Here is a 144,179-nt window from a genome sequence, read left to right on the forward strand (position 1 = left end):
TAGTACTGGTAGTTTTTAACCTTCATAGGAGGTTGTCTTCCTGAGTTGAATCCTCTCATGATTCTAGAACTCTGGTCAACTTTTTCCTTAGGTTAACATAACCCAGACCATAATGCATTCTTCTGTTCATCTGATTTACATTCCTTTCTACTGAAACAGTAGGTACTTCTGGTTTCTGTACCACACTGGATTTCACAAAGTGAATATACTTCCCTTTGCACATATCCAGTTTTGGCTTAGTATTGTTTCAGAAGTGCCTTCATTATTACAAAAACCGAGACCACTCCTGTCTCCAGATTGTTTTTGTAACTCTTGCATCTTTTCCAGTGAAATAGAAGACTTGTTCCAAGCATTTACCAGTAGTGATAACTTCTGGTTTTCAGAAAGCATCTTCTGGTAATCTGCTTTTGCTCTTTCATTCTCCGTTTTTAATTTACTCATCTCAACTTGTAAATCATTACAGCTGTCTACTTGCAAGCAAGTTAACTTACTGTTCTGATCCTTTAAGTTCTGATTTTCGATCTTAACTTCTTCGAATGATTGAGAAAGTCTAGAATACTCTTCTACCATGTCATGTAATGCATTAATCAGATCAGTTCGTGTGAATTCGTTAGAATCAAAATCAAATACCTCTCCAGATTGAGGTTGAATCAGTGTCTGCCATGAGACATTTAACTTCTTCTGCATCACTGTCACTGGAATGACTTTCTGAATCAGATGACTCAGAACTGGAGTCTGCCCATTTGGATTTGCTTTCTTCAGCAATCATTGCTTTTCGATCTCTTCTGGACTTTTTGTCATTCCTCTTGTGATCCTTTCTCTTCTGGTCATCCTTCTTTGGTTTAGGACAATCAGCAATGAAGTGACCTATTTTTCCACAGTTAAAGCATCCCATATCACCAGATGGTGAATCTTTCTTGAAGTTGCGATTGGGACCCTGATAAGTTCGATGGTTCTTCTTCATGAACCTGGAGAATTTCTTTACAAATAAGGACATAGCATCACTACTGATTTGTTCAGCAGTCTTCTCCAATGTACTGTCAATGATCACAGTAGGTAATGCTTGAGGTACAACTGTAGCAGCAGTAGAGGAGGTGGTGGCAGTAGCAGTAATAGCAGTAGCAGTAGCAGCAAGAGCCTTGGTAGGTAGACTTGAAGGCTCTTCTCCACTTCTTACTTCTAATTCGAACTCGTAAGCTTTCAGATCTGCAAACAGTCGTGCAGTTCCAACTTGTTTATCTTTGGACACTCTCATAGCCATTGTTTTAACATCCCATTCTCTGGGTAAGGCTCTCATCACCTTGAGAGCTATTTCTCTGTTGCTATGCTCTTTCCCAGAGCTGTTAGCTCATTTACCAAGCTACTGAATCTTTCATCGAACTCATTTAGAGTTTCACCAGCTCTCATTTTTAGATTTTCGAACTTTTGCATTGCTACAGACAGTTTGTTTTCTTTCGTCTGCTCATTTCCCTCACATATCTGGATGAGCTTTTCCCAAATATCTTTTGCAGTAGAACACATTTTGATCTTGCTAAAAGTGTTCTTGTCGAGAGTTTTATATAATATATCCTTTGCAACATTATCAAGGTTGGCCTTCTTCTTATCTTCGCTGGTCCATTCACTTCTTGATTTTTCAACCATCTGTGGTGCGCCTCCAGTAACAGCAACAGCTGTGTTAGGCTTTAATATTTTTAATGGACCATCTGTGATGACATACCACATGTCATCATCTTGTGCTGCAAGATGAGCTTGCATTCTAATCTTCCAATCATCAAAATCTTCCTTAGAGAACATAGGGATCTTGCTAAAGTGTGCCATCTGTTGTAGATTTTCACGAACAAGAATAACCTGCTCTGATACCAATTGTTGAGGATCGAAGTTGAGTTTAGGGGGGTGAATAAACTCTACTCGTTTTTTTCCTTTCTTTGTATGAGGTACTAAAATCCTGTTAGAGATAGTAGTATATCTTGTTGCGTATACCTTCACCTAGATTACAATAATACGTGCGGAAACAATCTGATGAAGTAAGTGAAAGACAATAATGACAGTAGGCAGTAGTTGTTTATGGAAGTTCGAAGATGAAATCTTCTACGTCTCCCCTTCTTCTGTTTCCAGAAGGTATAACTAAAAGACTTTGGATATTACAGTACAACTCTTGTACACACCCACTTCAGAAGGACTTACACCTCAGCCTACTGAAACTCTTAGTTACTCAACTCAAAAAGAATGTGATACACAAGGTTCTGAAAAGACTCTTTTCAGATTACAATCTCTTCCTGATAAAGTATAAGTGTTGTAAAAGATTGTGAAGAGAGTAAGAATCAGTAGCACATGATGATCTTCAAAAGATCAGATATTTGCTATGAAGCGTGTGCTACTTTTCTTTGTGTTGAACTCTAAGTAATCAAGGAATTTCGAGGTTGTCTCGTTGAGTGAAAATAGCTTTGATCCTTGAAAAGATATTATGCGTAGCGTCGTGTTGTGTAAGGGTTTGTTCCATGTATATATACGACTGAGTTCAACGATCATAAACAGAAGATGTCTTCAGATCTCTGATAGAGTCAGCTTTATTACCAAAAGTGGTTCTATAAAACAATCAGTTTGTTTTATACTAAACTGGTAAAGTGCATTAAATGACTCCGTATAGTATTTAATGCTGCAATTAATACTGTACTTGGTAACCTTAACGGTAACATTTAAAGTAGTCACGTTAGGCAACATCTTCTACTGATTCTGTTTTTCTATCCTTTCTACTGCTTTTGTTTTACTAGACCAGTAGCTTCTGATTTCTTGTTGTCTACTGTTTTCTTAAGGAGTGCTACTGGTCTGCTGGTTTTTATTTACATCGCCACAATTAAATTCATGTCTATCAATTTCCCCTTTGTGGTGATGCCAAAACCTAAACAGTAAGAAAGCGTTAAATAACAGATAATCAGTTGGCAAAAGGATAATGTCAATAAAGTAACAAAGTAAATTATCAATCAGTTCCAATGTCCCTGTAAATGACTTCTTCATCTTGAGGATCCTGAAATCTTCTATCTGAAGGTTCAGCTTCAGCTTCTGATTGCCTTAGTTCTGCTTCAGATGGTCTCTTCGTTTTTTCCCCCTTTTTGGCATCAGCGGCAATCACATGGGCCATAAGATCATTCATTCTTCCAGACAAGTTTTGAATGCCATTAGTTAACATCTCCAGATACGGAGCTTGAGTAGAGATACGATCATTGAGAGTAGTGAGAGATTGAGTTTGAGAATCAATCTTGGCATCCATTACTTCCAAGGAGGTGGAAAATGATCGAATGATCATCATGCTCGGTGAGTCGATTGAGTATATCAGTTTGAGCAAGCACGATGTGACTATGATTTCTCGTTACAGCTTGTCTGAAAACAATGGTTTCAGCATACATTTTCTCCATGGTTTCCGCCGTGTTATATATGTGTTTGCTCATTCGTTCTCTGAAGGACTGAGCACCACTAAATTCTGATATGCTCTCACAGGACATCCGCTTGACTAAATATGACAGGTTATTGAGTTCCCTTTGAATAACATCAATCTGAAACTCCAAATTGAATATTTCTGATTGAGGTGAGGGGGTTCGTGCAAGCATGTGTTGCCTCATTTCAGCAGCACGAGTGTTCGTGAGAGTTTGAACAGGATCAGGTGACAATCAGTGCAGTAGAGACTTGATTGGTGGTGAGGGAAGTGGTGTCCATCACAGCAGTAGAAGGACCAGGGTCAGCAAAGGTTTCATCTGGAATAGCAGAGACATTTGGTTCGGCAGCAATTATGGTAGGAACAATCTCTTCATCAGGAGCAACCAAGTTGGAGACCAAGTTCTCTTCTGTTGGAGCAATGGCAGTAGGTGAAGCTGATTGTCTGCAGTTATGGGTTCAGATTGCTGGTTCAGAAGAACTTTCATTCAGCTTGATGAGCATCAGAAAAGTTCTCTAGATTTGGCAAAAGAGATACATCATCTGATTCTGCCATATGTTGTTCTGTGGATGGAGAGGATGATGGTGGCAATGAAGTAGCTGGTACTGCTTCCTGAGTAGTAGGGAACGTGGGAACAATCGACTCAATGACTTCTTCAACAAAAGCCAGTTCAGGCACAGACAAAAGAGATGATGACGGAATAGGCCTTGTTGGAGATGCAGGAGTACTGAGAACAGAAGCCTTTGGTGAGGCTATAGTCCGTTCCTCAACTGTCTGGATCTGTTGAAATTCTGGAACAAGGCCGACTTGATATATAATTGGCTCGCCAAAGCCCTTTTCTTGATCACGAATTTGCTCATTCATCTGTTTCAATTGTCAGAGAGAATCAAATGACGTTTTGATCCTAAACGGCAGTAGGAATAGCATGATCAAAATTTGATTCAAGAACTTTCAGAACCGATTCCAACTTCTGACATTTCAGCTGTTCGAGGATGTAACTTCTTCTGCGCAAGGCCTCGATTACATTTTCTGTTTTGGCTAGCTGAAAGACCCTCTTCTCAGCATTCATTATTTTCCCATAGGCTCCTTTCGTCTTGAAGTAAGCAAAAGAATGAAAAATTCTGACCTTGTGCCATTCGTCAAAGAAATTCATGTCATCATTGGCAGAGCTTTCTATTTCTGCCAGATGAAGATCAACACATGTGGTCACAGTTGTTTTGAGTCCAAAAACTTGTGGTTCTTCAATCATCTTTCCTTTGCCTTTGTCGGTTGATGAGATAGGCAAAATGGGTCGAAATGCAGAAGACCCACTTGTTGGTTCTCGAATCACTATTCCAGACGTCGGTATGAAAGTAGAAGCAGTAGATGTTGCTGGAACAGATGCAACATCTAGCTCTAAAGTAGGAGCAGTGGATCGTGCAGATGGAACCACTTCTGGAAACACCAGTCTGAGTGGCACTTTCTCAATTTCAGAAATTGCTGCTGTCTTCTTGATTTTGAGAACAGTATGTGCTTTCTTTTTTATTGGAGTTGGTAAGGATGGTTGAACATCAGCAGCAGACTCTTCTGATACTGTTTTATCAGAATCAGTAGAGACTATCACTCTTTTCCTTTTAATCTTTCGTTGAGGTTTCTGAGCCTCAGAAAGAGTCTCTCCAATCTCCTTTTTCAAAGCAACAAATTCAGCCACGGTTGGCTTGGGCCTTGAAGCGAGTACATTCTCAGCATCAATCATTGTTACGGAAACATCATCATGTTCACTTGTAGAAGCGAAACCAGCATCCTTTAGCATTGTGCTGATCTGAATAGCAAATCTAGAACTTTTCTTGATGAGCATGTCTTTCATGATTCTGAATATGAAATGACTCCAATCCACTTTAGTTCCCTTAGTGATGGCAGCCATCACTTGAACTCTCTCCTTTGTTAAATTGTCGAACGTGCCAGCTTTGACTAATATAGATTTTGCCACAATATCAGCCAGAATTTGATATTCCATTCAGGGACGGATCCAGGAATAAAAGTTGGGGGGGGGGGGGGCTTGAACTCAATATGATAGATTATATATTATTTAAAAAAAATTACATTATATCGTTCAACGAAGTTGTGCCCTACGAGATTTTAAAACATAAAATTCATCAATAATAGAATTTACATCAATATGTTTAGCTAAATCTCGTTCAATATAGAGTGTCAAACAATCGGCAAGAAAGTCATCCTCCATTTTATAGCAAAGTCCCGTCTTCACATGCTTCATTGCTGAAAAAGCCCGCTCAGTAGACACAGGTATTGTCAAAACAAGATGAATCAATCTAGCCAACATAACATAAACACTTGATCGTCCACTCTCGGTCAATTGCTGACACAACTCAACAAGTGTAGAAACCTTTAAATTCTGCATCACATCAAGTTTATAATGTATCAATTCATACTACAAAGAAACAATTTCTTGATCTGTGAAATCTCCAGGATAAAACTTCTTCGCAAGCTTGCAAATATCATCACTGTTAAATGAGTCAAATGAATTTTTAGGATCTAAAACTGTACTAAGAGAAAGAAGTTTCACCGATGACTCATTGAACCGAGTATTTAACTCCATCAAATTAAATCTATTGCTGCATTAAAAACATCAAAGTGGTAATGATAGCGACTGTTATTAGCTGTACTAATAGCGACTGTTATTAGCGACTGTTTGAATAAACCGTCGCTAGTAGCGACGGTGTAATTAAAACTGTCGCCGATGTTTATTTGCGACTGTTTGAATAAACCGTCACTAGTAGCGACGGTGTAATTAAAACCGTCGTCGATCTACATCGGCGACGGTTTTACTAAAACTTTCTCCCATATTAGCGACGGTTGTTGAAAAACCGTCGCTAAATTATTAAAAAAAAAAAGTGGGCTCGGCTACAGCCCAGTACAGCCCTAGAATACATCCGTCTCTGATTCCATTTTAAGTAACTTTTTGTGGTAAGAAGGAGACAATTCTTCTCCAGTGGCTGAGAAGGTGCTGAGAGCAATAGACATTTCAAGCTTGGAAATATTAGATAGTTCAGAAATACCTGAAAGTGGGAGGAGGAAATTTGCTCCCAATAGTGCGGCATCAATGGATATGGATGCATCTCCTTGAGAGTGAACGATATTTCCTTCATGCACAGTTGCCTTAGCGTAGAAATCCAGAAGAGCATTTTTGTATATCATAGCTGGTGCTTCCAAGAATTTTCGAAGTCCAGATTTCTCAAGGGCTTGAAACATTTTAACAAGGTTCTCATATTTGACATTGAGAACTGAAGCAAAGTTGACATGATATGCATTAAGAGTGTATGCTCCGGCCATTTCTGTACGAAGAAAAGATCAGATAAAATTTTCAGTAGATAGAGATGATGAAGAGAAAGCAGTAGCTGAATAACAACAGTTATGAAACAGTAAAGGTGAAAAGGTTATATTTAAAATAAATGTACAGCCGTCAAGTAAACATAAAGACACGTGTCAGTATGTTTATGGTTGAGTGTTTGAAAAGACTTGCAGAAATTGTTAGAGACGCGAATGATTTTAAAATTTTGAAATAGGCGGGCTGTCCAGACGGTTACTAAGAATAATCAGAATAGGATTTGTCGTTTTATGATAACGTCTGCTAAAAGTTTCAGAGTGCTGAAATATTTGAGCACTTTGACAAAACCAGCAGACTCGTTGTTTTATCGAAAAGACAAATATTTTATCTGTAGTCTGAAAAAAGTGTAAAAATCTTAGTCTGACTAAGATACTGTTCCCCCTCGGTAAATGCAACTAATAAGTGGTTATTAAAACGACAAGTGACTCTTGGCAATCTCTCAATCTAAAGCGTCGAAAATGAACAGTCGCAAAAGTCTTTGTTTCTTCTATAAATACCTGCATAACTTAAACGAAGTTAGACATTCATAATCTAAAATGAAAGCTCAAGTTAAAGAAGAGTTAGAGTCTGATCCAGGAGCCGAAGAAATGTTCAGAAGGAAGTTTGGGGATATCATTCTTTACGTAATGATCCTTAAAACAAACTCCTGGAGTGTAATATCAACAATCAAAAAGATTTGTTGCTTCCATTGATATTGATATGTAGCATTGATTCCTTCTAGAAGCATGCTAATGAAATAAGAGAGTGATGGTGGATCGATATCATCTATGATGCCCTGTAAGGTAGCTGATTATACATTAGTACTAACAAGACCCAAGCTTGCTAGATTCTTACTAGACTCAAGCTTGCTGGAATTTCTTCGAAGAAAACCATCCTTCTCCTGCTGAAGATACTACAATCTGCTGATATTACTGAATGCAAAAGATTAATGTAAAGCTTCTGGTTAAAGAGCATTTGTAGATCTACTGCTTTTACTTCTGCATTGTTTAATGTACTGGAATGGTTTCTAATAAAGTTTCAGTTTAAGTACTTGATATTCCCTTCTGCTTTTCTGCAAATAACTCACTGTTAGCTAAATACGATAAATAACTGAATAAACACAGAGGAAAAGTTAAGCCAAAATAACAGATGAAGATAAATAATCAAGTTAAATCTATCAATCCAAGTGAGTTTCGAAAATAAGAAAATTTTTTTTTGACAAAGGCTTAGTGAAGATATCTGCTGTTTGTTGATCAGTAGAAATATATTCCAGACGAATGTTCTTCTTCTGCACAAGATCTCTGATGAAATGATGTCTGATGTCTATGTGCTTCATTCTGGAATGAAGTACTGGATTTCGTGTGATTGCAATGGCACTGGTATTGTCACAGAAAATAGGTGATTTAGAGGCTTGAATTCCATAGTCTTTTAACTGTTGCTGAATCCATAATATTTGAGAACAGCAGCTTCCAGCAGCCAGATATTCTGCTTCTGCAGTAGATGTGGCTATGGAGGTCTGCTTCTTACTAAACCAGGATATCAGCCTATCACCAAGAAATTGACAAAAACCACTTGTGCTTTTTCTGTCTAGTTTGCAACCTGCGTAATCAGCATCTGAATATCCAATAAGATTTAACGATGAATCATTGGGATACCATAAACCGACATTTTGAGTTCCTTTCAAGTACTTCAAAATACGTTTAGCAGCCATATAATGAGATTGTTTGGGGTTAGATTGAAATCTAGCACAAATACAAACAGCAAACATGATATCTGGTCTACTGGAAGTCAGATATAATAATGAACAAATAAGACCGCGATACTGAGTTACCTCTACTGGAATTCCACTTTCATCTTTATCAAGTTTAATAGATGAGCTCATTGGAGTAGAAACAGCAGAGCATGCTTCCATTCCGAACTTTTTCAGAAGCTCCTTGGTGTACTTGGCTTGATTTATAAAAATTCCAGTATCCAGTTGTTTAATCTGTAATCCTAAGAAGAATGTTAATTCTCTCATCATGCTCATTTCGAATTTATCCTGCATCAATTTTCCAAACTTTGCACACAATTTGGGGTTAGTTTATCCAAAAATAATATCATCAACATAGATCTGTACTAAAAGTATATGCTTATTCTTGACTAAAGTAAACAGAGTTTTGTCTACTGCTCCAATTGTGTGGGGCCCTTAGCTCCTAATCGTTATTACAATGCAATCTGATTAGGGTTAATTAATCACAGCGGAAAACGAGTTTAAATTTTCTTTACAATGAGCCCAAGTCATTTTATTTTAATACTAAAAATAGTATCTCATCTCACGTCATAATCATGCCCACACGTAATCACAACCAATCACATACAAACATCTCATATCATCGGGACATGCCCCGGTATATAGATACATATACATATATACTGGGAACAAGACATAAACATAAACCTCAGCCCAAGCTGTGGCTCCCACCAGAAGTACCCTCTCCGGTCTCCTGATATCCTGGAGTACCTGCCATTGTCCACACACAAAGACAGCAACAGCCCCCCTTGGGGGTGAGCAAAGCTCCGTATGGAACAACCAATCATATATACCACAGATATCTAAACAATGATATATGGTATGCAATGCATGTAAGTCGTGGAGGTATCAGGTCAAATGCCCATCCACTGAGCACATGTCAGAATCAATCGAATCGCTATCAAATCAAATCATTGCTCGAGCTGGCACACTGGCCGATATGGGAATACACATATGATAGCGTCGACGAAGCGCCATCAATCCCACATCTCATATCCAATCATATGGGGCCACAATTTTCTATGCTTTACGGGTCATATAATACCGGCATAGCGATTGTGTTCACAAACCCCGGAATCCAATCCAATCATATCAGGGTATCCAAGGATCATAGGTCAACGTGCATGTCATGTATCGATGTATGCATAAAATGATGTGTGTTAACAAAACATTTATTTTGTACATCGATACTCAAATCTCAATGTCATGTATGCCACATCAAATCATCAAATAGGCACATAGACACGTATTCCAATCCAATCAATCCAATCAAACCGACATATATCATATAATACAGAAACCTGTCGTATGTTATCCGGTCGCAACATACCTCAATTCTTCATTCCAGTTGATGTAGCTTGAAGATACCAATATAATAATCTATCTACATCAATAACATATCCATTTCAATCAATAACATAATTCAATATCAACAATATAAGTTTCAAATATCTTTTGAAACTTTGAAATTTCATATCAAATCGAAATCATAATATAATTCAATTTCGACTTTGAATACAAGTTTCTTGCCGATTATTCTACCGCATATATAACCGACAAATAATTCTTCAATCTCAATCAAATGATTAAAATTCTCTAATTATAATAAATTGAGAATAATTTAAAATAACATCAATGTAATCATTTCTTCTTCGTTAAAATCATACACTATTCAACAATCTTCAATTCCAGTATGATTTAATAATTTATCGGATTTATTCCAAAAATCGATGAATTTCAAACATCACCAAAACTATGAAATTTATACCTCAAATCGAAGACTTTGTGTCAACGATCCCAGATCTGAAGTCGGTTGTCGATTGGATAAACCGATAAGTCGCACAATCGAAAAGAAAAAAAATCCAAAACTCTCGTCTCACTCTCGATCACCTCTCTGTCAAATTTGTGAATGAATTTCAATTCATTCACGTAAAGTTAAGTTGAGTTTATCTCTTTTTTTATATTTTTATTTTTTATAATATTTAATAATAATATAATATAATATAATATATACTATTTAACATTTTAACTTCGTTACGTCCCTTTGGACCAGTCAAACGATCAAATTTTCCAAAACTCAAAACGTGAAACTTCTATATCTTTGAGTTTTCTACGTCATATCCAAATCTCAAATCATTTGGGCTTCATATGAAAAAGATATGTCACTATTTACCATTTTGCCCTTAAAATTAATTCATTATTTTTCAACTTATCTACGAAAATGCCATCAAAATAAATTGAATATTTTTCAACTTATTTACCAAAATGCCATCAAAGCTATTTTAGTCTCGGGGTCTCACAAATTGTAAAGTCACGTTCGATAAGAAATTGCGATAAGGTGTCATACCACGCTCTAGGTGCCTGTTTTAGACCATATAAAGCTTTGTGTAATTTAAATACATGGTGAGGTGAGAAATGATCGATAAAACCTAGAGGTTGTTCGACGTAGACTTCTTCTTGTAAAAGACCATTCAGAAAAGCACTTTTCACATCCATTTGATATACTTTGAAATTTTTGAAAGCAGCAAAGGCCAAAAATATTCTGATTGCTTCGAGCCTTGCTACTGGTGCGTAGGTCTCATCAAAGTCTATTCCTTCTTCTTGTCTGAAACCTTGAGCTACCAATCTTGTTTTATTTCTGATCACTGTGCCTTCTTCATTGAGTTTGTTTTTGAATACCCACCGAGTTCCAATGACAGCTTGGTGAGATGGTCTAGGTACTAGAAACCAAACTTCGTTTTGTTTGAATTGATTCAGCTCTTCTTGCATAACTTCAATCCAACTAGGATCCAGAAGAGCTTCTTCAATTTTCTTTGGTTCGTCCTGAGAGATAAAAGCAGCATGCATATATTCATTAATCATTTGCCTTCTGGTTCTCAAAGCCGCTGCTGGATTACCAATAACCAATGATGGAAGATGAGATTTTCTCCAAATAAAAGGATTTAAAAGGGTATCTTCCTGATTTGATATGTTGAGATTGTTCTCGACGGAACCAGTAGTAGGTTCTTGAGTGTCTTCTGCTGGTATTAGGAGATCTAATTTCTGTACTTCTGGTTCCACTATCGTAAAGTCTGGTTCTGGATTTTGAAGATACTTGATGTTTGCTTCTACAGCATCTTCACTATCCAGTTCCAAGTGGATCATGTCTAACATGTTACTTAAATCAGACGTGTTAGATATTTCAGGAGCACTGTTGTCTTCATCAAAGACAACATGAATCGACTCTTCAACATTAAGAGTTCTATTGTTGAAAATTATAAAGGCTTTGCTTAGAGTAGAGTAACCAAAAAATAGTCCAGCATCTGATTTTGAGTCAAATGCAGTTAAATGATTTTTGCCATTATTTAGTACAAAACATTTGCAACCAAATACATGAAAATAAGATATGTTGGGCTTTTTCCCTTTCCATATTTCATAAGGAGTCTGATTGTGCCTTTTGTTGACCATAGATCTGTTTTGCGTGTAACAAGCAGTGTTAATTGCTTCAGCCTAGAAGCGCTGTGAGATGTCTGCATCTGCTAGCATTGTTCTAGTTGCTTCTTTTATAGTTCTATTTCTCCTCTCAGCTACTCCGTTTTGTTGAGGAGTTCTGGCAGCTGAATATTCATGATGAATCTCATGTTCATCCAAAAATAACTCAAGATATTTGTTAGTGAACTCAGTACCCCGATCACTTCTGATTTTAATGATGGAAGTAGATTTTTCATTTTGAATCATTTTCAGAAGCTTGATCAGGAGGCTACTGGTTTGATCTTTTCCTGCGAGAAATATTACCTAAGTGAATCTAGAAAAATCATCAATAACAACAAGAGTATATTTCATTCCCCCTAAGCTCATGATAGGGATTGGACCAAATAGATCCATATTCAATAATTCCAGATATCTTGAAGTTGATTTGCTATCTTTGTTCTTGAAACTAGATCTTATCTGTTTCCCAAGCTGACAAGCAGAACAAACATGATTTTTAACAAAATTAATATCAGGTAGGCCATCAACTATATTCTGCTTTTTGAGATGATTGATTGACTTGAAATTCAGATGATTCAATTTCTTGTGCCATAGCCAGTGTTTATTACTAAGAGAGGCAACCAAGCATGTAGGAGTGTTGACATGATTTGAGTTCCAAGAGACTCTGTAGGTGTTGCCTTCTCTCTTTCTAGTTAATACAGTAGTTTCAGCAGAATATCTAACTACACATGAGTGCTTCTGAAAAGCTACGTAATAACCATTATCACATAGTTGACTAATGCTAATTAGATTGCAACAAAGATTGTCAACTAATAACACATCATTAATAGTTATGTTACCATGGATAATCTTACTTTTACCCACGGTTTTACCTTTTGAGTTGTCTCAAAAAGTTATCTTTGGTCCAGTGCAACTAGGGGTGGGCATAAAACCCGAAAAACCGAAAAAACCGACCGAACCGAATAATTCGGTTTAAATGGTTCGGTTTTATCGGGTTTTCGGTCGGTTATGGTTTTAAAAATTACGAAATTCGGTTTTTCGGTTCGGTTTTCGGTTTTAATCCCCGAAAAAACCGAAAAACCGAACCGGCCATATTATTGTTAATTATAAGGTTTTTATATATAATGGGTCATATTATTGTTTAGTATAAGGCTTTTTATGTATAATAGACCTATTAAGATTTAAGAACCTAATATCATTAACTCTCAATGATGTGAATCTAGCCAACCACTATGCGTTCCAAGAACCAATCCCGAGAGGACGCTTGAAGATGTTGAATGTTGGCCTTCATCCAACCAATGAAAGCTTGGAAACAAGACTCGAAGGGTTCGGGTTGCATCACAATCAAGTAGATGCTGACCGAGTCTACACGGACGTGTACACGGACCTGTACACGGGGTCCGTGTCTCATACATTCGAGATTGAGATTTACAGAGCCTACACGGACCCGAGCACGGAGGCATACACGGGGTCCGTGCCCTTTACGTTTGGACGAGAATATTTTCTTAGTTTAGTGTTTTAATTATTTTGGCAAGTAGATTTGATATCTTTAAATATGCAATTTCTAGGTTTAGATTTTTCTTATCTATATATATGCTAGAAGACTATGTAAACTTTTAACTTTTGTTCATTATTGATTTGATATCAAATTGTGATATTTTTCTCTCAACCAAAAAGCGAAAGCTTTTATACACTTCGGTGTTTTCAAAATCAAACTTATCAAAAGATTTATCTTTTGTGGCGTTTGTCGATCGTTGTTTGTGCGGATTGTCGTAGGCAAAGTTCTTCGAAGGTTCGTATAGTTTTCGATTGTTTATCCTCGTGTTTATTTGTTGCTAAACTCTTGCTAGTTTAGAGGTGAATATCACACAATACTTGAATCAAAAGATCGGGAAAACACACGGATCTTAATATCGTAATTGAATAGAGGGTGCGATTTATTTTTAATCGTGTTTGCTATTTATTCGTGTCAAGATTCACGTCACTCAATTTTCAATCCGATCGTTTTTTCTTCTTTCTCATCATTCACCAGTCGATGTTTTCTTTTCTTTTCTGTATATATATTTCTTTATTTTTTATATAAAAAATTAAGTCTCACAAATTAAATGTTTGAAAAATACTATGATTTAGATTTTAAAGGCATAAAGTGACGTATAATTTTATTTTGTAACAAATTTTAGCTAACCGTATATAACCGGCCGTATAAACCGAACCGTACTACAAAAAACCCGAACCGAACCGTAATAAAATGGTTCGGTTTTGGACTAGAGATATTCAAAACCGAAAATCGAAAAACCGAACCACTGTAGAGTAAAACCGGACCGAACCGACCGTTGCCCACCCCTAAGTGCAACTCATTATCTCGGAAAGTAGGTTTTTCTGTCCAGTCATATGTCTAAAACATCCACTGTCCAGATACCATGTAGAGTTACTGATTTCTGTTTTCTTCTGTTGTTCCTGCAAACACAAATTTTAGTATCTGGTACCCAAATCTATTTGGGTCCAAGCCTTATCAGTCCTTTGGGGACCCACATTTGCACAATTTTTGGTGACATTGTACTTCGGGTACCCAAAGATGTGTGTGCAACAGAAGGTCTGTTACTTCTAACAGTATGCATGTTAAAATGTTGTTCCTCCTTTTTGTTTCTGTTGTCCAGCCTGTATCTCTTCTGAACAGGTTTAGAGTTGTAGTACTGGTAGTTTTTAACCTTCATAGGAGGTTGTCTTCCTGAATTGAATCCTCTCATGATTCTAGAACTCCGGTCAACTTTTTCCTTAGGTTCAACATAACCCAGACCATAATGCATTCTTCTGTTCATCTGATTTACATTCCTTTCTACTGAAACAGTAGGTACTTCTGGTTTCTGTACCACACTAGATTTCACAAAGTGAATATAATTCCCTTTGCACATATCCAGTTTTGGCTTAGTAATTGTTTCAGAAATTCCTTCATATTACAAAAATCGAGACCACTCCTGTCTCCAGATTGTTTTTGTAACTCTTGCATCTTTTCCAGTGAAATAAAAGACTTGTTCCAAGCATTTACCAGTAGTGATAACTTTTGGTTTTCAGAAAGCATCTTTTGGTAATCTGCTTTTGCTCTTTCATTCTCTGTTTTTAATTTACTCATCTCAACTTGTAAATCATTACAGCTGTCTACTTGCAAGCAAGTTAACTTACTGTTCTGATCCTTTAAGTTCTGATTTTCGATCTTAACTTCTTCGAATGATTGAGAAAGTCTAGAATACTCTTTTACCATGTCATGTAATGCATTAACCAGACCAGTTCGTGTGAATTCGTTAGAATCAAAATCAAATACCTCTCCAGATGTTGAGGTTGAATCAGTGTCTGCCATGAAACATTTGACTTCTTATGCATCAATGTCACTGGAATGACTTTCTGAATCAGATGACTCAGAACTGGAGTCTGCCCATTTGGATTTGCTTTCTTCAACAATCATTGTTTTTCGATCTCTTCTGGACTTTTTGTCATTCCTCTTGTGATCCTTTCTCTTCTGGTCATCCTTCTTTGGTTTAGGACAATCAGCAATGAAGTGATCTATTTTTCCACAGTTAAAGCATCCCATATCACCAGATGGTGAATCTTTCTTGAAGTTGCGATTGGGACCCTGATAAGTTCGATGGTTCTTCTTCATGAACCTGGAGAATTTCTTTACAAATAAGGACATAGCATCACTACTGATTTGTTCAGCAGTCTTCTCCAATATACTGTCAATGATCACAGTAGGTAATGCTTGAGATACAACTGTAGCAGCAGTAAAGGAGGTGGTGGCAGTAGCAGTAATAGCAGTAGCAGTAGCAGCAAGAGCCTTAGTAGGTAGACTTGAAGGCTCTTCTCCACTTCTTACTTCTAATTCGAACTCGTAAGCTTTCAGATCTGCAAACAGGTCGTGCAGTTCCAACTTGCTTAGGTCTTTGGACACTCTCATAGCCATTGTTTTTACATCTCATTCTCTGGGTAATGCTCTCATCACCTTGAGAGCTATTTCTCTGTTGCTATGCTCTTTTCCCAGAGCTGTTAGCTCATTTACCAAGCTACTAAATCTTTCATCGAACTCATTTAGTTTTACTAGCTCTCATTTTTAGATTTTCGAACTTTTGCATTGCTACAGACAGTTTGTTTTCTTTCGTCTGCTCATTTCCCTCACATATCTGGATGAGCTTTTCCCAAATATCTTTTGCAGTAGAACACATTTTGATCTTGCTAAAAGTGTTCTTGTCGAGAGTTTTATATAATATATCATTTGCAACATTATCAAGGTTGGCCTTCTTCTTATCTTCGTTGGTCCATTCACTTCTTGATTTTTCAAGCATCTGTGGTGCGCTTCCAGTAACAGCAACAGCTGTGTTAGGCTTTAATATTTTTAATGGACCATCTGTGATGACATACCACATGTCATCATCTTGTGCTGCAAGATGAGCTTGCATTCTAATCTTCCAATCATCAAAATCTTCCTTAGAGAACATAGGGATCTTGCTAAAGTGTGCCATCTGTTGTAGATTTTCACGAACAAGAATAACCTGCTCTGATACCAATTGTTTAGGATCGAAGTTGAGTTTAGAGGGGGTGAATAAACTCTACTCGTTTTTCCTTATCTTTGTATGAGGTACTAAAATCCTGTTAGAGATAGTAGTATATCTTGTTGCGTATACCTTCACCTAGATTACAATAATACGTGCGGAAACAATCTGATGAAGTAAGTGAAAGACAATAGTGACAGTAGGCAGTAGTTGTTTATGGAAGTTCGAAGATGAAATCTTCTACGTCTCCCCTTCTTCTGTTTCCAGAAGGTATAACTAAAAGACTTTGGATATTACAGTACAACTCTTGTACACACCCACTTCAGAAGGACTTACACCTCAGCCTACTGAAACTCTTAGTTACTCAACTCAAAAAGAATGTGATACACAAGGTTCTGAAAAGACTCTTTTCAGATTACAATATCTTCCTGATAAAGTATAAGTGTTGTAAAAGATTGTGAAGAGAGTAAGAATCAGTAGCACATGATGATCTTCAAAAGATCAGATATTTGCTATGAAGCGTGTGCTACTTTTCTTTGTATTGAACTCTAAGTAATCAAGGAATTTCGAGGTTGTCTCGTTGAGTGAAAATAGCTTTGATCCTTGAAAAGATATTATGCGTAGCGTCGGTGTTGTGTAAGGGTTTGTTCCATGTATAGATACGACTGAGTTCAACGATCATAAACAGAAGATGTTTTCAGATCTCTGATAGAGTCAGCTTTATTACCAAAAGTGGTTCTATAAAACAATCAGTTTTGTTTTATACTAAACCTGGTAAAGTGCATTAAATGACTCCGTATAGTATTTAATGCTGCAACTAATACTGATACTTGGTAACCTTAACGGTAATATTTAAAGTAGTCACGTTAGGCAACATCTTCTACTGATTCTGTTTTTCTATCCTTTCTACTGCTTTTGTTTTACTAGACCAGTAGCTTCTGATTTCTTGTTGTCTACTGTTTTCTTAAGGAGTGCTACTGGTCTGATGGTTTTTATTTACATCGCCACAATTAAATTCATGTCTATCAATTTTCCCCTTTGTGATGATGTCAAAACCTAAACAGTAAGAAAGCGTTAAATAACAGATAATCAGTTGGCAAAAGGATAATGCCAATAAAGTAACAAAGTAAATTATCAATCAGTTCCAATGTCCCTGTAAATGACTTCTTCATCTTGAGGATCCTGAAATCTTCTATCTGAAGGTTCAGCTTCAGCTTCTGATTGCCTTAGTTCTGCTTCAGATGGATCTCTTCGTTTTTCTTCCCTCTTTTTGGCATCAGCGGCAATCACATGGGCTATAAGATCATTCATTCTTCCAGACAAGTTTTGAATGCCATTAGTTAACATCTCCAGATACGGAGCTTGAGTAGAGATACGATCATTGAGAGTAGTGAGAGATTGAGTTTGAGAATCAATCTTGGCATCCATTACTTCCAAGGAGGTGGAAAATGATCGAATGAGGTCATCATGCTCGGTGAGTCGATTGAGTATATCAGTTTGAGCAAGCACGATGTGACTATGATTTCTCGTTACAGCTTGTCTGAAAACAATGGTTTCAGCATACATTTTCTCCATGGTTTCCGCCGTGTTATATATGTGTTTGCTCATTCGTTCTCTGAAGGACTGAGCACCACTAAATTCTGATATGCTCTCACAGGACATCCGCTTGACTAAATCTGACAGGTTATTGAGTTCCCTTTGAATAACATCAATCTGAAACTCCAAATTGAATATTTCTGATTGAGGTGAGGGGGTTCGTACAAGCATGTGTTGCCTCATTTCAGCAGCACGAGTGTTCGTGAGAGTTTGAACAGGATCAGTGACAATCAGTGCAGTAGAGACTTGATTGGTGGTGAGGGAAGTGGTGTCCATCACAGCAGTAGAAGGACCAGGGTCAGCAAAGGTTTCATCTGGAATAGCAGAGACATTTGGTTCGGCAGCAATTATGGTAGGAACAATCTCTTCATCAGGAGCAACCAAGTTGGAGACCAAGTTCTCTTCTGTTGGAGCAATGGCAGTAGGTGAAGCTGATTGTTCTGCAGTTATGGGTTCAGATTGCTGGTTCAGAAGAACTTTCATTTCAGCTTGATGAGCATCAGAAAAGTTCTCTAGATTTGGCAAAAGAGATACAGCATCTGATTCTGCCATATGTTGTTCTGTGCATGGAGAGGATGATGGTGGCAATGAAGTAGCTGGTACTGCTTCCTGAGTAGTAGGGAACGTGGGAACAATCGACTCAATGACTTCTTCAACTGAAGCCAGTTCAGGCACAGACAAAAGAGATGATGACGGAATAGGCCTTGTTGGAGATGCAGGAGTACTAAGAACAGAAGCCTTTGGTGAGGCTATAGTCCGTTCCTCAACTGTCTGGATCTGTTGAAAGTCTGGAACAAGGCCGACTTGATATATAATTGGCTCTCCAAAGCCCTTTTCTTGATCACGAATTTGCTCATTCATCTGTTTCAATTTGTCAGAGAGAATCAAAATGACGTTTGGTTCCTAAACGGCAGTAGGAATAGCATGATCAAAATTTGATTCAAGAACTTTCAGAACCGATTCCAACTTCTGACATTTCAGCTGTTCGAGGATGTAACTTCTTCTGCGCAAGGCATCGATTACATTTTCTGTTTTGGCTAGCTGAAAGACCCTCTTCTCAGCATTCATTATTTTCCCATAGGCTCCTTTCGTCTTGAAGTAAGCAAAAGAATGAAAAATTCTGACCTTGTGCCATTCGTCAAAGAAATTCATGTCATCATTGGCAGAGCTTTCTATTTCTGCCAGATGAAGATCAACACATGTGGTCACAGTTGTTTTGAGTCCAAAAACTTGTGGTTCTTCAATCATCTTTCCTTTGCCTTTGTCGGTTGATGAGATAGGCAAAATGGTCGAAATGCAGAAGACCCACTTGTTGGTTCTCGAATCACTATTCCAGACGTCGGTATGAAAGTAGAAGCAGTAGATGTTGCTGGAGCAGATGCAACATCTAGCTCTAAAGTAGGACTAGTGGATCGTGCAGATGGAACCACTTCTGGAAACACCAGTCTGAGTGGCACTTTCTCAATTTCAGAAATTGCTGCTGTCTTCTTGATTTTGAGAACAGTATGTGCTTTCTTTTTATTGGAGTTGGTAAGGATGGTTGAACATCAGCAGCAGACTCTTCTGATACTGTTTTATCAGAATCAGTAGAGACTATCACTCTTTTCCTTTTAATCTTTCGTTGAGGTTTCTGAGCCTCAGAAAGAGTCTCTCCAATCTCCTTTTTCAAAGCAACAAATTCAGCCACGGTTGGCTTGGGCCTTGAAGCGAGTACATTCTCAGCATCAATCATTGTTACGGAAACAGCATCATGTTCACTTGTAGAAGCGAAACCAGCATCCTTTAGCATTGTGCTGATCTGAATAGCAAATCTAGAACTTTTCTTGATGAGCATGTCTTTCATGATTCTGAATATGAAATGACTCCAATCCACTTTAGTTCCCTTAGTGATGGTAGCCATCACTTGAACTCTCTCCTTTGTTAAATTGTCGAACGTGCCAGCTTTGACTAATATAGATTTTGCCACAATATCAGCCAGAATTTGATATTCCATTCAGGGACGGATCCAGGAATAAAAGTTGGGGGGGGGGGGCTTGAACTCAATATGATAGATTATATATTATTTAAAAAAAATTTACATTATATCGTTCAACGAAGTTGTGTCCTACGAGATTTTAAAACATAAAATTCATCAATAATAGAATTTACATCAATATGTTTAGCTAAATCTCGTTCAATATAGAGTGTCAAACAATCGGCAAGAAAGTCATCCTCCATTTTATAGCAAAGTCCCGTCTTCACATGCTTCATTGCTGAAAAAGCCCGCTCAGTAGACACAGGTATTGTCAAAACAAGATGAATCAATCTAGTCAACATAACATAAACACTTGATCGTCCACTCTCGGTCAATTGCTGACACAACTCAACAAGTGTAGAAACCTTTAAATTCTGCATCACATCAAGTTTATAATGTATCAATTCATACTACAAAGAAACAATTTCTTGATCTGTAAAATCTCCAGGATAAAACTTCTTCGCAAGCTTGCAAATATCATCACTGTTAAATGAGTCAAATGAATTTTTAGGATCTAAAGCTGTACTAAGAGAAAGAAGTTTCACCGATAACTCATTGAACCGAGTATTTAACTCCATCAAAATTAAATCTATTGCTGCATTAAAAACATCAAAGTGGTAATGATAGCGACTGTTATTAGCTGTACTAATAGCGACTGTTATTAGCGACTGTTTGAATAAACCGTCGCTAGTAGCGACGGTGTAATTAAAACTGTTGCCGATGTTTATTTGCGACTGTTTGAATAAACCGTCGCTAGTAGCGACGGTGTAATTAAAACCGTCGTCGATCTACATCGGCGACGGTTTTACTAAAACTTTCGCCCATATTAGCGACGGTTGTTGAAAAACCGTCGCTAAATTATTAAAAAAAAAAGTGGGCTCGGCTACAGCCCAGTACAGCCCTAGAATACATCCGTCTCTGATTCCATTTTAAGTAACTTTTTGTGGTAAGAAGGAGACAATTCTTCTCCAGTGGCTGAGAAGGTGCTGAGAGCAATAGACATTTCAAGCTTGGAAATATTAGATAGTTCAGAAATACCTGAAAGTGGGAGGAGGAAATTTGCTCCCAATAGTGCGGCATCAATGGATATGGATGCATCTCCTTGAGAGTGAACGATATTTCCTTCATGCACAGTTGCCTTAGCGTAGAAATCCAGAAGAGCATTTTTGTATATCATAGCTGGTGCTTCCAAGAATTTTCGAAGTCCAGATTTCTCAAGGGCTTGAAACATTTTAACAAGGTTATCATATTTGACATTGAGAACTGAAGCAAAGTTGACATGATATGCATTAAGAGTGTATGCTCCGGCCATTTCTGTACGAAGAAAGGATCAGATAAAATTTTCAGTAGATAGAGATGATGAAGAGAAAGTAGTAGCTGAATAACAACAGTTATGAAACAGTAAAGGTGAAAAGGTTATATTTAAAATAAATGTACAGCCGTCAAGTAAACATAAAGACACGTGTCAGTATGTTTATGGTTGAGTGTTTGAAAAGACTTGCAGAAATTGTTAGAGACGCGAATGATTTTAAAATTTTGAAATAGGCGGGTTGTCCAGACGGTTACTAAGAATAATCAGAATAGGATTTGTCGTTTTATGATAACGTCTGCTGGAAGTTTCAGAGTGCTGAAATATTTGAGCACTTTGACAAAACCAGCAGACTCGTTGTTTTATCGAAAAGACAAGTATTTTATCTGTAGTCTGAAAAAAGTGTAAAAATCTTAGTCTGACTAAGATACTGTTCCCCCTCGGTAAATGCAACTAATAAGTGGTCATTAAAACGACAAGTGACTCTTGGCAATCTCTCAATCTAAAGCGTCGAAAATGAACAGTCGCAAAAGTCTTTGTTTCTTCTATAAATACCTGCATAACTTAAACGAAGTTAGACATTCGGAAGTTGATCTTGTGCGAATAATTTCACCTGATTACAGTAATACGTGCGGAAACAATCTGATGAAATAAGTGAAAGACAATAATGACAGTAGGCAGCAGTTGTTTATGGAAGTTCGAAGATGAAATCTTCTACGTCTCCCCTTCTTCTGTTTCCAGAAGGTATAACTAAAAGACTTTGGATATTACAGTACAACTCTTGTACACACCCACTTCAGAAGGACTTACACCTCAGCCTACTGAAACTCTTAGTTACTCAACTCAAAAAGAATGTGATACACAAGGTTCTGAAAAGACTCTTTTCAGATTACAATCTCTTCCTAATAAAGTATAAGTATTGTAAAAGATTGTGAAGAGAGTAAGAATCAGTAGCACATGATGATCTTCAAAAGATCAGATATTTGCTATGAAGCGTGTGCTAATTTTCTTTGTGTTGAACTCTAAGTAATCAAGGAATTTCGAGGTTGTCTCATTGAGTGAAAATAGCATTGATCCTTGAAAAGATATTATGCGTAGCGTCGGTGTTGTGTAAGGGTTTGTTCCATGTATATATACGACTGAGTTCAACGATCATAAACAGAAGATGTCTTCAGATCTCTGATAGAGTCAGCTTTATTACCAAAAGTGGTTCCTGCAGAAAAGCTATAAAACAATCAGTTCTGTTTTATACTAAACTTGGTAAAGTGTATTAAATGACTCTGTATAGTATTTAATGCTGCAATTAATACTGGTACTTGGTACCCTGAACAGTAATATTTAAAGTAGTCACGTTAGGCAACATCTTCTATTGATTCTGTTTTTCTATCCTTTCTACTGCTTTTGTTTTACTAGACAGTAGCTTCTGATTTCTTGTTGTCTACTGTTTTCTTAAGGAGTGCTACTGGTCTGCTGGTTTTTATTTATATCGCCACAATTAAATTCATGTCTATCAATATATATTTTTAAAAAACATACGACAAACATAGCACGATCATCAAATTCCTAAAATATATTTTTTAAAAACACAGAGGCCAATCAAATAAACTTAATCAAGCCAAAAAAATTGAGAATTCAGATAACAAACCTTCACTAATCCTTCTGAAAACATAGCCATAAACAGAAACCGAAGAAATAATAAGAATAAAAAGAATATTTAAGGAAGAGAGGACGGGGAAAAAGGAGGGAGATGAGAGAGACTTTGCGTGATTGTGTGGTTGTTGTGTGGAACGGTTTGTTGGAGATAGGAATTGATTTTGAGAGAGAGATTTTTGAGATGAATGAAAAGGGAAAAATGGTCAATACAAAAGTTAGTGTCAGCAGGGTAGTTTTTACGTGCATCTCATTCTTAATAAAATAGTAGAGATTATTAGCATATCATATCATCCCACTACAAAAATAATAAAATAATATTTTTTAATAAATATAACAATCATTTTACAGGACGTTGCACTTATTTCGAGGTTAAATATTGATGGCATGCCCATCACTGGTGTAGGCGTACGACAAACATACTTTACAACAGCGCTACGCAACTTTGTTGGGTTTTACGCCTACATCTTATCAGATTAAAAGTGCACATCTTTATCTGACCGCTTTACGAGACCATTGTCTAAATAATATGATTATTGATCACTGCACTAAAGATGATGTGACACAATATTTCTGTTGTATGACATTAATGGTCATTGGTAGTTGTATATTTTCGTTTATTCTTAATTTTGATTGACAAATAAAGTAAAAGTCATTTAAAAAAAAAAAGATTATTATACTATATATAAATATGCTATTTTAAAATTAGTACTTTTTACTAAACAAAATAATGATTCATAATTTTAATTATTTCTCAAAAAATACTAATTTATCTTGTACAACTAACAACCGTCTAAATAAATTTTTTTATTGTTCTAATAATAATAACACTAAATACAAAAATAATTTCAATATGATCAACAAAAATAATAACGCTATCTTTTAAGAGTCGCTCATATGAAATGACAAAATCAACGAACAATATTATCACCTAACAATTTTAAACATTCTTATCAAAAAATAATATTATAAAACCAAATTATTTCAATAATAACAAAAATAAAATTGATATATGTAAAATACTCCAAAATTAATGATGTTCGATAAACCAACGTAACTTAGTCGAAAAACATAACCATAACAAGAATCCGTGAAAACCTTAAGCATGTTGGGCAAATGAATCGAAGAAAATGCGCGCAATTTATATAGGAAATAGACACGGATTCATTTTGAATCCGTGACACTATTCTATATTTTCTTATTTAAAAAGTTAGAATCCGGAACCGTTTTTAACCGGATTGCCTTATTTTTATAAATCTTTCAGTTTACTGAATATTTTTTAAATTTATATTATTTTTTAAAATAAGCTCTGTATAGAGGTGGACTAGCCAAACAGTGTTTTTATAACCGGACCGTTAATCGAACCAGTCAAGCCTTAAAAAATGGTTCAACCTGTTCCACCGAACGGTCGAAACGGATCAATAAAATTAATAGTTTATTTATTTTATATAATAAATAAAATAGTAAAATATTGATTATTTATGTTTTTATAGTTTTACTTAATTTTTAAGATGAAAATTACAACAAATATCCAAATAAACACAACTTTTTCGGTTTTTCCGGGTTTTAACCGGTTTCTGGTTTTTTCGATTTTTTCCGGTTTAACCGGGTTTTAACCGGTTTTTTTCCGTTAAACCGGGTTTCCGTTTTTTCCTTATCTCCGGAACGGTCTAGAGGCCGGTTCACGGTTGAACCGGTCCGACCGGCCGGTCCGGTCCGATTTTGAAAACACTGTAGCCAAACATGTCCGTGCAAATTAATCTATTTGTAAATTAAATTTTCAAATTTTTTGTTTGAAATGTTCTAATATATCCAATCCACGGGTCCAAATGACAGTACCCAAATTAATATCATTTCGAGTTTCGAAACTACTTTATAGATGTCAGAATTTGATTTGAATTAATATATATAGTGGATCTCATGTGGAACCTCTCACGGATCTTAATTTGTGAGACGGGTCAACTTATCCATATTCACAATAAAAATTAATACTCTTAGGCTATGTTTAATAATCATTCCCTTATCTCGCGTTTGGTTCGTTTTTTTATTAATTTACAGGTCCTTGATTATGATTGAAAGTCCACAATATTCATGTTATTTGTGTGATTAAATATCACTCCTCAAAAAGTGTGATAATTAATATTTTTTGAATAGTAATCATGATAAAATTATACATTGACTATAATATCCTTGAATTTTTTTTCGATATACTATAAAAATTAAAACTAGTGAAATTTTAATAATTAATATAATATTTACATTTTTATTATATTTTTTATAAATTAATTCCATATATTTTTATTATTTTCAATCATTTTAAAGAAAATGAATTGTAATGCACATATATCTTAAATTAAATTTTATAAATTTGTAATCTTGTTAATTAATTTTTTTATGAAAATAAATAGTTTTTCAATTTTAATTTATTTTTTAATGATTTAAATTAATTTAAATAAATATAAATTATAATTATAAAAATTTAATTATTTATCAAATTATTTTACAAATATTTATATTTTTTTAAGAAAAAACATAATATTTTAATTATTACTAAAATTTTATTAATATTAACATTTAAAATATTATTGTATTTTAATTATTAAAGTAAATGCATATTTATCAATTTATTTCTAATAAATATATTTAAAATAATTTAATAAATATAAATTATAATTATAAATATTTAATTATCTATATAATTATTTTAATAATATATCTTTAATTAGCATTTGGGGTATTTTGATCATTAAAATAAAATTACAAAATTAATCCATCATTTTAAAATCATACCAAACACCATGTTATTTATCCCACCATACTATTAATTCATATATCTCATTTTTTAATCACTCTAATTATTAATTATTTACTTATCCTATCACACGTGTATATATATATATATATATATATATATATATATATATATATATATATATATATATATAAAAGCACCATCCAATATAAAAGAATAAAAATTTGTAATTGCTCCCAAGATTTTTTCCTTTTGTTTTATAAACGAAAAGCACGTCACAAAAACTAATACTTGCTAGAATTACACACTAAATAGAATTTGTTCCACATCGCACTAAAATCAACTAACATCGAAGAACTCTAATCTACGTTGCGCCAAACGAGTCCCCCGACATTTGCTTGTGAATCATAGCAAAGCAATGCAACATCCCTTTCGGCCTAAAGGGGAGGAAGATGGGTGATGTTGGCTGGCGGAGGTGGATGAGGAGCGGTGGCGTTGGCCGGGTGCGGCGGCAACTGATGAGGTTGGCATTGGTAGCACTTCGTGAAGAGCCCAAAGGTGTCGATTTGATGAATAAAATTTGTCATGCTAGCCCATCCTCCGAACCCAAAACCAACTATTAAAACCCATATGACCACAAATATATTGATGATATATGTCCCAACCCATCTTCCAAAGTACTTTGGAGGCTGCTCCACTGCATTCTGCACCAAATTAAAGATTAATTATATTTTCAATTCTTTTTAAGTATTTAATTCTGATTTTTTTTAATCTGATATAAATTGAGGAAAATGGTATTTTGGACTACCAAAACTATGGGTGTGTGGGGTGTGACTGAATAATTTCAAGATTTTGAGTTTCCCCACACCTGTCACTTTCTATTTTCAGTAACCCTTCAGTATTTCTTTGGAAATGATCCCCAACTGAATATGTAAAGAATTTGTGATACAAAACCATTTTTTAAAAAAAAAAATGACTTCACATATGTTAAGAATTAGGGAAACAAAAACCATATTTTTTCAATAAATATATGACTACTACTATACAGATTATGCTGCTTACCTCTCGGGCAGCAGATGATCTGAAGGTGAAAATGTGAGCCAAAGCCGGGATGACATAGACGGTGAAGCTGACAAGAAGCGACCCGACGGTGGAGTTGATGGGCCCGAAAAACGGGAAGATGATGGCCAAGAACCATATCGGCACCACCACGGGCAATCTCGAGGCATTCATGCATGCCGATCGCCTTCTCCCACACGAAATACAATGGCGTACATGCGAACCCGAACGTTATAAACTGCATTCATCGACATTGATACAACCATAGCAAAACAATACTATTTAGTTTACCATAAAAAGTTGTCAATTTATATGTTAAAAATATTAAAAATAAATAACCTGATGGATGAGCATCAAAATGACGGCCATGTCCCTGAAAGGAGACTTTGGGAGAAGGGCGAATGCATTGGAGTGACTGAGAAGCAAATCTCCGAAAGCCCAGTACACTGCCGAGGCCGAGGGGAGAGTCAGGGTCAGCGCATATACGGTGGCTATCAAGTATATGGCCTTGAATTTTTGTGGCTTCCACATTGCATGCATTATCTCTCTGCAACATCAAATACGTACCCCCACAATGTTGAAACTACTAATTCACCAGCAAGATTCATAAACATGTCGTTTAATTTATGGGTGTTCGACTTAACGTTCGAGCTCGAATCGCATTATTAACGGTTTGATGGTTGATTTCGGACTAATTTTTTTATATATATATAAAAAAAAAAGTAAGCTTATTTATATTTTTATTATAATTGAGAATTGAAAGGTCAGACAGGAGCCCCCGGTAGTTAAGTTTCATCTCAGCATGAAACGAAAGCTGCATAAAGTGAATGGAGAAAGAGGTCTGACTTTTTTTACTACAGATGGCAAAAAAAAAGCGTAGTCCGAGAAAGAGCGACTTTTTAGTTTTTACCCCCCTAGGCACGCCTAACATTTACACAACTGGAAAAATTATTGAATTCTCAGAGTAAAAGTAAAAGGACGATGGACTACTCAATCTGTTCGAGGAAATAAAAAGGATCGGTCAGATTCTCTTCATTTTTCCTGAGGTTAAATTGCATTCACGATAACGTTGGAGGGTAAAGCCCGTTTTATCTTTCTCTATTGCAAAAATAATAATAATAACAATAACAAATAAATAAATAAACCTTCCTGTTATTCACAAATATTAATAATATCTTCATATATTTAATTAACCTAGGCCAAAAACGTGAGAAAAATAAATATATAAATGAAAATAAAATAATAGTCATATGAGGATGTCTTACACAGTTACGGCATGCATGTCCCCCAAATGTGTAGAGAATGTTGATGGCCCCCGTGAAAGATAGCACCAACTTGTTTGGACCCGAATGCTTCACACCCTCTACCTGTTCATCATTATATTATTATTATACTAAATAAATCCCTTCTATATATTAATATGTGCATTAATTTGGCTAGGAATCTTGGACAACTTTGGACATAATAGTTATTCGAATAATTAGTATATATAGTTCGAATGGCATGCATGTGAACATGATTTGATTCGTGATAAACATAAAAATTGTACATTAATTAAATGTTTTATAATATAAATATATAGTTTTTGTTTTATTAAATGTTTAAATATTATATGTTTTATAATAAATTGTATAAAATATAAGTTGTTGTGTAATTATAAGTTTTTACTATTTTTTACAGGTTCGATAAAACAAGAATAACCTTGGCGTTGCAAATGAGATTAAGATGATTCTTGGGCCTGTAGAAAGTTGATTATAAGATCTACAATATTGTTGCCAAGCATGAGATAAAAATCCTCTCACAAGTGGGATCAAATTAAGCAACAATTAAAGTTACCAAAGGAGTGGCAGTTTTACCATGCTCTAGTATTTTGACCATATCTCTCAAATTACTTGGTCAAATATTCTGAAAAAAATACCACAACTAGACAACTCAATTATCCACATGTTTCATTTTATGTGAAGAAGCAAATTCGGAGAAGAAGATTTTCAAAAGTGATGTGTAATATAATATTAATTTCTTGGAACACCAATGAAGACTTATGTGTAAAAAATAATATTTTATTTGTGGTTGTCTCCCCAAATTTGGCTATAAATAGGGGTGCATTGTAATGTATTGAGATATCCCTCATTCTATGAACAAACCTGTAGTGACCCGTTCCAGAATCACCTACTAATCAAGAACTAAGCATGCGATTAACTTAATTAAAAACAATCAGAAATAAAGGCGGAAAACTGTCACCAAAAGATAGTTATACAACCCAATCGAAAATCCAGGACAACTAAACTAAAAGGAAATATACGGTACAACCATATCGAATCAAAAAGATACCGAAGAACTAAACCAACCAGCTACTCAACGTCCTCCTCCTCCTCCTCCTGAGCTGTCCAACCTGAGGCCTGCCCCGTGGGAATGGGGTGTCCAAGATAGACAAAACCGAGGACGTGAGCGATAAGAACGCCCAGTACAAAAGCATGAGTATACAAGCCTATATGAAATGCACATGCTATGATATGATACCAGGGTAGTCAAGAAACAGGAGTAACAAAGGATCTCAAAATGCTCAGTCTAGAGGCGCCAAGTGGATAGTGCCGCGCGGTACTCCTCTGGGTCACTGCATCCACTACAAGATCAGACGTGGACCTAAAATGTCCCGGATCACCGAAGCCCTCCGGACCCGTCGGCCACTGTGTACTCTCGGTGTCCATGCGTCCACAAGACAAAACAGGGCTGAGCGGCCCCACAAGATATAGCTTATCTCGAAAGAGATACAGCTCAACAGTAAAGGCTATCTCGAAGGAGATACGGCTCAACATGAAATGCGACATGCATCATAAAACGTGACATAATAACATGCATCATATGACATATATCAATGCATCACATAATCATGCAACACATATAAGGATGTATACTCGACTAGGATATCTCGGATAGTACTTTCGTACCTCAAACCAGCAGATCCTAACAATCAGTCCTAGACTCACGCCTTCGTCCGCAGTCAGCCCACTGGTGCCGCTAGCTCCAAACTAGAGCACAGCTCCGCTACAACACTAGTAGCTCCCCGCTAGTGCCCGAACCTCGGAAAAAGACTAGAAACCTGTCAGAAACGACTGAAATGCTCTGGAACACTCTGAAATGGCGAGTCACAAATGAAGCCTCGCGCCTCTATTTATAGCCAATGTTCGGACGCTCCGATCCACTTCGGAAGCTCCGATCTGGTACACTTCGGACGATCCGAACCCACTTCGGACGATCCGAACCCTGCATGTCTTCCACGAGTACAGCCACCTGTCCCGGACGATCCGAGTCTTGATCGGACGATCCGAACCCTTCCACGTGTCCAGACACCTGGCTCGGACGATCCGAACCCTGATCGGACGATCCGAACCCTTCCACGTGTCCAGAACCCTTCCACGTGTCCAGCCACCTGTCTCGGACGGTCCGAACCCACTTCGGATCGTCCGAACTCTTCGGTGCTATCGAACCATCTTCGGTCCGTCCGATCATGACCACGGTCAAAATTACACATTAAACCTTCTTAATCACCATTAATCCGTTAATTACCCAATTTGGAATTCGGGCTACTACATTCTCCCCCCCTTAAAAGATTTCGTCCTCGAAATCAGGCTTAGAGGATGAACAAAACGAAATAACAACCTCGTTATTACATCTCAATGGTTGTTGAATACAACTGATATTTCGATTACAACTGAAAACACAAACATATACAAAGCATAACTCAAAAGAGCTCTGGATGCTCCGAACGCATACGACTCTCTAGCTCCCAAGTGGCTTCTTCAGTGCCTCTGCGCTGCCACTGAACTAAGACAAGAGGAATGATCTTATTCCGCAACACCTTGTCTTTGCGATCGAGGATCCGCACTGGTCGTTCTACGTAAGACAAATCCGAATCAAGTTGAACTTCTGAGGGATGCAAGATGTGAGACTCATCTGCTACATATCGTCTCAACAAAGATACGTGGAACACATCATGAATACTTGATAGGTACGGCTGGCAAAGCAAGTCTGTAAGCCAAATCTCCCACGCTTTCCAATATTTCAAATGGACCAATAAATCTCGGAGACAGCTTACCCTTGAGACCAAATCTCAAAATCCTGCGAAAAGGCGAAACTCGTAGAAATACTTTCTCACCTGGCTGAAATTGAAGAGGTCGACGCTTGGTGTTCGCATAACTAGCCTGTCGATCCTGAGCAATCTTAATTCGCTTCTTGATTACTGCAACTTTATCAGTAGCCTGCTGGACTAACTCCGGTCCTTCAACCTGTCGTTCCCCAACTTCGTCCCAGAATAATGGAGTACGACAACGTCGCCCATACAACGCCTCAAATGGTGCCATACCAATACTACGATGATAGCTGTTGTTGTATGCGAACTCAATCAAAGGCAAATGATCATGCCAAGCGATTCCGAAATCCATAACACAGGCTCGCAACATATCCTCAAGTGTACGGATAGTCCTCTCTGTCTGACCGTCGGTCTCTGGATGATAAGCCGTACTTAAACTTAATGAAGTACCCAATGCCGACTGGAAACTACCCCAAAATCGTGAGGTAAAACGAGGATCTCTATCACTAACAATACTGACAGGCACTCCATGCAAACGTAAAATCTCTTGAATGTACAATCGAGCCATACGATCGAAAGTGAAATCACGGTTATATGGCAGAAAATGAGCAGACTTGGTGAGTCGATCCACCACTACCCAAATAGCATCACTATTCCTCGAAGACAATGGTAAGTGAGTAATGAAATCCATCGCGATATGCTCCCACTTCCATTCGGGAATAGGTAAGTTCAACAATAATCCTCCCGGTCGACGGTGCTCTGCCTTAACCTGCTGACAAACAAGACACTTGGAAACAAACTGATAAACGCTGCGCTTCATCCCTTTCCACCAAAATCGTGTCCTCAAATCTTTATACATCTTATTGCTTCCCGGATGAACACTCAACTTGCTTCGATGGGCCTGAGATAAGATCTCTTCCCTCAAAGTATCATCCTCTGGTACTACAACCCGATTAGACAAACACAGAAGACCATTAGACTGATAATGGAAATTACTATCTCCACCAGCCAACCGAGCTAATCTCTGAGTCTTGAGATCAGACATCTGAGCATCTCGAATCCGAGCGAACAAAGCTGGCTCAGATAAAATGGTAGCAACACGAATGCTCTCCATACCTTTCCGATGTTTGAAATTAAATCCCAATGAACAACAATCCTGGATAGTACTAATCATAGCACTGGTCTGAAGTGCAGAGACTCTCACCTTGCGACTAAGAGCATCGGCTGTGAGATTCGCAGAACCTGGATGATATTTGATCTCGCAGTCATAATCTTTAAGTAGATCCATCCAACGACGTTGTCTCATGTTCAACTCAGCCTGAGTGAACAGATACTTCAGACTCTTATGATCAGTAAAAATTTCAAACTTAACTCCGTACAAGTAATGACGCCAGATTTTCAGCGCGAACACAATAGCAGCTAATTCTAGATCATGAATAGGGTACTTCTCCTCGTGAGGTTTTAACTGCCTGGATGCGTAAGCGATCACATGATCATTCTGCGTCAACACACACCCTAAGCCTTGAAAAGAGGCATCGGTGTAAACACTGAAACCATCAGATCCTGACGGTAACGCCAAAACAGGTGCAGAAGTCAGAAGTCGACGAAGCTCTCTGAAACTATCTTCGCACTCAGATGACCACTCAAATGGAACATCCTTCCGAGTAAGTTGCGTCAATGGTCTAGCTACCTGAGAGAAATTCACGATGAAGCGACGATAATACCCTGCCAGACCTAGAAAACTACGGATCTCAGCCACCGTCGTCGGACGTGACCAATTCAGCACTGCCTCAATCTTACTAGGATCCACAGAAATTCCTTCCTTGGAAATCACATGACCAAGAAATACTACACGATCAATCCAGAACTCGCACTTACTCAGCTTAGCATACAATTGCTTCTCGCGAAGAATCTGCAACACAATCCTCAAGTGCTGGATATACTCTTCCACACTGCTGAGAATAAATCAAGATATCGTCGATGAAAACCACAACAAACTGATCTAGAAAATCCCGAAAGACTCGATTCATCAGATCCATGAACACTGCTGGCGCATTCGTCAATCCAAATGGCATAACTAGAAACTCGTAATGCCCATATCGAGTACGAAATGCAGTCTTGGAAATATCATCATCTCTAACTCTCATCTGATGATAACCCGATCGCAAGTCAATCTTGGAGTAAACAGAGGTACCCTGAAGCTGATCGAACAAATCATCGATACGAGGTAATGGATACTTGTTTTTGATCGTCACACGATTCAGCTGGCGATAATCAATGCACAATCGCATAGATCCATCTTTCTTCTTGACAAACAAGACTGGAGCTCCCCAGGGTGAAACACTCGGGCGAATATAACCTTTATCAAGAAGATCCTGCAATTGCTGCTTCAATTCTCTCATCTCTGACGGAGCAAGACGATAGGGGGCACGAGAAATCGGTGCAGTCCCTGGCATTAACTCAATGCCAAATTCCACCTCTCTAACCGGAGGAAAACCAGGAATCTCATCTGGAAAAACATCAGGAAATTCACAAACCACTGGAATATCATCTATACCAACACTACCTGTGGAGGAATCAATCGCATAGATGAGGTAGCCTTCCCCGCCCGCCTCTAAAGCACGACAGGCTTTCAGAGCAGATACCACTGGCATCGGAGGTCGCGCTCCCTCACCATAGAAAAACCAACTAGAGCTCTCAGTCGTACGAAACTGAACAAGCTTCTGGTAACAATCCACGGTAGCTCGGTAGGTAGTCAATAGGTCTATACCTAGAATACAATCAAAATCTTCCATCTCTAGGATCATAAGATTCGCAATCAATTCGTTACCCTCAAAATCTAAGGACAACCCATCACTAGACGCTTCGCTAACACCGAATGACCCATCGGAGTAGAAACAGAAAGAATGACGTCTAGAGAAACATACGGTAACTTATGACGCTTAACAAATCGTGCAGAAATGAATGAATGTGATGCTCCGGTATCAATAAGAACAAAAGCAGGAATACCGCATAAACGAAAAGTACCTGCTATGACTCTCTCCGTTTCATCTGCAGCCTGATCCTGGTTCAGCGCAAAAACCTGACCTTGGGCACGAGGTCGAAGATTTGAACTACCCACTGCCTGACCCTGCCTCCTCTGCTGAACAGTCGTCTGAGATCCGGAACCAGATCCTGCTCCACCTCGCAACTGAGGACAATTTTTCTTGAGATGACCCATCTCTCCGCACTGAAAACAAGCTCCCGCGGCTGATCGGCATTGCTCCGATGGATGGTTCTTCCCACAATGCACACAAGAAACCTTCTTCTTACCAAAGCGGAAAACACCGCTAGACCGTGATCCAGATCCATAAGAAGAAGAACCAGATTTCTTGAAAGACTGAGATCGAGGGCTCAAAGTACTCGGAGGTCTAGAAGAAAGAATAGCCCTACCACGCTGGAGACTGATCTCTGCCTGGCGACACCGGTTCACTAACCCATCATAAGAAGTAGGATTATCACAGACAGTGACTCGATCAAAAATCTCCTGGTTAAGACCCTGAAGGAAATGGTCATACTTGGCCTCAGAACTGCCACTGATATGAGGGGCAAAGGGTAACAACTCGAAGAACTTCTGCTGATATTCATCAACAGACATACTCCCCTGCTTAAGATTCAGGAGCTCAATCGTCTTTGCCTGGCGAAGGGCTGGAGGAAAATACAGCTGCATGAAAGCTGCACGGAAATCGGCCCAAGTCACCCTACCCTGAGACTGGACTATCGGCGCAGAAGTCGATCGCCACCACTTGCGCGCACGGCCTTCGAGAAGAAAACCAAGGGTCTCCATCTGCTGCTTTTCGGTGCACTGGAATGCACGGAAACAACTCTCCATGCGCTCTAACCAATCCTCAGCATCATCGGGAGTCTCACCGCCGACTAAAGGCTTAGGCCCCATCTGAATGAAACGGTGCAAATCAAAACGCCTAGGACCATCCCGACGATGACGATGTTCACTATGACGCCTACGATCGTCCTGGCTCACCCCAACGACCTACACTTCCCTGACTACTCTCATCACCAAAGTGGTCAGCCATCGCTACAAGATAGAATGGGGAAAATGGTAAAATAGTCAACGAAAATCCCAAAACAGAATCTATATCCCAAAATCGTAAGCATGCTCTGATACCATAAATGTAGTGACCCGTTCCAGAATCACCTACTAATCAAGAACTAAGCATGCGATTAACTTAATTAAAAACAATCAGAAATAAAGGCGGAAAACTGTCACCAAAAGATAGTTATACAACCCAATCGAAAATCCAGGACAACTAAACTAAAAGGAAATATACGGTACAACCATATCGAATCAAAAAGATACCGAAGAACTAAACCAACCAGCTACTCAACGTCCTCCTCCTCCTCCTCCTGAGCTGTCCAACCTGAGGCCTGCCCCGTGGGAATGGGGTGTCCAAGATAAACAAAACCGAGGACGTGAGCGATAAGAACGCCCAGTACAAAAGCATGAGTATACAAGCCTATATGAAATGCACATGCTATGATATGATACCAGGGTAGTCAAGAAACAGGAGTAACAAAGGATCTCAAAATGCTCAGTCTAGAGGCGCCAAGTGGATAGTGCCGTGCGGTACTCCTCTGGGTCACTGCATCCACTACAAGATCAGACGTGGACCTAAAATGTCCCGGATCACCGAAGCCCTCCGGACCCGTCGGCCACTGTGTACTCTCGGTGTCCATGCGTCCACAAGACAAAACAGGGCTGAGCGGCCCCACAAGATATAGCTTATCTCGAAAGAGATACAGCTCAACAGTAAAGGCTATCTCGAAGGAGATACGGCTCAACATGAAATGCGACATGCATCATAAAACGTGACATAATAACATGCATCATATGACATATATCAATGCATCACATAATCATGCAACACATATAAGGATGTATACTCGACCAGGATATCTCGGATAGTACTTTCGTACCTCAAACCAGCAGATCCTAACAATCAGTCCTAGACTCACGCCTGCGTCCGCAGTCAGCCCACTGGTGCCGCTAGCTCCAAACTAGAGCACAGCTCCGCTACAACACTAGTAGCTCCCCGCTAGTGCCCGAACCTCGGAAAAAGACTAGAAACCTGTCAGAAACGACTGAAATGCTCTGGAACACTCTGAAATGGCGAGTCACAAATGAAGCCTCGCGCCTCTATTTATAGCCAATGTTCGGACGCTCCGATCCACTTCGGAAGCTCCGATCTGGTACACTTCGGACGATCCGAACCCACTTCGGACGATCCGAACCCTGCATGTCTTCCACGAGTACAGCCACCTGTCCCGGACGATCCGAGTCTTGATCGGACGATCCGAACCCTTCCACGTGTCCAGACACCTGGCTCGGACGATCCGAACCCTGATCGGACGATCCGAACCCTTCCACGTGTCCAGAACCCTTCCACGTGTCCAGCCACCTGTCTCGGACGGTCCGAACCCACTTCGGATCGTCCGAACTCTTCGGTGCTACCGAACCATCTTCGGTCCGTCCGATCATGACCACGGTCAAAATTACACATTAAACCCTCTTAATCACCATTAATCCGTTAATTACCCAATTTGGAATTCGGGCTACTACAAAATCTTTGAGTTCATAATATTTCTCTCTATATTTTTCTTTTATTTCTTCATTTATATATAATTAGCATGTTAATTTCATATTCAAAGTTTTACACTTTGAATAATGAATAGCTAACTTCCTAAAGTTGAGATGATAAGGTGAAGCTCTTGGCATGATAATAAGGTTATTATAAGGTAAGAATCTATGTTTTATATTATTTAATCATTATTTATTATTTATGTTTATTTATTTCTTTAAGTATTTTTATACCCTACTTATAAGTGGGAGTTTTGATTTATTGTTGTTATATGTTACACTAAATTCTTAGAGCCATTTAAATGTTAGTTTGGTATTACCAACCATTTAAAGTGGATGCCTTGATTTATTATATATAAATATATTATAATATTAAATTCTTGGAACCATTTAAATGTTAGTTTGGTTTTACCAACCATTTAACTTGGATTCCTTGATTTACTATATATAAATATATCATAATAATATTTTCTTGGTACCATTTAAATGTTAGTTTGGTTTTACCAACCATTTAAAGTGGGAACCTTGATTTAGTGTTTACAAATATATATATAGCACAATAAATACTTGACCACATTTATAAGTTTTGGTATATATTATATATTTATGAGATAATAATTTATAACATAATATAAATATGATTATTTAATATATTGGAACCATTTTATTAAGTGGATTTCAATATTGTTCGTTAATGTTAACTTTATTAAAATACCAAGAGTGGATCCTTTAATATCAACTACTTAAATTTAAATTTGAACAATAAAAAAAATACCAATTAAAGATTCGAACAACTAAAAGAAAAAATAAATAAAAAGACATTGTAGTGGACTTGTAATTACCTTAGCTTCCTCGTGGATACGATATTCGGACTCATCGAATTATATTACTTGTGCACAACCTGCTCTTGGGAGTGCAACAATCAAAGTCGCAACAATTCGCAATGTAAAGTGACATGTAAACAACTAAGATCTTGAATTTGGGCAATGGAGGTCCACACAAAGATAAACACAATAAAAAAATTGATTAGTTCTACGGAACACGTACAAACAATGCCACAAACCACCGGTGGTAGGTGTGTGTATATGTTGTATGTATATACCTGTCCATGGAGTAAGGCCATCTCCAACCCATAAATCTATTTTGGTGCAGTTTCTGCACCAAAATAGTGCAGTTTCTGCACCAAATATAACATTCATCTCCAACCCATTTACTTCAAATCTTACACTAAAAAGTATATTCCTAGAATATTCTTTTCTTTACTATTTATTTATAAATTTAACAATGTAATTATAATTAAAATTAATATTAGTATTATAATTATAATTTTATTTTTATTACTCGTTAAATTTATTTATTTGATTCTTATATATATTAACTTTAATATTTATAATACGAATTAATACAAATGCTTCATTATCGAAATTGACATAATTTTAATACAGATAATTTATTTTTAGAACTTAATATAAATTCAAATTCAAACATCTGAACACCTATATTCCTCCCACAAATGATCAATTAAAGCATTTCGTAGTGCATAGTGAGCATCTTTGTCTTTTATCCTTTTATATCGAGCGAGAAATTCTTGAAATCTGATATTCTCATCGACAATCATTTCTACATCCGGAGTTGGTGCTTCTCTCATATCTTCAATGGGGGCGCTAAGGTCACGTTCATCTTCGATAATCATATTGTGCATTATAATACATGCTGTCATTATATCATGTAAATGATGTTTCTTCCAAGCACGTGCTGGAGATGCCACAATCGCAAATCGAGATTGGAGAACACTAAATGCACGCTCCACGTCTTTTCTACAGGACTCTTGTTTCATTGCAAAATATTTCTTTTTTGGACCGTGTGGATCGTGGATAGATTGTACAATAGTTGACCATTTAGGATAAATAACATCAGCCAAGTAATATCCTGTATCATATTCTTTTCCTCCAATTGTATAATGAGCTGAGGGGCAATACCTTGTGCGATGTTGGAAAATAGATTGGACGATCCCAAAACATTTATGTCATTATTGGATCCGGGTATACCAAAATATGCATGTCATATCCAAAGGTCGTAGTCAGCTACTGCTTCTAAAATTATTGTTGGAGAACCACTACGACCTGCATATTGACCCGCCCAAGCCGTTGGACAATTTTTCCACATCCAATGCATGCAATCAAGACTTCCCAACATTCCAGGAAATCCGCGTTGTTTACCAATATAAAGTAGGCAAAAACTTGTGTGAGACGGTCTCACGGGTCATATTTGTGAGACGGATCTATTATTTGGATTATCCATGAAAAAGTATTACTTTTTATGCTAAGAGTATTACTTTTTATTGTGAATATGGGTAGGGTTGACCCGTCTCACAAATTAAGATCCGTGAGACGGTCTCACATGAGACTCACTCTATAAAGTAACCTGGCAACATCATTGGCAGTAGGAGATCTCAAGTATCGGTCAGCAAAAACTTCCACCACGGCTCGACAAAAGCGTTGCATGCATTGAATTGCAGTGGACTCTCCAATTTTGATATATTCATCCGTAGCATCCGCGGGTAATGCATAAGCTAAAATTCGCAAAGCAGCAGTTGTTTTTTGAATAGTCGATAGCCCGAGACGCCCCACACTATCATTAATTTTTTAATGATAGCCCGAGATAGCCCGAGACGCCCCCACGCAAAGCTAAAATTCGCAATGCATATTTTTTAATGATAGCCCGAGACGCCCCACGCAAGGTCTCTCCTTTTGCCAAATTTGGCGCAGGGAGAGAGGGGCTGCGCTATTTTGGTGAAATAGCGCAGCCCCGTTGGAGCTCCAAAAGCTGCGCCAAAATGGTGTTTTACACCATTTTGGCGCAGCGTTGGAGTTGCCCTAAGGATGCAATAGTGAGATACCACGCTGTATAAGTGGTCATCAGCAAGCCGAGAAAAGACCATATTCTATAATTGTGGAACGAAGGAATGAACACTGTGGTAGCACAACATGCCCCAAATATATACGTCCATGTTCTCTTGTCCAGATTGTCATTTATGTAATATATATTGCTGCATCAAATCAAATATATATTATGACATATAATATCGATATTATTTCTCTTTTTATATGATATATTATTGTCAGCTTTGATACCTTGCGCAGGCTATAAGCTGAATCACGGATCCAAACAAAAGAAAAGTGCAGTTAAACGCCAAGCCCACGTTCCTCCAGTGTTTTCCGAGGAGCCCGTCAAGAACTTCAAACCACTGCACATTATTTTTATAATGGATTTGTTAGATTGATTTGCACGGAAAAACATAGAACCCCATGTGAGATTGGGAGAGGTGGATGTGGAATTTTTGTCTTTGCTGGTGTTCTGATTCTGTGCTTTGGAGAAATTAATTAATAGGAAATGGACAGGATTTGATTCATTAATTTAACCTGAATAACATGATTCCTGAAATCAACTTTCTCTCTTTCTTTCCTGGTTCTGTATTCCAGGTAGAGGATGCAGATCAAATAAGCCGTCCAGCTTCCCATCAGGCCGTAGAAAAGCTGAAACAGAATCCCTGAAAGCATTCCCAATTGCGAGAATGAATATGGCAATGTAAGCAACACTTGAGCCACCTGGATCAAAATCATGAAACTGAGCTGAACGGTGATTGATTACAAGAACTAAAAAAAATGAATTGAAGTGGAAAAAACCTGGTTGGAAGCACAGCTGAACCAGGCATCGTAAGCGGAGCCGCCATGCCAGAAGAGCTTGGAAACTTGAGACTTGAAATCTCTTGGTTTCCTTTCGGTCTCCATTTCTACATAGTTACCCACCATGACAGTCTCCACCACCTTATCGGAGGACGCCATTTTCACGCTTCAGCGTGTGAATCTGTGTGTTTCTTGATTTCTCTGCAGCTGGAGACGAAGCTAAAAACACATACAACTCTTTTATATAGAATGTCGGGATGGTAGAAAGGACTTTTCGCAAAAGGTGACGTTGAAAAGAGCGACTAGGGAAGAGCATAAATCCGCTTTTGGAGGGTTCCAATGCGTTTTTGTTGCGATTAAGGTTGGATTATCTAAAATGAATTCTCAAACATATAAATTTGATCCTCCAATTTTCTATTTATAATATATTTCATATGTTTTTGGAATCAACAAAACCCACCATTGGTGTGATATTAATAAGATATCCAAACATGGAATTAAGTGCATAGGATTTGAAGCCAAGAAATGTTTTGGAAGAAGAAATTTTTTGGAGGGGACAACGGGAATTAAATAAAGAAGAGTGTTAATGTGTGAAATTATGAAAAAGGAGACCGAATGATCACAGCCAAACGGGGCGTGGTTTCTTTACTATTACAAACAATGTTCGCTTTTATCACATGGGGCAATTTTTGGAACCCTCAAACTATACATACATTTAGGCTAAAAATTCTATCAATTTAGATAATATGATTAAAAAAAAGCACGAAAACTTCTTTCGATTTTTCGATTGTAAGTAAAAATTCGTACACACACATATAATACAAATGACATGCTTAAAAAGGATCGAAATGATCAAATCGTACATCAATCTTTCGTAGAACAAAATAATCATCAAGATGTAGATAATATTGTTTTATCAACGTTTTCAAAAAACTAAATAAACAAATTAGCAAGTCCATTTTAATGAAAAACCATTCTTCTATAAATCTATATTGATTGTATTATGCTCCATTTTTCAAGAAGTTTGTCCATCGTCTTGTCATATTTTTTTGATTAAAAAAAGTTAGATATCTTTGCAGTAAAAGTAAAATTAAATTTCCCTTTTCCTGTAATGTAGCATACTTCCGGACAATCATCTAGATTCCTATATTTTATCTTTCGTTTTTACCTTTCAAGTACGACCCAAACGCAGCCTTATGGTCATATTTGTTTCTTTTTGTCATCATGTTTTGTACCACTTTTTTCTCTATGAGGTTATATATTATTAAAAACAAAATTATTTACATGGGAAGCTATAAATGACAACACATTACTTCATTTTGAGATTTTGGTTGTATAAATATATAAAATATACATTTTTTTAAATCCAAAGTTTGAAAGTTCTAGATTATAAGCATGGAGAGATTTTCTTACAATTATCTTGTACTAGTTTTTTTTTTTTTAATCAAAGTGTGTATGCTTATTGTGTTCCTATCTCAAATATTCCAAGAATTTGAACTTATCATAATTATATTGACTACGTTGTACGTAAATGTCCTACACAAACATAGATAATGTCATTAAACTATAGATAAAAATTATTGTACGACAATCAAACACGTTAATTTTTTAAGATGGATATCAGATCTGATCAGACTCATAAAAAAATATTATTTTCATATCAAAATTATTACTTTTAACTAACTATCTCACAAAAGAAATGACTTAAATCATAAAAGGTAATATATGATGTAAATCAAGATAAAATGTTGCAAATTAATTTGAGTACTTGGTTAATGTTTCACTTGATTTCACAATAAAATATTAATAAATTTATGAGGTGTAAATTACTTATAGAATATTGCAATTCCAGTGGTATTTAATTATGTGTTAATTATAAAAAGTACATCATTATTCTCGATTCAAAGTCTAAAATATGTATGATCTTATAATTGTTTTATAACATTAATATATATTTTATAAATATATATTTTATAATAAAGTGTGCGGCAAGTATTTTCACTTTTACTTAATTCTTCTGGAAAGACTGTGGTTTCGAAAGTGCAAACTAATAATAATTGCCTCGGAGATCATATTTCTAGGCGAAAATTGCTTAATGTCAAAGTGATACAGTAACAATTAAATTAAATTTAAATTAAATAAAAAGGGAACACCAAAGTGTATAGTGTTTTCGTGATTCATAAAAGCCACGCTAAATTAAAGCGAGGGAACAGCAAGCCGGCTGCCGGAATCGATATACATGCCAAATCAAGGGACGTGGAGTCGATGATTTGAGTTGCATCGTGAACACTAGTTATAATTTTGGTAAAACAGTAAGTGTTCAGTTCTACAATTGGCGTTAGAGTCAAGGTCACCAATTTGATTCTCATTTATTATAAGAAGTGTAATTATTGTGAGAAATATTTGTGAAGTATAATAATTGTCTTTGTTCCGAGAGCGATCAAACTATAATGTTTTTGCTATTTTATATTAAAATATTTGAGTTTAGCCATTATCGCTTGCTATATCTTTTGATAAAACTGCAAGTGGTCGATCCTACGATATCTTCAAGCAATTAAAAAAAATAAGATTTGAAAATTCATCAAAAAATTTAATAAACTTCCGTGAGTTGTGATATGAATAGAAGTAGTAAAAGTACGGAAGATTATGAAAAAAAATGAAAATAAAACTAATGGAGGTTATGGTGATGCATGAGTATATGTTATATTGTTATGAGAGGTTAGAATTTAAAATTAAAAATTCTAAAATAATCTATTATTTTATTTGTGTTGAAAGTTAATTTCGGACCATAATATATTTTGGTAAATAAATAAAAACAAATGATGAACACTCCCACCCATAATATTTTAGTCCATTAAATGATATATTTTTATCAAACTTTATATTTTGCAATTACTTTAATAAGGTTATTTTACTATTATAATATTTCTTTACCAAATATTCTACTTTAATTTTTTTCTTCATCCATAAAATTATTAATCAGTTCTCTAAAAATATAATCTTTTGCAAAATACTCTCTAATAGTAATGGTCGTGCCTACTATAGAAGAATTAGAAGTTAGTATTCTAGAATGTGAGATTGTACTATTATCATATTGGAATAGAATAGGAAAATAAAAAAATAAAAAAAAAAGGGGTCAAATATTGGTTTCGATAATCTAAATAATGCTCAATATTGTCAATTTAATTATTAAGATTACAATTATGTATAATGTTATATAATAATCAAATAAAATAGTAAAACGTTTCGAATCTGAAATTTATTATTCGAAAAGGAAGATTGGCCACAAGTAGACCCCATGAAAATTGATGGTTACAAGTCCAAAATCTATAAATAGAGGAACTTTTACATAATTCAAGGGAGACTATCAATTTTATAAAAGTTCTCTAATTCCCTGAGTTTTCTTTAGAGCGTCGGAGTACTGTCTACGTCGACAACACTCTCGACGCCCACTTAACGAGTGTTTATGATGTAATTAACGGACATTAATTAATTGTATATTACTTATGTGGATCTCGTGTTTTCAGTCTACACGACTCGTTAATTTTAGATACATCAACAATGATATTGCCTCCAATGACACATAACGAAGGAGGTCGTTAGAATAATAAATAAAGAGAATGAAGAATTTAATGGAATGGAATGGAATAGAGAGGATGCATGTCAGAAATCATGTGCCACATTTGTATGTATGGGTCCTATTTATAATATATCCTTTGTGCTTTTCGATCCGATAATTGAGAGCAGGGGCGGATCTAGGATTTTGGCATTGGGGGGGCCACTTTTGCGACGGTTTTCTCTAAAACCGTCGCCATATATAAACCGTCGCGGAATTTGCGACAGTTTTTGTAAAACCGTCGCTAAACCGCGACAGTTTCTATATAACCGTCGCTAAAAAAAAAATTTTAAATATTTGGGAGGGCCGTGGCCGCCATATAGCGACGGTTGTTGATAAAACCGTCGCGCATTTTGCGACGGTTTCCGTCACAACCGTCGCTAAAAAATTTTTTTAAATTTTTTTGGGGGGGCCGTGGCCCCCGTTCGCCCTACACTAAATCCGCCCCTGATTGAGAGTCATCGATTATACAACGACTTATAGATTATCTCAATATTGTCAAGGTTAAGAGATGATTAGTCGGATTGGAGTTTCGTCTCATCACATATCATGTTCATGTACGCTGAGTAAATCAAGATCCAATGATAAGAAAGTAAATGAAGAAGCAAGAACTCAAAAGAAATCTTAACAAGCTAGAACTTTGTTTTATATTTTGAACAGTTCATGCTATAAAATATCTTTAACTTTTAAGACAACTTTTACGAATTTAAACCGTTCTTGTATATGTTTTTTTTTTTTTTTATCATGTGTATAAAACGAAATCTTGGTATTTTTTTTGATATTATTCATTTCGAGTTTTTAAATGATTATTATTCAAGAATTTAACTTGTATACTTTTGATATTTATCAAATATATTTACTATAATAACTCAAATAATTTTCTTTGTCGTTTTAAAACCATTTTTTTTTTATCATGCATTCTAGTGCTTATATATATTTGCTTCTGAATTTGATCAACTAGAGAATAGCGCACTCCAATAAATCTACTCATTCCCATCTCCATTATTGTTACATGATCAAGCATCGGATATTTTATGCAAAATATTGGACCTTAAATAATTATGTGATTATGCTGCTAATATTGGCCAATATTTTTATGCTTAAAGGTAAATTTTTTTAAAAAAAATAGTGCAATATGTAGTAACTTTTTAGACAAAAGGGAATATGGCATGGGTTTTTTTATACAAAATTTATCCCATGGTTGACACAAAGTTCACGACTTTTCCAATCGTAAAGTTGAACGGTCTATTCTCGAACATTGCAAAACCCAATATCTTTAGATGACTCAATTTCATCAGAATGGTTGGACTAAAATTGAAACAAATCCTCAAAATTATCGTTGTATTCGAGCATTAATATACAAATTCTTCGATTTAGTAAGAATCGGAGGTGAAATCAAAATGGTGTGAAATGATATTAGCTTTGGTAAATATATTTTGGTCTTAAGTTTCTTACAAAACATTGACAGCCAAAATTTGTGTGAGACGGTCTCACGAGTCGTATTTTGTGAAATGGATCTCTTATTTGGGTTATCCATGAAAAAATATTATTTTTTATGCAAAGATTATTACTTTTATTGTGAATATCAATATGGTTGATCCGTCTCACAGATAAAGATTCGTGGAACCGTCTAACAAGAAAACCTAGTCAACATTGACAAGTCAACCTAAAAAATATTATATTAAAAACAATGAAAAATTAATTATACTTGCAAAAATAAATTTTTTCCTAAAATGTATGAAACCATGGTTTATATGTTTACAAAATTTATTGGCCTTTTAGATTTTCATTATAAGTTTTATATGCCTTTAACAACTACATACTATCAAATGTATTTTTCTTAAAATATGTTTACTTTTTTGGTTTTATAAAAATCAAATTGTTTTATTTCTATATATAAAAAAACAATATGAAAAGTTAAATCTTGCAATATATAAAATATCGCATCCAAATTTTCAAAGTTTTTTTTTTTTGAAGTTCGAACTTCAAAGTACTCTATTCAAGAAATTATTTATCTATTTTTTTAAACTTTTAAATTACATAATTTTTACAAATTACTTACACAAATTTAAATACACATTGAACTTATACAAAATATAACTATCAAGTATCAACCCAGGAAAAATAGATTTTTAGTTTTAAAATAATAAACATGTATGTACTACGCGTGACACCAAAGGATTAAAGAAAAAATAAAAAAACACAACGGATCGAAAGATTCTTTAGTGTGAAATTTGGACAGTGTGTGTGGTCACAGCTGCTTACCATAGTACAGTTCCGCCACCAGCTTGGCTGACCACAATCACCACCTCCTCTCTCTAGGGTTCTTCCCATTTCCCCAGAAAAAGCAAATTTTGACGTTAAATTTGTCAGTTGTAATGGAGTTTCTTAATTGGACCCAAAAACAAAAATAATAACATCAATAATCACATCTGTTGGTGTAATTCTCCATTTTTTGGCTCTTGGAGCTGATACGATTACAGAAACAGGCACCAGGCAAAACAAAATAACATTGTTTTCTTCAGTTTTTTATTATTGCTTTTGGATAAAAACAAACACATTGCCCCAAATAATTCCTTTCCCTCTCCTCCATCCTCAGCACACCTCCATCACTCGGGGGAGTAAAAACAAAGGGAAGAAAACATCAAGAAATGGAAAGCAACGACAGTCCTATGGATCTTTCCTTGTTCAAGTTGTATTTGACTTTCATCCTCAGCATCTTTCTTCTTTTTTCCTCAGGTTGTCATTTTTTTTCCACTTTATTGTGGTTTAACTAGAACTTTTTTACGAGGTTTTTGTGTCAAATGTGTGATCTTTAAGCTAGTTGTTGCCTGTTTGGTGGCATTTTTGAGTAAAAGTCTGATCTTGATTCTGGGTTTTTGGATGATTTTCGTTTCTTGAACGGCGTTGTGAGATTTTTGTTGTTTTTCTTTTTTTAACAGGAGTACGTGGAACTACATTCACGTTTGTGAACAAATGCGAGATTACAGTGTGGCCTGGTATACTAGCAAACGCCGGCGGTCCTAAACTTGATAGCACTGGGTTTCAGCTCCCCCCAGACTCCTCCCGCACATTGATATCCCCCGCGGGCTGGTCTGGCCGGTTCTGGGGACGAACAGAGTGCGAATTCTCCGATTCCGGAACAGGATCTTGCAAGACCGGCGACTGCGGGTCCGGTCAGCCAGAATGCCGCGGGTCCGGGGCTGCACCGCCCGTCACATTGGCAGAGTTCACCCTCGGAACTGGCGGTCTAGACTTCTACGACGTAAGCCTAGTCGACGGCTACAATTTGCCTATGATAGTTGAAGCCACCGGCGGTTCGGGCATGTGCGCTTCCACCGGCTGCGTGACGGATCTTAACCGAGTCTGCCCGTCGGAGCTACGAGTTGGAAATGGGGCAGCTTGTAGGAGCGCGTGTGAGGCTTTCGGGAGCCCTAAGTACTGTTGCAGCGGCGAGTTTAACTCGCCCTCGTCGTGCAAGCCGACGGTTTACTCGCAGATGTTTAAGTCTGCTTGTCCCAGATCCTATAGCTATGCTTATGATGATCCCACGAGCACTTTCACTTGCTCTGGTGCTGATTATACCGTGACATTTTGCCCCTCCACGTCAAGGTATAAGAAGATGCTTATTATTTAATAATTATTACACGATTTTCTCTTTGATGGGTTTTATGCTTGCTTTTTTTTGTTTTTCCTTTCCTTGAACTCCCAACTTTTGTTGCATTATTAGTGTAAGATTCTGTTAATAATCATCCATTCATCTTTTTGATTTGGGGGCACACTGTAGATTAAGTTAATCAATTTATTACAATTCCTTTTGAACCCGACTAACTTTTCTTTCATTAAAAGTCCTTGTTGTATTTATGAAATGCCCTTTTGTTATCTTTTACAGTCAGAAATCTTCCAAAGATCCAACTCCAACAACGTCAACCACTACACCAGCAACTGAGAATGGCGATGGATCTCTACAGGGTTCGGATAAAGGGTACGGAATCAGTGTGACCGGAATGGATCCAGGCTCTGATCCGATATCCGCATCCGAGTCTACTCCGGACGAGGGGTCATGGATGGCTGGTTTAGCCATGGGGGTTTCATCTGGGGTCGTCCATTCTCCATCAACTTTGCATTCTGGTGCTATCTTTATTTTCTTTTCATTGGTTTCCTTTTTTTGTTTGTAGTGCCCCCTTTTATTTTTCTAGGCTTGGCTCCTCCCAATGCAGATTACATTGAGCACAAGGCTGTCTTGGAAAGATCGAGGGTTTGACTTGTTAGTGGAAAAGAACTGATCGATCCATATTTTAATTCCTTTCATTCTTGGGGAAGTGTTCTAGCTAGAATTTCATTTTTTTGGCCTTGATTTATGTAAATTAATGCTGTACTATAGTTTTTCGTCATAGTTTATTTTGTCCGAAGTTCTTTTGTCATTTGTCCAATTAGTTTGCGCAGAGCAAGAAAGAAAACATGAAGGGTATGTGTCTTCATAATTTAAAATGTAACTTTCTGAAACTGTAAAATGTGAATTTACATTAGCCCTTTACCCAATTTAAGTCACAATTGAATGTTAAAATGCTTGGTCTCTTTCCCTTGTGAGAGTGAAAAAGTTGAATTCACTGTTGCATTTCCTAACTTAGCTGTGACTTTGTATTCACCTAAGAATCCAAAGAAACTGTAGGAGCCGTACTCAGCTGTTTCTCCGTCCGCTGCCCCTGTTTGCCACTCTCTCAAAAGCCTATCTACGGTGTCACCTGCCGGAAGATTGTTAAATTCATCGTCTGTTAGGCACATTTGGTAGCAACCATTCTTGCGCAGAGCTGTCCATAAAATGATCCCATCTACAGCAAGATGGGAAAAACCTTCTCTCAGGACTTCTTCTAGATGCATAGCCTTGCAAGATAAGTGATGAACTGATTATAAAATGAAAGAGTGATTCAGACATTATTTTGCGTGCACGTAGGATGGCAAAATATTCAGATGCGCAACACAAATATGGTCTAGGTACCTGTGTTTCTTTACTGAATTGTTTGCTGATATCTACTTCTGTCAACCATATAGGAAGCCCAAGAGTGGCCAATTTATCGATTATGCCCCTCATGAGCGGTGTGTTAGGCACATCAAAATGACCCTGGAGTCCTATGCCATCCATCGACACACCCCCTCGTTGCAGCTCTCTCATTCTTGATATGTATGTGTCGACAGTTGAGTTAATGCCGCTACAATTTTCTGTTAGAGTAGATGCCCTGCAAGCCAACGGTTGGCTAGGGAATTTGTTGACTCAAGTGTAATAAACAATCTTTATTTTAATATAATTTAACTTTTAATGGTTTCGTGATACTTTATCTGTATACCCATGCAAGCAGCATAGATAAAGTCCTTGATTATGCTTTAATACAAATGAATCGTAATTCGATGTTGAAACTCATTTGTAAACACTGCATATTCTAAATTCGTTCCTAGTCGATTCAGCCGCCTAAAACATGGATAAAGGTCGCTTGAGCTCGAGACTAGCATCTGTGATGTTGTGTACTGCGTTTCTTGGTAAGGGCATAGAGATGTCCAAACATACAGATGGGTAGTCATATGATGATTATACCGAACAACCCTCCCTCGGACTTTCCAAGTGGTTATCACTCATCGAGAGGATAAGTCCGTGGTTATGATTGTACACCATTAGTCCTTACGACCCGGGACAACACTGAGGCTCTATATGCTAGGGTTGTGCTTTGACTCGTTTACCGGCTCCAGGAGAGTCATCAGGTGGCGAGGTTGGGTACAGTTGCGACACATATAGGAGCCAGTGCATTGTAGTCGGGGATTCACCGCTCACCTACGGGTGTGGATATCCTATGTGATCTAATGAAATAATAGTGCATGGAATCTCTGGCCAGAGTATGAGATGTACATTGGAGAAGGAGTTCTCCAAATAGTACACGCGATGCCACTATTATAGTTATCACATAGTTATCGAATTAATATGCAACCCTCGATGAACCAATGGTTGCAGATTCGATCGGGATATATGAGATGAAGGGACCGTACTGTACGTTAATCATAATCGACTGGTTCTTGCAGGCACTATCAGTGATACCTAGGGGATCATGGGGCGATGCTACTAGACGCTCCTACCATGATCCGATGGGTGCAATCAGAAATGAGTTCTGACATTCTTGATCAAGGTGTTGATGAATAGAATGGGGCTAACTAGGGTAAGCCCGAATAAGAATAAATGTTATTCTGAATCACAAGGAGTTGTGAACCCACGGCTAGCTGTATCCCTGAACCATTGAGGGTCACACAAGTACTGGATTGTTTGTTCCCGTTGAGAGAATAAATTCAAGAAGTTGAATTTATATTATATAGTAAATTCAAGGAGTTGAATTTATGATAAATAAATTTTGAGAGAATAAATTCAAGAAGTTGAATTTATATTATATAGTAAATTCAAGGAGTTGAATTTATGATAAATAAATTTTGAGAGAATAAATTCAAGAAGTTGAATTTATATTATATAGTAAATTCAAGGAGTTGAATTTATGATAAATAAATTTTGAGAGAATAAATTCAAGTAGTTGAATTTATAAAATTTGAGAATTTAATTTATTAAACTCAAATGTTGGGTTTATTAAATATTAAATTTTGGAGGTGATAAAATTCAAGGAGTTGAATTTATAATTTAAATAATAAATTCAAATGTTGAATTTATAATGTATTTAATTTATTAAGCTCAAAAAGTTGAGTTGATTAATTAATAAATTAAATATGGTGGATAATATGTTTAATGGGCTTGTAGGGGTACAAGTCCAACATATTAAATAATTAAAGTTTTAATGGACTTTGATTAAATTAATTAAACTAGTTAGACTAGCCCAATTAATTAAATCAAGCCCATTAATGTTAATTATGTAATTAGGGTTTAATTTAATCATAAATAATACATGTTGAGCACTAAACCCTAGCCACCACAACATCCATTCACGTGAGACCCATCTCCAATTGAAATAAAATTCGGCCACCAACTTTTGAAAAAAAAATTATTGTGCCGTCTCTCAATTATTTTCTATCCTACGCAAAATATCTTCCATATTTTCTAGTGCAAATTGGAAGAGGAACACACTATCTAGTCGTGGACTTGATAGGAGCAATTTTGAAGAAAGTTCGTAGGGATTCATCAAGAGCCAGATCTGTTATACTGGATCGGTTGGTGTCCAGTGATTAATTCACCAAAGGTATAATTCTTTACACCCTATGGATGTTTAATTTATGAAAACCATACGAGCGTCCAAACAATTATTTTGTTTTTCAAAATAAAATAAAAATTTTAAACTTCCGCTGCGTTTTGGGCGCTTAGAAAACCGAGATCCAACAGTGGTATCAGAGCCAGGTTTTCTAAATCGTATGATTTAAATTATATTGAATAATTTGTTTCTAACCACACAAGAAAATTTTCAGAAATATTGATGCACCATAAAAATTAAATTTTTCGGAAAAAAAAAAAAAAAAAAAAAAAAATTTCCGCGATCTGCCCGGAACTGTTCCGGGCAGACCCCGCGCAGGGCTGCGCGCGCAGCGCCCTGCGCGCAGGAACGCGCAGCGCGCGCGGGCAGCGTGCGCGCGCAGAGCGGCGCAGCGTGCGGAACGTCCGCACGCTGTGCGCCGCTCCGCGCGGCGCACACCGCGGCGCAGCGTGCGGAGCGTCCGCACGCTGCGCGCGGCGTTGCGCGCACCTGTGCGCGCCTGCGCGCACAGGTTGCTGCCACTGCCCGAAACGTTCGGGCAGCGGGGGCGACGACCCGGGATCGTTTCGGGAAGCGTGCAAAATTGATGGGCTTGAATTGTTTGGGCCCAGGGTGCAATTTTCTGATTTTTCAAAATTATGGGGAAAATTGATATTTTTGAAATTGATTCAATTTTTATTTTGGAAAATTAATTTTTGAAAAATTAATAATTTTCTTGTAAAATAAATAATTAGAATATGATTTTAATTATTTATGGTAAAAATAAGTTTTATAAGAAATCAATTATTATTGATTTAATTAGAAATTAAATAAAAGAGTTTATTTAATTTATTAAATTCTTTAATAATTGTGGTGGTTAGTGATAAAATTATTAGATATATGATTTATCAATTAATTAAATTGTTTAATTAAATTGATGTTAATATTTGATATTAAATGCATGAAGGATGATCGAGAGCCTTGACCAATGTGTTAGGTGTATGTTAGGATATTTTACTGTTTTTATTCAATTTTATAATATTTGATATTATTAAAGTGGGTCCTGGTTTATGGCCCGTTCCCACCCCCATGAGATGTATCCCTTATGTGCCATGGCTATTCAAATGTAATAATTAGAAATAGTGGGAGATCAAGACTGGAAGATGGTGGGTCCGATGATCAAGATGAAGACATGTAAAATATTGGAAGCTTTTGTAATAAGTTGCATTTGCATCCCTGCATTCACCTAGGTTGGACCTGGATCCATGTATGGCTCACATGGATCTAATAGTGTTGGCGATCGATCATCCTTATTTATTGTTGAATGTCATATTATGATATATGTGATATATAGTAGTATGCATGTATGTATATTATTATATAATATAATTGCATGAATCCGGCAAACATACAAACTCGTGGCACGCGATTTTAAATTTAAACGATGAGACAATTTTTGAAAATAAAATCCCTCATTTTGAATAAGATTCAAAATTTATATCAAACCGATAAAGTAAAAATTAAAAGAGTTTAATTTTTCCTTGCCTTCCATCAACCGTGGTTGCATGTTGATCGCTACCCGCGGACAGTGTCTGGCTCATATTATTGGGGAGGCCTGTACGCCGGAAAGCTGTGACTTCCACCGGACATATGATGTGAATTGAGTGGAACTCCCATGACTTCGGCTCATATTATTGGGGGAACTCATGGCGACCGTCCACTACAATTCAATATTGATGGGTTGGTTTGACACGTGAAAATAAACGGCGTCATATTATTGGGTCCTTATTAAACGTGAGGCAAAACACGCGGAGGTTGCATAGGGATGCAATTGGATTCTACCTTTTAGAAATTATAATTGACTGATATTATTCGGGATTATAATTGGCTAATTGGACTCTACGTGCCCACTAAGGAAATTCGATTTCTCTTTTTCATCAGAGGGTGGTGGAAATGTCAAAATAGTGGGAGTGAGATTTATAAAATAAAATCCATTTTTTTATATCTTAAAATTATTTTAAAATAATCAGCAACCATTATTCTGTTTCCGTATCAGTATATTTTCGATTTCGTCACATTATCCAATTTTGTTATTAACAAGCTAACCAAATCTAATTTTCATGACTGGTTGGGAAAATTGTTCTGAATTCAGAGAAAATAGCATACACACTAATGTCAGTCTTGTTGAACTGACAAAGCATGCAAGATGGTAGGACCATAGTATGCAAGCTAAAGTGTAACATGCTCGCTTTTTGTCAAATGAACTGTAGAGACAGTTTGAGGAAATGTTAAATGCTGCTGACATTCGAATGCATGTGCAAGAGTTGCATGGTGCATAAAACTCGTACAATGATGCACACCACTTTCAAAGAACTCATGACTACACGTGTGCAAGATAGGGCTTTGGTCCATGAGCGTGGTGTACGTATGATTGAGCTTATTAAGAATGTGATGGGCCTAGAATATGTGATTCAAACGAGTTACTAGATAACATCAATTTGTTGTCTTTCTCTTCCTCATTTGACGGGGTTATGGTGAACTTCAATTTGAATAAGATAGATGATAGCTTTGAAGAGCTAGTCAATACGCTTATAACTTATGGGATCACCATAAAACAAGCAATTACTGTTTTTCTAATGGGCCTCTCGTCAGACGAAAAATGGCCCACAAGGTAAGGGAAAGAAATGTTCCGCCCCTCACAAGAAAAACATACTCAATAAGAGGCAAACTCTGAAGGACACTTAAAGGGCCTACAAAGTCCGATAAGTCAGAACATATTTATTTCACTGCAAGAAGTCCGGACATAAGAAATTATATGCGCCAGAAATGTTCTGAAAATAATAAGTGAATGTCCAAGTACACATGATTTCAACAACAAAAGAAAGTTAGATGATCCAAATATCTCACAGATATGGCACGCTAGACTATCTCACATTTCTCAAAGAAGGATGCACAAACTAGTGGGAGAATAAATGTTTGACTTGTCAGACAAAAGTTCTCCACATACTTGTAAATCCTATCTAAAAAGGAAAAGTGACAAAGACTCCATTCGATGGAAACGTGGAACGTGCGCATGGTCTACTGGATTTGATCCACACAGACGTTTGTGGCCGCTAAGTGTTAGCACAAAATATGGGGGCGATCCTGCTTCGTTATCCTTACCGATGACCCTTCGAGGTATGGATATGTTTATGTTTATGAAACACAAATCTGAAGCATTTGAAATGTTCAAAGAATTTAGATCTGAAGTAGAAAATCAGCTAGAAAGAAGTATTAAGGCATTTCGATATGATCGAAATCGAGAATACTTAAGTGCTGAATTTTTGGGTTATCTAAAAGAGAATGTGATTCTCTTACAGTGGACTCCACCAGCAACACCACAATTGAATGGTGTTTCTGAACATTGTAAGCGAACCTTGTTGGACATGGTTCGATCAATGATGAGATTCACTGAATTGCCTACATCGTTTTGGGGCTTTGCGCTTGAAACTACGGCAATGTTGTTGAATAATGGCTGTACTAAAGCAGTGGATAAAACACCATATTAGATATAGATGGGTAAAACTCTCAAATATTCTTACATGAGAATATGGGGATGTCCTGCTTATGTGAAGCAGACAGTGGGAGACAAATTGGATAGTAGATCCACTTTGTGCTACTTTGTAGGATATCCAAAGAATTCTGTTGGATATTAATTCTATCATCCCAATGAAGCAAAATATTTGTTTCAAGATATGTCATCTTTTTCGAAAAGGAGTTTCTATTAGATAGAAAAGGCAAGATGATAGAACTTGAAGAAATTCAAGATACTCCCTAAACTATAGTAGTTGAACCTAATCCCCAATAACCAGTAGTTGAAGTACAAGCTCCTAGAAGGTCTGATAGGGTTATTAGACCACCTGATAGATATATGCTTCTTCATGAACAAGACCATGATGAGTCTTGTGTTGGATGTGATCCAATGAATTTCAAAGAAGCAATATCTGATACTGATTCAACCAAATGGCTTGAAGCCATGCAGTTAGAAATGGACTCTATGTATTCAAACCAAGTCTGGACATTGATGGATCAACCTGAGGGAATCGTTCCTATGGGGTGCAAATGGATCTACAAAAGAAAGCTTGGGGCGAATGGGAAGGTAGTGACCTTCAAAGCAAGACTGGTTGCAAAAGGATATACTCAAAGACAAGGAGTTGACTATGAGGAAACTTTTTCACCAGTTACTATGATTAAGTCCATTAGAATACTACTAGCCATAGCATCATGGTATGACTATGAGATTTGGCAAATGGATGTAAAGACTGCATTCCTCAATGGAGACATCAAAAAGGAAATTTATATGTCTCAACCTGAGGGATACACATCAGTATGAAGTGAGCATAAGGTATGCAAACTTCAGAGATCAATACATTGTCTCAAGCAGGAGTCAAGGAGTTGGAACCTCAGATTTGATAGCACTATCAAAGAGTTTGGTTTTGCTAAGAATCCTGAGGAACCATGCATGTACAAGAAAGTTAGTGGGAGTGCAGTGACATTCCTAGTACTTTATGTTGATGATATCCTGCTCATTGGGAATGATGTAGGATTATTGCAATCGACTAAAGTATGGTTAGCCAGTAAATTCTCCATGAAAGACATGGGTGAAGCATCCTATGTATTAGGAATACAAATCTATAGAGATAGATCAAAAGGATGTTGGGACTCACCCAAGTCACTTATATCGATACCATTTTGAAGCGATTCTCTATGGAAGAGTCCAAGAGAGGATACTTACCAATGTGTCATGGTGTTACTCTATCTAAAGCTGTGTGTCCCAAAACTGATGCAGAGATAGAGATGATGACACGTATTTCATATGCGTCAGCCATTGGTAGTATCATGTATGGTATGATATTGACACATCCTGATGTTGCTTACGCTCTGAGTGTTGCAAGCAGATATCAGGCGAACCCTGGTCCAATGCATTGGAAGGCCGTGAAAGATATTCTTAAGTACTTGAGAAGGACTAAGAATTTGTTCATGGTCTATGGGGGTGGAGAATTGAAATTGGAAGGCTACTTGGATTCTAGCTTCCAATGTGACGTAGATGATTCGAAATCGACCTCTGGTTTTGTATTCATGCTATATGGTGCGGCTGTCTCTTGGAAATGTTCCAAGCAAGACACCGTTGCGGATTCCACCACTGAAGCTGAATACATTGTTGCATCTGATGCAGCCAAAGTGGCAGTTTGGATGAGGAATTTTGTCCAAGTGTTGGGCGTTTTTCCTAAAGAAGTTGATCCAGTCCCGTCGTACTGCGACAACACTGGTGCCATTGCGCAAGCAAAGGAACCAAGGTCTCATCAGAGATCCAAACATGTACTGAGGAAGTTCCATATCATACGGGAGATTGTGGGAAGAGGAGACATCAGTCGAAAGAGTCCCCTCTGCAGATAATGTTGCTGATCCACTTACATAGCCCTTGCCAGGACCTTTGTTTCAGAAGCATCGCGAAACAATGGGATTAAAGTTAAGGGTAGTTGGCTCTAGGGCAAGTGGGAGATTGTTAGAGTAGATGCCCTGCAAGCCAACGGTTGGCTAGGGAATTTGTTGACTCAAGTGTAATAAACAATCTTTATTTTAATATAATTTAACTTTTAATGGTTTCGTGATACTTTATCTGTATACCCATGCAAGCAGCATAGATAAAGTCCTTGATTATGCTTTAATACAAATGAATCGTAATTCGATGTTGAAACTCATTTGTAAACACTGCATATTCTAAATTCGTTCCTAGTCGATTCAGCCGCCTAAAACATGGATAAAGGTCGCTTGAGCTCGAGACTAGCATCTGTGATGTTGTGTACTGCGTTTCTTGGTAAGGGCATAGAGATGTCCAAACATACAGATGGGTAGTCATATGATGATTATACCGAACAACCCTCCCTCGGACTTTCCAAGTGGTTATCACTCATCGAGAGGATAAGTCCGTGGTTATGATTGTACACCATTAGTCCTTACGACCCGGGACAACACTGAGGCTCTATATGCTAGGGCTGTGCTTTGACTCGTTTACCGGCTCCAGGAGAGTCATCAGGTGGCGAGGTTGGGTACAGTTGCGACACATATAGGAGCCAGTGCATTGTAGTCGGGGATTCACCGCTCACCTACGGGTGTGGATATCCTATGTGATCTAATGAAATAATAGTGCATGGAATCTCTGGCCAGAGTATGAGATGTACATTGGAGAAGGAGTTCTCCAAATAGTACACGCGATGCCACTATTATAGTTATCACATAGTTATCGAATTAATATGCAACCCTCGATGAACCAATGGTTGCAGATTCGATCGGGATATATGAGATGAAGGGACCGTACTGTACGTTAATCATAATCGACTGGTTCTTGCAGGCACTATCAGTGATACCTAGGGGATCATGGGGCGATGCTACTAGACGCTCCTACCATGATCCGATGGGTGCAATCAGAAATGAGTTCTGACATTCTTGATCAAGGTGTTGATGAATAGAATGGGGCTAACTAGGGTAAGCCCGAATAAGAATAAATGTTATTCTGAATCACAAGGAGTTGTGAACCCACGGCTAGCTGTATCCCTGAACCATTGAGGGTCACACAAGTACTGGATTGTTTGTTCCCGTTGAGAGAATAAATTCAAGAAGTTGAATTTATATTATATAGTAAATTCAAGGAGTTGAATTTATGATAAATAAATTTTGAGAGAATAAATTCAAGAAGTTGAATTTATATTATATAGTAAATTCAAGGAGTTGAATTTATGATAAATAAATTTTGAGAGAATAAATTCAAGAAGTTGAATTTATATTATATAGTAAATTCAAGGAGTTGAATTTATGATAAATAAATTTTGAGAGAATAAATTCAAGTAGTTGAATTTATAAAATTTGAGAATTTAATTTATTAAACTCAAATGTTGGGTTTATTAAATATTAAATTTTGGAGGTGATAAAATTCAAGGAGTTGAATTTATAATTTAAATAATAAATTCAAATGTTGAATTTATAATGTATTTAATTTATTAAGCTCAAAAAGTTGAGTTGATTAATTAATAAATTAAATATGGTGGATAATATGTTTAATGGGCTTGTAGGGGTACAAGTCCAACATATTAAATAATTAAAGTTTTAATGGACTTTGATTAAATTAATTAAACTAGTTAGACTAGCCCAATTAATTAAATCAAGCCCATTAATGTTAATTATGTAATTAGGGTTTAATTTAATCATAAATAATACATGTTGAGCACTAAACCCTAGCCACCACAACATCCATTCACGTGAGACCCATCTCCAATTGAAATAGAATTCGGCCACCAACTTTTGAAAAAAAAATTATTGTGCCGTCTCTCAATTATTTTCTATCCTACGCAAAATATCTTCCATATTTTCTAGTGCAAATTGGAAGAGGAACACACTATCTAGTCGTGGACTTGATAGGAGCAATTTTGAAGAAAGTTCGTAGGGATTCATCAATAGCCAGATCTGTTATACTGGATCGGTTGGTGTCCAGTGATTAATTCACCAAAGGTATAATTCTTTACACCCTATGGATGTTTAATTTATGAAAACCATACGAGCGTCCAAACAATTATTTTGTTTTTCAAAATAAAATAAAAATTTTAAACTTCCGCTGCGTTTTGGGCGCTTAGAAAACCGAGATCCAACATTTTCAACAACGTTAAACTCATTCATAAACAGGGTTGCTAAAGGATCTGCCTGATGGGCTGTGTCAAAAAATTGCAGTGTGGCATTTGGACCCAGCCTGTCCTCGTAGAAATCGAAATGTAGCATCTCATTGTTGACATCCCAGTGGATGAATTCCTCTTTGTATTTCTTCATCAGGCTTTGGATTCTTGATTGGACAGCTGATTCCAGGTTGTGGTCCGTCAGGTTTCGAACCCATCCAGGAATAAACTTTGGGTCCTCCCAGAAAATGTTGTGGCCTCTGACACGATTATCTGGTTCGATCTGATGAATTCTAGCATCTGGTCTGGGATGGTGTAATTCTCCTGCCCTGGATTGGGTTCAGTAGCATTCCATTTCAGCTCGTTTTCGAATACTGCTGCATTGAATCTCTCTACGAACCATTTCTAAAACCGTAAAATTCAGAAGCACATAACCAGAAGGATAGCATCACATTTGTTTTTGGCAGATAATTAAACCTGATATTGCGAATTTCGATGATGGTGTTTGCTATGGCAGATCCAAATGGGAAATCATTTGAGATTTGTTCGATTCTTACTGCTGCGCTTTGCAATTTTTTCCCATGTTTATCTGATACATGGATTGTTACGGCACGTTTCCTTGCCTGGACCGGATCACAACAGTTTTTTAGAAGCCTGGACTTTAACATTTTTAACTGGTGAAATCTATCTACCTTGTTTACCTTGTTGATCTTTGTTTCTTGATTTAATCTCCATTCCTCGTCAGTGAAAGGCTGCAAAGAAGCACTCGCAGTTTCTATTCTGACATGTTTGCCATCTGAATTCTGGTGTATTGAGATGAAAAACGGAAATCACTCAACATCAAAAATTCAATCACGCTCTATATAGACACCATATTTACCTGGAGATACAGCTTAGGCATTTTTAACGGAGATGTCGTTACAAAGCCACCTTTCAAAAAAGACCAACAACCCGCCTTTGCAGTCACGGTGCCTATGCAGTTCAGCGTCCTTCCGTCACAAGGATGGCCTTTATCATGGATGAGTCGGCATATAGTATCCTGATCCAAACTGTTGTGCATGAAACATTTCAAAATGACGAGGATTCGTTCTACTTTATTGCTTGAATTAGCATCTCAAAGAGTAAAAAGGAGCAGGAATTTAACTGGAAAAACAATATTTGGTGCCTTGAGTGAGGTTCTGCAGCAAAAATACCAGTGCATTAACCCGATCGCTATCGCCCAGAATTGCCTTTTCTATAGCCGGTTCTTGATCCTTGAGCATCCCTCCGTTGTAAAGTGGCTCTTCAACTTCGAATTTACACTGCATATAAACACACAGTTGTAATCTTTTTCACTTCAAATTTTCTCCATATTCCAATCTTGATACTAAATAAAAGCAAACAAACATGTAGAATGAAAAGTTCCAAGATTGGATCTTTCGAATGTTGTCGTTCCACACACTTGGAAATTATTCTGCCACAATCCAGCTCTTACCTCAGTGTAAGCAGAAGAATCATACAGTGGCCCATCTGCAATAAAAGCAAAAATTCTTTATTAACATAAAGGAGAACAGAAGGTGAGAGAGAGAGAGAGAGAGAACCGTAAGCTGAAGCTGGGGCTGAGTTCATGCAGAGGAGCAAAAACAGAGGAATGAAGCGCAGGAATTCTTTCATTTTCTTTGATATATCTTCAAATTAGAGTAAGGGTTGGGAAAAATGTAATTTTTTTTAGTTTTTCAGACAATATGAAGAGGAAGAACTGAAGAAGTAAGTATTCAGAAAGGGGTGGTGGCATCACAGGCTAAACAGTGTGGTTTTGAGGTGAACCGTGTATGAGAATATTCACATGCAACAAAAGAACAGCTCCCCCATCCCTTGTTTGTACACAACTTGTAGAAATAGAAAGGACCTGTCAGTATACACATATTCACTAATTATTGTGTTAATAACATAACATTTATATATAGCATGAACTTAAAATTAATTTGTTGATTCAGGTATAATAGCTAGGAAAATCTAGAAAAGGAAAACACTCAGGGGAAATTTTTTTATTTGAATTCAACTGTCTTTATCAATCGAAACCACGTCCATATTCGATGAAATACGCAAAATATTACTCAAAACACAAGTAGAATTTTCATCATCTGGAACGAGCAAGGCAAAAGATTATTGATTTATTATATTTTGAAGAGTGAAAAAATTAGGTGTAATTTAATTTTTTTGGTCTCCCACTCCTACCAGGTCTCTCCTTTTGTTATCCAAGGAGGCTAAGTGATGTGATTGAACTAAATGTCCAACACGCAAAAAGAGTGAAATGTGACTCCTACAACTTCAAGTAAATGGTGTATTTCCCCTGACAAATCAAGGAAAGGGAAGAAACATCAATGACAAAGCACAAGACATTATATTCCACATTAATAATGGTTGGATCTCGGTTTTCTCGTGCCCAAGACGCAGCGGAAGTTTTAAATTTTTTATTTTATTTTGACAATCAAAATATATTTGTTTGAACACTCGTATGATTTTATAATCAAACATACATAGGATTTTTAAAACTTTTACCTTTGGTAATAATTTTCACTTGGCTCCAACTACGCCGGTATAAGCGAACGTAACTCTTGTTGTAAATCCCACGTACGTTCTTCAAATCTTTTTCTTCAATCTCCTAATTCGGTCCACGGTTGGATTACTTGTTCCTCTTCTAACTTGCACTAGAAAGTGTAGAAGGATTTATCATTGGAGATTAAAATTGAGAGGCGGCTCATGACCTTGAATCTCATTCAAGGTGGCCAAAATTTCTTTTGAGAGGAAAGGGAGAGATTTTCGAAAATTTGGACTCTTGGAGGCTGGGGTTTTCCAAAATTATGAGTGTTAATTTATTAACTCCAAACCTAAAACACATATATATATATAAGCTTATGGCTCATTAGTTAAATTAAATACTTAATGGGCTTAATCAATTAATTATTCTAGTCCAACTAGTCTAATTAATTAATTAATCTTTAAAAGCCCAATTAAAAACCTTAATAATATGTATGTTGGTCTTGTACTCCTACAAGCCCATTATACATATACTCATTACATTTAATTTAGATCTCTTATAAACTCAACACTAGAATTTAATATTTAAATTACCTTCAAAATTTAATATTTAATAAACCCAACTTTTGAGTTTAATAAATTAAATTATCAAATTTTATAAATTCAACTCCTTGAATTTATTTTCTCCAAATTTCATAAATTTAACTTCTTGAATTTACTATCGCATAAATTCAACTCCTTGAATTTATTTTCTCAAAATTTAATTATCATAAATTCAACTCCTTGAATTTACTATATCATAATATAAATTCAACTCATTGAATTTATTCTCTCAAAGGGTACAAAATAATTCAGTACTTGTGTGACCCTCAATGGTTATGGGATACAGCTAGCCGTGGGTTCACATCTCCATGTGATTCAGAATAACATTATTCTTATTCGGGTTTACCCTAGTTAACCTCATTCTTTTCATCAACTCTTTGAACAAGAATGTCAGAACTCATTTCTGATTGTACCCATCGGATCATGATAAGAGCGTCTAGTAGCATCACCCCATGATCCCCTAGGTATCACTGATAGTGCCTGCAAGAACCAATCGATTATGATTAACGTATAGTACGGTCCCTTCATTTCATATATCTCAATCGAATCTGCAACCATTGGTTCATCGAGGGTTGCATATTAATTCGATAACTATGTGATAACTATAAATAGTGGCATCGCATGTACCATTGGAGAACTCCTTCTCTAATGTACATCTCATACTCTGGCCAGAGACTCCACACACTATTATTTCATCAGATCACATAGGATATCCATACCTGTAGGTGAGCGGTGAATCCCCGACTACAATGCACTGGCTCCTATATGTATCGCAACTATACCCAACGTCTCCACCTGATGACTCTCCTGGAGCCGGTAAACGAGTCAAAGCACAGCCCTAGCATATAGAGCCTCAGTATTGTCCCGGGTCGTAAGGACTAATGGTGTACAATCATAACCACGGACTTATTCTCTTGGTGAATGACAACCACTTGGAAAGTCCGATGGAGGGTTGTTCGGCTATAATCATCAAATGACTACCCGTCAGCATGTTTGGATATCTCTATACCCTTACCAAGAAATACGGTACACAACATCACAGATGCAAGTCTCGAGCTCAAGCGATCTTTATTCATGTTTTAGGCGGCTGAATCGACTAGGAACAGATTTATATAATATAGTGTTTACAAACGAGTTTCAACATCGAATTACGATTCATTTGTATTAAAGTATAATCAAGGTCTTTATCTATTTTGTTCACATGGATATAAGATAAAGAAATAATAAACCATGAAAGGTTCAATTATATTAAAATAAAGATTGTTTATTTCACTTGAGTCAATAAATTCTCTAGCCAACCGTTGGCTTGCAGGACATCTACTCTAACATTAACAAATGAGGAAATTATTAAAAAAAATGCATACTGTAAAACTTTCCTATATTCAGCATCTTTGAATCCAAAAAATTTCATTCTCAAAGGGCACGGTTAATAACTGTCAATTTCATAGTATAATACGAAATTCATAAAGAACCATTTTGTTTTCCTCCGTTCGCTGTATTAATCGTAGCAGTGAGGACTGAGGAGAGTGGACTATAAATAACATGGAACACGGAAGTGGTGGAGCTATCAATGTCTTCGGTTTTAAGCATATAGATATGAAGTACATTTCAATAATTCAAAGACTGAATTTTAGAGCAACCTCGTTCTAAATTCTGTCTGAATTGGCCGGCCACTTCGCTTCTCTATTCCGGGTTTGTTAGTTGGATAGTGGTATCATTCGATTACGCATTTGATTAACCTGAGTTAATTTATATTTAATTGTTACTAGTTTGAATTTTGTATCTTGGTAGACATAGATTAGCAAAACACCCATATGAGAGGATAAATTAGTTTTAAAGAAATATATCCCAAGAAAATGTTAGGCCAAAGGGACCAATTAAAAGATTTACATCAGTGTCACACTCTACAGGCTGTCCAAAAGTTGATGCCTTTTAGTCACTGAGTACCTGAACTATTCTTCTAATTGGCGTCAATCTTGGCACCGATGATGCTTGGTGAAATACAAAAAAAAACACCAACAGAAAAAGGGCAAGGGCCAATAATGAATGGATTTTGTTGTAAAACATGTGGAATGCAGAAACTGGAGGCCCTGTTCATCCAACTTGTGAAGGGTAAAGTGAGTTCTTTTTACAGAAAATCTTTAGTGTTTTCATGAAATAATATATCATGGCAATGTTTTGTTTTTCAAATTAGTTTGATTTCCATATGCTAGGTAAAATATTGATTAAAGATTTGAAGTACAAGAAAGACCCAAGAAATATCTATCCATTAGAGGGTATTTCTTCTGCATTCTGTACATTTCTCTCGTTGATGGATTGTAATTTAACAACGCTAAAGACTGAAATTTTTTGCTAGAAGTTGTGCTGCAAGTACAAATGTTCTTGAGGAGAAGCTGGCCCGATCTCTTCCACAAGACTTCTCAATCCATCCGCAGCACCGGTGCTATTGCACGCGTTTCTTGCTTCCTGCAGGTTCTTTCCATCAAGATCTGAGTCAGAAACAGAAGATTTCCTCCTTTGAGAAGAAGCAACGCTAGGAAAAGTGATCCATGACGGGGCTCGAAACTCGATTCTTTGATCCTCTGTGTCGGCTCCATCTGTTTCCGAGGTTGACCGGTTCCCGGATCTTTGAGAAGACTTATTATGCAATCTGCTGCTTCCTAAAACCACCTCGGTTGGCAAGATAGGCTGCTCATTACACGGGCTGCCCATTAGCAGAGCCAGGGCACGCTCCAAAGCAGTCGTCACTTTATCCATTGATGGCCTCTCTTTTCCTCTCATTCGCACACATTTGCTAGCGACAATCGCTATACGTTTCAGAGCTTCAAGTTCCACTGGAGGTTTCAAAACTGGATCCAAAACGCTTTCTATTTCACCTGCTTTGATCAGAGGTACGGCCCATTCGACTATGTTTCCTTCTTCATACTGCAAGTCGATGGCTTTTCGACCACTGAGGATTTCCAACAGTAAAACACCGAAGCTATAAACATCAGACTTGGTCGTGAGGTAGTGAAGTCTATAGTACTCAGGATCTAGATAACCGAGCGTTCCTGCTGGCAATTCGGCCAAAGGGGAGCTACTATTGGTAGGCCCTAATAGTGAGAGACCAAAGTCTGAGACACGGGCATTGTGCTCTTCATCAATGAGGATATTTGATGATTTTATGTCCCGGTGGATTACCGGGGGACAAGCATAACCATGTAGATATTCAATCCCACGAGCCGCTTGGACAGCAATAGTCACTCTTCTCACCCAATCTAGTTGCTCTTTTAACTCCTGATTTTTACCATGGAGATGTTGATGCAAGGAACCATTCGCCATAAACTCGTAAACCAAAAGCCTCTCTCCTCCATCTTCACAATAGCCGAGCAAATTCAGTAAATGGGCATGATTTAGCCTTGAAAGCAAGTCAAGTTCTGTATGGAACTCTTTCGAGTTCTTCATATCAGCAGATACAATAGCCCTTTTGACTGCAACAACTGTACCATCCTTCAAAACCCCTTTGAACACGCACGAAAAACTACCCTTACCGACCAAAGCTTCTTCCTTAAAACTATCCGCAGCTTTCTCAAGTTCTTCGTAAGTAAACTTCTGAGCCCTCCTAATTTTTAGCTCATCTAATTCAGGCCTAATTTTCCCATTATCCTTGTGAAAAGAACCTTTCCCACTAGTTTTCTTCGACTTAACAGAGCACCTACAGTTTCTTAACTTGTATCTAATATAAAGAACTGAAGTCAGAGATACAGCACATACCAAGAACACAGCAAACGATATCTCAGCAAAAATTATGGGCAACTGCATCGACCACAACTTTTCATTCCTTCCTCCAGACCTAGCAGCAGTGGAGCAGCTGGAATGGCACTCATATGAGCCGCAACTTGAACAATTATAACCACATTGCCTATCTGATGTCAAACTGCACTCAGAAATCTGATACATTTCATTGGGACAGCCACTGCTACAAGGCAAACAAATGTGGGATCCGGAAGACTTGCAAGGGGAACTCGCATTGTTGAACTCGTAAAAACCCTTCGAACAAGGCGCAGGCTTGCAGACACCGGGCGAAACAGCCAATGGCAGGGCTGAAGGAAAACCTTCACCCCAACAAACAGGCGAGAGAGAAGACTCAGCCAGAACTCCACAAGTGAAGTAATCCCCAGCTGCAATCTCATAAAGTTTAACACCATTAGGCGGCGGCGTGCTTCTTTCGACGCTATAACCCCAACAAACCACTCCTCTATCATTACTTCTGATCCCACAAGCATGAAACCTTCCCCCAACTACAGAAAGCATAGACTCCTCAGGAGACAAATCCACATTCAGCTGCCCAGAATTTATCACAGAACCAACAGAAATTTCTTCTTCAAGATCCAAGCTCCTACCCCAACAAATCACTCTCGAATTCACCCCTTCCAAAATTCCACAAACGTGAAACCCCCCAGCTGCAATCTTCCAGAACCTCAACTCCCTGGGAATCAACGAAATCACTTTACTTCCAGTCTCATCACCCCAGCAAAAGACGCTCCTATTCTGAGCAAACAAACCACAATTAAACTCCGAGCCTGCAGAAATAGACTGGATCTGCCCATCAATGTCGTAACTTTTGGTCATATTGTAACCCCAACAATCAATTAACGAAGAGTTTCTCAACTTTCCCACCAAGGGTTTTCTCAAACCGCACAAGTGATGATCCCCAGCACTAATTTCCAAGTACTCTGAATTCTGGACCATTGGTTGAGGGACCCCCATTGGAATAAAAGGCGTACTCCCCCAGCAAAAGGGTTGATTCGAATCCATCTCAAGACCGCAAACAAATCCATTTCCAGCTGTCAAACCAAGAAAAGCCGAATGATTCGGAGTAGCACGAACTATAGCCGAGTTGGAGCCATAGCAACTAGCTGAATGGGAACCATCATACTTTATCCCACAGAAAACAGGTCCATTTTCGCCATAAGAAATGGCGATGGACGACATTGATCCCAAGCTCGAAACTTTGCCACATAAAAAGGAAAAAAACATCAGGAAAACCAAGTTCTGATCACGAAAAAGCACGGATTTTCCACCCCACCGGAACTTCATTTGTACTCACGTGGAGAATCTGAACCCAGTTGGAAAATTCAAAAGGAAAGCTGGATAAAGGGGTTAACCGATAGCGTGCGTGGCGGAGGTGGTGGCTGTGGAAGTTAGCTGAAGCGTTCCAGGAGAGGAGAGAAAGAGAGGGAACGCGAGCAGGTGAAGCATTTAATATTGATCTGACGGTATATATTTGTCGAGCGTTGAATCGCACGGTCTTCATTTGCTTTAAAATAATAAAGTTATGTCCAGATACCGCTGGACGTCACGCTCACATTAAATGTTTCGTTTTTATGATTTTATACTTTTGAACTTACTAAATAAATGGTTTAATTAATTAACTCTTAATCATTGATAATGATACTTTATTTAGTAGATTAGTAAATTTTAAAAATACTTAATTTTTTTTATTAAATATTTTTAAAATTAAATACTAATTTTTTTAAAAAATATATATATAGTTAAGTGGACTTAGTTAAATGTTGATAAGTTGGATAAAATATTTATTTATATACAATAATAAAATACCATATGATACATGAAATAAAATTTACTCGGGTATAATTAAATCAAGAAATAATATACTCTATTTTGCACTATATTTCATATTATATAGAAATATATATTAAGTAATTTCAATTATGTAAAGCCTTATTCGACGATAAAAACTAAGAATCATTTTTCTTAAAATATATATATATATATATATATATATATATATATATATATATTTAAATCCTTTATTAAACACTACATTGTATTACCAAAAGTGTGGAAATAGTCATGGTCATGGATAATAACTATTTCTTTGTCTTAAAAGGAAATTACCACGATTAGTTATTTTAAAATTTTAAAAAAAAAAGTTGGAATACGACACTGTTTTATGACTATTTGTCCTAAATAGAGCAAAATTATTACCTGCGAATCCAATTCAACTGTTTCTCCAAAAATGCTTACATTGTAACCCTTTTCACGTCATGTCATTTTCTTTGAAACATTTTCTTGTCTTTTTCGGTAATAAATAAATAAATTAAAATATATATTCGCATTTAAGAGTGATTCTTCTTTCTAAAAAAAGGAAGGCTATTTCGCTCTGCTGGTTATAGATGCGTCGGATCTCGTACATCAGTTCAGTGGAACTCATCTATTTCTATTGACAATTAGACCCGATTTTCTCTTTCAAAGAACTTCGGAGCTTGTTAGGCCATCGGTAGAGGACTATACCCTCGTGTTTTTTGTTTTCGTTTTTGTTTCGGGACGAATGTAGGGTAGGGCGGCTTTCTAATCTAATGGAGACAATCACAAAGTAGGATTTGGGTCAATCATATATTAACTTCTTTTTTCTACAGTGATTCAATTTTTTTGTTTGCATCGAATAAAATTAGATATCTATTTGTTGAGTTAAACGTATATGAGTGAGAGTAATATTGACATGAGTGATCATCTGATAAGTTCTCGTATGTCAAACTGTTGACATTGTTTTACTTGATATGGTTGGATATGTGGGTCGTGAAAGAATGACGTCAAATCTTAATAGATAATATTGTCTCTGATAAGAAGACAAGACTGAATTTTTCTACGAGAGAAAGTTGTCTGGGTAGTAGGAACTCAACCAAGATTTGCCCAGAAGTTCAAATCAATAGTTGATCTAATAATGTAAGCTAAATCTTACGAAATTCAAGTGACAGAACAGACTCTTTGCTTTTTTTCAGTCATGAACTAAAACTAGATTGATCAAAATTATTTTTCACTTCATGAACTTTAAATCTGAACCAATATATTTTTAAATCAGCAGGTACATTTATTAAACAGAACTGAATTTATATAAACTAATTTATTTGATTTACACAAATAAATGAAACCATTATTTTTTATTTAAATAAAAAATGCAGTGATTATTTATTTATTTTAAAATTATAAGGCACGTTACTTTTTATAGATTGTTGTGAGGGCTCGGTTTCACATGGATTTTAGGACGACTTAGGCTGTTAATTTGTGATTAAATTAAAGGCCAAGTACACAAAAATGTTTGCTATTTCCAAGATTAACTCAATCTCACACATGGCCACAATATAAATTAATGACTGAGTATATTTTTAAAATAAAAATAAAAAAAAATGTTTGTCGATTCGAAGACACAAGATTTTCACTTATCCTAAGTTGTCTGGAATTGAATAATGAGTTCATGGAAGAGCAAACTTCCATTTCACTGTTAAGAAATTAGTTGTAGTTTGACTAAAATATCACCAAATCTCCACATTATAACACCACAATCTATGACAAAATTAATGAATTCACATGGGAATATATATACTTTATTTAATGTGATGAGTTGTGTTATAAGCTCAAATTATTTATTTAAATTCCTTGTTTGTCACATTCTATGTTAATTTATGAATTATAACGATAACTCGCTTTACCATAAAAAAAAATGAATGATAACGATAACTCGGGATAAAATATAGTAAGTACAAATTCAAAATAGATTGAAATCTCTAGTACAAAATGAGATGACATGCAATATAATGGGTAGGAATTGTAGGAATTGCGTCGAGATCCGATACGTTAATATTTTGAAAAATCTATTGATACTCAGTGCTTGAATTCAGATTTCGGACCTACTCTGGACCTAAAATCACTAAGAAAACCGTTAGAAGGAGGTCGAGAGGGTGTTTCGGCGTAGCCCCTCCTACACTCAAGTTCAGATACTGAGGACGAATATGAGGGAGCAACTAAAGATGCTGCTGAAAGTCAATATAGTGAATGAATAATTAGAATCTCAAACATGATATTTATAGAAGAATACATGTCTACCTTGGTTAGAAATGGGGTGGGATCCATAGTTCAATTTGGGCTTAATTTCAAGCCTGATTTCGATGAACCCATTCATGAGATATCAAAGCTAAAGTAGAAAATAAGCAGATATTTTGCATGGTGATGAACCAAAATAAGAATATAAATATATGTTTCATTCCATTAGGTTAAACCAATAAATAATTAATCCAAAAAATATTATTATTGGAGAAGGGACATTTTATTATTATTATTATTATTATTATTATTATTATTATTATTATTATTATTAATATTATTATTAAAAGAAGAGATGCGTAGTTTGTTTTACTAATGGGCTGAGATTATGGAGGAGAATCCTTTTTATTTTCCCACATCCAAATTCAATGTAGCATGAATGTGGGCTCAACAAAATAGCCCATTCCCCTTTCCTCTTTATTAATTATAATTTTAATTAACCTGAAAATTAAAAATCTCCTCCACTTCGAATTTAAATTGAAATTTATAAAAAGCACAAATTTGAATACTACTTGATACAATTAACTCTCGTATTTTTTCTAAATCACTTTATGTCATTGAAAGGAAAGAAAATGCGATTTAATTCAAGCTAAATTTCTGGAATAAAATGTTCTGCTCCATTTTATGTTATATATGTGTATAAAATTTAGTTACTCGTAATTAAAATGTGAATTTTAGTTGATGAATATGCAATAAAGGAGGAATAATAGATTAAATTATTGTAATCCAAATTTTTTTTGGTTGATTAAATTCTTGTAATCCATTTTTTTAAAAATTTTTGAGAATCAAAACTAATTATTTCAATCAATTTTATTTGCAAAACTTTGTAAACAAATCTCCAACTTGTGCCACAGATTCTCTTAAACCGACCAAAGCAATCAGTCAAAACTCCCATCACCTTCTCCAGCGAACACACCACTTCCACCGCCACTACGCCGCACAATGGACGGCGGAGATGACCCGAGCAAGCTGGCTTCCAACCCCCACGAACCCACCACCACCACCACCCAGCCCCTCCTTTCCCACCAATTTCCTTCACCCTCCGCCGCTTCCATTTCTGAAACTGAAGAAGACCAAGCTCAGTACCTTCAGATCTCTTACAATTATGGGCCTCGCCCTTTTAAAGATTTGCCCTTCCTTATTATCTTTTGTGTTCTTGTACTCTTCACTTTTGGCTTCGGGATTTTCGCAACTGTTAACAGAAACCCCCACCGCTATCAAGTTTCCTCGTTTGTCTACAACACCACCTTATCTTCTTGCACCATTCAGTATTTTGGCTCTCCCTTTTCTTTGGATTCTTCGGAGTGGAATCTTTTCAGTTCAGCTTTTGGTGACAACACCACTTCTTTGAATGCCTCAAAATCGAATCTTTCTGAGAGTGTGCCTGGAAATTCCCCTGCTTTTCACAACTCCGCCTCTTCAATTCCCCAAGAATCGAGTCTACTTTTTAGTTTGATGGATTATTTATCTCTTTGTAGCAATCTCACATCTTTGAACTCCTTAGGATCGAGCGTTTTGAATAGCTTGATATGGACTCTTGTAATCACCCTAATTTTGAGCTTGCCCTTTGTGTTGTTAGTGCTTTTGTTGCTTAAACGCTACACAAAACAGATAGTGTATGCTTCGCTTCCATTTTTTGTGATAGTCCCAATTTTCATCAATGTTTCTTGGTTTGTTGCTTGCACTGTGAGCTCCAGATGTAGTGATGCTTTTCCATTGTCTTATCGAATTTTAGTCCTCATTTTTGTGTTCTTGATAATTGGGGTAATCGTGTGGATATTCATAGTAAACTGGCATAGAGTGGAGTTAACCGTGAGTATCATCGGCGTGGCTGCTAATGCATTGTCAAGTAACTTGGGGTTGTTTGGAGTTCTTCCATCTCTTACTTTGGGTTTATTTGTGTACTATGTGCCCATAGTTTTTTTCTTGATATACTCGAGCAGTAATGGAAAAATTGTGCCTCAAAAAGAGAACGGGGAATACGATTGTGTTTGGAAACAGGATAGATGGGTGCCCGCCTATTATACGTTGGCGATCTTTACTATGCTCTGGTCTGCCACAGCAATGGTGGAAGCTCAGGTATATGTGATAAGTGGAACTATAGCTCAATGGTACTTCTCAAAGGATGAGTTGCGGCCAAAGCGTGCAATAAGAAGTTCGTTGAGGTGTTTTCTTTTGCTACTTCTCTCAATTCAGTGAAATGTGCTCTACAAATTTATGCATTATGGTGTGCTATGCTTGGTTGATTGTCCTGCCTTTTTTTTGCTATGAACTAAAAGCAACGGCCAACAATCATGCTGCCTATTGGTTATTTTCCTTTATTCTTTCAAGTTACTGTTTTTTGGGAGGGGTATAAATACATAGTTAATGTGACTGCATATAAGATCTGATTTAGTGGTCTTGGTGATGGTTTATAGAGCAGAAACTTGGGAGGCTGGTTTAACTTGTTGCCTCAAGCTTATTCTTGATGAACTTATAGAAAAGAGATTAGCATTCAAGGCAGTATGATAGACATCGTTGCTACTTGTGCAAATAAGGCTGTGTTAAACATGACAAGCGGCTAGTACCTTATTTATATCTCTTAGTTGTAGTAAGCACGATACTGTTAAACAAGCTCCACTGATGAACTAAACAGAAGAGTAAGTTTGAGGATGTTACTATCGTCCTCATACTTAAAAATCAAGGCTTTGCTAGGATTTGATGCATAGACATACCTGGATTCAAAACCTCTCGATAAATTGAAGCCAAATATCCCGAATGTTGTGCACTGAAATAAACTCGTTTCTTTTTTGTAAACACAATTGCAGCGCTTGTTGTCTTTGTGTCGTGACTCTTCTTTATAACATTGCAGAAATGCATTTGGCCACTCCTCTGGCACAGTATGTTTCTCAGGATTAATTTTCGGCGCAGTTCGTGTTGTGCGCTCTATGGTTGATAATGCTAGGCAAGAGGAGACATCAGGAATTGTAAATGTCATTCTACGGTGCTGTGTCAGTGCCCTAATGTCAGCAATTGATTTTCTGAACAAATTCACAATAAACTTTGCAGCCATAACTGGCGAATCATATTGCAAAGCCGCAAGAATGACTTACGAACTTCTCAAACGCAACCTTCTTTCTGCAGTATTTGTTGAGACCGTTTCTACTCGAATACTGGCTGGCATTATCCTAGTGCTATCTGCAATCTACACAGTAGTGGTTAGTGTAAACTATTGCCATCTACCTTCATTGAGTTGAGCACATTTGGACGAGAAGAAAAATGCCCTGTTTCATTTGTTTTTAATGTTTTTTTGTGAGGTTTTTTGTTGTTTTTTTTTTTTTTTGTAGAAAGCAGTTTTAAAAAACCAAAATCAAGAAATCTGGTCGGGCAGCACTTCTTTTTTCCATTTCAAATTTGTTAAAAAACTGTTCTTATCATCACAGCCAAATACGAAAATGTTTTTACTTTTCAGAGAAACTCAAAATAGCACGGTTCAATAAAATAACTTTTCAAGCTAAATGTTTTTGTATCAAACTCGCCCTTGCTCAATATGGACAGGTGCCTTTAGTTGGCTACGACTTGCGAGCTCTGTTCATGGATGGAGAAGAGAAATATATATTCTCTGATTCGAAATTTTTTACCCTCCATATTTTGCACTATCTATGTCTCCAGGTTGATCCTAATCAATTGGTGTCTGAATTTTCAGGTTTGTGTGATATTGAAAGCTGGAATCCATCTTGGGGACGATGCCTACTTTGTTGCTGTTATGGCCTGGATACTGTTGATCGTGATTCTTGGCTACTTCGTGCACGTTCTGGACAATGTTATCGATACGGTGTATGTTTGCTATGCTATTGACCGGGACCGAGGGGAGGTCTCGAAACAGGACGTCCACGATGTTTATGTTCATCTACCCATCAGTAGAAGTCATAGACCAGCAGGTTTTCCTGCAAGAGCTCCTCTTGGAGTTTAAAATTTTCCTCATGAATTAGTTTGTCGTGTTGTATTGTCTGTAATTGTTTTTTGGAGGTGCGGTTTCCTTGCTGCAAATTGTTGATGATCTGAGGTTTTATCTTGTACCCGGATTTGTTCAATAAAAAGTCATTTTGCAGATTTTGCAATAGTTGGTTGTCATTAATTTATCATATATAGATATGGATACTTATTATGACACTGTAATGATATATTTGAGGTTTTTACCCAACCATCCAGACGAATTGTTTCTTGAGTTTTTAAATAAAACTAGAGTTGCATCATTGTGATTATTTACAGCTTTTGCAAGAAACATGAGTTTTCTTGGTACCCATATTTGGATTGCTATATAATGTGAGAAGAAAGAGTAGATAATAAGCAAGATATGCTTGCATTTGGATGTTAGATAATAAACATGAATCCAATAATTATTAATTTTTAGAACGTGAAATTAAATGGTTTACAACAAGAAATGATTAAAGAAAAGATTTTTAAAATATAAATTAAAAAAATATATATATTTTATATTTTGATATTTATTTATTTCAAAAAAAATTATACGTGTATGGAATCAAATGATTCGGTTCCACGTGTCATTAGGCGCAGCTAGCTTTTAGCTGGCGAAACACCAACCTTTTCTCTACTTGCTATTTCTTTCTCACTCGCTCCCTCCGATATCAATGAAGAATATCTCCCTCTTTTCTGAATTTCAACGATTCTCTCTCTTCTCTACCAGGTGGGTGTTTCTTCTTGGGGTGTGAATTTGACTGTATATTTATCGAAGCTTATTATGCATTTTATATTCTTTCTTTTTTTGGATTTAAACTTTGAAATCACGGTTACTTCTGCTTAATTTTGAAGATTTGCTGTTTTTCCCGCAGTTAATCGTGGAAGTTGAAGTGGGTGTGTCGGTGGGAACTACTTAAAGTTGCGGGGGATCGCGGGTTTGATCTGTGTGTAGTGGAGAATTCGGAGAGATATAGGCTGAGTTGGATAGTTTGCGGGCGGGAGAGGAGCCGCCGGCTTGGAGATGAGTGCGTCGAGGTTTATAAAGTGTGTAACTGTCGGAGATGGTGCCGTGGGTAAAACTTGCCTGCTCATTTCTTACACCAGCAACACCTTTCCCACTGTAAGTTACTGTCTATTGAAGTTATTTCTTTCTTTTTCCTCTGTCATCATTTTTTTTTTTTTTTGGTTCATAGTAGGAATGGAGTGGAAATTTGGGAATTTTTGGGTGTTTTATGGAGTTCTTGGATATTGTTGGGTTTGTTTGTCTAATTGACTAAATATTGAAATTCTTGAATTTTCCTGTTTCTTATTTCAAGATATCGCTATGTGGGATGGGTGGAGGCGTTTGCGAATATCATGGAACTAGTAAATTACCTAATTTTTCTGATTTGATGAGATTCTTGGTTATGCCTGTGGAGAGGACGTCTTTTTCTGGATTTTTTTTAACTTTCTTGTGGAATAAAGTGTTTCCATTGTAACCTTTTCTTTGTTTTGATCTCTTTTATTGTTAAACAAACAGGATTACGTCCCAACTGTGTTTGACAATTTTAGTGCCAATGTTGTGGTGGATGGAAACACTGTTAATTTAGGATTGTGGGATACTGCAGGTGCACTAGTTCTTCATTTTTTTTTGTTTATTTATGAATCAAAAGAGAACAGTGAGTCATTTTAAATTTGTTGTGCAGGCCAGGAGGATTACAATAGATTAAGACCATTGAGTTACCGTGGAGCTGATGTCTTTATTCTTTCATTTTCCCTTATTAGCAAGGCCAGCTTCGAGAATATCTCCAAGAAGGCGAGGCTTCATTTTCTGTACTGGATTAGATATGGCCCTTTCTATTTTTTTCTTTGACACAAGAGGGTGGGGGTTTTCCTATCTAAACTTCATAGCTACCCACACAGCTACCCACACAAATGGGATTTGAACCAAAGCCTGTTGGCTCGTGGGCCTCACCGTTGCCACCAGGCCAAGGGATACTTGGCGGCCCTTTCTATTTCTCATTCTCCCCTTTCCTTTCTTTTAGTTGCTTCGACAATCCATTCAAAGAAAAATGGAAGATGAGAATTTGAGAATGTTTTCGTTGAATTTAACTTTAACTAACACAGTTGTGCAATACACTTTCACGCTTGCCCCCGACCTGGATATCCCACTTAAATGGGCCTTCCCTTCAATCAAATAGAGCCCGGGATTTTTAGAATTTTAGTTCTTATGAAAATGCTTCCCGTGAAATATTAAGGCTGATGAGGTTTAGAACTATCCAATTGCCGATTGTTCTGAACTTCTGATGTGTTTTAATTTCTGTACAGTGGGTACCTGAATTGAGGCATTATGCACCTGGAGTTCCAATAATTCTTGTTGGAACAAAGCTTGGTCAGGATTCCCTTCGCTCTCTCTTTTGATGCATTAAATTATTTGACTCAATTTGTTGGATAATGTTCCTCATAATTCATAAATTTCTCCATGAAAACATTTGAGAGATCACATTGATGTTATTATCTGAAAATGGGACATTCTCATGCCGCATTTTATGTGATTGTGAACTTACCTCACTATCATGCTTGTGTCCTGTTGTTTTGGGTATCAGATTTGTGCTATTGTACTACATGCTCCTGGTTTTAAAACAATAATCTCATATTGGTAAAAAGTGATATTGAAAGCTTATGCATACTCTCTCATCCTTGGAATTTGGAGAACAAATTGCATTAATAGCTAAACGTAGAAGAAGCTTTTGTCTGTTTAATATCCTAAATGGATGTTTCTACTGCTAATACCCAACTTAACTCCAGCAACGTATATGTTAATGAGAAATATCAACAGCAAAAGTGACTGTCTGATGTGAAATAAATTTTTGAACAACAAAAATTACAGAAAACGAGTAATCAAGAACAGATGAAACCCAATATATTCACCTTAACTCTTTCTGGTAATCATTTGGCTACATTTATGTATTTACTAAGATCTAGATTCTGTGCTCGTGGATGTATTTGCTTCATAACATAAAATCGTGTAATGTATATAGGCTTTGTTGCCACATGGAATTCGTGGAAGTGCTTCTTCCATAATTGGGTGCATTATAAATCTTTTCAATATTCCCTTAATCCTCTTTGTTTACATCATCCTTTTTCTTCCCATAACTTTGTTAATCTGATTCCTAGGTAAACTATCGGTGTCACAATTTTATTAGTTTTGTAAGTTATCTGGAGTAAGGTGCCGTTTATACATTTCCCATGGATATTGCACCTAATCATGTCAATTTAATATTTCTTTTATCCTCTTGTTAATGATGTATAATTTTGGTCCCTTGGTGCAAATTACTATTTTCATTTCCTTCCAGATCTTCGTGAGGACAAGCAATTCTTCCTAGACCACCCAGGAGCAGTTCCCATCATGAATGCACAGGTAAATTAGTACCACGATAAACATGACCTCTTTTCCATTGTTTAAATATGGTCTGCCAAACTCAAATCAAGACCATCTTTGGCTCTTGATCATCTATTTTTGAGGATGAGTTGTTTACCTTCCTAGAGAAACTTATTTTCTGTTCTTCTGAAGGGAGAGGAGCTGAGGAAGTTGATTGGAGCAACTGCTTATATAGAATGTAGTGCTAAAACACAACAGGTGATTACATTTTGCTTCGAAAAAATCCCTTGGTACACACCGTTGGAATTTTTTTATCTCCTATCTCTGCATGTATTTTTCCATAATCTCCAACCAACTTTTGCAGAATGTGAAGGCAGTGTTTGATGCAGCAATAAAAGTTGTCCTGCAGCCACCAAAGCAAAAGAAGAAAAAGAAGAAGGGGGGTCATAAAGCTTGCAATATATTGTGATTACTTGAAACAAATGACAAAGCGGGAAGAGACAATTTGTAAGTTACAGTGGGTTCGTACTTTCCTCAAGGAAGCAATAGCCTTTGTGTTGTAATCTCCACTTACTGTACCAGATAACTTCGTCGAAGCGTTGATCAAAGAGGCTGTTACTCGTGTATATGTTATGGATTTTAAGCCTAGGCTATATGATTTGTGTTTGTATAGTCTAAAAGAGCTTGTGTATTTCTAATGTCATCTCTTTCTCAACATGGATGGTGGTATTCTATGAAACCTAGTTTGGTGTTGAAAGAGGGGGGGGGGGGGCATGTTTAATTGGTTCTTTTATTGTTTCAGCTGTCATCATTCTGATATTTTGCTCAGTATGTTGTGCACATTCTATTTTATTCTCCCGTATCGATTTATCCTTTTAATCACATCACAATTAATCGACTCATTCTCTAATCATGACTGTCTTTTTGGAGTATGACGACGGTCCCTTGAAGTTATATCAAAATGCTACATGAGGTGAGGTACACCGTACACCCTAACGAAAAAACGACATCATTTGATCCCAAAATGCATGGGGGTGGAACTCGATAAAATATGAGGGTAACGACATGATCTTATAGGTTAAGGAGATGAGGCGCTTCTCGAATGAGAGAGCCTGCACTAATGCCCGTTTTTCTTACCATCCGGCTTTGATAACTATCGAACAATATCATATATCCACGAGCTAATTTTATTCCACACAGAATTTTACTCACAAATTCTTACATTAACCATATTGGACCTTTGATGTTAGAAAATGAAACGACTTAGAATGATTCCCAAAACTGCTCCAAATCCATACCCCTTGAGAACAATTTGCCACTTAAATCCATCCAAAATGCTACCACCTTCAGCACCTTGTTGTGGCAACATTGAAACTGCTGGTGGTCTTTCTTCATCATCTCTGCATTTCTTAGTCATTGGAAATCTGCATAAACCCAAGTTTCCTATGTATGAGCTGTTGTCAAATGTAAAAAATCTGCCACCAGATTGGGGTTATCGGCTCAACAATGATGATTGTGTGACATATTCAACCACTCCAGAAATCTTAACCTCGTCAACTGCTAGAGAATTTCCCTTGCCAATTGGTTTGAAGACCAATCCAAGGATTCTAGTACAGTTATTGTTAGGACCAATGGAATCCGGATATCTCCACACTGGTATGATATTGTCCACTTTGGGTATTAACCCTCATGGTTTTGCTTTTGGAACCACCCAAAATGCCTCATACCAATGGAGATATTATTCCATCTTTATTAACCCATGATCTTTCTCTAGATCTTCTAATGTGGGACTTTGGTTGCATCCCAACATTTATGTATGCTATGCAATCAGGGATATGACCTGTGAGGCTGTTACGGGACAAACTCAAATACCTCAATGAGTTGAGTATTCCTACTGCATGTGAAATATTTCCATGAAACATGTTGTTTGACAAATCAATGGTCGTAAGTGTTTCCAAAATTATCTGATACTGAAGCTCCAAACCCTTCACATTTAACGTTATTGACTCCATGTAAGGGTAACGTAACCTTGAGTTCCTTGTTTCAGTTCCATTTTTCTTGACATCAATCATGGATTTGAAATTCTTGAAATATCGATTTGGCAAAGCTCCAATGAATTGGTTGTCAGAGATGTCAAAGATTTGCAACATAGAATGCTTAAAGCAGGCATGTTACCATTGAACCTATTAGATCCCAACACCAGAACCTGAAGCTGTCGGCACTTGGCCAAGGATTGAGTCAACGTTCCTTCCAATTCGTTGCAATTCAAGTGGAGATATTAGAGCACTTCCATTTCCTATGCACTGTGGAACTTTTGCTTCCAATCTGTTATTTGATTGATGGAGAATCCAAAGGGCACATATATCGCAAATGGATGATGGAATCTCTCCTGAAAAATTACTAGTTAAAAAAAATCTTAAAACTAAATGAAAGACGACCTTTGAATGCAATGCAACATTTTTTGATAAAAAGAATTAAACCACTAATCTCTAAAGTAAACCAGATGTTTAATGACACGATTTCTAGTGTAAAAGGAACTTCACCTGTCCAAGAATATAGATAAGTCAACGGAGGACGTCGACTTGAACAATTTTTGAAACACTCCAACAATAGCCCGTGAAAACTGTTTCCTAAAAGAGAGTTTATATCATAAGGATTTAAACAGTAAGATATAGTTGTGCATAAACTTTATATACTAAACAATGACTTAGGATTATTTTCTAATTTAAATAACTTTGGTTTATAGAATTTATATTGCTCAGGATTTCTGATCTAGTATTTATTATTTAACTAAAGATCTCATGTTATTTCGAAATTATTTTGCAAAAGCTCCACAATAATGGATTTGAATGTATATTATTGTTGTTGGTGCTTTATTGTTTATTTATATGTTGGAATTTTGTATTTGGTTACGTTCTAGTGATATTTTGGATGATATGTATGTCATTTGAGTCACCTCTTGGTTCATACGGGTCAAAGTGTTGCATGTGAGGAAGTATGTGAGTCACCTCTTATTTTCCTATAGTCAAAGTGCTGCATGACGAGGTCTCATTGTGGATGGTGTTTCCTATAGTCAAAGTGCTGCATGACGAGGTCTCATTGTGGATGATGTTCTGCTTTGTCTGTTATGAGCCACTTCTTGATTCCTGCGGGTCAAATGTTGCATATGGGGGAAGCATGCGAGCAACCTCTTGTTTCCATATTGTTAAAGTGGTGCATGATAGCAATTCTGATATGGATTCTGTTATTATGTTCTTCTTGCTTTTTGTCATCCTTTCGGCATGTGTATTTATTATTTATTGTTGTGAAAGTTTTTTTCACTATCCTTGAAATTGAATTAATGGTTGGATACGTGAGTGTACTAATTAATTTTGATTTCATTTTCAGGTAATAATCATGATGAGGAAGACGAATATATAGAATCTGTAGAAGATATCATTGAAGATGATGATGACATGAAGATATCTGGTAGAGTTTGGAAACTTGAGTTCTTTCATTTGAGTTTTTTTAGGATTCATTGATTATTATTTTTTCAAATATTTTGGCTACTCTTTGGGAAACTAATTTTTTATTCATCGATCAGATTGAGAGATTGACTTGCTTTTTCCTTCCAATAAATAAATCATGGTTCTTTAAAAACTTGACAAAAACTTGTGTAAATTGTGAGACTGGTCTTTTATTTGGGTCATGTATTATTTTTTATGCTAAGATTATTACTTTTTATTGTGAATATGGGTAAGATTGACCTATCTCACATATTAAGATCCGTGTGACGGTCTCACGTGAGACCCACTCTAAAAATTTTAAGCTTTTGTGTTAATTATATGGGTTATCGCATAACCACCATGCATATCATCTAATTATCTAAAACCCTATTTTGGCTAGATACAAACGAATCGATTCAACTCACGAGCTTCTCGAAATAGCTCAAAAATTAATTGATTTACAATTGAATTTATCATGTTTGATTTTTTTTTTTTTGCCAAAAATAATACCGAAGTAATTTGATTGTTCACGGCTGCTTGTGAGATTATATATTTTTATTAGGGTGAGTTTTCTTAGGATGATAAGAAAAAAAAATTTGAAATAGACGTGGAATAATAACGAAAATAAAAATATTTATACTTTTATTTATTGAATTAGAGATAATGTGATAAATTTCGATTTTACCTATTTGATAATTAAAAAATAATGATAAGATACCTCAAGGGTAATATTGTAATATCCGATTCATTATTGGATAAAATGAATTAATCAATATTATATTCGGACAGAAATTAAAATTGTAATATTTTTTTATATATTCAACCCGATTCGATAAAGGACACGTCCATCAAAACAACCGAAACATATAATTCTTAACAAACTTGATCGATCATATAATACATGACGGTGTTTCCCTATCTCACATGACAACACACGCAGCCGGATTATCGTCGCTGAAAGCCGTGGTATACCGGACCTCGGTCGAGCTAGCACGCGCGAGATTCGACATTTGCGGGTCATCCACGTTGCGAACATACCCAGGCGGGGCCTTCTTGTCATAGACACCAGGCGCATAAGGGTGCGCGACAACATCATACGGGACGTAAGGCCAGAGTTCGGCTTTCTTGCCCGTGCGATGAGCCACACGAGCGAGGACTTTCTGGGGATCGACGTAGCCGACGACAGTGAGCTTGTGCTGCTTCGGCGAAATATCTATGGACGTCACCCCTTTCATCCCCTCCACAGATTTTCGAACCCTCCTCTCGCATCCTTCGCAATCCATTTTTATCTTTATCTCGACGGTCTATTGATATTCAGAAAAATAAGTTCAATGTCAGTAATTATACCATCATTCCTATAATCCTAAGGGAGAATCAATTATTTGTCAAGGACCATAGCACGTCACAATTTATCAAAAATAGGAAAAACAAATGAAGAGATCGATAAAGACCGATAACAACCAGAGACCACACTCATCATCAAGAAATAATTTATATCGACGCGTGTCATCAATATATAATCGCCATATACATAGTGGTTGACAGGTATATAAAATTTTATAATAATATAAGAATATCAACTCATATTTACTGTCGTTATCCGTTCAGACATTATCTTTTTTAAAAAAAAATTACGTCTTATTATATTTCATACAAGAACACATGAGTACGTAGACATAAAAGACCCAAGATTTAACATGGTAAGTTTAGTTTATTACCAAAGTAGCAATTATTATCCTTTAAATAATAATATTAATAATAATAATAATACAGCTGTAGCATGGTGTGAGCGAGAGAGTTGTCAGGTTCCCAACAAAGCATTAAATAACATTAGGATTTACCTAGTGTCAGAAATTAATGCAAAACAAATCATTTTCTTTCCTACAGATCTGAACTCTTCTGTACGTACACTCAAGAACAAAGAAAACGCTACAAAGACCTGCAAATCATGATCAAGAGGGAGCCAAATCTGGAAAAAAACAGCTAAAACCCCCGAAATCTATATCCAGACAAGTCCAACGATTTCATATATATGTCCAATTTCTTCTAGACCCGATCTGATCTGATATTTTTGTACTAGGAGGCCAAGTTGGCCGTTCATATATAATATACGGCAAATGTATATAAGCAAAGAAAAAGTGAGTCAACCTGAAGCTGTTTGCGTTTCTTGTGACGCTTGGAATGGACGCCGCTGCAATCAAACATGTCCGAAATATAATCCAAAGCACCCATTTCTTCTTTCTTCTTTCTTCTTTCTTCTTTCTCAAACAAAAAATCCAGTACTTATATATGAGTTAAAAGATTAGATATATGTGTATTATAATATTCTTTGTAGAGAGTACTTTGCAGTGGCTATTTTCCTTTTGATTTTGGGTACTGAGGGGTGGGTTCTGTATTTATAGAAGCGGGAACTTATTGCTGACACGTGGGAGACTGTTATTGGGTAGATATTCGGATATGTCTGCACCGGCCCGGAGAAGGAAGTGTGAAACGTGGAAGAGTGTTATTGGGTAGTTATCCGGATATGTCTGCACCGACCCGGAGACAGAAGCTGAGGAGGAAGGTTCTCGGTACCTTGGAAGTCGGATCCGGTTTGGGACCCACTCGTTTGAGGCCCATATGAGTCGGCCCATCTACGCGAGCCTGTCAATGTGTGAGCAATTTGGGTGTGAACAGCGCGTAATTTTATAATTTTTTATTTATATTTATAATTTTATTATCTTTTTCTCCCACATTTAATAATAGTCTTTAAATTCTTGTTGCCTGTCACTCTACGAATGGTGGGTCAACGGTTCTTGGTACATGCAAATTAGGCCATTGAATTTTTTTTTATATATTTTACTTATATTTCCCACACATTGTATACATCATTGTAGTCAGGCTTAATTTTCTATGCAACATTCGATCTAACATAAAAATTTCAACACATTTTATACTTTAAGGAGAAAAAATCATAATATATATATACATATATAACTTACAAAAACTTAATACAGTCGGTGTGAGACATCTAACATTCTCTTATCTTATTTTTATTATTTTTATTTTTTTGCAAATTTGAAATTAATATATATATATATCAGTTTTGATATGCTGCACACCTATCGTACACACTTATGTGGGCACTGATGAAGTGTCACTCACCCATTGGATGTGATGAAAGACAGAAAAATTGCACATCCAATGGATTAGTGACACCTTATCGGTGCTCACATAGCTGTGCAAGATAGATGTGCAGCATATCAAAACCAATATATATATATATATATATATATATATATATATATATATATATATATATATATATAACAATTTTCCAACTTGTCTTATGTGTATGGAGTATAAGGTAGCCTTTGATCTGATCAATTATAGTAATAAATACGATAATTTGTGAACCTTTCCTAAAAAGAAAAAGAAAAAGAACAAGAAAAAGATGGAAAGTTTGTGAACCGAAGCCCAAACCTTAAATGCTTATAACAATCAAATATGGGCTCAAATGAGGCCGAAATAGCTACAGCCTAGATTGTCAAGACAAAATAATTTATTTAGATAAAGATAATTTTGTTTAAAAACAAACAATAGATAATATAAAATTTAAGAACCATACATTTATATTGGAACAATAATTTTAAATTATCGATTTTGCTTTATTACAAAATATACGTTCGATGAAATTGAAATACGGATTCAAATCCATAAATTCAACTAGCTCATATAAATCAAAGCAGAAATGATTCTCATGCCTTTTAGTTATAGGAATGGATTGAGGAATGCATATAAGAGGATAAATTCAAATTGTAATTTATTTACAAAAAAAAAATTACACTTCCCTCTGTATACGAGTTGATCGAGTAGATGGCCCTTTACTGATACTTTTTCGGTCAAGTATATCGATCACACAAGACTTGTTTAGTGTGATATATCAGCTTTCGTGTGGTTTGCAAGCTAATGCATTAAACTCAAAAGAGTAGAAGTTGTGGATGTCCTCACCAAAATTTTTTTACTTATAAATTAAAGTTAATTAAGTAAGAAGAAAAATGAGCGTGCGCGCGATGCTCATGTATCAATGCTGAAAGCACGTGACACGAAGCGTTTGATTATATTCTCGAATTAACATGGAAAGATACATGCATTCTCATAATTTTATATATATTTATTTCAAAAGACAAAGTTAACATTTCAAATTTTCCTATGATCTTCACGTTCATTGAAATCCTCAAGACCATATAAATAATATATTAATGCATGTGCATCGATCATAAATTACTCTTAATACTATAAGTCAATTGTTATGTGTTCATTGAATCTACAAAGTGTTCTTTTTTATTTCTGAGTAAATATCTAATTTGAAGATGACTTATTTATTATATCGATGAATGCTTAGGGCTTCTCCAACCCTGCGCTATCACAGCGTGAAACGCTATGATAGCGCAGGATTTCCTCTCCAACGAAGGCTGCGCAGGATTTCTTTTTTTATTTCGGCTTTTTATTTTGGCGTTGGGTTTGGGCCTTATTTTTTATTTTTTTAATGTTTTTTAATTAATATAAATATGTATTAAATATTTTTAATAGTAATAATATTATATAATTGATGAGTATAATTAAATCGTGTTGATATTAAATATAATTTATTATAAAAATTAAAACACAAAAAGAATTAATTATAATTATATTAGAAAATTTATAAAAATATTTTTAGTTTTTTTTTTAATTTTTAACTCTCGCAAATATATAATTGATAAAATATCAGAAAAACCAACAGCAAAATTTTGAAATTAAAATTACAATACCCAATTGAAATACAAATACAAAGATAATACATAATTGGAATACAAGTTCGAAGATAATACATAATTGAAAATTACAAAGATAACAATGCGAATATTAACATTTATTAGAATTATATTGTTAAATTTATAAATAAATTATAAACAAAAAAATATTCTAAGAATATACTTTTTAGTGTAAGATTTGAAGTAAATGAGTTGGAGATGAATGTTATATTTGATGCATAAACTGTACTATTTTGGTGCAGAAATTGCACCAAAATAGATTAATGGGTTGAAGATGGTCTTAGAATTCTTGAGCTCCCGTGAGATATCTGGCTGATATTACATAAGTTGTTTATGTTCATCACTTCCTCCGACCGCGGTGCAACACCAGCTCGGCATGCATCGTCTATCTGAGATATGACGATGAGCTATCGAGCAGATAGCGTTTTCTCGACTTCCCGAGTTGTTCGTCCGAGCTAATCTCAATCCTTTCAAATATATTTATTAGGCCATATATATACACATTTTCCTATGGACATTTTGTTCATAGTTGAGTTTTCGGAGGGGTTTCATCCGTTTGTGTTTTGTTTCCTCTTTCCAGACATCATAAAAACCAGAAAAGAGATCGACAATACTCAAATTAATTTTTTTATATAAAAAAATAACTTAATTTGTATATATGTTTCGGTTCTAGCTAATTTTCAAGTTATCATTTTCATTGAGTTTTCAAAGCAATTGCCGGGTAGAATGAAGACATTGTGGGATTCTCTGTTTCATGTACACACCGAGGTTCTTCAGTTCCGAGTATTAATATTTTTTTGGCTGCATATAATTAATGATGTTATTATTGATAGATCGATTTGCTAAATTATTTCAGTTTGATCAAAATTTTGCTCAGGAACATCTATTTATATGATTGAAAGCATCATTATTTATAAAAAGATAATGATAATTTTTGTCTTTTGATTTCTAATTTTTTTTTTTGGACAATTGATTTTCATTTTAAGTTATTTAACTTGTAATATTTTTCAATTTTCGTTTTTTAAATATGAATTTGCATTTTTGGACCTGTAACTTACATGTTTTTTTCTTATTTGTTGTCATGTTAAAACTGAATTTGCAATTGGAGTACTTTAACTTGTGTGTGTGTGTTTTTTTCTCTCTTTATTTTTGCTCTTTTTTTAAAGAGAGTAAGTCGTGTTTTTTCCAAATAATATTTTAAAAAAATCATGACACATGTGTAAGTTATCTTTAAAAAATCCATGTCAGTATCCACGTCTGTCAAAAAAAGAACATGAGTGAAAATGTAAATTCACTATATATTAACCTGATCAAATATGGGGAAAAATAACACACAAGTTACCAGACTAAATACACAAATGCATCGTTAACATGACTCAAAATAAAATAAACATGCAATTTATATGACTAAAAATGCGAAATCACAGTCTTTTTTGGGAAAAAACGCAGATTACAAGATAAAAAAAATGTAAAATAGTAATTTTTGGGAAAATAACATTTTTGTTCCTGTAATTTACTCAATTTTTATTTTTGATTATATTCTCGATCAATTCACGGTATTAAAACAACAACTTGTATTTTTTTTTTCCAATTTCGATTTATTTACATTGGAGTATCGACGTGACATCGGATACGTCATCAATGTCCATCGACGCATAAGTAGTTTTCGGTGAGATGTCATCATTTTCTGAGTATCCCGTGTCAACACTCCGATGAAAATGCACTTATAAAATCGAAAAACACGCAAATTTAGTCGACTAATATCATAAATAGATCAACAAACATGACCAAAAACGAAAAACATGAACATAATTTCTCCTATTTGAGCTTTGATATTAATTGCACCGAGTCTCTGTTTGTTGGTCAATGGCATGAGCAAGTGAGGGAGAGGTGCAAGTAAGCATATTTGGTGAATTGTGTTGTATTCACGTGGGGTTCGTACGTGTCTACTCCCGCACTGCCAAAATATTCATTCATCGATTGGTACCAATTGGATTTTTGTGCCTCGTAAAAAAAAAAGAGCTTTAATTTGGTTCCATCGATAGTGTCGCATTGTTGGGAAATGCTGTGATTTTTCTATTACATCGCTTCTTTCATTCCCAATATGGATATATGACGACTTTTAATTTGTATAGTAGCTAATTGGCACTGGAGTTTCTTAGTTTTACTATATCAAAATATAAGGAATTTAATAATATTGTAGTTGGTTTAAATTAAATAATGAGAAAAGTGTTCAAAAAATTTAAAAAATAGTATTAGAATATGTTGATTTTTTTAGAAATATGAATAAATATAAGTGGTTTAATGTATTGATTTTTGTTGGCAAAAACTTGTGTGAAATAGGTCTCACAAGTCGTATTTTGTGAGAAGGATCTCTTATTTGGGTCATCCATGAAAAAATATTACTTTTTATGCTAAGAATATTATATTTTTGTGTGAATATCGGTAGGGTTGACCCGTCTCAAATATAAAGATTCGTGAGACCGTCTTACAAGAGACATACTTTTTTTGTTATTAGAATTGAAGTTTTGCCACGTAGTTAAAGAAAAAGCTGTAATTTTAGTTCTTTATATTTTCAAATTTTAATTTTAATTTATTTTTTAAAGTTTTTTTAGAATCTTAATATTTTTTCCCACATGCATGACACTAACGTGGTGTCGTATGCAAATAAAAAGAAAAACTTTTAAGTTTTGTTTAATTTATTTTATTGTATTTGATAATTAAAATCTATATTTGGTCCTGTCCCATAAATAATACACTCCACAGTGATCAATAATATCATTGGACCTTTTTGGACCGGACATATTGACCTGTTAATGTGAGCCGTAGCTCTTTACGCCACTTCCACGGGCTTCGCTTTAATGCGCGTTTCATGTCATTATTACTCTCACTATTCGAAATTAACTCGAAAAAAAAAATTATTACATTCGAACTTGATAATGTATCGAGAACTTGAACTCAAAAATCTCAAATTTATACTCTATTCTAATTCTAATTAACAAATTATGTGTGTGTGTCTCTATTCGAGAGCTACTCGAACGCACACGTACAAACTCGAGATCGACTCGATTAAAGATTAAAATGTTTTATAAGATTTTACAATAGATTCATATAACAACTTAGTTAATCATATATGAATTAGTTTGGACATATTGTGCAGTCACACGAGCACATACCTGAGCTCGAGACATGACAATTAAAATTTAAAATTGTTGTGTACGCTTATATTTCAACTGATCTCGTTTATGTTTGTAAAACTCAAAATTATTGACGTTTCTGTATATTGGCCAGTCTTAGTCACACGTTCTTATATTTATTTTAAAATTTTGATTCCTAATTAAATTAGTCAATGGCAAGACGTTACTTCGAGATTGACATTTAGATTGCAAGTAGTGTGTAGGTATACCTATATATTATAATTGAAATTATCTTATAATACGGTCTCATATATATTTATTCGTAAGACGGGTCAACTTTAAATATATTTACAATAAAAAGTAATAATTTTTACATAACAAAATAATATTTTTTTATGAATGATCCAAATAGAATATTCGTCTCATAAAATTGATTCGTGAGACTGTCTCATATCTGAATAAATTTTGGGGGAGACACATGTGAATCCCTTGTTGAAGGGATAAGGAGGCAAGCCATCAAGATTGATGCGACCATCTACCCAAATTAAATTATATACACTAAATAATTGTGTCATCCATTATATCATATTTCCCACTAGGTAATGTTGGAATTCAGAGCTGAAGGGAAAATATTCATTGGATTTCAGGGGATATTACCTCAATATGTCGTTTTTGCAGTTTTTCTATCATTTTATTTTTGGAGATTAAAATATCATTGTTTCTTGATTAAAAATAAAGAGTAGCTATGCTTGGAGAAATAATATATAAAAAATATATTATGTATTGCTCGAGTTATTTATGGATTATCATGTAATTTGATTTTAAAAATTTTCAAAGTATTTTTAATATAGGGTTTTGAAAGGATATTTAAATGGAACATTTTCGGGGATTTGGATACACCAAGAACATAAATATGTTTCTACACGCTGAATTTTATTAATTCGATAAAATTGTAATTTTAGTTTTATATAATTGTTTTTTTTTAAATTTTGAGAGTGTTGATGTGTTATTATACACGTCAGCGTTATATCAATATCACATCGGTCTCACATCAATACCACGTTAAAAATAGCCAAATTTACCCACACAAAAAAAAAGATAGTAAATTAAAATTGAAATCTAATAATATAAAACACCAAAATTGTAAAATTATAAACATATAAGATAAAAAAATGCAAAATTCTATATTTCTTTATCATTCACATGTTGCCAAAAATTCTTTACCTTATTTATCGTACATTTTATCATTTTTCAACATTTTTTAACATCGTTAAACTTGTTGCTCGATTTTTATTCAATATAATTTTATATTATAATTAAATATTTATCAGTATATATTTTACCACTTTCATTAAATATTAATAGTTTTGGTTTGTTTTTATGTCAGTCTTCTGATACGATTAGTAGTTATGAAACAGTAAGAAAATGTAGTTTCCCAAGCATATATTTATTATCGTGCATCCAACACTTTTCTTGATTGGCATGGACAAGAAAAAAAATAACTCGCGAGTTTTCTATGTCATTTTTATAAATTTATTTTGGTTGGAGTAGAAGTTTAGAATCCCAATTTATAATTATTTATTAAATATTTAATATACCAAAGCATCCATTTTCCTAAAAAAAAAACACAAACTCTTGTGGAACGGTCTCACGGATCAATTTTGTGAAACATATATTCTATATGAGTTACTTACGAAAAAGTATTATCTCTTATGTCAAAAATATATCAATTTTTATTGTAAATATGAATATGATTGATCTGTCTCACGAATAAAAATACGTGAGATGAAAAACGTACTAAAAAAAATTGGGTTATTTCACTAATTAGGTCATTTGTTCCCTACATATATAACTTGGGAAATAAATCAACATTGTATCACCAATAAGAGCAGGTCTCGTGTGAGACCGTCTCACGGATCATAATTTGTGAGACGGGTCAACCCTACCCATATTCACAATAAAAAGTAATACTTTTAGCATAAAAAGTAATACTTTTGCATGGGTGATCCAAATAAGAGATCCGTCTCACAGATACGACCCGTGAGACCGTCTCACACAAGTTTTTGCCCACCAATAATGGTGGGTGGGGATGTCATTGTACAAACTATTCCCTTTCTTGTTCCCAACTATTATACATGACAAGTCAAGTCCACCTTCGTCCTCCTAACCCATTTTCATATTTTAGGTAAGATTAATTTTTTAATCAAATTAAAAAAATTAAATAAAGGGTTTTTTTAAATTAAAAAAAATTAGATGGAGAAGAAATGATTATTTTTACTATTTTCAATATTTAAATGCTAATTTTTATGTTATTACTTATTAAAAAATAGTAATTGATGGGCGATGATATATTTCTCAAATATTGATGGTAAATTTTTTATGCATATCAAATGTCTTAAATAATTGGTTCAATATTATTACATGAAAATGGATGGTGAATTTATTACGGCGAGTAAATTGTATCCGATCACCGTACATGAATTTGATGTAAAATATGAGGAAGATTGCCAGCATTTTAATTTCACAATAATACGAAAATATTAAATGCAATGGTATTATTTAATACGTACGTATCGGGACAAAAAAAGTGCACACATTAATTTCTGGGTTCACACATCTTTTCTTGGTCTCGGAATTAATTAAATTTCTCTATTCTCCAATAATCAATTATTATAAATGAAATAAAATATAATTTTGGCCCTCTAAAATCTGGTTTGGTCACAAAATCTGCATGATCTTTAATGCATCACAAGAATTCAGAGTGGGAGAAGAAAACAAAGAAACTTTTGAATCTTAGGACCCTACCTCCTTTTAATTATTTTCATATTATATATAAATTTTTTATTAATTCAATACCTACATCAATTAATGATTTTATGTTAGATAATAATTTTTCTTATGTTTATGAATTAATAATTTTCCAAATTTCTTATAAAATTTGAATATATTACGGCTTGTTTTTTTTTTAAAAAAATATTCAAACGCAATAGATTTTCTTGTCTTATTATTGATGTTACATCCAAAAATAATGAAATTTATTACTCAAAACATTAAAAAAAAATGTTAAATCTTGTTTCCTTACGCGTCACAGGCGACGATAATTTATATAATTTATATATGTATGTGTGGCCTCGATATTTGCTCTCCAATATAAATACCCAAACCAACCCGATTTCTTATTTTTATCACTAGTTTCCGCAAAGCATTTTCAACCTAAAATATTTTATCATAGGTTTTACCGAACATAAGTTTGATTTTCTTGTTTTCAGATCGATCGAACGGCCCTTTTTAGCTAGCTGGTTTCCTTCATTTGTCTTTGTAATAATTGTGTTCTTAACAAATCCCCAAAAAAACAAATAATTGTGGATAAGTACTGAGTTGTTTTGCTCCAAATTCAATGGCGATTGAAGCGCAGCTGTATTCAGAAAATCTTGGTTTTGCTTTGAAGGGTCCTCAGGAGTTGTTCATGGAAAACGCTTGTGGGTTCTTCGATCCTCAAAAAAGGAATGCTGCTTTATCTGATCATCAAGAAAATCTCAACTATTTGCCCGATATTTCTTCCAGTCAATTGCTCCCAAAACACAGCATGAAAGATCAGCAGTCGACGCCTTTTTCTCACAACTTTTCAGCACATTTTGAGAAGCAAAGAATGGAGATTGATCAGTTCATCAGAATACAGGTCCCTTTTTTCTCACATTTACCAACGTTTTATATGATTTTTATTCAAATATAATTCGGTGAAGATTAATTAATGCCTCTTTTCCATTTGGGATTTTTAATATGCATCAGATTCGAAAAGGGTTCTGATCCATTTCCATTTCTTGAAACAGAACGAGAGATTGAGACTGGCATTACAAGAACAAAGGAAACAACAAAATGCGTGTATCATAAACAAATATGAATCAAGAATAGAACTTTTACTCAACCAGAAGGAACAACAAATCGTAGAAGCATCGAACATTACATTTCAACTCGAGAATCTGCTAACAAGAATGGAGATCGAGAACCAAACATGGCAGAGAGTGTCCAAGGAGAATGAAGCCATGGTTGCGTCACTGAACAACGTAATCCAACGCCTGAAAGAGAGTTCAAATGCGCCACCAAATGGTGCTGATGACGCGGAATCTTGCTGCCAAAATATTGATGAAGAAAAGACAGAAGCTGGTGAGTTCGGGAACATGAAGAAGATGGTGTGCAGATGCTGCAATCATCGGAAATCGTGTGTAATAATTTTGCCATGCAGGCATCTTTGTTCATGCAAGGATTGTGAGGTTTTTCTCTATTCTTGCCCTGTTTGTAGAAATGTGAAAAAAGCAGCCATCGAGGTGTTGGTTTAATTTTTCTTTTCTTTTTTTTAATTACTTTTGTCGACATAAATCGAGGAAGACCTTCCTATGGAGAATTCAATCAATTCGTTTTCTAATTTACTTTTTTTTATTGTTTTTTCGTTTGTTTCATTCTTCAGTTAAATATTTAGTACTCATAAAATACTCTTTTTGTCACGCCCCGAGACCGGGGTTAGTCGACACCGGCGTTGTTCAACAATCACATAATCGTCAAACAACAAGCCTCGTAGTTCAGTATAAACCAAAACCAGTCTATTTCATAAATAACTCAAAATAATCTTGTCTTACAGTGATAAATTCCAAAACGAAATAAAATGTGCGGAAGCAGTGTACAACTTGAATCGAAACTTAGGAAGATCATAAGCGAGAAATCTTCATATCTCAAGACTTGCTCACCAACTCCAAAGCATGTCTTATTTCATCCTCGTCTACTTGATCTTCATTCTTATCTGGGGAGAAATGTAAGGGGTGAGTGTTTGGGAAACACTCAGCAAGTGGGGGCCGATCGATTACCACAAATACATATAAATATAATTTAAAACCCATATTGCAAACTGATTTTTCAAAACATAGTATCTCATATCAGATCAGAATCGGAATTGAAATGCGAAACAAAGATTATCAGACAATTCAGAACAGAGCGAATCAGAACAAACGAAAACACTGTTACTCATCTCATTTTCCATGGTCAAATTGTCCCCAATATGTTAGTCCTCTGAGGGGTGAGGCCAAAACACAGTTTTATACCCACTGATGGGGGCCGGAACACAGTTTTATACCCACTGATGAGGGCCGGAACACAGTTTTATCAGTGGCCATATAAATTTATAATCGTCGTTCCATATCCCACTCGAATCATAACAGTGCACCACAGAATCAGATGTATCAAACAACACTTATCTGAATTTTTGAATGAACTCAGCAGAGTCAAAGAACACCGGAAATAGAAGAACATATCGTACATCGATCGAGATTTTATAAAACATATAATAGCATTTTCTGAAAATGATTTGACACACATAGACGCATGTCATGAAATACTTATACAAAGTTTAAGTTACAAAGAAATACATAGCAAAAGCCCACTTACCTGATTTCGTTTGGATTAAGGCGCTAGAAGGACATGCTAAAAGAACTTCGTTCGAACAAGGTTGCGGTAGAGCTTCGACTAGGCTGCTGCAAAATGCTAAATTTCGAATCCTTGAAATTATGGGGAGGGAGTTTGCTTCTTATATAGGCTTGAATAATCAACTATAAAGGTAAACCCGGATCACTCCAAGAATGTCGCTGATTGCTTAATCAATGTGATGATTGCACTTTTCTGTCCCGAATGAACGTGGCCTCTTCTTGATTCAAGATACACACCCGAGATTCATGCTGTAATGGTGAGTGATTTTGGCTCCCTTAAGTGCAAATAGAGAGTGATTTTGGGCTGCATGAATCTCCTCCAAGATTGGTGTCCTTCCATATTGCACGGTCTTCACATTTGATACCACTTAAATGTCATTACTCATGGTCATTAACCTCCTTTTAATAACACCTATTCATGGCCATTAGCATCATATTTAAAATGCCTATTAATGATCATTAACCTCTTCTTAATTATCATTATTTTTCTTTTAATATAGCTAGTTTAATGGTTCATTTGTTGTGGTTTAGTTTAGTCATTAAGAATAGTGATAAAAGGTCAATAATGAGGGAAAAAATGATTATACGAATTTCCAAGATTATGATTGCATGGAACGCGAATAATGTTGTGCCAAAAATGAGCTGAAATTTCCTATGACATATATCGATTTTCTCGTTGCAAGATTTCGGGTTTTCACATCCCTCCCTCCTTATTAGAAGTTTCGTCCTCGAAACTTGAGTTAACTCGATGTAGATATGAAATGATTGATAAATTCAAAATTTAAATCCATGTTGAATAATCTATGGTTCGAGTTCAATTGATTCAAGGAAAAATTAAACTTGAATTCTATAATACGAAGACGATAGGTTTCAAAACACAAGTAGTTAGATGTAAAAAAAAAAAAATATATATGGACAAGGGTGTCCTTATTCCAAAAGACTTATGGGAGCTTAATCTAATCAATAACGTTTCCGTCTCCTAACTCCTCGTTAGCGTCTTCTCCTTGTGCATTTAGTGGTTGTTGCTCATGCTCGAGTACAATTTGCTGGTTGGCGATTTCTACACTCAAGTTTTGGTTGTTGAGCTCAAGTTGTTGCACATAGTTTTTCCATTTCATGACGATAGACATTGAACTCATGTTCAAGTTGGTCACAAAACCACTTCTTAGCGTGATAGTGGTGGCACCAAGCTTCGGAGGTGGCAAAAATTTGTTGACCATACTTTTGCGACTCTTGCAACTCTTCTTTGTAATCTTTGAGTTGCTTCTCCGCAAATTTCTTGTCAAAAGTGAGTTGTCTCCCTTCTACTTGAAGGTGATCCCTAGCTTTCTTCAACTCATCTTTGTCATAAAGCAAACTTGTGATGGTACCCCTAAGTTGCTCGATTTCGAGCTCGAGTTCCCTAACGGTCTTGGCTTGCGTCGTCATTTGCTAACACGAAATTTAGAATCTTGCTTGAAGGGGAGAACGAAAATATGAGAGGATTGTGATTTTTTTTTTTTGTGAGTGACTTTCTTCATCTATGAGGAGATATTTATATAGCTATTTTGGAGAAGATGTAAGGTAACAATTTTTTAAGGCCATTGATTCATTTTAATTTGTACTTAATTGTGTGCCAAATTCTAGGTCAATGAATGTCTCACGTTTCTATAATAAAAAAAAACATTTAATTGCATGACAATGATCATGGGATGAAATTTTCGAAATTTGAGCTAAGAAGAATTCAAAATTTCAAAAATATAGTGAATGTGATGGCTAAATTCTAGTGTTTAAGGTAGCTTTCCAAATTTAGAGATCGATAATGATGTTACAAAAATTGAAGGTAGGTAAATGATGAGGCTTGATTAAAGGATGCATCATTGAATGAACAATTTTTGAACAATATATGAAAATTCTAAAATATAGGTAGGATTGTATAGGGACAAGTAGATGAATAAATAAAATTTTAAAAAGAGACATGATATATGATCTACCCAAGAAATGTATTATAAATTTAGTTATTAATAAGTAATTGACAAAATAAAAATTGGATGCGAATGGTTCCTGTGTTCAAGAAGAATTAGATTAGATATTGAAGGCCGAAAGGTGATATGTTCAATCAATTACATTGATATGTACGTGAATTGATTTGATTGCAATTAATTCTATTAAACAAGAAATTAGTAATAGTTTAAGACCATACTAAAAAAATGAAAATTTATTATTTGACATTAAAAATATAATTGGGAATGATGTTTCAAATCAAGACCATATATTCAAGTCAAGAACATAAATTTATATGTTCACATAAATTTGCTTAAAATCCTAAATATAATTTTTTTTTTTTAACTCTATTAAAATTTAGTCATGAGTATCACCTCCACACTTAAAAGTCAATCTAACTTAAACTCAAAAATTAAAATCTCAAATTTTCTATTGACCTATTAATATAAAGACTAGTCCCAAATCGATTTCATATAAATCTCAAAAAGCATATCTTAAATTTTTTTTTTTTTTTTTGAAACATGCCTATGAATATGGATATTAAATTTCCGGTGACGAATCGATGGAATATTCAAAAAAAAGTCAGAATATTTTCATATGAATTAAAAATAATTCATGAGGATCAAGGAACAATTGGCAGGATAGGATTTCAATTTTTACGCAGAGTTGTAAGTTCTACGAGAATTTCAAAAATTGGCAAAAACTGAGCGTTGTTACGAGGGGCATATGAAGCCATTTCCTGAAAAACAATGGAAGGCTTACAAAATGATAAGGTCATCAAACAGTAAATGTCAGAGTCATCTCATTCGAGTTTTGATTCAAAAAGAGTTCCAAGATGAAAAATTCGAGAATTGACGTATGGTTTGAAGATTATACATCGAGGACGGTCCAGAATAATTAATGGAATCGAATTTTTGAGTTTCCTATGGGAAGTCACAATTTTCGAATAAAAAACGTTGGGGTGGATATGAATGACTAAGTTTTTATCAAAATCTAACTTCATCAAAATTAGTCCATCGAAATCCCCAGCCGGATTATGAACCTGGCGGCTCTGATACCACTTAAATGTCACGCCCCGAGACCGGGGTTAGTCGACACCGGCGTTGTTCAACAATCACATAATCGTCAAACAACAAGCCTCGTAGTTCAGTATAAACCAAAACCAGTCTATTTCATAAATAACTCAAAATAATCTTGTCTTACAGTGATAAATTCCAAAACGAAATAAAATGTGCGAAGCAGTGTACAACTTGAATCGAAACTTAGGAAGATCATAAGCGAGAAATCTTCATATCTCAAGACTTGCTCACCAACTCCAAAGCATGTCTTATTTCATCCTCGTCTACTTGATCTTCATTCTTATCTGGGGAGAAATGTAAGGGGTGAGTGTTTGGGAAACACTCAGCAAGTGGGGGCCGATCGATTACCACAAATACATATAAATATAATTTAAAACCCATATTGCAAACTGATTTTTCAAAACATAGTATCTCATATCAGATCAGAATCGGAATTGAAATGCGAAACAAAGATTATCAGACAATTCAGAACAGAGCGAATCAGAACAAACGAAAACACTGTTACTCATCTCATTTTCCATGGTCAAATTGTCCCCAATATGTTAGTCCTCTAGGGGGTGAGGCCAAAACACAGTTTTATACCCACTGATGGGGGCCGGAACACAGTTTTATACCCACTGATGAGGGCCGGAACACAGTTTTATACCCACTGATGGGGGCCATATAAATTTACAATCGTCGTTCCATATCCCACTCGAATCATAACAGTGCACCACAGAATCAGATGTATCAAACAACACTTATCTGAATTTTTGAATGAACTCAGCAGAGTCAAAGAACACCGGAAATAGAAGAACATATCGTACATCGATCGAGATTTTATAAAATATATAATAGCATTTTCTGAAAATGATTTGACACACATAGACGCATGTCATGAAATACTTATACAAAGTTTAAGTTACAAAGAAATACATAGCAAAAGCCCACTTACCTGATTTCGTTTGGATTAAGGCGCTAGAAGGACATGCTAAAAGAACTTCGTTCGAACAAGGTTGCGGTAGAGCTTCGACTAGGCTGCTGCAAAATGCTAAATTTCGAATCCTTGAAATTATGGGGAGGGAGTTTGCTTCTTATATAGGCTTGAATAATCAACTATAAAGGTAAACCCGGATCACTCCAAGAATGTCGCTGATTGCTTAATCAACGTGATGATTGCACTTTTCTCTCCCGAATGAACGTGGCCTCTTCTTGATTCAAGATACACACCCGAGATTCATGCTGTAATGGTGAGTGATTTTGGCTCCCTTAAGTGCAAATGGAGAGTGATTTTGGGCTGCATGAATCTCCTCCAAGATTGGTGTCCTTCCATATTGCACGGTCTTCACATTTGATACCACTTAAATGTCATTACTCATGGTCATTAACCTCCTTTTAATAACACCTATTCATGGCCATTAGCATCATATTTAAAATGCCTATTAATGATCATTAACCTCTTCTTAATTATCATTATTTTTCTTTTAATATAGCTAGTTTAATGGTTCATTTGTTGTGGTTTAGTTTAGTCATTAAGAATAGTGATAAAAGGTCAATAATGAGGGAAAAAATGATTATACGAATTTCCAAGATTATGATTGCATGGAACGCGAATAATGTTGTGCCAAAAATGAGCTGAAATTTCCTATGACATATATCGATTTTCTCGTTGCAAGATTTCGGGTTTTCACACTTTTTGCTTTTTTTAAAAATATAGAAGCATATAATTTTAAAAGATATATTGGAATAAAGAAATTTCCATAATGATTTTTTTTGCTCGTTGTCATTGATTAAACTATATATATATACACACACACACTTTACAACACTTGACGACGTACACATATAATAAGGTATATAACTAACATTTGTGATCGGTGGCCAAAGAAAAACATTTACGCGTATAATATAATGTTTATGTTGCATATATACATATATACATATATATATATACATACATACATATATATATATGTATGTATATGTGTATATATATATGTATTACGTATATATATATATATATATATATATGTGTATAAAACGACCAAATTTTCGGATCGTCTCAAATTCAAAAGCGTCCAACAGAAGCAAATTCCAATTTGCACAATTTGTCGTAAGGTCAAAGTTGTATGTGATAAAGTTTTAAATATATTAATTTATTGTTTCACAAACAACTCATTGTGTTTGGATCAATGAATATGAACTTAATAGTTTCAAATTCATAACAATAAATTCATTTATTTGTTTGAAAATAAATTTTAATTTCTTAATTAGCAAGTTCTTTTTTGAAATATTGCGGTGTATTTTGAATTTATTTCAATATAGAGTTTCAAATAACGCATTCTTGATTGGGGAGAATCATTCATCTTACTAAACTTATTTTAACCAAAAAAAAAAAAAAATTAAACTAACACATCGATGGCTGTTTTTTCTCCATTTATGCAAAAAAATGAGAATATAGAAAAATTTCATAATCTCTACATGAACAAAGATACATGCATGGCAGAATTATTACACACGATGATTGCAGCATCTGCACACCATATTCTTCATGTTGCCGAACCGATTAGTTTCTGTCTTTTCTTCGTCAATGTTCTAGCTGCAGCCAGAGTCCGCATCATCGTGACCATTTGGTGGCGAATTCGCTTTCTCTTTCATGTGTTGGATTGCGTTGTTTAGTGATGTAATCATGGATTCCTTCTCTTTAGCCACTATGCGCTATGTTCGATTCTCGATCTCCATTCTTGTTAGCAGATTTTCGAGCTGAAATGTTATGTTTGACGCTTCTACGATTTGTTCTTTTTTCTGTTTGAATGGAAGTCTTGTTCTTGATTCGTATTTGTTTATGATCGGCACAATTTGTTGTTTCTTTGGCTCTTGCAATGCCTGCCTCAATCAATGTTCATCCAATTAATTTGGTATTTTTATTTTTATTTTTAAAAAAAAAAACCAGTATTTTTATATCACTTTTTCACATATTCATCCTTCTAATTACACGTGCAGCCTTTGTCCCTCAATTGTGCCCTCGCGAGTACCAACGAAGAAACCTTAAGAGTAATCTAATTATGTTGCTAATTGTATATAAACAAGCACAACTGGTTTGAAGAATTTTTAGAGAACGAAAGTATACCACTTAGTTGCATGAAAAATGAATTGTTTCTTGTTTTATTTTAAAAATGAAATCCTACTTTATATATACATGTCCCCTTTATTCTAAATTCTCTTGGCCGGTGTATAGAATTTTCTACACTGTTCTATACAATAAAGTGTTCTAAATCCCTCTACATTTACGTTCTCTAATCTGCAATCTTGACATCTTTCTAGAAAAACGTTTCTAGACTCGTCCTTGTCCACAACATTTTAGATCTTTCCACATTGACCTAGAATGTTCAAGTTATATACAGAATGTTCTAGACCTTTTAGCATAAACCTAAAACCTTTAAATTGTTAACAATTTTCTAGATCCTTCCGCACAAACCTAGCTAGAACCTTTATGACTTGTTCACAATGTTTTAGGCCTAAAACTTTCAAGTTCTTCTTCCTTTCCGACTTATCTAGAACATTCTATGGTTTTTAAGAGAATGTTAGAGTTTTCAAGAAGGTTTTGGATGCAATCAACCTTTATGATTGACAACTTCTTTTACCAAGATCTTTGAGTCTTGCACATCGAAACTGTCGGGCCATATTATCAGCACGGAGCTTATATAAAAGTTTCGATTCAGGCAAAAGAGTAAAAAAAAAAAAAAAAAAGAGGTTGATTTAAAGTTGACCAAAATAAACACAGAAAATAGAGTTTAAGTGTAAATGTGAGTTTTTTTAGGTAAAGTTTTAATTTGATTTTCGATTTTTTTAAAATAAATTAAAGTTTATTATTTTTGTTATAAACGTTAATTCTTAAATTATAAATATCAAAATTTTGATAATATAAAATTGTATATAAAAATAACCTAAAAACATCGGATATTTTTTTAATGGTTAATCATGGCGGTAAAAAAATTCTAAGATTTATACATTTATTTTCGTGTTTTTTAAACCTTTATTTAGAGCATATTTTTATGTTGTAAATATTTATATCAAATAAATACTCTACATGATTCTTTGTATATAAATAATAAATTCAATGGCCGATGACTTATAAATTATTTGACGTCAAAATTTCAAGTTTAAAACAAGCCATCAGGTCACCTAATTAACAAAAATATAATAAAAACAGATTCAATGGTAACCCCAGTTCCCATTACCCAGCCAACTGGGCTCTCTGGCCCATATATATCAACATAATGGAAGGCCAAATTCGTTAATTAACTCGTAAAAAACTTCCTACTTTCATGTAAAATTCAAAATGTTAGTTGAAAATTTGCAACTGAAATGAGTTAAAAAAATGGAATTTGGTTTTACTAAACCATTTTTTTAAAAAAATATACTATTTGTTTTATAATAGGAATTCTAATATTAAATTTAATAACAAATTTTATTTTTTCAGCCAATATGACATCTTTCAAATAACTCGTGTTAGATTTTTTGCATATATACATTTGATTTGAAGAGAGATATTTGATTTGATGATGAATTAGAAAGATATATTGAATGTATTTGAAATTCAGTTTAGTTCATTCATCCACTCGATTGATCATCCTAGTTTTGGGACTCAATATATTGTCGGGGCACCTTTAGAGTATGACTAGGAGCGGAGCAAAGACAACCTATCTCGCTGATACGAGTGCCTACCAATATACTAGTCTTGTTATTTTAAAATTAAATTATTTTGCGAGATAAAGATAAAATCGCTGTTTATAAAACGATCATACCTAGAGATCACGTTAGTTAATATTATGTGTGTAATTTTTTTGCCGGATGAAGGGTAATATACTATTTTAATTATTTTAAAATTTGTTTGTTTAGGGAGATAAAGATAGTGTCGTTGTTTAGTAAACGATGATACCTAGAGATTAAGTTATTTAATATTAAAATGGTAGATTTTTTTTATAAAATAATAAGTATAATATAGAATAATATATTATTATTATTATTATTATTATTAATGTTAACAATTGTTTCACATGGGCTGGGCCAAGTGACTAGACTCGGCCAGCAACTTGTGCCTTCATCGGGCCTTTCATTATTTCAAATAATCTAATCATTCTGTACCCTTTAAGCAACAATTAGGTTACTAATTATAATTTATATTTAAATAAATATAAAATTATTTTTTAATGCAACCTACAAATAATTATTTTCTCTGTATGATCCGACAAGTCAGATGGGCTGAGGGTTTAAGTTGGAGTTAAGTTTTACTGTATTCTATATTTTTAAATTGTTATTTTATTGTTAATTTTTTCATTAATAACATGTTTTAGAAATAAAAATCTTCTAAAATATAAAATGTATGATGTCAATACAATAGTTATAAGATAACAAAAACATCATATTTCTCTAGCAAAATATATTGTTTAGATGTTTGTACACCTACTTTAAAATTAAGGATATAAATAAATCAAACCGTTTACGAGCTATTCGGAGCTCGACTCGATAAAAAACTCATTTGAGTTTGTTTGTTAATCATATTAAACCAAGTTCATGCTCGATTTTGAGCTCGAAAAATCAATCAAACCAAGCTCAAACTTTAGGATAATCTTCTCGTGAGCTAGCAAACATGTTCGATAACACGATCGCGAGCTCGACTCGTTTAAGTGGCTCGTAAGCTCGAACTTGGCTTATTTGTTGAGTTGATAAATAAAAATATTAGTACTAGTGTCAATGTATCAGTGGAAGGAATTGAAGTATTAAAGGAGTGAAATTATTGCAATGTTATTTATATGGTGATATCATTATATGACGAATATTTGTTATTTGGATGCTAGATGTATTATTTTGGGATGTTCAATAATATATTGAGTTTATGTTTTTATAATTGCTATTTTTATCGTTTAGTTATTTATGAATGAATTTACATTTTTATGTCTGATTTAAAATCAGATCATAGATATATTTAATTTTTAACTAGCTTGAATCAAGCTCAATTCTATGCTTTACGAGCTCAAAAATGAGCCGAGCTCAAGCCATGCTTGTTAAACATGGTAAACTAGCTATTAATGAATCACGCTCGAGCTCGACCTAATTAACATGATAAACGAGGAGCTCGAGCGTTTCTCGACCTTAGTAATTTCAAGACAAACCGATCTCAAGTCTGATAATAGAAGTTTGAATCAAGCTCGAGCCTTGAACAACCTTAAACGAGCCAAGTTCAAGCCTGATACTGTTTGATTTAGATTGTTTACATCCCTATTTAAAATCATCTTTATCCATAGGAATTTGGTGAGTTCAAGTTATTAGAAAACTACTCGAGTGAAGCTCAAAAAATTTCTACCATGCGCAACCGGCTTTCTAAATATTTTTCGAGTTCAATTTGAGTAGAAGACATACCGAAAAGTCCGATTTGATTTATATTAACGAATACGCGATGACAACTCACGTCTTAAAGATAATCATTGAATTTCTAGGAAGCAAAAACTAAAATAAATATTTAAAAAAATTAGGAAAGAAAAGATCAAGGCAACTAGGCAAGTGAAAGATAGTACATGCAAATATTTGTGTTGGTGCGACGTTTACACCAAAGGGCATAGAATAGGGAGTCACATAACTTTGTAGATGCTATTTATACGGGTAATGTTCTCATTCACTCAACACATGACAATTGTTTCGAGTGGTAAATCATAGGCACTCATCCATACATCATGATTAAATGAGTTGTGATGATCAAAACACTATACATATGAATAGCATAAGAACAACCACGTGTTGTGCAAGTTGTTTGGAAATAAGGACATGTGGGCCTATAAAACCCACGTTAATTGAACCCAAATATTAAAAGAGTTTGGGCCCAACTTCCGGGTCAGATTTTCTAGCCCACATTAATTATAACATGGAGGCATTTGTCTATTTTTTTTAAAAAAAATGGAACCTTACTTAATAATTCAGTCGACTTCCATGAAAAGTATCGAGTATTAATTTTGTTTAGTTCGTTAAATTTTTTCTGATACATTTATATTTATTTATTTATTAATATTTGTTATATTTTCTACATCTACCAATAGTGGTTATAACATTTATATCTATAAATTCTATAATATGTATTGGTACCCTTAGTAGATTAGGCTTGTCTTGAGCCCCGACGAGTAGGTTAATTGGTTGTGTGTGAGAAGATTGTTATGTCAAGGATTGAAGTTTGAATCCCATAAAATTATTATCTTTTTTAAGTTTATTTAGTATGTGTGGTTTTCATGATAGTATATATATATGAGTAGGTCTCTTGTGAGACGGTCTCACGAATCTTTATCTGTGGTACGAGTCAATTTTATCGATATTCACAATAAAAAGTAATACTCTTAGCATAGAAAATAATACTTTTTCATGGAATACTCAAATAAAAAATCTGTCTCATAAAAAACGACTCAAAATATGACCCAAATAGAGACATGCATGGCATTGATCAGAGGCAAGGGGGATACGAACATATATTAATTGTAAGGCAGATATATTCGTGTGGGCTGTGGCTGAGACGAAAGGAGTTATGAGGGAAGGAAGGACCAATAATCACATGCGCCTTCATTCCCTATTCAATGTTGTTGTTCATTAATATCAAAGTTTTTTCAGCTTCATACCAATTGGCGAATCTAGTAGAAGGAAATAATTTAAAAAAAAAATAAATAGATATATATATATTTAAAAGATAAAAAAGATCGTAGTCTCCATCAAGGGCAAATTATTTTATTCTTACAATTTGGCAAGGGCAGCTAGGGGTGTCATATGGTAAAAGTTTCATAGTACAAAGTGAATTACATGGAAAAAAAAAGCATTAAATCTTTTGTTTAAGCCAAATTCACTACAACGATAAATGACTATTGTGACACTTTTTTATAGATATTTTTAATTAAATGTTGTTACAAATACTTAATAATGACATGTTCCCACATTTATTTATAGTGAAAATTTTAGTTTTTTAATGATTTTTTACGATGTGGGAAAAATAATTGTTTCCCTCTATATAAAAAATGACATCAATTAAAAATATCAGGATAACTAATCTAATATATTTTTTTATTCTCACATTTATTTTATCTATTTTTCCCTCCTCCAATATTTATCCAACCCAAATATTTCCACATTTGTTATTGTCACTATAAATAACATACACGATACTTTTAGTTGTCATTATAAATGATTTTAACTGACATATAAATTTGTCATTATTACTATAATAACAAGGCATGTATAAATGTATTTAAAACATGAGTTTTCCTGACATTTAAAATTGTCATTATATGAATAATTAGTAACACATATGAAGTTGTCATTAACATCTTATAATGACATTAAAAAATGTCATGAAGTTTAATTAAGACGACATTGGAATAGAGGGTATTTGTTAGAGATGTCACTAAAACTTAAATGTCACTAAATATTGAATATGATGACATTTTTGTTTGTCATCATAAACATTTATTCTTGTAGTGATTTTCCTAGAACCAAATACCATGCTATTCAATCTCTGCGTATAAGATTTTAGTTTATATTTATATAGATGTCATGTCCAATATTTGGCTGATAGAACAACTTTAATGACCTATACGAACAACCTTAATAAAAAAATTGTAATTTTAATAATATATATTAGACTATTTTGGATTTTAATATTGTAATTATTTAAAATTGGTTTTGGTTTTCATCAGTAACTTTTTTTTTTTCAATTTTTCTTCCGAAATCAGTTAACTTACTGGATATTATTTATTTGACATAGATGCTTCTTATGCAACTCATGTGGCGAAAATAAAACATATGTCACACTCATTAAAATCGATATAAACAAGAAACGTTTGCATTTTGTCTCGGGACATATAATTAGTCACGTATATGAAGGCAAAGGCAACCTACATCATTCGTATATTAAAACTCCCGGCATCCTATGACCTATCATTATTCGTTTGTGTTCTTCTGACGAACCAAAAATATAAAAAATTAAAAATCGCTATTTGTTATTCAACTACAGTGATTTATAGAAGAAATCGGTTGTCATTAAGATCATAAGTAGTTTAATTTGAAAGGAATATTTGATTCTTTTATTATTTTACTAAATTAATATTATCAATTTAAGATTTTTCATTTTTATATATTATAAGATCTTGCTTGATTTATCTCTAGATATTAGATGATTTGTTTTTAATATGATTTTTATCTCTAAGATAGTTTATCATTGTTTAAAACTTGTTTCCATATTTTTTCCTGACTCTTTTATGAAATTATCTTTAGGTCAAGCAATAAATATAAATATGCGTGGGAGACTTTCGTGTGGTCGGCAGAGGAGTTCTTGCACATAAGAAAAATACGAATAATGAGCCTATGTTGATGAGAAGCTTTTGTGTGATCGGTTGATCACTTTGTGCAGCTGCTGAAGTTTTTGGTGTGATTGGTTGATCACTTTGGAGCGCAGCTACTGGAGTTTTTCTGAACATACACAAAGTTCAAAGTTGAAGATTTCCGTGTGAAGAGTTTGTGTGATTGATTCACATACTTACCGTGTTGCTGATTGGTGTTGACGACACTCAAGAACAACACTTCGCGAAATGTTGGGTGAAGAGTGGTTACGTTTGGTTTTAAGCAACACGCTTTTTTGTTTTATACATCTAGTATTTTGTTTGAGGTTTTGATGCATTTTAATTCTTTGGAGTGTCAAGGAATTTGATTTTGTTAATCTCACTATTATTGTTTTTGTGTAAACGATTTACATATCTTTCTAATGAATTTTCGTAATGAGACATTACACAAGTATTTGTACTTGTGCATAATTTAAATATGATGTTTATTTCTTTTAGTTTACTTGTGTGTTAAATAATTAATTTTTGCTGCATGCTGTGTGCTGATATTGACAACACCATAACACGACACTAACTTCTGATACATACATCATAGTTTATTTTGTTGTTCATTTATGGTCAACAACGTCCTTTCACTATTGATTGGAAATATACAAGAAATTACAATATATATGAGCATGACAAATCATTTTCACCGACATCAATATACTTACAAATTGCATGATTGACCAAAAACTAGAGCTTATCGCCAAGGGTAGAAGTGAAATTAGCTTTCTCAAATGAAATTTATTCAATTTTGTGCCTCAATTTTTTTATTGATTGTAAAATTAGAGAATGAGTAGATATATATAAGTTGTTTCAAAAGTTGGTTGTTGTACATTTAAAGGTACATTTGGTGTACCAAGAGGAAAGTAATTAAAACCTAATTTAATGAGGTGAAATGGACAGATACATGTTGATACATTTATTTCAGTTTCTTAATAAAATAATTGTGATTTTTTAAATGTTCGTTAAAATAAATCAACTATTGTAAAAATCAAAAGTTAAAATCTCGTGTATAGTATCGAGCGCTTGGGTTTTATCCTAAAATATTAATTGGTGGTAACTGCACGACTCAAATATTTTAAATTATATAATAACTTAAACACCACGTTTTGATTGTTCTATCACGCAAAGACGATTATTGAACCCAATAATACTCATCTCAATAATCTCACTCCTTGCAATAAATGAGAATCGAACGTTTGACCTTAACACTATTGCCAATTATAATATTGATTGCTTGCTAGTTTACCAAAAATTATAATTAGAGATAACGGTGCAACTCAAATCTTATAAACTGTGTAATATAGCATACACTACGTTTCGATTTATTTATCTTGTAGAGACAATTATTGCATCAAACAATCTCTCTCAATAATTGCATTCTTTGAAACCAATGAGGATATAACATATGACATTAGCGCTGTTACAAATTATAGGACCAATTGCTTACCATTTACCAAAATTATAGCTGATGTTAATGATAAAACTCTAATATTTTAATCCGTACAACAACTCAACAATCACATTTAATATTATTCTACCCAACTTGAACAATTATTACATGTAACACCATGCATATATGACATATGAGTGATTAAAACTCAGTTCTAAAAGACATTTTATTTAATATTATAGTTTTCACACTTTTTTATAGGTGTGAAAAGTGCCATTTATTCCGTATTAATTTATCTCATGAATTATTAAAATTATATCACTTTATTGCTCTATTCAACCACACAAATTAATCATTCATTAATCCATATAATATCAAGTACTTGTATCATTTTTCCAACCTGTAAATAATTAATTATTACAATATTTATTTATTTTTTTAAAAAAATAACACTTAATTAATTGCATTATTTTGCCCCCGCAGTAATTAATTACTCCATTCATTTAATATTTTTTTAAAATTAACCTAAATAATTAAATATAATTAATACCGTATATGTGTATAAGTACATATAATAAGAAGATAATTATTGTGATTCTTGAACGATAAAAAATACTTAATTAAACAAAGATTATTGTGAAACAAAATTTAAATTAATTTAAATAATTACTGAAAATTAATTTCTGCCATTTTCATTATATATTATGTTGTCAAATAATTTGTTTAAATGAATACTTTTTTTTATTTTATGATTATAAATTATATAGCAGTAATATATTGATAATATATCACGATAGCAAGGTAGACGAGTACTTGATCAGTTAAATTGTTCAATTACAAATTGAAATAGAGTGAGTCTAATGTGAGACCGTCTCACGGATCTTAGTTTATGAGACGGGTCAACCCTACCGATATTCACAATAAAAAGTAATACTTTTTCATGGATAACCCAAATAAGAGATCCGTCTCACAAATATGACCCGTAAGACCGTATCACACAATCATTGAAATAATAGAATAATCAGAACATCTCAGGGTGTAATATCAAACATGCACCTCTGCGATGGAAATTACAAATCCTTTAATTACAAATCCAACCCACGAAAAAAATCATTAACTTCATCGTGGGTTCGTTCCAAGTCAGGATCACCAAACATAGGTTTCCTCAAAAACAAGAATAATGAAAAAAAATAATCAAGAAAGATGTTAAAAAAAAGACAGGAAACAGTACTGCTTCCAAATCTTGATAATCTATCTCGATCAGAAAACTAAACTTGAGAAGAATTCTTCAGGTTTCTCATCTGAGCATGGAAGTTAGTGATCTGAAAACAACTTCCTCACATGGAATAGTGATTCCCATTTCATGATCGAACCCGAATTCTTCCTCAGCTCGTCGCAGAAGGCACTGGAACTCGGTGTGAGTCAGGAAGGATATTGGGACGATGTATCGGGTTCGGTTCTCGCCCACGTACACGGCGAAGTGGCCCTTGGGGACGTCCATCGGTAGTCCTTCATCGTCGTCATGATAGTCGTGTTTCTTGCCTAAGCTCGAGCATCTTTTCAAGATTTGCTTTAAGGTTGCTGCCTGCGGGAGCTTGTTTGATTTCTTGAGGGCCATTTTTTCTTTTTCTTTTTTTTTTTTTTTTGTTGCAGAAGATTATAAGCCTAAAGATTTGGTTGCTTAGGCAAGAAAAAAAAAGATGGGGAGTGGGGATTTGAAGGAGAAGGTGAAGTGCGGCGAAGTATTTATTAACAAAGAGTGAGTTTCATGTGATACTGTCTCACGGATCTTAATATATGAGACGAGTCAATCCTACCGATATTCACAATAAAAAGTAATACTCTTAGCATAAAAAAATAATATTTTTTCATGGATGACTCAATTAAGAAATCCGTCTCACAAATACGACCCGTGAGACCGTCTCACAAAAATTTGTCATTAACAAAACTATGGGGAGATGGGGTTCTTGTGAGGTGCAAGAGAAAAAGGACTTGTCACTTTTTAAATAGTATATAATTTTCGTTAATATAGTTATGTTTTACAAATTTAGCGCACACATATAATTCTATGTTCCTATGCATAAACACATTGAGCTGGCCTCCAAAGTTTCCAATACACACATAATTTTTTTTATTTTTAAAAAATCGGATTATTTGGAGGCGATGAGTCTATAATAGACTGCAAAATCTTCTCCTGATGTGTTTGTATAAGATGATCACCCGATCATCTCACTATAAAATAAAAAATCCTTAGAAGAATCACATTTTTTGTTTTCAAGTGATATGATCGACTAATCATTTTATATATAAAAAAAATGGAGATCTACTCTCGATATAGAATATACTTCTATGTTGAAGGGACCATTTGTTAAGGACATAGAATGGGGTGTTTTGGGCTTGGGTGAAGCTGTAAATGACAAAGTAGGGACCAAAACCATTGTTAATTAGTCTACATGCTGGTACTCTTAGGGCTCGTTTGGTATAAGAAACTACAATTAAAAAAAGTGTTTTTTTTTTAAAAAAGTGCTTTTTTAATTTTTAACTTGTTTGGGTGGACTTCTAGTGCTTAAAAAAGCACTTCTTTAAGTTGAAATTAGAGCTTTTTTAAAAGCCCTATTTTAGAGCTTTTTCCACTAACTTTTTCAATAACCTTTAAAAAAGCACTTTAATGATATGTATCCAAACACATTTATTAATTTAAAAGTGCTTTTTATCTATTCATCCAAACACAATATTAACACAACTTTTACTTAAAAAAACACTTTTAAAAGCCAACTTAAAAAATCACTTTTTTAATCAAAAAACTTTTGATACCAAACAGGCTCTTAGTGACAATATGGACCCTTGGTACATGTGAAATTTATCATAAATTGCCATAAATAATAACATATTAGATTATTATATAATTAAATTGGATTGGGTACATCATAAAACAAAAATTCTCAATATATATTTTTCAACCCTAAAACTTTGCTGTAATTTCATCATATACTATGTCCCAAGTTTATCAAATCTAATAGGCTAGCTATCCAATTTTTTTCCTCAACAATTATAAAAAATAATTATAAATAGCTCCACACATTGGTTTGTATGTAGTGTTTAATTTGTATTTAAAAAGTGAAATAGATTCTTATAACAATTTGAGTTAATCATATATATGAATAGAGTGACGATGAATATAGAATATTATTATGCAGTTGATACTCTTGAGTGTGGGGACCCGGACGCTAATCAAGTTCTTAATCATCATTGGGACTAATTAATCAATTATAAAACAGGGTCTAAAAATTTTTCTTTTTCAATTGCGGAACGTAGTGAAATCAATACATATATACATATCAGTATATAAAATACAAGTCCTGTATCATAAACATTTATTCAAACTGGGGTTTGACAACTACTATCAAGTGTTCAACCCTATCTCTAGTCCAAGTCCGGTGCCACCACTCTAATCACGATCTCTCTCTTCATCTTCTCGACCCTGAACCTGTCCCACCTGTTGTCAAGTACACATACAGACAAGACAACATCCGGATAAACCGGTGAGAATATACTCCCAGTATAAATCAACGAAACATGCAATCATATAAACAATATAAAGCATGTAATCAGGTAACAGATATATGTAACAAAGTCTGAAACATAATCAATATCAAACTGTCAATCATTCTCGTAGCTACATCATTCAGACTAGACTCAGTCCTAGTCTAGGGATCCCGGTTCCAGAAGTTGGCATGCATATATCGACTAACAGTGATAGAAAAGACTCCAGTTCTATCCACGCCGATATGGTATCGATCAACAGTAATAGAAAAGACTCCAGTTCTATTCACATCGATACGGTATCGATTACCAGTAATAGAGGAAGCTATTATTCTATCCACATCAATATAGTACCGATTAACAGTAATAGAAGCAACTCTAATTCTATCCACATCGATATGACATCGATTAACAGTAATAGAAGAGCTACTAATCTATCCACATCGATACAATACTAATTAACAGTAATAGAAAAAGCCACCATCATATCCACATCGATAGCCAAACATCCAGTGACAGTCTTTGGCACATTCGCCAATACACAATCTTATGACATCGTGCAATGTGCCCGTGGTGATCCCACCACTAACGGCACTTCTGTCATAAGACTACTCGTCTAATACCTGCTGTCTAAAATCAAGAGAACAAGTATATCAATCAACTCAATGCAAATATCAATGCAGTAAAGTAAAGTATGTGATTTAGGGAAACCCAAGTCTAAACCGACTCAAGTCCATCTCCCAATACCACATTGACTTATACCTTTTCGTTTGTAGTCTCGGTCTAAAGCAATCGAAGTTCTGAACTCAAGACTATCTCTGTAAATCTGAAACAATATATCAAGAATCATAATATCAATGTTTCATTCTCAATTCAACTCTGAATCTGATTAATCTTAATTAATTCCAATCAGCGACACATCGGCACAATATCAGTATTCCCGTCAATACCATATCACCAAATATTAATTACAAATCATAACCCATATCCGATACAATTTGTAATCAATCTATAATCCAAATCTATTCAATTCTCAATCAATAAAATCAGAATTTCATAACAATTCCAGAATCAATCTGTTTTCTGATCTAACTTCGATTCTACGATGTCTAACATGTCCAGAACACCATATATGAATTATATCAAATTCCTACAATATCATAATTTCCAATGATACCAGAATTCAATAAAACTTACGTCCAGTTGTAGGTCGTGTCGAGAGGATCACAGAACTATACTCGGGCCGAAAATCAGACGGCCGGATCTTGCACAATAATTTTTCTAAGATATAAAAGAAAACTTGGAGCTAATAACCATGGAGGTTCGGTTTTCTTGGCTGAAATTCTGAATTTGGGATGAGGAAGACACGTTCAAAGCATGGAAAGACAAGTGTCCCACCAAAGTTTCCATATTTGCACTTTAGTCCCTCAACTTTCCACTATTTGCAATTTGGTCCCTCCATAATTACGAAAGTGCCATCAAATTTAATTCAAGTATTTTTCCACTTAATTACCAAATTGCCATCAAATTTAATTCAAGTATTTTCCACTTATTTACAAAAATGCCATCAATAATATTTTCTTTTCGGGGTCTCATAAAATTGATAACATCTCGGGCCTTACATTGCGGGTGTAGACCTAGGGTGTGTTGGAAATTTGAATAAAAATTATATGTCATGAATGTGAGAGTGCCTTTTGGTTCTCCACATTCTTGAGTTGGTTGTGGCTCATTATTGTGGAATGTCTTTTGACTTTCCACATTCTTGAGTTACTTGAAAACTTGTGGCTCTTCATATTCTTGAGTTAATGGGAAGATTAATTGAGTTAATTAATCTTGCATGACTCTTGGTATGCTTTTTGGGGGCTTATAAATAGTGTGCTCATTTCATCATTTCAAGTGCATGTAAATCTTTTCTCTTTCAAGTATTCTCTTGCATTTCATATTGTTAGCTTTTCTTTTGGCCTCCGTTAAATCTCGGTGATAAAGTAAAGGTACGCTTTCAGTTCGTCGTAGTAGTGTCTCGTGCTAAGTCACTGCTGGTTGTTCCGTTGTATCCTGGGAAACAGACGTCCAAGTTTATCCTCGAAGCACATCCCGGAGGGGACGAATCTGTTTTAAGGACACTGTATTTTCATACAGGCCTCGGTTTGCTTTATTTTAAGCATTGTGCTACTGTTTTGTTCATACTACTAGTTCGTTGGTTTTAGTATACCTTTCTGTTTATTCCATACATTTTGTATAACAATCTTAAAACAGATTACTTATTACGAGTTTTGTTTCAGATATGGCTACTGAAACTAACGTGCAAAGGGAAACTGTTCATGTTGTCCCTCCTCAAGTTGTCCCTCATGGTACCCCACGTGCTGCTGCGGTTGCTGTTCCAGCAAGTCACGGTGAAAAACCCGAGAAGTTTACTGGTGTGGACTTCAAAAGGTGGCAGCAGAAGATGCTGTTTTACTTGACGATGCTGAACCTGGCTAGATTCCTCACGCAGGATGCTCCTAAACTCAACGAGGGTGAGGGAGATGTTGAATCTGTTAGTGCGGTTGAGGCATAGAATCATTCTGATTTCTTGTGCCGAAACTATGTACTAAACGGATTAGCAGATTCGCTCTACAACGTGTTTTGCGAAAAGAAAACGGCTAAAGAGCTGTGGGAATCCCTTGACAGAAAGTACAAAACCGAGGATGCCGGGGCCAAGAAGTTTCTTGTTGGTCGCTTTCTGGACTTCAAAATGGTGGATTCAAAGCCGGTCATCAGTCAAGTTCAAGAACTACAAATGATTCTTCACGAGATTCACGGTGAGGGGATGACTTTGAGTGAATTATTCCAAGTGGCTGCTATTGTTGAGAAGCTACCACCAGCTTGGAAGGATTTCAAGAACTACTTGAAGCACAAGCGAAAGGAGATGAATGTTGAAGAGCTCATTGTTCGACTTCGCATCGAGGAAGACAACAAGAGTTCGGAAAGACGATTATTTTCTCCTGTTGTCGCTAAGGCAAATGTTGTCGAGCATGGCCAAAGCTCGAAAAAGAGAACATTTTCCTCCTCCAGCAAAAGGTTGAACATATGACCCAAAGGAGGCGTGTCAAAGAAAAAGTTCTCCGGAAAATGCTACAACTGTGATGGTATGGGTCACAAGGCATCTGAATGTAAGAAGCCGAAGAGAAACCGAGAGGCGAATGTGGTAGAGAACATTGCTCATGAGGTTTCGAACATGAATCTCTGTGCTGTAATATCAGAGGTTAATCTGGTGGGTTCGAACACCAGGGAGTGGTGGATCGACACTGGTGCCACTCGCCATGTTTGCTCCGACAAGGAGATGTTTGCTACTCTTGAGGAATCTAAGAATGGGGAAAAGATGTTCATGGGAAATTCCTCCACTTCTGAAATCCAGGGTCAAGGGAAAGTTGTTCTGAAGATGACATCTGGAAAAGAACTGACTCTAAACAATGTGCTGTATGTACCGGACATTCGCAAGAACTTGGTGTCCGGGTCGCTTCTTAACAAGCATGGTTTCCGCATTGTCTTCGAGTCAGATAAGGTGGTTTTGTCAAAGAGTGGAATGTTTGTTGGCAAAGGTTATGTTTGTAATGGTTTATTCAAACTAAATGTAATGGCTATTAAGCCCGTGATGAATAAAGTTAACACTTTTGCTTACTTGCTTGAGTCTTCTTGTTTATGGCATGGTAGACTTGGACACGTTAATTATGATACAATTCGTAGATTAATTAACATGAAAAGCATTCCTGCATTCCAAATTGACAAACAACACAAATGTGAAACTTGTGTTGAGGCAAAACTAACGAGATCATCTTTTCGAACTATTGAAAGAAATAGTGAACCACTTGATCTAATTCATAGTGATGTATGTGATTTAAAAGGTGTACAAACTCGTGGTGGAAATAAATACTTCATCACTTTTGTTGACGATAGCACAAAATTTTGTTATGTATATCTCCTCAAAAGTAAGGATGAAGCTATTGACAAATTTGTCCAATATAAGAGTGAAGTTGAAAACCAACTTAGCAAGAAAATTAAGGTGCTAAGAAGTGATCGTGGAGGTGAATATGAATCACCATTTGCTGAGTTTTGTGCTCAACACAGTATTAAACACGAAAGAACTGCACCTTATTCTCCTCAGCAAAATGGCATTGCAGTGAGAAAGAATCGCACATTGAAAGAAATGATGAATGCGTTGCTATTAAGTTCTGGTTTACCACAGAACATGTGGGGGGAAGCTGTTCTAACAGCAAATTACCTTTTAAATAAGGTGCCCCGAAAGAAGCTAGATAAAAGCCCATACGAGTTATGGAAAGGTAGAAGTCCTTCTTACCAATACTTGCGAGTGTGGGGGTGCCTTGCCAAGGTAGCAGTACCCACTCCAAAGAAGGTAAAGATAGGACCAAAAACTGTAGATTGCATTTTCATTGGATATGCTCAAAACAGTAGCGCTTATCGTTTTCTTGTACACGAATCTCAAATACTTGATATTCACAAGAATACGATAATGGAATCAAGAAATGCTTCGTTCTTTGAACACATGTTTCCATGCAAATCTAAGGAAGAACCAAGTTCATCCAAAAGATTATATGAAACAATTGATGAAGAACAAGAGCTTCATCAAGACATTGAACCTAGACGTAGCAAGAGAGCTAGGACTGAGAAATCCTTTGGTCCGGATTTCATCACTTTCATGATGGAAAGTGAACCTCAAAGCTTCAAGGAAGCAATTAGTTCATCTGAGGGACCTCTATGGAAAGAGGCTATCAATTCCGAAATGGAATCCATTTTACAAAACCATACGTGGGAATTAGTAAATCTTCCTCCGGGAAGCAAACCACTAGGCTGTAAATGGGTTTTCAAAAGGAAAATGAAATCAGATGGAACAATAGATAAGTATAAAGCCAGATTGGTAATTAAAGGTTACCATCAACGTGAGGGGCTTGATTACTTTGACACATATTCTCCTGTATCGAGAATAACCTATATTCGTGTGATACTTGCGATTGCCGCCTTGCGGAATCTTGAAGTACACCAAATGGACGTAAAGACTGCTTTTCTAAATGGAGATTTAGAAGAGGAAATTTACATGGAACAACCTGAGGGATTTTCTGCGACCGGGCAAGAAAATAAGGTATGTAAACTGGTGAAGTCTCTGTATGGCTTCAAACAAGCACCAAAGCAATGGCACGAAAAATTTGATAAAGCCATGATAGAAAGTGGATTTAAATTCAGTGAATGTGACAAATGTGTATACATAAAAAACACTGAATTTGGATATGTCATCTTATGTCTTTACTTAGATGACATACTTATCATTGGTAGTAATGATAAGATGATCAAATCCACCAAGAAGTTATTGAATTCAAGATTTGACATGAAAGATTTGGGCTTAGCCGATGTAATCCTTGGAATTAAAATCCATAGAACATCAGAAGGGCTAGTCCTAAGTCAGTCACATTATGTTGACAAAATACTTGAGAAATTCAATAACGATGACTCTGCATTGGCTAGAACCCCGATAGATACCAGTCAACATCTATCAAAGAATCGAGGTGAGAGTATGTCTCAATTAGAATACTCTCGAGTCATTGGAAGTCTGATGTACTTGATGAGTTGTACAAGACCAGACATAGCCTATGCAGTGAGCAAATTGAGTAGATTCACGAGTAATCCAGGAATTGAACACTGGAAAGCAATTATCAGATTGCTAAGATACTTAAGGTACACTCGTGATCATGGGCTGCACTATACCAGATATCCTGCTGTTATCGAAGGATACAGTGATGCAAATTGGATATCTGATATGAAAGACTCAAAATCTACAAGTGGATTTGTATTCACTTTAGGAGGTGCAGCAATTGCGTGGAAATCTTCTAAACAAACTGTAATAGCCAGATCCACGATGGAATCTGAGTTTATAGCTCTTGACAAGTGTGGTGAAGAGGCTGAATGGCTGCGTCATTTTTTAGAAGATGTTCCAGAATGGGAAAAACCAGTGCCGGCTATATGCATACATTGTGATAGCCAATCTGCAATAGGAAGGGCACAAAATACATTGTATAATGGTAAGTCTAGGCATACACGTCGTAGACACAATACCATTAGACAACTACTCTCAACTGGAGTTATCTCTATTGACTACATAAAGTCAAAGGATAATATAGCGGATCCGCTAACCAAAGGGTTAAACAGAGAATTAGTTGCAAAATCGTCAAGGGGAATGGGGCTCAAGCCTATAAAATAAATTGGTGCGAAGGAAAACCCAACCTACGCTGACTGGAGATCCCAAGAACTAGGTTCAATGTGACAACCTAATCACATTAATTTGGAGAATCACTGTGGGGTTATCCCTAGTCCATTCCTATTATGAAACAGTGAATGTTGAGGATAAGCTTACGGCTTTTAATGATTCTGATGAGAAGAATATAGAATCACCTATGTGAGAGAGAAGTGGGGCCGCTTCGAAGGAATTGCAAGGCTCAATTCTCGACCCTCTCGCAGAACCAGGCGTGTGTTCATGGCCAAAACGAACACAATCATGAGAACTGAATAGTATCAGGGAGAGTCTTGTGTGAAATATAACTTAATTTACATAAATGGCAGAACAGTTCAAGGACATCATGTCTACTGGTCAGCTAGTAAAGCAAATATATTTCATGAGGGAAGGTTCAAAGGATAACACCTACCTATCCTATGCAGGATTCAACTGTAGAACTTTGTCACCGAGATTTATATCAATTTTCATTCATGTGGGGGATTGTTGGAAATTTGAATAAAAATTATATGTCATGAATGTGGGAGTGCCTTTTGGTTCTCCACATTCTTGAGTTGGTTGTGGCTCATTATTGTGGAATGTCTTTTGACTTTCCACATTCTTGAGTTACTTGAAAACTTGTGGCTCTTCATATTCTTGAGTTAATGGGAAGATTAATTGAGTTAATTAATCTTGCATGACTCTTGGCATGCTTTTTGGGGGCTTATAAATAGTGTGCTCATTTCATCATTTCAAGTGCATGTAAATCTTTTCTCTTTCAAGTATTCTCTTGCATTTCATATTGTTAGCTTTTCTTTTGGCCTCCGTTAAATCTCGGTGATAAAGTAAAGGTACGCTTTCAGTTCGTCGTAGTAGTGTCTCGTGCTAAGTCACTGCTGGTTGTTCCGTTGTATCCTGGGAAACAGACGTCCAAGTTCATCCTCGAAGCACATCCCGGAGGGGACGAATCTGTTTTAAGGACACTGTATTTTCATACAGGCCTCGGTTTGCTTTATTTTAAGCATTGTGCTACTGTTTTGTTCATACTACTAGTTCGTTGGTTTTAGTATACCTTTCTGTTTATTCCATACATTTTGTATAACAGGGTGTGAGTCGTGAAACCATAAGAATCCTTTTCTTTTATAATTAAAATGGGAAAAATGTTTATATTTTCTTCCTTTAAATAAATTTAACTATGAATTTTAAAATAATTTGTGGGGAATCACGGACTCGAAACTATTGTGTACTGACGAGCTACGGTTTGGTTTTTTCTCATTGTTGGAATTGAGATTTGTCATTAAAAATAGAAAAAATCTAATATTAGTGAATCCATGCAGAAATCCATGTGATACTATATATATATATATATATATATATATATATATATATATATATATTGTTGGTGAAGCTTAATACTTTGAAAATCGACTATAATCTACCAATTTTAACTCGATGAATTTGGAGTGCAGACTTATCTATTATATTGAGGGTTTTTCCTAAACTTAGTTAGTCAATTCTGTTATATGCTCGAGACATTCACGAACTTTGGATCAAAAATTTATTTATAAAGTTAAAATCGACATGCAAATTCGAAAAAATACAATAACAAAGTAATTTTTATTCACATATAATTATCTCAAATGAGATTTTTAAGGTTTGAGTTGAAATTCGAAAGTTGGTTCCTCAACCATTAATATTGTCTACAATTAGAGGCAAATGTAAAAATTATAATATAAAATATTCTAAATGTTTGTAATGCAACCAAATAACAAGGCTAACATCATATTTTAAATCACTCAAATAGTAACCATAGTGTTTTCAAATATGACTAATTAGATTATATAATTAATCAGGATATTCAAATATTTTTATCTTTTATGACGTAGTTGGTCGAAGATAAACTTCAACTTGATGTAATCGTACGTATTGATATTTATTCAAAACCCATTCGATACGCCTCATTAATCAACTATAAATCCCAAATTAAGATAAAGAGAACGAAATGGAAGTACCACAGAAAAAAAAATCCCACGTAATATATGTGTTGTTCATAATATACAGAATGGCAAAGGACATATATGTGTAAAACCAGAAAATTGTTATAGTAAATGAGGACAGTAGTAGAACGCTTAAAATAAAGCAAATCGAGCCCTGTATTAATACAATATCCTTAAACAGATTCGCCCCAACCGGTATGTGTTTCGAGGATTCAGCCGACGTCTGTTTCCCAGGATACTACAAGCAGACCAACAGAGATGCAGCACAAATCACTATGCTAGCGAACTAAACAGTACCTGAACTTTATCAGCGGACAGAGAAGGAGCAGTAGAGCAGCAGAACGAGAAGAAGCTTAGCAAAACGAGCCGAAGCAGAACGCAAAGTAGTGGGAGAAAGTGGATTTCGATCTTCTTTCTTGGCTAACACAAAAAAAAAAAAAAACAAAAACAAAAGATGGCATAGATTTCTAGGCGATTTTTGCCTTGGTCGGTCCGATATTCAACGCACCCAGGTCGTGCTCGTATGCTTGCATACAAGTTAAGCCTTTTTCCACTGCAAATTGGGCCTATGATTTGCACCCCCTGCGCCGGCGTGCGCGAAAGAATGCCTCTTGACCAATCATTATTACACCTCCTTAAAGTGTAACACAATATAAACCTATCTATACTACTTCATTTTTCAATGTGGGACAAACCCACCTTTCTAAATTTCCAATTCTAAGGCTATATTTGGTATGGGTGATAAGCAAATGATAGATTGTTAATCCTATGTTTGTCTCATTTTTTATGGGCTCAATTAATCAAGAAGTCCGTTTTAAAAAAACCTTACTTGATTGAAAAGAAATCTCTTTGTTTTGCTAGGATTGACAATCTATCTCCTAAAATATAATCTAAATTACAAATTTACCCCTTTTTTATTTATGGTAACCCCACACCGCAAGAACAAATCAAACGTGTGAAGATTGCGAAACCCCTTTTCTATTTTTTTCTATAATTTGTTAGCTTTTATTATAAAAAAATTAATTATTTACGATTCTTTATATTTTTTATTGGATTCAAAAATTTCATTCCCAATTCATGTGTAGGAATTCAAACTTCCACCAGAGATCGATCGAACTCGTCACTCTTTTTATTTATATCATTACACCACTAGCGATATCGACTAATGCGCAATATATTTTTTTTAGTAACAAAGCTCCTCAAATCAAGTTAAAAATTTGGATTCTTAGATCTAATTTCTCTTTGGCTAAACTGAGTGCATATGTTATTTGGAAGGATTTTAACAATATATGGACAATCCTTGTCAAAGAATTAATTTTTTTAACATTCTGTACCGGTCGTTCAGTAATTTTTTTTAAAAAAAAATTATGTTATTGAGCATTAACTTAGCTCAAGAATCTAAGTTTTATCAACTAGTTGATCTATAAATTGAATTGAAATTCATGAATTTTGAAGGTTAGAACCTACGTGATTTGGACTCTATTCTTTGATGATTTATATTTTTTTATTTGCACACACATCACAAAATTAACTTCATGATGAAACTAAATAAAATTAAAAAATAATTAGAAATCAATATTAAAAATTAGATAAAATGCAAAATCATATTAATTTTTATTAAAAAATAAATTATCAGATAAATACATAATCTATAATCTAAAATTTAATAAAATATTTATTTATTAACAGCTGAACACATGATTTTGAAAAAACTACTACAGATATCATTTTATATATCAAATTGTCATCAATGCTAGTTTAGGGTATTTTTGTCTCAACAACAAAAAATATAATATTTATCATACACATTAAAATCTTACCAAACAAAACATACTTTATCAGAACACATTATATATCCTTACCTTGAGTTTTGTAATCAATCCAATTAATTATCCTATCCTACATACCAAACATAGCCTTACATGAAAAAGACCATAAACCTCAAGCCCATAAAACTCATATTTAATCCAACAATATGTGCCATCGACGCTATGCACTCACATATGTATGGAAGAATCGTAACAGCTGAGGGTCGTTTAGAAGAGTAATATCTTGGATTATGTCGGAAAATATTACGAACGATCGAATAATAATCACTCGAAGCCGAGCAAAGAAGAGATGAAGCTTTCTACGCTTGTAATTCGTTTATAGTGTATTTTCTTAATCAGGAGCTAGGTCTCGATCTAATCTCTTTCATGTTTCGTCAATTTTAATAAATAGCTACCCTTAAAATTATGGAATGGCATGTGCCCTAGTCAAAATCTAAAGTTATCTTCATTTTTTTTTTTTTTGAAATAGCTAGGCATAAATGCACAGAAGGACAGGTGAAGGAAGATGGTTGGATATAAAGTTCGTGGGATAATAATATTATATGAATGCGACTTTCATTATATTGAAGAATGAGCAAATTAGATGATACCTGTTTTGCCAATATTATTCTCTAAAAAAAATTATTAAATCTGATCCATTTCCAAATAAAATAATAATAAATAAAGGGTTTGACCGAAATCGCGGTGGTTTGCAGCAGTAGGAGTGTGACTGAGCTTTCTGTTAGTCAATTTAGACTCTCCCTTTCCACACTTACCTCTGTTAAGCAACAAATAATTAGGTAAAATAAATATAAATTTTTTATCAAATTAATTCCTGCTGTTTTGTCTTAATTTATTTGGTGTTTTTGATAAAGTTTTTCCTTCACAAATATAATAAGATATTCTATTTCTGGTTAGCGATAAATGTCAAAATTTTTGTTCCACATCAGACATTTTTCGTCACGGGCGTGGCTAACTACAAAGTTTCAAGAAGTTCTGTGACAATGTTTTATGAATGAGAATCGTCGAGTGATACTCACGGAAAATTTAGAGTCCGATTCCAGCAAGTGTCACTAGTCCAGACGCATGTTTTGAAATGGTCCTGAACCTGAAATCACGAATAAGACCGTTAAAGAAGGAGGCCGGGAGGGTGTCCCGACGTAGCCCCTCTGACGCTCAAATCAGAAACTGAGGATATAAGGGAGAGCAGCTAAGGGTGCTGCTGAAAAGATAATATATTGAATGCAATATCATATGCTCAAACCTGGTATTTATAGAATAATACATGGACCCTTGATGAGCCTGTCTTCTATTTGGGCTAGAGATGGGTCAGGGGTAGTAGGCCATCCATGAGGTATCAGTCAAGGAAATGTTTATTATTTTCAAAATTTTCTGACTATTTTTTATGTTTTTAATTTGAAAACAACTGTTTTTAATTTTTCGGGTCAGCTATCGGGTCTAATCCGATCTGATCCGAACTCGAAAACTCCAAACCCAAACATGATTTTTTTGGATTAAACCATGTCGAGTTGGTGGATTGTATCTAATTTTGACACCCCTAATCAAATCCAATGATTCGGATTGCACTCACTCTTGAACCATCACAATCCTTCACCGTAACCCTACGATCCAGCGGCCTAGGATAATTTATTAATTTATTCTGTATATAATGGGTTCGCATAGGAGACTCCAGCCCAAATGGATGACCCAAGCCTAGCTATTTTCGAACCATTAACATTAACCTAAATGTGCAGTTATAGTTTCCATTTTATTTTAATGTTGTATTAGATTGTCCAATTAAAATTTGATTGTTTTATTTATCTCAATTATATAGAATTTTTTTTCAGTTATCCCAAATATACAATTCAATTTCTACATTTATAGTATTTTTTTCTTTTGTTTTACTACCAATATATCCTTATTAACTAAATGTTTGATATCATGTAACAGTTTTTTAAATGATAAATAAGAATAAATTATAAATTTTGTTTCTAAACCTTGTTTTTCTAATAGTTTTAAATTTGTTTGAAGAAACAAAAAAAAATCTATATATTTGAATGGAGGAAGCATTGCATTATCATCACGGCATTGCTTATTTGGAGTCAAATGAATCCAATGACTCAGGCACATCCCTTTTTTGGGGCCCAAAAATTTTTTAAAAAAATTATTATATATAATACTATATAGCCCCCACATATGCATCTATGGAAGCGAAAGGAAAAATCCAATTGTGAAGAATTAGTGCGGCCGCAACATGAATTTTATTATTAAAAAAATCACTCGTAAAATTTTAAGAAATTATCGGTCCTCTTCAAAATCAAAGTCAGGAGTGAGTAAGACAGCCTTTCCCAGTTATTTAGTTGTGTAGAAAGTGGGAGATTCATTCAAGCTATTAATGTGGCTAAAGATTGTTTGCGTTTGATCATCAACGTCTTTTTATGTGATACTCATATGAATAATGATTGCATTTAGAATCTCAAATGCTCATATTGCTTATAAAATCTTGTTGACTGTCCCGATCACAATAGCAGGTGCAGAGCGAAGTTCCTAAAAGTTAAAGCTCATCAAAACTTTTCTCCGATCAAACAAGTCACGAGAAAGATTGAATGAATTGGCTATGTTATCGATTGAGAAAGAAATTACTGAACAACTTGATTATACAGACTTGATTAGTATTTTGAGCTCTAAAATTGTTAGACGTGTTGTTTTTTAGTGATCAATTTTGACATGTTTGATATTTTTATTCATTTAGTTTTTTATATTGTCTTTAACGTATTGATTTAATTTGAAAAATTGATATGGAACTAAAAAAAAAACATGAACACGCATTATGATTCAGATGCCTCTTTTTAAAAGTTAAACTCAGGCCCAAATATTGTTAGGATCGGCCCTGATTATCATTGAAGTGTTATTTTCAAACTGCAACAAAAATAGTCACAATTCATATAGTATTAAAATTACTACAAGAATTCACCTTGTTTCTCTCTTGTATTGACTCGAGTTCGAGTCCTCCCACCTCCTAGAATAAGATTTCAAAAAACAAAATAAAAAATACTACAAGAATCAAAGTGTAATTGTTATTAAAGAAATGAATCATTGTAAACGAGAAAGCTCTTACTATACAAGAGATTCGTGTGTGTATATTGTAAATGCGAGCATTATAATTTTACCTTAGATTCATTCATGTCATACCAAAAGGGCTTGAGTTTATACGAAAAAACATGTGACTGTATTATTTTTTTTTCCACCATTACGCGTATATACATATAGCAAATTGGACAAGAAACATGAACATACATATTTTTTGCTACCTCAGTGTTCATTTTTTTGTTCCACAATTATATAACTCAAGTAGTAACAGATAAAAATAATTTTATAGATATGTTCTAATTTATTTCAGATTTTTGGCCATGTTTGAATGACATCTTTATTTTATTATTTAATTCATTGTTCGTTTTTATTTTTATAAAACAAACATCATCTTAATTATATCATTCATGACATCTAAGCATTGAATTAATAGTGCATTATTGCATATGATAAAATGTTTATACTTTTGGCAAAAAACTTGTGTGAAACAGTCTCACATGTCATATTTTGTGACACAGATCTCTTATTTGGATCATCCATGAAAAAATATTACTTTTTATGCTAAGAATATTACTTTTTATTGTGAATATGTTCTTTTAACCCCGGTATATATCAAATTAGAATTGAAAATTTCAAAAAGGCCAAATTCTAAATTAGAGTTAAAAATCATTTGTCCACTCCCCTTGTCATAAAAATTGTATAGATAACATATTTTATGCATGTAAGTAAATACATGTTGCAATTAATTTAAATAATATCCTTCTAGAAATTACAAAAAGATCAAGTAATTATATCTAACGTACCACAGGAAATACATAAAAGGTGAATAATTAATTTATGATATAAAAAAATACTTATTTTGGAAATGTGATTAAGAGATTAGAATAAATAAAATGTTTTATTTATTTGAAAAATGGCTTATATTTATTTAACGAAAGCATGTGTTGCTTACCCTATCTTCCGTGAAGTTACACTTATTAATTCAACATGATGATTACTGTGTAAGTAATTTTGTAAGGACCGTGCATCGTATTATCGTAAATCTCATATGATTATCGATAATTAATGAAATTGTCATGGATTATGTATTTGATGTATATCGTGACAATGAATTGAGAAATGAGATTGAAAAATGAATATTGTATATGAATTGAGGTTGTACGAATTGATTTGAGAGGCCGGACGCCAATATAGTACAAAAACCAATATATTGTACAGAACATGTGGCGCCCGAGCGGTAGAAAATTACCGCCCGAGCACCAAAGGATGAAAAGGGTGAGTGTTCGGGCAGAGGGGTCCGCGCCCGAGCGGTAACTTTTGACCGCTCGAGCGCGGCACAAATGCGATCCGGGGGCAGAATGTCTCGCGCTCGGGCGCGAGAATTCTACCGCCCGAGCGCGAGAGGGGTGGGGCGAGAATATATTCTTTTCCTTCTTTCCTCCGTCACTTATCTTTAGAGAATTCGAGATATACGAGGGAAATTTGATTTCTTTCTTCAGATTTGACTTCGAAACGCTGTCTAAACGTGAAACAAATTATATATTTGTTATCTGCGCGTTAAGGGCTTCTGACTGAGGTAATTTTCTTCTAGTTCCAGCAGCTATAAAAATCAAGGTGCTGGAATAGCATGTATTTGAAGTTGAATTTCTGATATGTAGTGGAATAACCGACAATAAACTCGTATTTGAAGTCGAAATTGAATTATGATATGATTATGATTTGATATGAATATTTGAAGTTTCAAATGATATTTGAAACTCATATTAATGGTTTTGGAGCGTGTTATTGATTGGAATGAGTATGTTATTGATGTAGATCAAGTATTATATCAATATCTTCAGACTACATCAACTGGAACGAAGAATTGAGGTATGTTACGACCGGGTAACATACGACAGGTATCTGTATTATATGATATATGTCGGTTTGATTGGATTGGAATACGTGTCTATGTGCCTATTTGATGAGTTGATGTGGCATACATGACATTGTGATTTGAGTATCGATGTACAAAATAAATGTTTTGTTAACACACATCATTTTATGCATACATCGATACATGACATGCACGTTGAGCTATGATCCTTGGATACCCTGATATGATTTGAATGGATTCCGGGGTTTGTGAACACAATCGCTATGCCGGTATTATATGACCCGTAAAGCATAGACAATTGCTGCCCCATATGATTGGATATGAGATGTGGGATTGATGGCGCTTCGTCGACGCTATCATATGTGTATTCCCATATCGGCCGGTGTGCCAGCTCGAGCATTGATTTGATTTGATAGCGATTCGATTGATTCTGACATGTGCTCAGTGGATGGGCATTTGACCTGATACCTCCACGACATACATGCATTGCATACCATATATCATTGTTGAGATATCTGTGGTATATATGATTGGTTGTTCCATACGGAGCTTTGCTCACCCCCAAGGGGGGCTGTTGTTGTCTTTGTGTGTGGACAATGGCAGGTACTCCAGGATATCAGGAGACCAGAGAGGGTACTTCTGGAGGGAGCCACAGCTTGGGCTGAGGTTTATGTTTATGTCTTGTTCCCAGTATATATGTATATGTATCTATATACCAGGGCATGTCCCGAGGATATGAGTTGTTTGTATGTGATTGGATATGATTTCGTGTGGGCATGTTTTATGATTTGAGATTAAATACTATTTTTATTATTATAAATCTAGAAGCGATGTTTTGGGCTCGTCGTAAAAGAAATTTTAAACCCGTTTTCCGCTGTGATTAATTAAATCCTAATCTGATTGCATTGTAATAACGATTAAGAGCTAAGGGCCCCACACTAGATGGTATCAGAGCATAGCTGGGAATGCTCTATTGAGTCTTGTGTACACTTGAATAGGCACAAATGAATTGTGCGTATGTGTTTGACTTATTTGTATTACTTGCTCTTATGTGTTTTGATTTGAGTAAGTATCTGATGAGATTGATGATATGAGATGATGAGATTATGAAATTGATATGAAATTGTGATATTCATCTTTTGATTTGTAGATGGATCACACAAATGAAACTGCAAGTAGCAGTACTGAGAGGATTGTTGGGCAATTTGAAGGATTGTCCATGGATGTTGTGATGGCTCGATTTCAGGATTTGAAACCACCGAAGTTCTTTGGCACTGAGAGTGCTGAAAGAGCTGAGGCCTGGCTAAAGGATATCGAGCATTTGTTTAATATTGTTGAGTATTCCAAGGCTCAGAGACTGAAACTTGCTTTATATCAGTTGAATGACCGAGCTAAATCTTGGTGGGAAGCCGCTGAGATTGGATTGAAAGAGGCAGGGACTGAAGTCACATGGGATGTCTTCAAGGCCCAGTTTTTGGAGCAGTATTCCCCTCCTTCTTATTATACTGCTCAGGAGAATGAATTCAATAATCTGCAGCAGGGAACGATGACTGTTGCAGAGTATGCTTCTAAATTTTCTACTTTGTTGAAGTATGCACGTCACGTGGCTGGAAATGCGAGGGCAAAATATAACAGGTTTGTAAATGGTTTACATCCTGTTTTATATACATATGTTGTTTCTGGATTGCCTACCAGCTACGCAGAGGCAGTTGAACGAGCTAAGGCAGCCGAGGCTGGACTTAGGCGGAGAGGTCCACAGTATACTCCTCCACCACCGGTGTCAGCTCAGCAGCCTACTTTGCGACCGAGGGGTAAGAAGTTCCAGAAGACTGGCTTTGCTTCTTCATCTTCTTCGAGCTCTAGTGGATCACAGAGAGGGAGTCCTGTGATTGCTCCCTATTGTAGCCATTGTGGGGTAAACATACTATCGAGCAGTGTCGAGGTATGTTTGGTACTTGTTATCATTGTGGGCAGGAGGCCATTTCTCTCGAGTATGTCCGAACAGGGGTACGACTTCTGCTCAACCCCAGCCAGGATTTAGAGGTGGCCCTAGTATGATGAGACCTGCTGTTCCTGTTCCATCTTTTCAGCAGTCGAGTGTCCCACGATATCGAGGACCGGGTGGTCAGAGTGCCCAAGTTCCTCCTCAAGTGAGAGTGTATGCCATGACTGAAGATCAGGCGAGAGAAGCTCCTGGTGGTGTGATTGCAGGTATTTGCACGCTTTGCGATTATCCTGCACGTGTTTTATTTGATACAGGAGCATCTCATTCATTCATATCTCATGCATTTGTTGCATCTCACGATATTGAGTGTACCCCGTTGTATGATACTATGTCGATAGCCACGCCAGCAGGGAAGATTATTTTGTCTGAGAAAGTTGTGCATAATTGTGTATTGATATATGAGGATAATGTGATATTTCTGAATCTGATTGTCCTCCCTATGCACGACTTTGATTGTATTGTTGGCATGGATATCTTGATGACGAATCGAGCTACTGTTGATTGTTGTCATGGAGTGGTTCGATTTCGACCGATTGATGGACCCAAGTGGAATTTTTATGGCAAGGGTTCCCAAGCCAAAATTCCATTGGTATCTTCCTTGGAAATGTCTCGATTGTTGACTAGCGGAGATGAGGGTTATCTTATCTACGCTATTGATATTTCGAAGAAGGAGTCTTCTTTATCTGAGATTTCTGTTGCAAAAGAGTTTCCGGATGTATTTCTCGATGAGATTCCTGATTTTCCTCCTCATCAAGAAGTTGAGTTTAGTATTGATTTTGTGCCGGGGACTGCGCCTATTTCTAAAGCTCCCTATCGCATGGCACCCCTGGAATTGAAAGAATTGAAAGAACAATTACAGGATCTTCTCGATAAGGGATATATTCGACCGAGTGTATCACCTTGGGGAGCTCCGGTTTTATTTGTTCGAAAGAAAGATGGTACAATGCGAATGTGTATCGATTATAGACAACTGAATCGGGCTACTGTGAAAAATAAATACCCACTTCCGCGTATTGATGATTTATTTGATCAGCTTCAGGGTACTTCTGTATACTCGAAGATTGATCTTCGTTCTGGGTATCATCAAGTACGAGTTCGAGACGAAGATGTACCCAAAACTGCTTTTCGTACGAGGTATGGCCACTATGAATTTCTGGTTATGCCTTTCGGTCTTACGAATGCTTCTGCTATCTTTATGGATTTAATGAATCGTGTCTTCCGAGATTATCTGGACCGATTCGTTATTGTGTTTATTGATGATATTCTTGTCTATTCGAAATCGAGAAAGGAGCATGCTGAACATCTGAGACTGGTACTTCAAACTCTTCGTACTAGTCATTTGTATGCTAAATTGTCCAAATGTGAATTCTGGATGGACAAGGTTGTATTTCTGGGCCACGTCATTTCGAGACATGGCATATCTGTTGATCCTTCGAAGGTCGAAGCTGTATTGAATTGGCCAAGACCTACGAATGTTCCTGAGATTCGTAGCTTCATGGGTTTAGCTGGATATTATCGTCGCTTTATTGAAGGATTTTCGAAGATAGCTAAACCTATTACTCAACTGACACAGAAGAATCAGCGATTCATTTGGTCAGATGAATGTGAAGCTAGTTTTCTTGAATTGAAGACGAGGTTAACCACAGCACCTGTGCTTACTATTCCCTCAGGTACCGGAGGATTTGTGGTGTGTACAGATGCGTCTGGTAAAGGTTTGGGCTGTGTTCTGATGCAACATGGCAAAATGGTTGCTTATGCATCTCGTCAATTGAAATCTCATGAAACACGTTATCCTGTTCATGATCTCGAATTGGCCGCCGTTGTATTTGCTTTGAAGATTTGGCGCCATTACTTGTACGGAGAAAAGTTTGTTATATATTCAGATCATAAAAGTCTGAAATATCTCTTTTCTCAATCTGATCTGAATATGAGGCAACGCAGGTGGATGGATCTCCTGAAGGATTTTGATTGTGAGATTCAATATCACCCTGGATCGGTGAATGTTACTGCGGATGCCCTGAGCCGTAAAGTTCATGATTATGTTCTAGCTTCTGTTTGTGTCGCCAAGGTACATGAGGATATTTGTACTTCTGGTTGGACTTTTCACTCGAATTAGAATTCTGTCACTGTTTCAGCATTGCAAATTGAGCCGAATTTGATATCGAAAATACGAAAGGCCCAACGAAGCGATGCTCAGATCCAAAAGTCGAAAGAACTGGTATCTGCTGGACATCAGTCTGGATTTCAGATTTCTTCTGATGGTTCTTTACGACTTAATGGTCGGCTGGTAGTTCCTGATGACTCTGATTTGAGATCTGCCCTTCTTCGAGAAGCACATTGTAGCAAATACAGTATTCACCCTGGAGGTCGAAAGATGTATTTGACATTGAGACCTCAATTCTGGTGGAAACGTATGAAGAAGGACATTGCTGAAGTTATTTCTAAATGTCTTGTCTGCCAGCAAGTGAAAGCCGAGAGAATGAAACCGGGAGGATTGCTCCATAGTCTTGAAATCCCGAAATGGAATTGGGAACATATTGCTATGGATTTCGTGACTCATTTACCTCGCTCGCCCAAGGGCTGTGATGCTATTTGGGTGATTATTGATCGGCTTTCGAAGTCTGCGCATTTCATTCCGTATGAGCGGACTTATCCTTATAAGAGAATGGCCTGTTTATACATTGAGAATGTTGTGAGACTGCACGGTGTGCCAGTCTCCATTGTATCTGATCGTGATCCCAGATTTGCTTCTAAATTCTGGGGTAGTTTTCAGGAAGCGATGGGTACGCGTTTGGCTATGAGTACTGCTTATCATCCTCAAACTGATGGCCAGACTGAGCGTATGATTCAGACTCTAGAGGATATGTTACGTGCGATTGTGATGGACTTCAGAATGGGATGGCAAGGTGCCTTACCATTGGTTGAATTTTCGTATAATAATAGCTTTCAGACGAGTATCGGTATGAAACCGTTTGAAGCTCTATATGGGAGACGATGTAGATCACCGTTATTCTGGGATGAGATTGGTGAGAGACAATTGACTGGACCTGAAATGATACAGGAAATGAACGATAAGGTTCAGTTGATTCGGCAGCGGATGAAAGCTGCTCAGGATCGTCGAACGAGTTATGCGAATAAACGACGACGACCCTTAGAATTCCAGAAAGGTGACAGAGTGTTTTTGAAAATATCTCCCTTTAGAGGCACTGTTCGATTTGGCATGCGAGGAAAGTTATCTCCTCGATATGTTGGTCCATACGAGATTCTTGATCGAGTTGGTGATCTTGCGTATCGATTGGCATTGCCACCAGCTCTATATGCCATTCACGATGTATTTCATGTTTCTATGTTGAGGAAATATGAACCTGATCCATCACATGTACTTGCGCCTGATGAGGTTGAACTTGATCCTTCTCTTTCCTATGTTGAACAACCTGTTCGCATTATGGATCGAAAGGAAAAGATATTGAGAAATAAATCGATTCCTTTAGTACGAGTACAATGGACACGACATGGTGTTGAAGAATCGACGTGGGAGTTGGAAAGCAAAATGCGAGATGCATGTCCGCATTTATTTGATGCTAGTACATCTGTTCCATTGTCTTCGATGTATTCTGATCCTTATTCTGATTTTAGTTTTGATATGTACTATAACTGGTGACATATGTATGTTTACCGATGTTATGTATATAGAGATGTTTGAGATTTCGAGGACGAAATCTTTTAAGAGGGGGAGAAATGTAAGGACCGTGCATCGTATTATCGTAAATCTCATATGATTATCGATAATTAATGAAATTGTCATGGATTATGTATTTGATGTATATCGTGACAATGAATTGAGAAATGAGATTGAAAAATGAATATTGTATATGAATTGAGGTTGTACGAATTGATTTGAGAGGCCGGACGCCAATATAGTACAAAAACCAATATATTGTACCGAACATGTGGCGCCCGAGCGGTAGAAAATTACCGCCCGAGCGCCAAAGGATGAAAAGGGTGAGTGTTCGGGCAGAGGGGTCCGCGCCCGAGCGGTAACTTTTGACCGCTCGAGCGCGGCACAAATGCGATCCGGGGGCAGAATGTCTTGCGCTCAGGCGCGAGAATTCTACCGCCCGAGCGCGAGAGGCGGTGGGGCGAGAATATATTCTTTTCCTTCTTTCCTCCATCACTTATCTTTAGAGAATTCGAGATATACGAGGGAAATTTGATTTCTTTCTTCAGATTTGACTTCGAAACGCTGTCTAAACGTGAAACAAATTATATATTTGTAATCTGCGCGTTAAGGGCTTCTGACTGAGGTAATTTTCTTCTAGTTCCAGCAGCTATAAAAATCAAGGTGCTGGAATAGCATGTATTTGAAGTTGAATTTCTGATATGTAGTGGAATAACCGACAATAAACTCGTATTTGAAGTCGAAATTGAATTATGATATGATTATGATTTGATATGAATATTTGAAGTTTCAAATGATATTTGAAACTCATATTAATGGTTTTGGAGCGTGTTATTGATTGGAATGAGTATGTTATTGATGTAGATCAAGTATTATATCAATATCTTCAGACTACATCAACTGGAACGAAGAATTGAGGTATGTTGCGACCGGGTAACATACGACAGGTATCTGTATTATATGATATATGTCGGTTTGATTGGATTGATTGGATTGGAATACGTGTCTATGTGCCTATTTGATGAGTTGATGTGGCATACATGACATTGAGATTTGAGTATCGATGTACAAAATAAATGTTTTGTTAACATACATCATTTTATGCATACATCGATACATGACATGCACGTTGAGCTATGATCCTTGGATACCCTGATATGATTTGATTGGATTCCGGGGTTTGTGAACACAATCGCTATGCCGGTATTATATGACCTGTAAAGCATAGACAATTGTGGCCCCATATGATTGGATATGAGATGTGGGATTGATGGCGCTTCGTCGACGCTATCATATGTGTATTCCCATATCGGCCGGTGTGCCAGCTCGAGCATTGATTTGATTTGATAGCGATTCGATTGATTCTGACATGTGCTCAGTGGATGGGCATTTGACCTGATACCTCCACGACATACATGCATTACATACCATATATCATTGTTGAGATATCTGTGGTATATATGATTGGTTGTTCCATACGGAGCTTTGCTCACCCCCAAGGGGGGCTGTTGTTGTCTTTGTGTGTGGACAATGGCAGGTACTCCAGGATATCAGGAGACCAGAGAGGGTACTTCTGGAGGGAGCCACAGCTTGGGCAGAGGTTTATGTTTATGTCTTGTTCCCAGTATATATGTATATGTATCTATATACCGGGGCATGTCTCGAGGATATGAGTTGTTTGTATGTGATTGGATATGATTTCGTGTGGGCATGTTTTATGATTTGAGATTAAATACTATTTTTAGTATTATAAATCTAGAAGAGATGTTTTGGGCTCGTCGTAAAAGATATTTTAAACCCGTTTTCCGCTGTGATTAATTAAATCCTAATCTGATTGCATTGTAATAACGATTAGGAGCTAAGGGCCCCACAAATTTTTATAGTAATATTAAATGATTATATTTAAATTAAAATTAAAAGGTACGAGAATCATATATTAGTTGATAACATATAATTGAGTTCTTGTAACTTCTGGCAAAAAGAAAAATATTAACATGCAGGGGTTTATGAAACATTAATCGTGGATAAAAGAAGAGAAATTTAAAAGTCGTGGAGAGTAAAATAGACTCGATAGAGATGGAAGTTAGTACTTAGTAGCACTCTTTTATGAAACATAGATATGAATAAGCTAGAAAGTGAAATACTTTAATATAGACATCCATAGGTTTATACATGAAAACCGGTAAAATTCGTGTTTTTTTTTTTTTTGCTCTTTCTCCAATGTCGATACTATGAAAAAGTGACTTTAATTCCTAGCTCAAGTTATCATCACTTAAACTAGTATTTACATTATTAGATAATGACATTTTGCATGTCAACTATATTTATTAAAATATGGTCGTTAATAGGGACACCACATTTTTTTAAAATATTTATGTTTTAACCCAAAAATCGGATATTATTTTAATTATTACTATCAGTCATAATAATTAACAAAAATATATATGTTGTGGCTGACGCGTTGCATTATACATCTACATCATCTTTCCTCTGCATGAGCCGATGGAGACCACATCTGGCTGCACTATCGCCATTTAAACTTCTTTCCTTTGCAGACCAGCCTTCTTTTTGGGATTTTTTCTAACAAAAAGGGCTCGAGTTTATTAAAAGAAACAAAGCTCGGGTTTTTCTTCTTTGTCGGGTTGATTCAAAGAAACAAGTGAGTATGTTTTCTTTTTTCCTTCACACCATTACGTTTTATTCTTGGATTTTCATGTGCAATCGCTAAAATAATATTGTTCCCTCCTGACATGAACGACATGGTGTTCACCAGGGACGGATCCAGGAATAAGAGTTGGGGTGGGCTTGAACTCAATATGATAAGTTATATATTATTAAAAAAAAAGTACATCATATCGTTCAACGAAGTTGTGCCTTACGTGATTTTAAAACATAAAATTCATCAATAATAGAATTTACATCAATATGTTTAGCTAAATCTCGTTCAATATAGAGTGTCAAACAATCGGCAAGAAAGTCATCCTCCATTTTATTGCGAAGTTCCGTCTTCACATGCTTCATTGCTGAAAAAGCCCGTTCAATAGTGGCAGTAGACACAGATAATGTCAAAACAAGATGAATCAATCTAGTCAACATAACATAAACACTTGACCGTCCACTCTCGGTCAATTGCTGACACAACTCAACAAGTGTAGAAACCTTTAAATTCTGCATCACATCGAGTTTATAAATGTATCAATTCATACTTCAAAACAACAATTTCTTGATCTGTGAAATCTCCAGGATAAAACTTCTTCGCAAGCTTGCAAATATCATCACTGTTAAATGAGTCAAATGAATTTTTAGGATCTAAAGCTATACTAAGAGAAAGAAGTTTCACCGATTACTCATTGAACCGAGTATTTAACTCCATCAAAATGAAATCTATTGCTGCATTAAAAACATCAAAGTGGTAATGATGTTCTATTGAATAAACCGTCGCTAATTAAAACCGCCGATCCACTTTTTTTTTATTTTTTAATAATTTAGCGACGGTTTTAGCAATAACCGTCGCTAATATTTGCGACGGTTTTTGATAAAGCTGTCGCCGATCCCCATCGGCGACAGGTTTACTAAAACCGTCGCAAAATTAGCGACGGGTTTCACAAAACCGTCGCTAAAACCGTCGCTAAATAAAAAAAAATGGCCCTAGCGTAGATCCGTCTCTGGTGTTCACTAAACTATTTCGATTTTCAGCTTGTTTTGTGATATTATTATTATGTCATTGGATTTTCTAACAAAAATAATTTGGATTCATTAGAAGAAACAGAGCTTGGGGTTATCTTATTTGCTAGGTTGATTAGAAGAAAAATTTTGTTTCCCTTTTTCTTTTCCACTATTACTTGTTTTGATGTATATTGTTTCCTCCAAGCATGAACGAAAGGATGTTCACTAAACGTTGTTGATTTTCTTGCTTTGTGATATTATAGTATGTCATTTCATCGATGTTATAACTTGTTCTCAACATCACAATTTTATGAAATGAACTCTGTTGCATTTGTTGTTGCGAAAGACCAATTAGAAGATGAAGTTCCAATAGCTTGCTCAAATACATTGGTTGTCTTCTTCTATTTAAAAGGGAATGAAGTACAATTTCAAATTACTGAACCGGACGTCGATTGTACACCATGTTTTAAACATCGAGTTTTTACTAAATATAATAGGGATCCAAGAATCATCCAGCCACTTATTTTTTGAACGAAATGATGTTCACTAAAGTTTTTTGATTTTCTTGTTTTGTGATATTATTTTATGTCATTTGATTTTGTAACAAAAATAATTTGGGTTGATTGAAAGAATCAGAGCACTTACACACTTGTGTTATGTTTGATTCTTTATCTATATTCTTGTTAGCAGATTCTCGAGCTGAAATGTTATGTTTAATGCTTCTGCGATTTATTCTTCTTTCTCGTTGAATGAAGGTTTTGTTTTTGATTCGTATTTGTTTATGATCGACGAAAATTGTTGTTTCCTTGGCTCTTGCAATGTATGCCTCAATTAGCGCTCATCCAAATAGATTGTTCCAAAATTTGGTATTTTATTTTAAAAAAACTGGTATTATTTAATAAATTTGTCACGGATATATATCCCTTCTAAATACACTTGCAGCCTTTGTCCCTCGATTATGCCCGAACGAGTACTCGAAAAGTAGCCTTAAGAGTAATCTTCGGTGGTTAATTGTATATAAACAAGAACAAGTGAGTTGGAAAATTTATAGAGAGAATACAATAATTGATTGAGTGAAGAATGAATTGTTTCTTGTTTTATTTAACGTACAAATGAAATCCTATTCTTATATATACATGTCCCTTGCATTCTATACTGTATACAGTCTTCCACGTTACTTTATATAATAGAGTATTCTAGATCTTCTTACACTTACAATCTCTAATATACAATGTATTATGGAATATTCTAGATTTTCCTACAAATATCCACATCTTTCTAGATCGTCCTTAAAGCTTCTAGACCCGTCGTTTTTGACAACCTTCTAGATCTTTATACATGGACTTAGAATGTTCAAATAATGTACAGAATGTTCTAGGCGGCCTTTCCGTACGTATGAATCTAGAACCCTCTTGTTTCGTTCACAAATTTCTAAGTCATTCCACACGAATCTAGTCATAGAACCTTTACGACTTGTCTACAATGTTCTAGGTTATTCTGCCCGAACATAGAACCTTCAAGTTCTTTGTTCTCAACTTATCTAGAACATTAATTCATTGCCTGCAAGAGAATGTTAGAGTGTTCAAGAAGGTTTTGGACACCAAACCTCTGTGACTGGCAACTTTTTTTGCCAAAATCTTTGAGTCTTGCACATCGAAACGGTCAAGTCATGACAACTTGCCCACCTATGAAAGTAACTCACCCTTTGTTACCTGAAAAACTAAAAATTCACCTTTGTTCTAGAGTATATTGGCGGTGCACGTTCTCTGTATTTATAGCAATGTTTTAAAAGTGTGAAAACGTGCGATAAGCATGAAACGTGTAGAAATGTTTCGATTCAGGCAAAAGAGTGTAAAAAGAGGATAACTTAAAGTTGACCACAGTAAACACAAAAGAGAGAGTTTAAAAAAGTAATTTAAAGTTTATTATTTTTTCCTTATAAATTTAACTCTTAAATTATAGATATCAAAATTCTTATAATAAATTTTTTAAAATAAAAATACCCTAAAAACATCGAATTTTTAATGGTTACTCATGGCGGTAAAAAATATTCTAATTAAGATTTATACATTTATCTTCATGTTTTTTTAGCCTTAATTTAGAGTATAATTTTATATAATAAATATTTATATCAAATAAATTTATTTATCAATATCCTTTTATTTTTTATTCGGGGAATTATTTTTTTTACTATCGAGAGTACCCATTAAAAATATTTCGATATCTTAGGTTATTTCTCTTTAAAAATTTATATTATCAAATATTTAGTATTTATAATTTAAAGTTATTGTGGACACAATACACCGTGCATTTTGACATAAATTTGGGACATAGTTACATAAATTAACGTGGTATAGTATGAATTCTCACAAAATTAGGTATTTTGGTAAGCACGCGTATAAAAGTATTTACAATGCATTTCTCATTAATGTCAGTACATACACATATTTAATATAGTTTCAAGTGTCATCATTCGATATATATCGAATGATAAAGTACAGTAAAATTTCGTAAAAACTAGTGAACTAAATGATGAATAAAACAGTATGGAAAAGTTTAAAGTAAATTAAACCGAGAGATATACGAAGTACAATGTCCTTAAAACACATTCGTCCCCTCCTGTATGTGCTTCGAGGATTGTCTGGACGTCTGTGTCCCACGATACAACGGAATAACCAGCAGTGAGTTAGCACGATACACTACTACGGCGAACTGAAAACGTACCTTTACTTTATCACCGAGATTTAACGGAGAGCAAATGAAAAGCTAACAATATGAAATGCAAGAGAATACTTGAAAGAGATAAAATTTTCATATGTTTGAAATGAGGAAATGAACACACTATTTATAAGCCCCAAAATGCACACCAAGAGTCATCCAAGATTAATTAACTCAATTAATTTTCCCCTTAACTCAAGAATATGAAGAGTCAAAACTCTTCAATTAACTCAAAAATGTGGAAAGTCAAAAGATACTTCCACGATAATGAGCCACAACTAATTCAAGAATGTGGAGAGCTAAAAAACACTCTCACATTCATGAGACATAATTTTTATTCAAACTCTAAATTTGATTCAAATTTTCAACAATATTAATATACGATGAACCATGCATTTTTTCTCATAAAAATAAACAACTTTTTTATGGTATCATGTCACAAATCTAATTGGACTAATTTGTAGTTCGATAATTATTTTTGAGCATGAAGATATGAAGATAAATATTAACATACAATGGGTCATGTATTTTTTTTCCTAAAATTTGTATGTCGATCGGTACAGAAACAAGTTTATTACAGTACATATCATAAGTTTGTTGGGGAATTACCCCGAAGCGATGCCGATCACGATGATAATAGTACCCAAAAATGCGGAATAAAACAACCAACAAGAACACAAAGATTTACGTGGTTCACCCAATATAAGCTACATCCACGGAGCACTGCAACTTTTATAACCGGGAGAAATATTACAACAAGTGTATACACCAATACACTCAATATCTCACGATCCCAACCCCGAGTATACCGAGAAAATATTTTCTCTAACTCACAAAAGAGAATTCCCGCACTCAAGAAAAAAATACACTCTTTTTTTTCTATGCACTCTCTTTTTATCAAAGCTGAAAAGCTTTTGATTTTGGGATACTGAAAACAAACAAGGAAGGCTCAATTTATAACAAATTCCCTCCTTCAACTTTCAGCTTCTTTCGATGTGGGATGAACGTTTTCTGAATATTTTATTTTGACGTGGGCCCCACCTTATTAAAATCTCACCTAACAATTCTCCCACTTGAAGACTTGATTTCAATCATGTCTTCACACCATCAGTGCAGCAGCTCATACCTCCTTTGTTAGTCCAGGAGACCGACTGAAGTCAAACACAACTTCAGTTTTTCAATGATAACAGCCTTCGTGAGCATCTCAGCTGGATTCTTGCTTTCAGGAATCTTCTCAAGCTTCAAGACTCCATTCACCCGATCTCTAAGTATCCCCAGTCCAAGGATTTGTTTTGCAGCACCCAAATCCTTCAAAGCAAATTCCTTTGATAACTCTTTCTCGAGTTTATCAATCTCCTCCAGACAAGCTCTTGCTATCAACATATCATCTACATACATCAGTAGTATGATATAATAACCATCAAACTTCACATAACAACAGTGATCAGCCTGATACCTCAGAAAACCATCATTATTCATTACACCATCAAACTTCTTGTACCACTGTCTTGGAGCTTGTTTGAGACCATACAAGCTCTCCTGAAGTTTGCACATCATTTTCTCTTTCTCTCGTACTTCAAATCCTTGTGATTGATTCATTTCTTCATCTAGCTCACCATGAAGAAACATTGTCTTTACATCTAACTGTTCAAGATGTAAATCTTCTTTTATCATCAATCCAAGTACAGTCCTGATAGTAGTTAACTTTACCACCAGAGAGAAAATATCAGTGTAACCAATGACTTTCTTTTCACCTTTTACAACAAGTATTTCTTTGTACCGCTTGCTACCGTCATTTTCTAACCGGTACTCCCACTTGCTCTGTAAAACCTTTTTACCTTCAGGAAGTTCTGAAAACCTCCACATGTGATTGGATGACAGCAAATCCATCACATCTTCCATGGCTAACTCCCACTGTTTAAAGGTCTCATAAACATCCGATTTATTTTTCACAAAATAAACCCAAAATCTCCTGCTCGAATCGTCAACAGTAGTGCCATAATATCTTGAGTGATCTCCAAAGAATGTCACAGAAGATGGTCCACATACATCAGTATGTACCAGCTCCAAATCCGCCGATATCGGTTCTCTGACCTCTTTTGAAAATCTCACCTTTTTCTGCTTTCCAAAAAATACAGCTTCACACAGCTTGTGCTCAACGATCTTTAATCCCGGTAGCTTTCCGTTTGAAACAAGCATCTTCATTCACTTTTCACTCGTATCCCCAAGCCTACTATGCCATAGACTTGAATTAGCTCCAGCATCCACAGCCGCTAATTTATTTCTCAAACTGGAAGTCATATAAAGTGTTCCAGTTTTCTTTCCTCGAGCAACAATCATGGCTCCCTTTCTCACTTTCCAGGAACCATCACCAAAGGTCACCTTATGGCCTTCGTCGTCAAGCTGTCCCACTGAAATCAGATTGTGTGTCAACTTTGGTACATGCCTTACTTTGTTGATTTTCCAGACAGATCCATTTGTCATCTTCATCCGGATATCACCCATACCAATTATTTCCAAAGGTTTTCCATCAGCCAGGAAAACTTTTCCGTAATCTCCCGCAATGTAATTATCGAATACATCACGATTACCAGTGGTATGAAACGAAGCTCCCGAGTCCATAACCCAAGAATCAACAGGGCTTTCCATGGATAATAGCAGAGCATCATGTACCTCCTCAGTAACAACATTAGCGTTGTTCTTTGTTGATTTGCAATTCTTTTTCAAGTGACCAGTCTCACCACAGCTCCAGCACTTCACATTCTTTTCAAAGTTGCTTTTGTCTTTTCCATTTCTTGACTTGGACCCACCATGCCATTGGTTAAAACTCTTTTCGCCACTCCTGCCCCTTCCTCTATTCTCGAGATTTAGAGCAGAACTTGATGATGTTCCTTCACCAGAATCCATCTTGCGAACTTCCTCGGCAAGAATTTGATCTCTGACATCATTAAATTGTAGCTTTCTTTTTCCAACAGAGTTGCTAACCGCTGCCCGCATTGGTTCCCAAACATTTGGTAAAGACGCCAAAAGAATAAGTGCACGAATCTCATCATCAAAATTAATTTCAACCGATGTTAGCTGAGAAACAATCGTGTTGAACTCATTGATGTGTTTAGCCACCGAAGCACCTTCTCTCATCTTCAAGTTAAATAACTTCTTCATGAGATGGACTTTATTGCTTGCTGATGGCTTCTCGTACATGTCCGATAAAATGGACATCATCTCCTCCGTTGTTTTTGCCTCCGCCACGTTATGTGCCACGTTCTTCGTTAGGGTCAATCGTATTACACCTAACACTTGTCGGTCAAGAAGCTTCCAGTCATCATCCTCCATCTTTTCCGGCTTCTTTCCAGATAGAGGTTGATGCAACTTCCTACTATACAGATAATCTCTAATCTGTAACCGCCAGAACGAAAAATCTGTTCCGTCGAACTTGTTGATTCCCGGTCCCGATCCATCATCTCCGGTCATCACTTCTCTAGCCTTAACAGAAGATCAAAAAAATCTTTTCTGATGTGGAAGATCAGACAAAGCTGCAACCACAGAGCATACTCAGAATTTTTAAGAATTTTCACAACAAGGCTCTGATACCAGTTGTTGGGGAATTACCCCGAAGCGATGCCGATCACGATGATAATAGTACCCAAAAATGCGGAATAAAACAACCAACAAGAACACAAAGATTTACGTGGTTCACCCAATATAGGCTACATCCACGGAGCACTGCAACTTTTATAACCGGGAGAAATATTACAACAAGTGTATACACCAATACACTCAATATCTCACGATCCCAACCCCGAGTATACCGAGAAAATATTTTCTCTAACTCACAAAAGAGAATTCCCGCACTCAAGAAAAAAATACACTCTTTTTTTTCTATGCACTCTCTTTTTATCAAAGCTGAAAAGCTTTTGATTTTGGGATACTAAAAACAAACAAGGAAGACTCAATTTATAACAAATTCCCTCCTTCAACTTTCAGCTTCTTTCGACGTGGGATGAACGTTTTCTGAATATTTTATTTTGACGTGGACCCCATCTTATTAAAATCCCACCTAACAAAGTTTAAACATGTGTACTAATTAGACAAGATTTAGTATTTCGATAATTATTTTCGAGTCCGGAGTTCGTGAATAAATATTAACATACAATATTTCGTCGCAAAATTTAATTTACAAGGCAGTAATAATAAAAAACATAATATATATAGTCCATGTTTGTTTGCAATCACTCGTTCTGTTCATGCCATATAAATACACATTCCCTCATCGATAATGTTTTTTAATTATGTTTCCCCCGTTATGATCTATGATAATAATGACAAATAGTACTGTTCGTGCCATGGAAAAGCAACCATACATGCATGTGCTCCACCACAGCTGGACCAAATTAAGGACAGTACTTCGGCCTGAAGATGGGTATTCGTCATGCTAAATCGAGCATATATATATATATATATATATATATATATATATATATATATATATATATATATATATATATATATATATATATCATATGCCATAGATTCATCACTTTTGCTCCACATGTAGCAGCGAAGCTACCGCATGCTACTACGACATATATTGCATTAATTGATAATATAGTCGCTGCTATACGTACTCGATATTCGATAAGTACTGTACCATATTCACATCTTGTCTTGTTGATACCTCATCTCTACAAAAAAACGGATATATTAACGACGGTTTTACTGTTTCTTGTTAATACCTCATCACTACAAAAAAAACGTATATATTAGCGACGGTTTTACTAAAACAGTAAAACCGTCGCTATAAATGGCGACGGTTTTTCTTCAACCGAGCGACGGTATTTTAAAAAATTGTCGCTAATTAAATTATTAAACCGTCGCTTTTGTAGCGACGGTTTATAGTCAATCGTCGCTAATATAGCGACACTATTTAAAAAATTGTTGCTAAAATTGCGACGGTTTGATAAACCGTCGCAATTTTATGCGACGATTTTTAATAAAACTGTCGCTTATCAAAATAAGCCACGGTTTACTATAAACCGTCGCCTGTCGCTAATATTGCGACATTTCATAATAAAACCGTCGCTAATCTAAATAAGCGACGATTTACTAAACACCGTCGCTTTTTTAGTGACAGTTTAGAGTCAACCGTCGCTATTGTAGCGACAGTTTATAATAAACCGTCACAATTTTATGAGCTGGTTTTTAATAAAACCGTCGCTAATCAAAATAAGCGACCGTTCATTACAACCGTCGCTTTTTTAGCAACGATTAATCGTCACATGTGTGACGGTATAATACAAACTCATCGCAATATACAGTGATGGTTAAGCATAAATCGATTGGCGACGGTTGGGCAAAAACCGTCGCCCAGTTACATCGGCGACGGTTGTGCAAAAGTTGTCGCCGATCTATTTCGGCGACGGTTTTGCATAAACCGTCGCCGATGGAGATCGTCGACGTTTATGCTTAAGCCGTCGCTATTGGCGACAGGAAAATATCTGTCTGTCACCACTAGCGACGGTATTTTCGAAGACCGTCGCTAGTATTCTATATTTACCGAG

The 144,179-nt window shown here is 35.5% G+C and overlaps 11 protein-coding genes and 2 long non-coding RNA genes across 23 annotated transcripts in view; 5 read left to right on the plus strand and 8 right to left on the minus strand.

The window, feature by feature from the left end:
* Positions 1-26,131: 26,131 nt before the first annotated feature.
* LOC140809364 (auxin transporter-like protein 5) lies at positions 26,132-28,347 on the minus strand. Its single transcript, XM_073166961.1, has 4 exons — positions 28,238-28,347; positions 27,312-27,519; positions 26,976-27,210; positions 26,132-26,617 (listed from the first exon to the last, which is right to left on the minus strand). Exons 1-4 carry the CDS (start codon positions 28,252-28,254, stop codon positions 26,502-26,504), a joined length of 576 nt encoding a protein of 191 aa, XP_073023062.1. The 5' UTR covers positions 28,255-28,347; the 3' UTR covers positions 26,132-26,501.
* Positions 28,348-39,455: 11,108 nt separating this feature from the next.
* Positions 39,456-40,619, minus strand: LOC140809363 (auxin transporter-like protein 2). Its single transcript, XM_073166960.1, has 4 exons — positions 40,384-40,619; positions 40,120-40,305; positions 39,832-39,944; positions 39,456-39,746 (listed from the first exon to the last, which is right to left on the minus strand). Exons 1-4 carry the CDS (start codon positions 40,540-40,542, stop codon positions 39,542-39,544), a joined length of 663 nt encoding a protein of 220 aa, XP_073023061.1. The 5' UTR covers positions 40,543-40,619; the 3' UTR covers positions 39,456-39,541.
* Positions 40,620-46,215: 5,596 nt separating this feature from the next.
* Positions 46,216-48,293, plus strand: LOC140809259 (thaumatin-like protein 1). The gene is made up of 4 exons (XM_073166816.1): positions 46,216-46,374; positions 46,599-46,738; positions 46,942-47,611; positions 47,892-48,293. The coding sequence occupies exons 2-4, from the start codon at positions 46,651-46,653 to the stop codon at positions 48,175-48,177; spliced, it is 1,044 nt and encodes a 347-aa protein (XP_073022917.1). The 5' UTR covers positions 46,216-46,374; positions 46,599-46,650; the 3' UTR covers positions 48,178-48,293.
* Positions 48,294-48,295: 2 nt separating this feature from the next.
* Positions 48,296-49,172, minus strand: LOC140809261 (endo-1,4-beta-xylanase 5-like). Its single transcript, XM_073166825.1, has 2 exons — positions 48,999-49,172; positions 48,296-48,883 (listed from the first exon to the last, which is right to left on the minus strand). Exons 1-2 carry the CDS (start codon positions 49,170-49,172, stop codon positions 48,548-48,550), a joined length of 510 nt encoding a protein of 169 aa, XP_073022926.1. The 3' UTR covers positions 48,296-48,547.
* Positions 49,173-58,901: 9,729 nt separating this feature from the next.
* On the minus strand, positions 58,902-60,752 carry LOC140809260 (endo-1,4-beta-xylanase 5-like). 10 transcript variants are annotated; one of them, XM_073166824.1, is made up of 6 exons: positions 60,494-60,733; positions 60,388-60,422; positions 60,058-60,214; positions 59,794-59,962; positions 59,615-59,716; positions 58,902-59,536 (listed from the first exon to the last, which is right to left on the minus strand). In XM_073166824.1, the coding sequence occupies exons 4-6, from the start codon at positions 59,812-59,814 to the stop codon at positions 59,306-59,308; spliced, it is 354 nt and encodes a 117-aa protein (XP_073022925.1). In that variant the 5' UTR covers positions 59,815-59,962; positions 60,058-60,214; positions 60,388-60,422; positions 60,494-60,733; the 3' UTR covers positions 58,902-59,305. The 10 variants fall into 10 exon arrangements, 8 of the variants coding, with proteins under 8 accessions (XP_073022925.1, XP_073022919.1, XP_073022920.1 ...); XR_012113090.1 differs by having other exon boundaries at positions 59,403-59,536; positions 60,107-60,214; positions 60,494-60,752; XR_012113089.1 differs by having other exon boundaries at positions 59,403-59,536; positions 60,494-60,744.
* Positions 60,753-64,249: 3,497 nt separating this feature from the next.
* Positions 64,250-67,404, minus strand: LOC140809278 (serine/threonine-protein kinase-like protein ACR4). Its single transcript, XM_073166857.1, has one exon. The coding sequence runs from the start codon at positions 67,113-67,115 to the stop codon at positions 64,389-64,391; it is 2,727 nt and encodes a 908-aa protein (XP_073022958.1). The 5' UTR covers positions 67,116-67,404; the 3' UTR covers positions 64,250-64,388.
* A 3,331-nt stretch (positions 67,405-70,735) lies between these two features.
* On the plus strand, positions 70,736-74,022 carry LOC140809192 (uncharacterized). 2 transcript variants are annotated; one of them, XM_073166690.1, is made up of 3 exons: positions 70,736-72,085; positions 72,772-73,121; positions 73,625-74,022. In XM_073166690.1, exons 1-3 carry the CDS (start codon positions 70,863-70,865, stop codon positions 73,870-73,872), a joined length of 1,821 nt encoding a protein of 606 aa, XP_073022791.1. In that variant the 5' UTR covers positions 70,736-70,862; the 3' UTR covers positions 73,873-74,022. The 2 variants fall into 2 exon arrangements, with proteins under 2 accessions (XP_073022791.1, XP_073022790.1); XM_073166689.1 differs by having other exon boundaries at positions 70,738-72,085; positions 72,772-73,117; positions 73,606-74,022.
* A 738-nt stretch (positions 74,023-74,760) lies between these two features.
* LOC140809103 (rac-like GTP-binding protein ARAC3) lies at positions 74,761-77,992 on the plus strand. The gene is made up of 7 exons (XM_073166586.1): positions 74,761-75,000; positions 75,400-75,487; positions 75,566-75,675; positions 76,188-76,251; positions 77,216-77,280; positions 77,434-77,499; positions 77,606-77,992. The coding sequence occupies exons 1-7, from the start codon at positions 74,902-74,904 to the stop codon at positions 77,708-77,710; spliced, it is 597 nt and encodes a 198-aa protein (XP_073022687.1). The 5' UTR covers positions 74,761-74,901; the 3' UTR covers positions 77,711-77,992.
* A 3,526-nt stretch (positions 77,993-81,518) lies between these two features.
* Positions 81,519-83,097, minus strand: LOC140810713 (heavy metal-associated isoprenylated plant protein 26-like). Its single transcript, XM_073168593.1, has 2 exons — positions 82,875-83,097; positions 81,519-82,030 (listed from the first exon to the last, which is right to left on the minus strand). The coding sequence occupies exons 1-2, from the start codon at positions 82,956-82,958 to the stop codon at positions 81,647-81,649; spliced, it is 468 nt and encodes a 155-aa protein (XP_073024694.1). The 5' UTR covers positions 82,959-83,097; the 3' UTR covers positions 81,519-81,646.
* Positions 82,037-82,976, plus strand: LOC140810714 (uncharacterized). Its single transcript, XR_012113278.1, has 2 exons — positions 82,037-82,229; positions 82,272-82,976. It is a non-coding gene; the product is annotated as an uncharacterized lncRNA (long non-coding RNA).
* An 8,704-nt stretch (positions 83,098-91,801) lies between the features above and the next one.
* LOC140809713 (probable BOI-related E3 ubiquitin-protein ligase 3) lies at positions 91,802-93,059 on the plus strand. The gene is made up of 2 exons (XM_073167423.1): positions 91,802-92,335; positions 92,487-93,059. The coding sequence occupies exons 1-2, from the start codon at positions 92,054-92,056 to the stop codon at positions 92,991-92,993; spliced, it is 789 nt and encodes a 262-aa protein (XP_073023524.1). The 5' UTR covers positions 91,802-92,053; the 3' UTR covers positions 92,994-93,059.
* Positions 93,060-108,975: 15,916 nt separating this feature from the next.
* On the minus strand, positions 108,976-109,680 carry LOC140809791 (protein SMALL AUXIN UP-REGULATED RNA 51-like). Its single transcript, XM_073167522.1, has one exon. The coding sequence runs from the start codon at positions 109,596-109,598 to the stop codon at positions 109,278-109,280; it is 321 nt and encodes a 106-aa protein (XP_073023623.1). The 5' UTR covers positions 109,599-109,680; the 3' UTR covers positions 108,976-109,277.
* A 24,767-nt stretch (positions 109,681-134,447) lies between these two features.
* Positions 134,448-144,179, minus strand: part of LOC140809943 (uncharacterized) — a 15,353-nt gene continuing 5,621 nt past the window's right edge. Inside the window, exon 2 of the long non-coding RNA XR_012113204.1 lies at positions 134,448-134,690. This is a non-coding gene — a long non-coding RNA (uncharacterized lncRNA). The remainder of the gene's footprint in view (positions 134,691-144,179) is intronic.

Source organism: Primulina eburnea, chromosome 13 (genome assembly GCF_022965805.1).
Source record: "Primulina eburnea isolate SZY01 chromosome 13, ASM2296580v1, whole genome shotgun sequence".
Classification (NCBI taxonomy): Eukaryota; Viridiplantae; Streptophyta; class Magnoliopsida; order Lamiales; family Gesneriaceae; genus Primulina; species Primulina eburnea.

Excerpts from the sequence above, each read along its gene's own strand:
- LOC140809364 (XM_073166961.1), bottom strand. Across the intron at positions 27,211-27,311 it reads TTTTGATGCTCATCCATCAG|TTTATAACGTTCGGGTTCGC; the intron begins GTTATTTATTTT and ends CGATGAATGCAG. Across the intron at positions 26,618-26,975 it reads GATCATCTGCTGCCCGAGAG|AATGCAGTGGAGCAGCCTCC; the intron begins GTAAGCAGCATA and ends AATTTGGTGCAG.
- LOC140809261 (XM_073166825.1), bottom strand. The coding sequence starts at position 49,172 with ATGAGAGAGCTGCAACGAGGGGGTGTGTCGATGGATGGCATAGGACTC. Across the intron at positions 48,884-48,998 it reads AATTCAGTAAAGAAACACAG|GCTATGCATCTAGAAGAAGT; the intron begins GTACCTAGACCA and ends TTATCTTGCAAG.
- LOC140809363 (XM_073166960.1), bottom strand. The coding sequence starts at position 40,542 with ATGGCGTCCTCCGATAAGGTGGTGGAGACTGTCATGGTGGGTAACTAT. Across the intron at positions 40,306-40,383 it reads TCAGCTGTGCTTCCAACCAG|GTGGCTCAAGTGTTGCTTAC; the intron begins GTTTTTTCCACT and ends ATTTTGATCCAG. Across the intron at positions 39,747-39,831 it reads CAGCTTATAGCCTGCGCAAG|CAATATATATTACATAAATG; the intron begins GTATCAAAGCTG and ends GATTTGATGCAG.
- LOC140809103 (XM_073166586.1), top strand. The coding sequence starts at position 74,902 with ATGAGTGCGTCGAGGTTTATAAAGTGTGTAACTGTCGGAGATGGTGCC. Across the intron at positions 75,001-75,399 it reads CCAGCAACACCTTTCCCACT|GATTACGTCCCAACTGTGTT; the intron begins GTAAGTTACTGT and ends TTAAACAAACAG. Across the intron at positions 77,500-77,605 it reads GTAGTGCTAAAACACAACAG|AATGTGAAGGCAGTGTTTGA; the intron begins GTGATTACATTT and ends CAACTTTTGCAG.
- LOC140809260 (XM_073166818.1), bottom strand. Across the intron at positions 59,717-59,793 it reads TGCCTAAGCTGTATCTCCAG|AATTCAGATGGCAAACATGT; the intron begins GTAAATATGGTG and ends TCAATACACCAG. Across the intron at positions 59,537-59,614 it reads AAGAAACAAAGATCAACAAG|GCAAGGAAACGTGCCGTAAC; the intron begins GTAAACAAGGTA and ends GATCCGGTCCAG.
- LOC140809192 (XM_073166689.1), top strand. The coding sequence starts at position 70,863 with ATGGACGGCGGAGATGACCCGAGCAAGCTGGCTTCCAACCCCCACGAA. Across the intron at positions 72,086-72,771 it reads GCAATAAGAAGTTCGTTGAG|AAATGCATTTGGCCACTCCT; the intron begins GTGTTTTCTTTT and ends ATAACATTGCAG. Across the intron at positions 73,118-73,605 it reads CTGCAATCTACACAGTAGTG|GTTTGTGTGATATTGAAAGC; the intron begins GTTAGTGTAAAC and ends CTGAATTTTCAG.
- LOC140809259 (XM_073166816.1), top strand. The coding sequence starts at position 46,651 with ATGGAAAGCAACGACAGTCCTATGGATCTTTCCTTGTTCAAGTTGTAT. Across the intron at positions 46,739-46,941 it reads CTTTCTTCTTTTTTCCTCAG|GAGTACGTGGAACTACATTC; the intron begins GTTGTCATTTTT and ends TTTTTTTAACAG. Across the intron at positions 47,612-47,891 it reads TTTTGCCCCTCCACGTCAAG|TCAGAAATCTTCCAAAGATC; the intron begins GTATAAGAAGAT and ends TATCTTTTACAG.
- LOC140809791 (XM_073167522.1), bottom strand. The coding sequence starts at position 109,598 with ATGGCCCTCAAGAAATCAAACAAGCTCCCGCAGGCAGCAACCTTAAAG.
- LOC140809713 (XM_073167423.1), top strand. The coding sequence starts at position 92,054 with ATGGCGATTGAAGCGCAGCTGTATTCAGAAAATCTTGGTTTTGCTTTG. Across the intron at positions 92,336-92,486 it reads ATCAGTTCATCAGAATACAG|AACGAGAGATTGAGACTGGC; the intron begins GTCCCTTTTTTC and ends TTCTTGAAACAG.
- LOC140810713 (XM_073168593.1), bottom strand. The coding sequence starts at position 82,958 with ATGGGTGCTTTGGATTATATTTCGGACATGTTTGATTGCAGCGGCGTC. Across the intron at positions 82,031-82,874 it reads AGAAACGCAAACAGCTTCAG|ACCGTCGAGATAAAGATAAA; the intron begins GTTGACTCACTT and ends GAATATCAATAG.
- LOC140809278 (XM_073166857.1), bottom strand. The coding sequence starts at position 67,115 with ATGAAGTTCCGGTGGGGTGGAAAATCCGTGCTTTTTCGTGATCAGAAC.